Source organism: Dendrobates tinctorius, unplaced genomic scaffold (assembly GCF_039654945.1).
Source record: "Dendrobates tinctorius isolate UK_male_01 unplaced genomic scaffold, ASM3965494v1 ptg000164l, whole genome shotgun sequence".
NCBI lineage: Eukaryota > Metazoa > Chordata > Amphibia > Anura > Dendrobatidae > Dendrobates > Dendrobates tinctorius.
The window spans coordinates 7060974-7205152 of NW_027361831.1; the positions used below are offsets into that span (position 1 = coordinate 7060974).

At 45.4% G+C, this 144179-nt stretch overlaps 1 protein-coding gene across 1 annotated transcript; it reads right to left on the minus strand.

The window, feature by feature from the left end:
• Nucleotides 1-28246: 28246 nt before the first annotated feature.
• On the minus strand, nt 28247-99042 carry LOC141052927 (uncharacterized). Its single transcript, XM_073550248.1, has 11 exons — nt 98961-99042; nt 66319-66469; nt 66010-66189; nt 65804-65927; nt 65622-65719; nt 41949-42098; nt 41640-41819; nt 39837-39960; nt 39654-39751; nt 39379-39469; nt 28247-31110 (listed from the first exon to the last, which is right to left on the minus strand). Exons 2-11 carry the CDS (start codon nt 66394-66396, stop codon nt 29078-29080), a joined length of 3156 nt encoding a protein of 1051 aa, XP_073406349.1. The 5' UTR covers nt 66397-66469; nt 98961-99042; the 3' UTR covers nt 28247-29077.
• Nucleotides 99043-144179: the final 45137 nt, after the last annotated feature.

The following is a 144179-nucleotide window of genomic DNA, read 5'->3' on the forward strand; positions in this document are numbered from 1 at the left end:
TCTCAGGTCATCAGCAGAACGGAGGGCGCGGGTAGGGTGGTATACTGAAACAAGGGAGGAGATGTAGGGTGGTGCTGAGCCATGGAGGGCTTTGTGAGTGAGGGTAATAAGTTTATACTGAATTCTGGAATGGATGGGTAGCCAGTGTAATGACTGGCACAAGGTAGAGGCATCGGTGTAACGATTGGTGAGGAATATGATCCTGGCTGCAGCATTCAAGACAGATTGGAGGGGGGAGAGTTTGGTAAGAGGGAGACCGATTAGAAGAGAGTTACAATAGTCGAGACGAGAATGAATAAGAGAAGCAGTAAGAGTTTTTGCAAAGTCAAAGGTAAGAAAAGGTCGAATTCTAGAAATGTTTTTGAGGTGCAGATGACAAGAGCGAGCCAGTGATCGAATGTGGGGGGCAAAGGAAAGCTCGGAATCAAGTATGACCCCAAGACAGCGGGCCTGTTGCTGGGGAGTAATAGTGGAACCACACACAGAAATGGCAATGTCGGGTATAGGTACATTAGTAGAGGGAGGAAACACCAGGAGTTCAGTCTTTGACAGGTTCAGTTTCAGATATAGTGAGGACATGATATTAGACACAGCGTTTAGACAATCGCCGGTGTTTTCTAGAAAGGCTGGCGTGATGTCAGGAGAAGAAGCGTATAATTGGGTGTCATCAGCATAGAGATGGTACTGGAAATCAAATCTACTGATTGTTTGACCAATAGGGGCAGTGTACAAGGAGAAGAGGAGGGGACCTAGAACCGATCCTTGGGGGACCCCAACAGTAAGGGAAAGATGAGAGGAGGAGGAACTGGCAAAAGATACAGTAAAGGAGCGGTCGGAGAGATAGGAGGAGAACCAGGAGAGAACGGTATCCTTGAGGCCAATGGAACGGAGCATAGTGAGGAGGAGCTGATGATCCACAGTGTCGAATGCTGCAGAGAGATCCAAGAGAATTAGCATGGAGTAGTGACCATTTGATTTAGTTATTTGTTATTGGGGTATCCTGGCAGTGACGGGTCGGAGGTTTATATATATATTCCTGGCCTGGGGATGGTGATCTACATTACCGTTCAAAAGTTTAGGGTCACTTAGAAATTTCCTTATTTTTGAAAGAAAAGCACAGTTTTTTTCCAATGAAGCTAACATTAAATGATTCAGAAATACACTCTATACATTGTTAATGTGGTCAATGTGCTGTTCCATGCATGTTTCTAGTTAAAGAAATGTATTTATGTTTTTCCGCTTGTCTCTGCTGCCATCTACTGGCCAGACCATTTAGTTCCTCAGTCTTTCCTTGTTCAGCCTATGGGGAGGGGCTTCTCTTCAGCCTCTTCTCTTCCTGTTTGCTCAGTCATCGGCAGACATCTTACCTGAGAGAACTGTTCTCCCTCATGAGCTGAGGAAGCAAAGTCTTTTGACCCGCAAGTAGCGACTCCAGAGACAAGCTCCATGCAAGAGATTCAATGTAATGTTTGGATCGTTATCTACGGAATAAACCAACATTGTTCTTCATCACAACGCGTGTATGCTTATCTGAGAAGCTGCTAAGGGTCATGTCTGCCTCGCTTATTGGATACACAAAGGTAGGAACTTCTCTCACTTACATGTCTGCATACCTTTAATCGCCATTAAGTGGGGACAGAACAGTCAAAAGACTAGCTTGCCGGCCCATACAAGTCAGAAGACTACTTTTAAAGCTCATAAGCAGCTAGAAAACCTCCTTATAGCCCAGCACCCCAGCTACAGATCTCCATCTGCCCCGTCTCCCTATGTGTAATCTGCCCAGCAACAAGCCTCGCACACCAGTCTGCCTCCAGCAGTGCACGTCTGGACAAGCCTAGAAGTAGCTCTACCACCTGCCACATCTTGCAATAACTCTGCTCGTACTGTTAATGAGGACTGTCTATGCACCTGCTGTTTCCTTCTGGCCACATCACTCCTAAAGGCCTGCAGTACTCCATACCTCATTACCGCGCATCAGCGATCCGTGAACCCCCAAGTTTCGCCAAAGCCACTCTGGGAATCTCATCCGGGACCTCCCACAGAGCCGCACAGCGATTTTCGGACCCCGATTCAAAAGTTGAATTTTTTAAAGAGACAGTACACCTTTATTCAAAATGGCCGAAAAAGACCTCGGACAGGTCCCTACTGCTGAAACAGTGCAAATACAACCTGATACCGTCCACGATGAAGCCCAGGAGGCAGACCCCACATCTCAAGCAGACCAAGTCACTCGACCAAAACGTTCTGCCAAACCAACTATAAAGGTGCTTGAAAACTATCACAATATGAAAGATGAGCTATGTGATCACCTGGAAGAACAGTGGGAATGCGTCACCTCCTATATGTCAAGACTCGAATCCTCATCAGGCAACGCCGCAAGCTTGCAATCCGTCATGGAGCGGCTGAACACCGCCCGTGAAAGGTACAAGAGACTATCAGCAAAGTACATCGCTCTTCTAAAAGATTTTAATTCTGATGAAGCTCTTCCAGACCTCAGTGAGGCGCTAGAGACGGACAAGGAGAGAGACGCCAAGGTCCAACATGCCATAAACAAGGCTGAACACCGTATCTCTCACCTGCAAGAAACCAGGTCACACCGAACGACCTCATCTAAACGTTCCTCTCGGTCATCCAGGGCATCGTCCTCAAGAAGTTCAACCACGAGCGACAGGATACTAGAGGCCCGCATAAAGGCAGAGGAATCCAGAGTGAGACGTTCTTTCACTGAGAGAGAAGCTAAGGCAGAGGCAAAAAGGGCAGAAGCAGACATGGAAGCAAAAAGGGCAGAAGTGGAAGCAAAAAGGGCAGAAGTGGAAGCCAAGAGAGCAGAAGCAGAAGCGGAGGCTCAGCTGAAGATTCTTCGGTCACAGATGGAAGAGGAGGTCGCATTAGCTAAAGTGAGACTACTTGAGCAGGCGTTGATCCAAGGTCCTGATGCAGCTAACTCGCCACCACTGGAATCAGACGATCCAGTCAATCGCACGAAAGACTATGTACTAAACCAGCTACCTGTAGCAACCCCGGTCTACAGTACCGTCCAAGTCGACGACACCAAAACCTCCAACGTACTTCCAGAGGCGCCAGTACCCTCGAAGGCACCCGAGCTAATTAATGACAGTCACCCAGAGATACCTTCTCAAACACAGTCACCACCACAAGATGGCAACCAAGTGTTTCCTGACCCACCTTCACAGCTCAAGCGGTATTCGTCAGATTCTTCAAGGGCTAAACCACAGCTCAACCCTGCAGCAACATCATTCTATCCGGGAACAGCTCATCCATTCACACCAGGCGGCCCATACGCCCCAGGGGCATCACGAGTCGTCGTGGCAACGAGTGGTGAGAAGTTGGATATGTCCGAGTTCGCCAGGTTCATGGTGAGCAGAGAGCTAATCAACACCAGTCTTACGAAGTTTGATGATCGTGCAGAGAGCTACAGGGCCTGAAAAGCAACCTTTAAGGCAGCCATCGCCAATCTCAACCTAACTGAAGAACAGGAACTTGACCTCCTGATAAAGTGGTTAGGTCCAAGCTCTTCAACCCGCGTCAGGAGCCTCAGAGCGGTCCACGTGGGACAAGCAGAAGCAGGTCTCGCTGCCGCATGGCAAAGGCTGGAACGCACCTTTGGCAGCGCAGAGGCAATAGAGAAAGCCTTATTCAAGAGACTGCAGGATTTCCAAAAGATCAACCTTAAAGACGTCCACAAGCTGCAAGACCTAAGTGACCTGCTAATGGAGCTGGAGCTCGCCAAAAGAGACCCTCGTCTGTCTGGGCTGTGCTATCTGGATTCAGCCCATGGAGTAAACCCGATCGTGGTGAAGCTGCCATACAGCCTGCAGGAAAAGTGGGCAATGTCAGTATCAAGATACAAAAGAGTGAATGACGTTACCTTCCCTCCATTCATCCACTTCTGCAGGTTCATCGATGAACAGGCCCAGATGAGGAATGACCCCAGCCTCGACTTCCTAGAGTCCAACGCTTCGACAGCCGCACCAACTCCTGCGCCAAGGTATGAAAACACCACAAACAAACGCAGAGACACTAAGAGAGCTGTGAGCGTTAGGAAGACCGAGCTACCGTCACCTGCAACGCCCACAGACGAACAGAACATCGTCTCATCACGAGATAAATCCTTTAATCGTGAATGTCCCATCCACAAGAAGCCACACTCGTTGACCAAGTGCAAAGGGTTTAGATCCAAAACCCTACAGGAGCGCAAGAAGATCCTCACAGAGCTCGGGGTTTGCTTCAAATGCTGCGCATCACTTGAGCACATGGCCAAGGACTGCAAATCCACAGTCAAGTGTGGGGAGTGCCACAGCGAAAAGCATGTTTCAGCCATGCACTCAACCCGAATAGCTAGAGACACACCGACTGCAGTCACCACCGCTCCCGCTCCAAGTCATGGCGGGGAGCCACAGAATCAGACCGACACCGCCACAACTGTCTCCTGCTCATGCTCAGAAGTATGTGGAGAGGGCCGCATGGAGAAATGTTGCGCCCGAATATGCCTCATCAAGGTTTACCCCGAAGGACATCCAGAAAAGGCAATGAAGGTGTATGCCATCATAGACGACCAAAGCTACCGGTCCCTGGCAGGAGCCAAATTCTTTGAAGCCTTCGGAATTAGTGGACCATCAGAGCCCTACACCTTGAACACCTGCTCAGGCCGCATAGAGACTAGCGGCAGAAGAGTCCAGGGATTCATCGCTTCTCCTATCAACGGGAAGACTGAAATACCTCTGCCAACGCTAGTTGAATGTGACCAAATACCCAGCCATAGGAGTGAAATTCCTACCCCAGAAGCTGTACTTCATCAGCCGCACCTGAAGCACCTCGCAAGCGTCATCCCACCTATGGACAACAACGCGGAGATTCTACTCCTGCTCGGCAGAGACAACCTGAGGGTACACAAGGTGCGACAACAGTGCAACGGACCTGACTACGCACCATACGCCCAGAGACTGGACCTCGGATGGGTAGTCATAGGAAACGTGTGCGTTGATCGATTAGAAATCGACTCCTTCAGGACCTACGTCCATGGAGACGGACGCACAACCTGCCTAAGGCCATGTCCTCATCACTATGAAGTGAAAGAGAAGCCCCCAGACTCAATACAGCTGCCTGACATCGCTTCTTCTCTGCGTACCGACAACTTGGGAAGATCAGTCTTTCACATCACCAAGGACGACGATAAAGTAGCCTTGTCAGTGGAGGACAGAGAATTCATCGACATAATGGACCGTGAGTTCTCTAAGGATAAAAAACCGACCACTGGGTCTCTCCATTACCCTTCCGATCCACCAGGGTAAGACTGCCAAACAACCGAGACCAAGCTCAGAACAGATTCAACTCTCTTCAACGTTCAACGAACCACAAACCTGAAATGAGGGAGCATATTGTCGCCTTTATGGACAGAATATTTCGCAACAACCACGCGGAACCCGCTCCTCCCGTGAAGAAGAAGGAAGAGTGCTGGTATCTGCCTTCATTTGGTGTCTACCACCCACGGAAACCGAACCAAATCAGGGTTGTCTTTGACTCCAGCGCCAAACATGGAGGCGTATCACTCAACGATGTCCTCCTCACAGGTCCCAACCTGACGAACAACTTAGTAGGAGTGTTGCTGAGGTTCAGGAAAGAACTCGTCGCCATCACTGCCGATATCGAACAGATGTTCCACTGTTTCCTAGTCAGGGAGGACCACCGGAACTTCCTCAGATTCCTGTGGTTCAAGGACAACGACACCAACAAAGAGATGGTGGAATACCGAATGAGAGTCCATGTCTTCGGGAACAGCCCTTCACCCGCAGTAGCAACCTACGGTCTCCGAAGGACCGCATCAGAGGGAGAGTCTGAGTATGGCACAGACGCAAGAGACTTCGTTGAAAGAGACTTCTATGTAGATGACGGGCTCAAATCACTGCCCACTGAAGAAGCAGCCATTGATTTGCTCAAGAGGACCCAAGGTATGCTGGCCCAGGCAAGGCTCAGGCTTCATAAAATCGCTTCAAACAGCCCGACCGTAATGAGAGCCTTTGATTCGGGTGATCACGCCCCTGGATTCAAGGACATTGACTTGGGGCTAGACAGCCCACCCGTGCAGAGGAGCCTAGGCATCAGATGGGATCTCGCAGCCGACTCCTTCGGGTTTCAAGTGAATTGCTCGGACAAACCGTTCACAAAACGTGGTGTCCTCTCCATAGTGAACAGCTTATTTGACCCGCTGGGGTTCGTGGCGCCCATCACCATACAAGGCAAATCCTTGTTGAGACAACTATCTGAAACTGTCAAGGATTGGGATACCCCGCTCCCCTCCGACAAAGAGAAAAAATGGGAAACTTGGAAACAGTCGTTGTGCGGATTGAACAATATTCACATCCCGAGATGCTACACCAAAATCTCCCTTGCCTCTAGCGGAAGGAAAGAACTCCACGTCTTTTCAGACGCCTCCACAGAAGCCATAGCGGCGGTTGCATACCTGAAGGTGATGGACGCCAGCGGGCAAAGCTACGTCGGATTGGTGTTCGGCAAGGCGAAGCTAGCCCCGAAGCCCGACCACACCATCCCCAGACTCGAACTCTGTGGAGCCGTCTTGGCAGTGGAAATTGCTGACTTCATACTACAAGAACTGTGTATCGAAATAGATGAGGTCCAATTCTACACCGACAGCAAGGTCGTTTTGGGTTACATCTACAATACATCGAGACGATTCTATGTGTATGTCAGTAACCGCATCGAAAGGATCAGGAGATCCTCCAAACCGGAACAATGGCGTTACGTACCATCGGAGCTGAATCCAGCAGATCTTGCAACCAGACCCATGTCTATATCTTCTTTCGTTAACTCTTCTTGGCTTACAGGTCCAGAGTTCCTGCTGAGACAGTCAGAAGAAGGTGTCCAGGAAGACTTCAGCATCCTAGATCCAGACAACGATCCAGATGTCCGAACTGAGGTCCATACCCTGACCACCAGTGCTGAGAAAACATCCAACCTCGGCTGCCAACGTTTTGAACGTTTCTCCAGCTGGTTAAGACTCGTCAGGACTGTTGCCAGGTTAGTGCACATCGCCAGATGTTATCGTGCAGACTTTAAAGACAAGGACTGTCATCGCTGGCATGTATGCCACAGACCTCTTTCTGCTGAGGACATCTCCCGTAGTGAGTCCCTCATTATACGCCACCTCCAACAGAGCGAATTCGCCACCGAATGGAAGTGCTTAAACAACAAACAGCAGATTCCATTAAGAAGCCCCCTCGCCAATTTAAACCCAGTAATGGACAGCTTCGGCTTACTGAGGGTTGGCGGTCGTTTAAGCCAGGCTCGTTTCGGTGTCGCAGAGCAAAATCCTCTCATCATTCCCAACAAACACCACGTTACAGTCTTACTGATCCGTCATCATCATGAAAGGGCTGAACACCAAGGCAGGCAAATTACAGAGGGCACTCTACGGTCTGCAGGCCTCTGGATTGTCGGGATGAAGAGACGTGTAGCACAAATACTTCACGATTGTGTGCACTGTCGCAAAGTGAGAGGAAAGCAACTGTGCCAACAAATGGCCGACCTACCTACAGATAGACTTTCCATGGAACCACCTTTCACCTATGTGGGCCTAGACGTTTTCGGACCATGGATGGTATCCACACGCAGAACTCGTAGCAGCCGTGCGGACAGTAAGCGGTGGGCTGTGCTATTCACCTGCTTGAGCATCCGAGCCGTTCACATCGAGGTGTTAGAGTCCATGGATACCTTCTGCCTGATTAACGCCTTGAGAAGATTCCTCGCCATCAGAGGACCAGTAAAGCAGCTGAGGTCCGACCGCGGCAGCAACTTCGTCGGTGCATGTAGAGAGCTGAACATCGACACCAAGCCAATCCAAGACCAGCTGGCAGACAAGGGTTGCACCTGGATCTTCAATTCTCCTCACAGTTCTCACATGGGAGGCTCCTGGGAGAGGATGATCGGAATCTCACGCAACATCCTGAACTCCATGCTAAAGGACGTCAACTCCTCGAGACTCACGCACGAGACTCTAGTGACTCTTTTAGCCGAAGTCTCAGCCATCATCAACTCGAGACCCCTTGTGCCGGTGTCAATGGATCCAGAGGTACCAACCATGTTGACTCCCAACATCCTTCTTACCCAGAAGATCGACAACGCGGTAATTCCCAGCGGAGACTTCACTCATGCCAACACCTACCAAAGACACTGGAAACGAGTCCAATATTTGGCCGACTACTTCTGGAACCGATGGAGGAAGGAATACCTTACCATTCTTCAAGGGAGAAGGAAGTGGCGACATCCCAAGCCGAATATCAAGGAAGGAGATCTGGTCCTCATGAAAGACCAGACCACTGAAAGGACTGACTGGCCTCTGGGACTTGTTACCAGGACACTGCCTAGCCAGGACGGCAACGTGCGGAAGGTCGAGCTGAGGGTCTTTAGGAAGGGTGAGACGAAGATCTTTGCGAGGCCAATCCATGAACTCGTCCTCTTACTGCCTATCGAGAGCGCCACTACGGGATGAGCGTTCTGCACCCGAAGTTTGGCCGTTTTTCTGATTTTTTGAACTTTAATTGTTGCATTTAACATGCCCTCTCTTTTAGGTTTATTATTATTATGGACAATAGTGGAATCCCCATAGTGAATTCCAGACGGGGAGTGTGCTGTTCCATGCATGTTTCTAGTTAAAGAAATGTATTTATGTTTTTTCGCTTGTCTCTGCTGCCATCTACTGGCCAGACCATTTAGTTCCTCAGTCTTTCCTTGTTCAGCCTATGGGGAGGGGCTTCTCTTCAGCCTCTTCTCTTCCTGTTTGCTCAGTCATCGGCAGACATCTTACCTGAGAGAACTGTTCTCCCTCATGAGCTGAGGAAGCAAAGTCTTTTGACCCGCAAGTAGCGACTCCAGAGACAAGCTCCATGCAAGAGATTCAATGTAATGTTTGGATCGTTATCTACGGAATAAACCAACATTGTTCTTCATCACAACGCGTGTATGCTTATCTGAGAAGCTGCTAAGGGTCATGTCTGCCTCGCTTATTGGATACACAAAGGTAGGAACTTCTCTCACTTACATGTCTGCATACCTTTAATCGCCATTAAGTGGGGACAGAACAGTCAATGACTATTCTAGCTGCAAACGTCTGGTTTGTAATGCAATATCTTCAACCATCACGCCAGTGTTAATATGGTACTTTGTGTTTGCTAACTGTGTGGTTAGAATACCCTTGAAAACCCTTGTACAAGAATGTTAGCACAGCTGAAAACATTTTGGCTGATTAGAGAAGCTACAAACCTGACCTTTCTTTGAGCTAGTTGAGAATCTGGAGCATTACATTTGTTTGTTCCATTAAACTCTCAAAATGGCCAGAAAAAACGAACTTTCATGTGAAACTCGACAGTGTATTCTTGTTCTTAGAAATTAAGGCTATTCCATGCGAGAAATTGCCAAGAAACTGAAGATTTCCTACAACGGTGTGTACTATTCCCTTCAGAGGAGAGCACAAACAGGCTCTAACCAGAGTAGAAAAAAAAGTGGGAGGCCCTGCTGCACAACTGAGCAACAAGACAAGTACATTAGAGTCTTCAGTTTGAGAAATCAACGCCTCACAGGTCCTCAACTGGCAGCTTCATTAAATAGTACACGCAAAACGCCAGTGTCAACGTCTACAGTGAAGAGTCGACTCAGGGATGCTGGCCTTCAGGGCAGAGTGGAAAAGAAAAAGCCATATCTGAGACTGGCTAATAAAAGGTAAAGATTAATATGGGCAAAAGAACACAGACATTGGACAGAGGAAGATTGGAAAAAATGTTATGGACAGACGAATCCACGTTTGAGGTGTTTGGATCACACAGAACATTTGTGAGACGCAGAACAACTAAAAAGATGCTGGAAGAGTGCCTGATGCCATCTGTCAAGCATGGTGGAGGTAATGTGATGGTCTGGAGTTGCTTTGGTGCTGGTAAAGTGGGAGATTTGCACAAGGTAAAAGGGATTTTGCATAACGAAGGCTATCACTCCATTTTGCAATGCTATGCCATACCCTGTGGACAGCCAATTTCATCCTACAACAGGACAATGACCAAACCACACCTCCAAATTATGCAAGAACTATTTAGGGAAGAAGCAGGCAGCTGGTATTCTATCTGTAAAGGAGTGGTCAGCGCAGTCACCAGATCTCAACCCCATTGAGCTGTTGTGGGAGCAGCTTGACCGTATGGTACGCAAAAAGTGCCCATCAAGCCGAACCAATTTGTGGGAGGGTCTTCTGGAAGCATAGGGTGAAATTTCTCCAGATTACCTCAGCAAATTAACTGCTAGATTGCCAAAGGTCTGCAATGCTGTAATTGCTGCAAAGGGAGCATTCTTTGACGAAAGCAAAGTTTGAAGGAGAAAATTATTATTTCAAATAAAAATCTTTTTTTCAAACCTTGTCAATGTCTGGACTAGATTTTAAATTCATTTGGCAACTCATTTGATTAATAAAAAGTATGAGTTTTCATGGAAAACACAAAATTGTCTGGGTGACCCCAAACTTTTGAACGGTAGTGTATATACCGCCCTGCAGAGTGCCCCCATAACCAGTATGTGACAGGGCAGCTCTCCGGCGACTACTTATCCTAGGTGCAGTTCCCTGACTGACCTGAGGGTAAGGGGGGCACCAGAGAGCTGTGACTGTGTAAGCTCCATCACAGATTGGTCCCCCCCCGGTCCTCTCGTGGGGTTGTGTTTTCCTTTCAAGTGGTGGCACAGCGGTGGGATCGAGATAATAGTGTGTGAGGGACCCCTACTCCCAGACACTAAAGACTACCAGCGGTAGCTTTTGCTGCTGTGGTCTTAAGATCAGCTCAGCACTAGACTGTCAGAGTGCAAATAATATAAGGTGTGTGGATACATGGGTCGCAGCTCTGTGTCAGTAACCAAAGAGTGCAAGGATGGCCAGTGGCACCAGGTCCCAAACCCAGGCAATGGCCAATGCTATGATTGATGGAGAGGAGGTGGACGATTGTGCTGTTCAAGGTGAGGGGGGAGTCCAGCCAAAGCACCTCAAGAAGCCTGCCACCCATGTTCAGTCCTGCCATGGGCTGCCCCTCATCTGCCCACCCCAGCCGAGCAGGATAATATGTTAGAGTCCCCGTACCTGCATATCTTGCGGCTGTTCGACAGCCCCAAGACATGCATGGATTTCCCGTTTGTTAGTCGCTCATCACTATTAATGATCACTCCCTAGCCCTTCCTTTTCCTTCTTGCTTTTAAACTGAACGAGTGCACACTTTATTAAATATATTAAAAAAGTTTTTTTTACATTTCAAAAAGACAAACACATAGCAAGACAGAATGTTCCTCACAGTGGTACCAGTTACATGTACAAAATAAGAAGTATAAAAGTACAAGGTCAAATACCAGATAGGACAAATAACCCCACTAGATTAATATTATGCCCCGGTATTGATTTTTGTTAAAACAGTCTCCACTGAATTAGAAACTCTTGACAAATCCAAAATGGGGTTCACACATCATAATATTTCCATAAGTGAGAGGAAAGCAATTTTGGAACTTCAATCATGGAAGGATGTAGTCTACTCATAGGCATACAAGGGGGGTAAGTTGGTGGTTTGGCCTAAAAACATGTATGAGGAAAAGGCTTATAAACTTCTCAATTACAAAAAGTGTTACAAGAAACTGTCTTTTAATCTCTTGTCATCTTTCTAACAGGATCTATTGAAAATTCTTGAGAAATCAAGCTTAGAGGGTATCTGTCATGATCCAGGATGGGGTTTGTCTTTGGCCCGTCCTGGTCAGACAGGAGTTAATTCTTTCTACCTCTCTCTGGCAGAGGGCGGCTATTTAATGCTCACTCGACCTAGGTCCGGTGTCAGTTATACTCCTGCCCTCGGCTGAGTTAGTTGACCTTGTGCGTAAGTGTGCCTTGTGACTGTGATACTTTATGCTTGTTTGGTTTTGACCCGGTTCTGTCCCTGTTAAGAGTTCTGCCTGTTCTTTTGGTACTGCTCTGCTATTCCCATGTATGACTCTTTTGCCTTGGACCTGACTACTCTCTGACTGCCCCCCTTGTACCGCGTTGCTATCTCTGTGTATGACTCATTGCTTATGTTCTGACTATTCTCTGCTTGCTCCTCTGGTATCACTCTGCCCTCTCTGTGCATGACCCCCCCGCTTATCTGACCTGAGTTCCCCTAATCTTCACTCCAGGATTCCTGTAATAGAATCCTACAGTCATCTACTGCAGCAGGACACTAAGCCACACCCCCTGTGGTCACATGATCGTAGGTCCTGGTACTCTATACTACCTTTAGTGTCGCAGGTCCCGTGCTCAGAACCTTCACTACAGTATTGGACCCCGCGCTCTCCCATAGTGTGGGTAAGTCACCCTGCTCTGCGTGGCAGTTTGCCATCGCTGACAGGGTCCTGACATTAGAGTCCTGACATTATAACTGACTGTTACCATTTTTTTTTCTCCGCTCCCCTTCTCCTGTGTGTGTGATGGATCCTATGCACGCTCTTTCTGAGCAGGTAAAGCACCTGACTCAGATGTCTCAAACTCCTTGGGGAACGAGTTCGGGCTCAGTTTCAGCAGCTGATCGCTGACACTGTGCAGGGGGTTTATCATCGGGGGCTCGGGATGTTACATTAGTTTCCCCTGAGTCTCCGGTTAAGTTACCGGATACCTTTTCTGGAGATAAAAAGGAATTCAGAGTTTTCAAGGAGGGCTGTAAGCTTTTTTTTCATTGAGACCACACTCTTCTGGGGATGAAAGTCAGAGAGTGGGGGTCATTATGACGTTAAGGGGAGCCCCCCAGGCTTGGGCTTTCTCCCTTCCGACCACGGCCCCTGAGCGTATGACTGTGGATGCATTTTTTGAGGCCCTGGGGCATATTTATGATGAGCCTGATCGGATGCGTATGGCTGAGGACATGGTGATGAGTGTGTGCCAGGGGAAGCACTCAGCCGAGTCGTTTTGCTCAGAGTTCAGACCCTGGGCTGCTGAAATGATGCCGCCCTCCGGGGTTTCTTCCGTAGAGTCCTGTCTGAACATCTGAAAGATGCCTTGGCTCTCCACCCTCCGCCTGATTCCCTGGAGGAGGCTATGACACAGGCCGTCCGAATGGATCGCAGGCTACGGGCGAGGGGAGTGATGCAGATTGAGACACCGTTATTCTCCCAAGGAAGGGGAACCAGTCCTACATTGGAAACCATGGAGATGGGAACCATCGACCTCAAGGAGAAAGAAAGGAGACAACGGCGCGTGGGAAAATGCTGTTTTCACTGTGGCGATTCTGGACATTGGAAAAAGGATTGCCCCTCCTGTCCACTGACCAACAAGCGACTGAGCCTGGGTGATTGTCGTGGAGGTTACCCAGGCTCTCAGGTACCTTTTTCTGCATTTTCAAAAATGTTGTTGCAAGTGTAACTTTGTTGTGGGAGTGTCTCCACATCCACTTCTGCCTTCGTGGATTGCGGATCGTCGTTGAACTTTATTGACTCTGACTTGGTGTCCAGGTGTAAGTTAGGGACAGTTAGGCTGGAGACTCCTATCCATGTTGTTGCCATTGACAAAACACCACTGGCTAAGAATGACGTCATATTTCTTATAGAGGAGTTTCTCCTTAAAGTGAGTTCCTTGCACCAGGAACGTATTTCATGTTTTGTTATGGACAACCTGCCTGCGGGACTGGTGTTGGGGTTCCCCTGGTTACAATTACATAATCCTGTGATTAATTGGGAATCTCGGGACATTGTTAAATGGGGTCCCTATTGTTCTGAAAAATGTCTTGCTACTGTGTCTGTGTCGTCCGTTGGTCTGGAAGGTATTTCGGAGTACCTAAAAGACTATACAGACGTTTTTGCCAAAAAAGAGGCTGAACTTTTACCACCACACCGTCCATTTGATTGTGCCATTGACCTAGTTCCAGGTGCTAAATTGCCCAAGGCCCGCTTGTATAAACCTTTCAGGTCCCGAGCAGGCTGCTATGAAGGAATACATTTCTGAGAGTCTGCGTAAGGGACACATCCGTCCTTCTGTCTCTCCCGTGGCGGCGGGGTTCTTTTTCGCAAAGAAAAAAGACGGTGGTTTGCGCCCATGCCTCGATTTTAGAGAGTTAAATAAGATAACTGAGAAATACGTATCCCCTCCCACTTATTCCTGATTTGTACAACCAGTTGTCCGGAGCCAAGTGGTTTTCGAGATTAGATTTACGGGGAACGTATAACCTTATCCGAGTCCGGGAAGGAGATGAGTGGAAAACTGCTTTTCTCACTACTGAAGGGTTGTTTGAAAATTTGGTCATGCTTTTCGGTCTGACCAATGCTCCAGCGGTCTTCCAAAATTTCATCAATCACTTGTTCTCTGATTTTATTGGACGTTTTATGGTTGTGTACTTGGATGACATACTGATCTACTCACCTAATAAACAGGCTCACATTGGTCTTATTCGAGCAGTTCTCCAAAGGCTTCGGGAGAACTGTCTCTTTGCTAAACTAGAGAAATGTTTATTTTTTGTTCAGGAACTGTCTTTTCTGGGATTCATTGTGTCTGCTGAGGGGTATCGCATGGATCCTAATAAGGTGCAGGCCATTGTCAATTGGGTTCAACCTTGTGATTTGAAGGCTCTGCAGCGTTTCCTAGGATTCGCCAATTATTATCGCAAATTTATAAAGGGGTTCTCACAGGTGGTTAAACCCCTCACAGACATGACTCAAAAGGGAGCCGATATCAAGAATTGGTCAACCGCAGCGATAGCGGCATTTCAGTGTTTAAAAAAATGTTTCATGTCTGCTCCAGTTCTTATTCAACCGGACCCATCTGAACCATTTATTGTTGAGGTGGACGCCTCAGAGGTGGGGGTGGGGGCGGTATTGTCCCAGGGACCCGCCACTTTGACTAATTTGAGACCCTGCGCCTTTTTCTCGAAGAAATTCTCCCCTGCGGAGAGAAACTATGATGTTGGGAATCGAGAACTTCTGGCCGTGAAGTTGGCCTTTGAAAAATGGAGGCATTTTTTGGAGGGGGCTGTCCATCCTATAACCGTAATTACGGACCACAAGAACCTAGCTTACATTGAGTCAGCTAAAAGGTTGACTCCTAGACAGGCTAGATGGTCACTTTTTGTTTCCCGATTCCACTTCTCTATCACTTTTTGGCCAGGATCCAAAAATGTCAGAGCTGATGCCTTGTCACGCAGTCTAGATCCGGTGTCTCCCTCCGAACCTTCATCCTCCATTCTTCAGCCCGGGGTGGTGGTGGCAGGTATTTCTAATATGTTGGAACAGGAGATTCGAGAAGCCCAGTCTCTTGCACCTCCGGCTAAGCCAGTGGATAAACTGTTCGTACCAGCTCAATTTCGTCTCAAGGTCCTCCGGGAGTTCCATGACTCATTTCTGGGTGGACATCCAGGGATCTTGGCTACCCGGAAGGCCATCGCCAGAAAATTCTGGTGGTCTTCTTTAGCCTCTCATGTTGGGGAATATGTGTCTGCTTGTGATGTTTGTGCCTGTGCGAAAACCCCCCATAACCGGCCGGCCGGGGAATTGGTACCACTACCAATTCCTGAGAGACCATGGACTCATTTGTCCATGGATTTCATCATCAACCTTCCCCCTCCAAGGGTAATACCGTCGTTTGGGTTGTGGTGGACAGGTTTAGTAAGCAGGCACATTTTGTACCCTTAGCGGCTCTACCTAATGCAGAAACGTTGTCCAGATTGTTTGTTGAGCATGTGGTGTGGTTGCATGGGGTACCCTTGAATGTGGTGTCTGATAGGGGAGTACAATTTGTTTCCAGATTTTGGAGGGCAATTTGTAAAAGGTTGGGTATTGGTCTGTCCTTTTCATCCGCTTACCATCCAGAGACTAATGGGCAGACTGAGCGGACCAACCAGTCTCTTGGGCAAATTCTGCGTTGCTTGACCTCAGCCCGACAGGATGATTGGTGTACTGCGTTACCTTTGGCTGAGTTTGCATTTAACAACCACATTAACCAGTCTATGGGTACATCTCCCTTTTTCTGCAACTATGGGTTTCATTCACATTTTGGAGTTTTCCCATTTCGACTCTGGGTGTCCTGGGGCGGATGAGACTGTCCAGCGTTTGGGGGGAGGTATGGCGTGAGGTCCAGAGTAACATTACGAAGGCCCAGGATAAATATAAGTTTTTTGCAGACAAAAACGGTCCGTGGGACCGGTGTTCCAGGTTAGGGATAAAGTATGGTTATCTACCAAGAATATAAGGCTCAAGGTCCCCTCTGCGAAGCTTGGACCTAAATTTATTGGTCCCTATGAAATTACCGAAGTGGTTAACCCGGTGGCTTTTCGGTTGCGTCTCCCGCCATCTCTACGGATTCCCAATGTTTTCCATAGGGCCCTTTTGAAACCTGTGGGGTCCTGTGGGGATCATTGTCTTCCCCGCCACCGGTTTTGGTAGACGGGCAGTCTGAGTACGAGGTGGAACGAATTGTTAACTCTAGGTTGGTCCGTCGTGCCCTTCAATATCTTGTACATTAGAAAGGCTACGGTCCTGAAGACCAGTCGTGGGTTCCTGCTCGATCGGTTGGTCCGGGCCTTTCATGCCAAGTATCCTGAGAGACCTGGAGGTCCAGTGGCCCCCTGTTGAGAGGGGGGTACTGTCATGATCCAGGATGGGGTTTGTCTTTGGCCCGTCCTGGTCAGACAGGGGTTAATTCTTTCTGCCTCTCTCTGGCAGAGGGCGGCTATTTAATGCTCACTCGACCTAGGTCCGGTGTCAGTTATACTCCTGCCCTCGGCTGAGTTAGTTGACCTTGTGCGCACGTGTGCCTTGTGACTGTGATACATTATGCTTGTTTGGTTTTGACCCTGTTCTGTCCCTGTTACGAGTTCTGCCTGTTCCTTTGGTACTGCTCTGCTATTCCCATGCCATGTATGACTCTTTTGCCTTGGACCTGACTACTCTTTGACTGCCCCCTTGTTCTGCGTTGCTATCTCTGTGTATGACTCATTGCTTACGTTCTGACTATTCTCTGCTTGCTCCTCTGGTATCACTCTGCCCTCTCTGTGTATGACCCCCCCGCTTATCTGACCTGAGTTCCCCTAATCTTCACTCCAGGATTCCTGTAATAGAATCCTACAGTCATCTACTACAGCAGGACGCTAAGCCACACCCCATGTGGTCACATGATCATAGGTCCTGGTACTCTATACTGCCTTTAGTGTCGCAGGTCCCGTGCTCAGAACTTTCACTACAGTATTGGACCCCGCGCTCTCCCATAGTGTGGGTAAGTCATCCTGCTCTGCGTGGCAGTTTGCCGACGCTGACAGGGCCTGACATTAGAGTCCTGACAGTATCATTTCAAAAAATTTTTTTGAGGCACTGTACAATAAAACTCCAACCATGGCTACTTTCTACCCAATTCCAAAATTGCATTAGAACATAGTGGACTCTCCATAATCACGGGCACAGGCCACCCCCATGGCAGTGCCCTGGATCTGTAAGTATGTTCTATCCTTAAAGAAAACCACATTGTGTGTATTCCGTTGATCAATGATTGATCCAGATCACTTGATCTCAAAATCCAGACCATGGCATGAATACCATCTTCATGTTTAATAGAAGTATACAGAGCCTCGAGGTCTGCGGTCGCCATATACATGTTTTCACTAAGATATACTGTGGCATGGCTAAGGGCTGTATAGTTGATGGGAGGTATGTCTCAGAGATGGTTTTTCTCTATAATGTAAGCTCAGAGTGTTTCTGTAGCACACATAAGCCCCATACTAATATTACTATATTTCTTATGTATTGCAAGGACCTGTGGTGAGGTCACAATGACTAGTCAGCTGCTGGGTTCGTGGGTGTTGTTAAAACTTTATAAGGTAGACTACTCCTGAAACACAGGGCTGTATGTGGGGAGGGGAAGCCTCCCGTGTGTGCTCTGACTCCAGGACTGAGCATAAAGGACTGGACATTTGTTCTGTTTTGCCTGAGCTAAAGGCTATTTCTTTTGTTCTCTTTTGTTTTGTGGGTTTGTGATGCACATCTTTTTGTGCTGAAAACGCCCCCTCGGCTTATACACGAGTCATTGTCCCAGAACGCCGACGGGGGAAAGGGAGCAGTGGGTCATAGAGGCAGGAGCCGGGGGCATTTGGCTAAAGCCTATGCTGCTGCTGTAATAGCGCACAGTGCCAGCCGCAGCCTTCAAGCACACATCATACTCGCCTACCTGCAAGCCCTGAGTGCTGACACTACATCTCGTTCCGGCCGTCGGTGCCTGCAGCTCTTCCTGCTGAGCGATCACATGGCCCCGCTTATTAAGGTAATGACTATGCACTGCTCTCCAGTCCCATAGGCGTGAAGCGCATATTTATTATTTTAATGAGTGGGGCCACGCAATTGCTTGGCAGGAAGAGATGCAGGTGCCGGCGGCAGGAACGAGATGCAGTGCCGGCACCCAGGGCGCGCAGGTGGGTGAGTAGGATGTTTGTTTGATTGTTTTTTTTCAATAGGAAACATGCAAACAGGGATAGGGGGATAAGGAGCCATGCATATAGGGACGGGGGAGCTATGCATACAATGACAGGGACGGGAGCCATGCATACAATGACAGGGAGGCATACAGTGACAGGGACGGGGAGCCATGCATACAGTGACAGGGACGGGGAGGCATACATACAATGACAGGGACGGGGAGGCATACATACAATGACAGGGACGGGGAGCCATGCATACAATGACAGGGACGGGAAGGCATACATACAATGACAGGGAGCCATGCATACGACAGGGACGGGGAGCCATACAATGACGGGGAGCCATGCATACAGTGACAGGGACGGGGAGGCATACATACAATGACAGGGAGCCATACATACAATGACAGGGACAGGGAGGCATACATACAATGACAGGGACGGTGAGGCATACATACAATGACAGGGACGGGGAGCCATGCATACAGTGACGGGGAGGCATACATACAATGACAGGGAGCCATGCATACAATGACAGGGACGGGGGAGGCATGTGTACCAGGATAGGGATGAGGGGACAATTCATACCCTGCTTATACTCGAGTCAATAAGCTTACCCAGTTTTCCATGGCAAAAGTAGGTGCCTCGGCTTTTACTCGGGTCAGCTTATACTCGAGTATACACGGTATGTAAATAACAAGATAAAATAATTATTTTAAAGGACTTAAAAATCTCCCACCTTTTTCCTTTTCTTTCTTTATACTATTTCCCCAACACTCTCACTAACATGAGTAAGGAGCATATACCGTAACACCACTGACCTCTATATAGAAACCAAATATCGAATCCAAGTTAATCCTTGATTTTTAAGCAAATAAATGGAAAACAAAACTTTTTTTTTATTTTAACATATAAACTATTTAATATACAATTTTATATATTTTTCTAATATACATTTTTAATATAGCTTTACATGATATACATACTTTGAACAAGGAATTTTAGATGAATACATTTCATATATGATTGTCCAGTGTTAATTACATTAATCAGGTGTCGACCCAGTGAACTTTGACACAGTATATACTGTCATGTGTTGGTTTGGCGCCTTTATTTGAAACTCAATCTTTTAAAAACCGCTCTGTATGTCTAGTGTTCACATGTAGTAGTTTCCTGAGGAAGAAGTGTGTCACTTCGAAACGCGTCAAATAAAACCGTATGTTTAATAATTCTTGGTAACTTACGTCTTCAATACTCGACAGCGCTGAGGGAATCCACAAATTCTCCATATCCTCATTTCATTGGTTTGACAGCCCGTAGATCCGAAGCAGCTGAACAACGTTTCAGAACACATAAATCTATGGATCACGTTAGCATAATCTGATAATTATTCCTATTGTTTGTCAGATAATACCCTATTTGTGCTACTTTCTCATTATTATTTTTACTTAATCAGGTACGACAACTTTACTGCACAAAATAGGATGAAAAAACTTGTACTGCAGTCAAACCTGACGCTAAGTGCAATATCCCTAGTGTAATATGTAGACGGTTATACCTATAAATCATCCATAGAGGATATATGACCCCTCCGTTTCTCCACATGGTCGGCATACATACAGGGGCCAAAGGTCTGAAGTGCTTAGCGGAAGCTGCTGATCTTATACACAGGCTGCGGGGTCATAGATACTATTTTGGAGTAAAGTTATTTCAGTTGTATAATCATAATCAGCAGGTAGAATAACTGACACTGGACACGCACGGTAAAACTGTGGTAGGACATTTATTGTTTTTTGCAAATAATTTGATAACATTTAGATGGATTCAGACGAACCTTCCTACAAAACGTGATAACAAAGTCATTACTACAGGACTGTATGAGAAAGGGATTTATTCTACAAGAAATGCTAGAGCCAAAAATTAAAGGATCTGGGCCCCGTGGCTGGATACTCCGGGCCCCCAGCGTGTTAGTACATGATGGGGTATTTGTCCCTGGAGCTTCTCTACTCGGTATAATGAGACTCACCGATCTTCACATAAAGAGCATGTGGGAATATTAGAAACTGCCTGAATATGAGGACCTTGTCTGATCTATATCTCATTGTATAAAGAACTATGGAGCAAGCGCTATTCTTCTGTATAAAATATGTAATGTTGCTGTAGCCCTAATATTTCTGAACAGGATGGATTTGTGTATACTTGTTTAAATGTGTTTGTGGGGTTTTTGTTCCTATAATTTGCTGTCTGGTTCTGCAAATACTAGCGGTCAAGCCGACTAAGTGGAAATACTGTAAAAAGGGTTATAAAAGGGAAGAGAAAGGTGGGATACCGTACAAGTCACCTGTATTTTTCAATCCCTATACAATTAGATATAATGGCTGATAAAGTAAAATTCCTTTCATGGAGTGTTAGAGGTCTGGGGGGACTCCTAAAAGAGAGCGGCAGTCATGGAATATATCTGGGATCACCTCGTGCAGTGGTGCATCTGCAGGAAATGCACTTTGGGAAAAACAGTGTTGTGGGCTTGAAATATTCATGGATAGGCCACAGCTTCCCCTCTACCTTCTCCACATATTCTAGGGGGGTTAGCATCCTAGTACGCAGGACTATCCCTTTTGAGTTAATTGATTCTAGGATAGATGGAGAGGGCAGATTTGTGGGCATCCACTGTAAAATATTCTCAAAAGAAATTCTACTTGTGGCAGTCTATGTGCCTCCTCCATATAAGAACATTACTTTGAAAATTATTGCTTCACTAACGAGTAAGATACCGGGAATTCCAGTCCTTTCTATGGGAGATTTCAATAATGTTGTTAATCCATATTAGGATCGATATAAATCGGACACTGCTACTAAAACTGCCCCATAACTAAGTTTGGAGAAATACTATCAGAACTATCACTAGCGGACATATGGCGTCACAAATATCCTAACACTGCACAATATTCTTCCTATTCTAAGACACATAAAACATTATCCCGTATTGATATGGTATTGGGCACAGAACCTATTCCCCCCTGGGTAAGAACAGTGGAATATATACCCAGAGCACTATCAGATCATTCACCCTTGCTGACTACTCTTTGTTTTTCACCCAGGCCGCTGGATTCTCTGACTGTGTGGGCCATGAATCCCTTCTGGCCTCAAATTATAGATATCCCGCTGATCACATTTACCTTAAAATATTATTTTAAGGAAAACGACAAACGAGTGTTGCAAAACACATTATGGGATGCCATGAAAGCGTGCTTACGAGGAGTCTTAATACAGGCCATCAACAGATCTAAAACTAAGACAATACAGTTTGGGGAGTTTTTACGGGATAGAGTTAGATCTACAGAAGAGAAATTTGTACTAACCGATATAAAAGAGGACCTGATGAAGTGGGGAGTGGCCCAAGAAGGGTACACCACACATATCAAGGAAAAAGCTAAAAATAAAGGCATGCTTGCCCAGACACACTTCTTTGAGGAGGGGGAGAAGGCAGGATACTTACTAGCTGTGATAGCAAGAGCTCACAGAGGAGTTCCTTAATTGGTGCTTTGAAGGACAGGGAAGGAGTGGCAGTAAACCAGACTGACCAGATCTAAAACACTCTGCTAGAATTTTATAAAGATCTATATACATCCAAACTGCAATTTAGTAGAGAACAGATCTTACCCTACCTTAGGGAAATCAAACTACCGACATTCAGCTGTAAAGATCAAGAATTTTTAAATAGACTATTACAGCTGGAGGAGTTAGAAATGGCCGTAGCCTCTATGGCTAATAACAAATCTTCAGGACTAGACATGCTTCCCACGGAAATATATAAGAAATTTGGAAATATTCTACTTCCCCACTTGCTGGCTACCTTCGAGGAGGTGGTGAAGGGGGGAACCCTACTCCATTCAATGCAAAAGGCGGTCATAGTAGTCATACCTAAGCCAAATAAAGACCCTTTAAAGGGTCACCCCCCCCCGGTGAGTATAATCTAACGTGTTTTTCTTATCTTTCAAGTTACATTGGGGGCTTATCTACAGCATTGCAGAATGCTGTAGATAAGCCCCTGATGGCGGTGGCCGCAGCTGATAGGGCTAAAATGTGGTGACAGATTCTCTTTAATCCCTGACTCATACAGGCCCATATCTTTATTGCCAACTGATGTTAAAATTATTGCGAAGGTTCTGGCATCTAGATTGAATACAGTTATCCATACTGATCAGTCAGGCTTCATGCCTGCTAGATCCACAGCAGTTAATATCCGGAGATTGTTTCTTAATCTTCAATTGCCGGTGGATGGTGACGGGGGGATATAGCCGTATGTTCTTTGGACGCCGCTAAGGCATTTGGTTCTGTTGAGTGGGAATATTTATGGGCGGTATTGGAAAAGTTTGATATAGGACCTAGTTTAATTTCATGGGTTAAATTGCTGTATGGTAGGCCGATGGCTAGAATTCGGGTAAATGGACACCTCTCCCCGGCTTTTGGACTGAGTACAGGTACAAGGCAAGGGTGTCCAATGTCTCCCCTGCTCTTTGCACTGGCCATTGAACCCCTGGCATCGGTTATCAGGGAGCATCCAGGAATAGTTGGGTTTCGTAGAGGGAAGAGGGAATAGTAAATAGAAGGCCGCGTTATACGCTGATGTCAGTTTATTATTTCTGGCTAAAACTTCTGAGTCCCTTCCTATAGCAATGGAAACAATAGAAACATTTGGAAAATACTCTGGTCTGAAGATAAATTGGAGTAAATCAGTTATTCTTCCATTGGATAATACAGATGAGAATGCTTCCCACTACATTAACTTGGGTTTACAAGTGGTATCAGAGATTAAATATTTAGGCATCAATATATCAGCAAAAATAAATGACTATCAGAGGTTAAATCTTGATCCAGTCTTAATTAAATTTAGAGGTAAATTGGGCGCTTGGTCTAAGTTACCGTTGTCGGTTGTGGGCCGTGCTAACCTGGTCAAAATGATCTGGATGCCATAATTGCTGTATGTTCTGCGCAACTCCCCAGTATGGATAAATCAGAGGTTTTTCTTTAGAGTCAATCAGGAGTTTAAAAAATTATTATGGGGCAAACGGACTCCGAGAATTAAACTGGAATCATTGCAAAGAAATAAAGCAATGGGAGGGCTTGCGGTTCCTAACCCATTGGTATATTACGTGGCATCTCAGCTTCAACATATTCGGGGATGGGATGACCCTTGGGAAGGAGGAGCTCAACGTATGTTGCTACAGCACTATTTCCGATCAGATAAACTTTATGGGGTAGAATCATAGAATCGTAGAGTTGGAAGGGACCTCCTGGGCCATCTGGTCCAATCCCCTGCTCAAAGCAGGATTCGCTAAATCATCCCAGACAGATGTCTGTCCAGCCTCTGTTTGAAGACTTCCATTGAAGGAGAACTCACCACCTCTGGTGGCAGCCTGTTCCACTCATTGATCACTCTGTCAAAAAGTTTTTTCTAACATCTAATCTGTGTATCCTCCCATTCAGTTTCATTCCATTGCTTCTAGTCTTTCCTTGTGCAAATGAGAATAAAGATGATCCTTCTACAATGTAACAGCCCTTGAGATATTTGTAGACAGCTATTAAGTCTCCTCTCAGTCTTCTCTATTGCAAGCTAAACATTCCCAAATCCTGCAACCTTTCCTCATAAGACAGGGTTTGCAGACCGGTCACCATTCTGGTCGCCCTTTTCTGAACTTGCTCCAGTTTGTTGATGTTTTTTTAAAATGTGGAACCCAGAACTGGACACAGTATTCCAGATGAGGTCTGACCAAAGAGGAGTAGAGGGCAATAATGACTTCACGTGATCTACACTGTATGCTTCTGTTAATACATCCTAGAATTGCATTTGCCTTTTTTGCTGCTGCATCACACTGTTGACTCATATTCAGTCTGTGATCTATTAGTATACCCAAGTCTTTTTCACATGTGCTGTTGCTTAGCCCTATTTCTCCCATTCTGTATATACTTTTTTCATTTTTATTGCCCAGATGTAGTACTTTGCATTTTTCCCTGTTAAAAACCATTCTGTTAGTTGCTGCCCACTTTTTGAATCCTCTCTCTCTTCTCTAGTATTAGCTATCCCTCCTAGCTTTGTGTCATCAACAAATTTAATCAGTTTACCCTCAATTCCTTCATCTAAATCATTGTTAAAGATGTTGAACAATACAGGGCCCATGACAGAGCCCTGTGGTACCCCACTTGAGACATTCTTCCAACTGGATGTGCAGCCATTTACGACCACTCTCTGGGTCCTATCACTAAGTCAGTTTTGAATCCACCTAACAGTTGCCTTGTCCATTCCATACTTAGCCATTTTTTCAATAAGGATTGTGTGAGATACTTTGTCAAATGCTTTGCTGAAGTCAAGATATACAATATCTACAGCATTTCCCTGATCCACCCAGTCAGTGATTCTTGTCATAGAAGGAAATTAAGTTAGTCTGACATGACTTATTAGTTACAAACCCATGCTGACTCTGTTTAATCACTTTATTCCTATCCAGGTACTTACTTACATGTTGTTTAATAATTTGTTCAAAAATCTTTCCTGGTATAGAAGTCAGACTCATCAGCCTTTCCTGGTATAGAAGTCAGACTCACCAGCCTATAGTTGCCTGGGTCCACCTTCTTCCCCTTTTTGAAGATAGGAACAACATTTGCTCTTCTCCAGTCTTCTGGGACTTCTCCTGTTCTCCAAGAATTTTCAAAGATTATGGAGAGGGGTTCAAAAATTTCTTCTGCTATCTCCTTCAGTACTCTGGGGTGTAATTCATCTGGACCTGGAGACTTGAATTCATTTAGGTTAGCTAAGTGTTTCCTCACTAAATTTCTGTTTATAGATATCCTGGATTCTTCTATTCCCTTAATAGGACAGTGAAGAACAGTTGATGTTACATTTCCTTTCTGAGAGAAAACAGATGCAAAATAGGAATTTAAAAGTTCGGCCTTCTCAACATCCGGTCTTACCATTTCATCATTTTCATCCTATAAAAATCCTATAGCATCTTTGAATTTTCTTTTACTTTTGACATATTCCCAAAATCCTTTATCATTGCTTTTGACATCTCTTGCAAGCCTCAATTCATTGTCAGCTTCAGATAATCTGATGTGTCCGGCAGGTTCTGCAGACAGCATTATATTCTTCTTTAGATATACTTCTCTCTTTCCATTTTATAAACATTTCTTTCTTCCTTTTTAGCATGTGCTTAAGTTCTGTGTTCATCCATCCTGGTTTCCTTAAATGCTTCCTATTCTTCCCTCTTTTCGGAATTGTTAACAATTGTGCTTTGAGAATTTCATTTTTCAAGATTTCCCATCCTTCCTGGACATTTTTGTCCTTAAGGATATCCAGCCATTGGATCGCTCCAATTCTCTTTCTGAATCCCTTAAAATCTTCCTTTCTGAAATCTAACCTCGACGTCTGAGTCTTCACAGGTCTTTCTCCTCTAGTTATCCAAAATTCTAAAATAGCATGGTCGCTATCTCCTAGGGTCCCAGTCACTTTTACCTCCTCAACCATTTCCTCCCTGTTTATAAGGATTAGATCCAAGGTAGCAGTTCCCCTTGTTTTCTCCCCTACGTTTTGGAAGATAAAGTTGTCAGCAAGAGAGGATAAGAATTTTCTTGACCTGTTAGTTTTGCCTGAGAGATTCCCAACAAATGTCTGAATAGTTGAAATCTCCCATGACCACTATGCCATATTTTGGAGAACTTGGCCATTTTATGCATAAAGAGTTCATCCATATCTTCAACTTGCACAGGCAGTCTGTAGTAAATGCCTACAATGGTGTCCTTTCCATTGTTCTGTCCTTGTATTCTTACCCAAACAGTTTCCACAGAACTCCCAGTCTCTGAAGCTTCAATCTCTGTGCAGATATACGCGTTTCTAACATACAATGTGACACCTCCTCCTCGTTTATCAAGTCTGTTTCTTGTAAATAAGTTGTATCCTTCTAGTCTTGTATTCCAATCATGTGTATTGTCCCACCAAGTTTCAGGTATTGGAGGCGCATATGTTTGGGACACTTGGAGGCAAAATACCAACTATGCTGTTATGTCATAAACATTGGGGGGACAGTGAAAAAATTACAAAGAATAGAATGTGTTTCACAATTTGCTTCATTATGGAACGATCCATGGCATCCAAATCTATACCAACTGGTGGGATTTGGCTCCTGGAGCGCCAAGGGTTTAAACAGACTTAATCAAGTGCTGATAGGTGATGTGATTAAGGAATTCTCACAGCTGTAAAGCGGATATGGGCTACCTTCCTCTGAATTCTATAAATACTTACAATTTAGACATGTATATCGGGCGGACAGAATTGTGTTGGAAGGAGGGGTACCACAAAACTGAATAATACAGAGAATAGCTAAATCTACACAGTTCTTCTGGACTGATCTCATAGCTTTATAACATTCTCTTAGACAATATATTGACAAACCAGCTGATGCGATCAAAAGAGAAATGGGAGAGTGTAATGGGACCCATATAGGAAAATCACTGGTCAGATATACTGGAAAGAGTTTCGCAGCTGTCGTTAAGTAAATCCCATAGACTGTCCCATATATATGTGATACACCAGGTATACAGGACACCTCAATTCTTATTTGAGATAGGATTTCGCTCAAGTCCCCACTGTCCTAGATGCAAAACTAACATGGAAGATATGTTTCATATGATGTGGGACTGTCCTAATTTGGTCTCCTTTTGGAGGAGTGTTGTAGCAGCAACGATTAACAGGGTTTATACAGTTGACGTAGATCTTACACCATTGGTATGTATATTGGGATATGTTGAAGATCTGTCTATTGATGAGTATGGCAAAATAGCAGCGGCACGTATATATGGCAAGAAAATTGATAATCCAAAAATGGATAGCAGATCGGGAGCCTATGATATCAGAATTTATAGATAAAGATAACTGGTTAGTAAATTTGGAAAAAGACATATACCTAAAAAGAGATGCTAGCTCTAAATTTGACAAGAATATGGGGTCTATGGGTTGATGGCTCTGGTTTGACATTTAGGGAACAGAGGAGATTTCGCCTCGGCTTGCTTTGAGTTATGTTTATATGATGCCTCAAATTAAACTTCTTTGAAAATTAATTAAAATGTTATTAGTACTTCCACAAGTTATATGTGATTGGTTTGACTATTGTTACCATGTTCAAATATTTGTTCACCTAATTATGCTGGTTTTGCAGAGCCAAGATGTATAAATAACTCATGATTAATGCTTCTTAAGGTTGGGGGGTGGAGAGCTGTGTTTTTCCAGTGTTTGTTTGTTGTTGTTTTTCTCTTTGTGTTAAGCCCCCGTTACACACTGCGATATCGCTAGCAATATCGCTGCAAAGTCACCGATTTTGTGACGTAGCAGCGATATTGCTAGCGATATCGCTGCATGTGATACTTACCTCCGACCGGCTCCCCCGCTGATTATCGCTGATCGCGCGAGAAGCTGCTGGACCATTCCTCGTCGGTCACTTCCTGCGGCGCTTCCTGTGGCGCCGACGAGCGACGCGTGGAGCCGGGCGGGAGGACGCAGGATCGCCGCGTCTGACAGGTAAGTAGTGATCCCCGTCCCCAGCGATGTCGCTGGTGAGATCTGCCTGAGTGGCAGCTCATTAGCGACCACTTAGCGATGCACCAGCGATCCTGACCGCGTCATATCGCTGGTCGGGATCGCTGGTGAGTCGCTAGGTGTAACGGTACCCTTACTCTTTATAAAATTCAATAAAAAAAATTTGATTTAAAAAAAATATTTCTGAACAGTGGAGTGGGAGAAAGAAAAAGAGGATTGTAGACATTTTATTGTAATTTCCCCTATAAAATATATCACATCTCAAATATTACAATTTTAATACAAAAAAAGCATTTAAAATAATAAAACATGTTTTTAAAGACCTTGTGTGAAGGTAAAGAGTTGAAGCTGAAGAGGCTTCATCTCCAAAAGTCTAGAAAAGAGGGATGATTGGCAACTCCAAATTTCTTTGTCTATTTCATGGCTTTGGGAGCTTGGAAACCATATGAACCAGCAGGTTTGGATAAAATGGGCACCTTATCAGGTTCCATGCCTTGTTTTGAAGGGATTCAATTCCCATTGATGGTTAATAAACTACTACAAGTGCTTCTTTCAAAATTAGAATATCAAAAAGTTAATTTCAGTTCATCAATACAAAAAGTGAAACTCATATTATATAGAGTCGTTAAAAACAGAGGAATCTATTTCAAGTGTTTATTTCTGTTAATGTTGATGGTTATGGCTTACAGCCAATGAAAACCCAAAAGTCAATATGGAGGTGTGTAGATCTCGATTGCATGCCTTTGCAAAAGGACTAAGAAGCTGGACACTAAGGCAGGTGGGCTAACCAGCACTATTATATGGACTTGTTGCTGTATGTTTTATTTTATGCTGGACAAGGCCTGTATTTGAATTTCCTGTGATGTGGTTTACGAGGACTGAAATAAACCAGCAAGACTTTAAGTAGAAACTGTTCAGATCACTCCAAATTGAGTAGCATTGTTTCAATGGTTTTGTACAATTTGTCCATAACATGTGTGCATTATTTTTAATGGTTAACAAAATATAATTTCCAGTAATTCAGTTTTCACATTCCAGGTATCATAATGTATTCCCCTGTGTGGGATTTTAGATGTTCAAGAAGGTGCCTTTTTTGGGTAAAACATTTCCCACATTCTGAACAGGAAAATGGCTTCTCCCCAGTGTGAGTTCTCTGGTGTCTAACAAGATATAATTTAAGAACAAAGCATTTCCCACATACTGAACAGGAAAAAGGCTTCTCCCCTGTGTGAATTTTCTGATGTCTATCAAGATTTGATTTAAATGAAAAACATTTCCTACATTCTGAACATGAATATGGTTTCTCCCCTGTGTGAATTCTTTGATGTACAACAAGAAATGATTTACGAGCAAAACATTTTTCACATTCTGAACATGAAAAAAGCTTTTCCCCTTTGTGAGTTCTTTGGTGAATAACAAGGTATGCTTTATCTACAAAACATTTCCCACATTCTGAGCAAGAAAAAGGTTTCTCCCCTGTGTGATTTTTCTGATGTCTATGAAGATATGATTTAAATGAAAAACATTTCCCACATTCTAAACATGAAAAAGGCTTCTCCCCTGTGTGATTTTTCTGATGTCTAACAAGATGTAATTTAAGTACAAAACATTTCCCACATTCTGAACAGGAAAAAGGCTTCTCCTCTGTGTGAATTTTTTGATGTCTATCAAGATTTGATTTAAATGAAAAACATTTCCCACATTCTAAACATGAATATGGTTTCTCCCCTGTGTGAATTATTTGATGTTCAACAAGAAGTGATTTACGAGCAAAACATTTTCCACATTCTGAGCATGAAAAAAGCTTTTCCCCTTTGTGAGTTCTTTGGTGAATAACAAGGTATGCTTTATCTGCAAAACATTTCCCACATTCTAAACATGAAAAAGGCTTCTCCCCTGTGTGAGTTCTCTGGTGTCTATAAACATATGACTTAAATGAAAAACATTTCCCACATTCTGAACATGAAAATGGTTTCTCCCCGGTGTGAATTCTTTGATGTGCAACAAGAAATGATTTCTGAGTAAAACATTTCCCACATTCTGAACATGAATATGGTTTCTCCCCTGTGTGAATTCTTTGATGTGCAACAAGAAATGATTTCTGAGCAAAACATTTCCCACATTCTGAACATGAATATGGTTTCTCCCCTGTGTGAATTCTTTGATGTGTAACAAGAAATGATTTCTGAATAAAACATTTCCCACATTCTGAACATGAAAAAGGGTTTTCCCCAGTGTGAGTTCTCTGATGAATAACAAGACAAGATTTCTTTCTAAAACATTTCCCACATTCTAAACATGAAATAGACTTCTCCCTTGTGTGACTTCTCTGGTGTCTAACAAGGTGTGATCTCTGTCGATAACATTTTCCACATTCTGAACATGAAAAAGGCTTTTCCCCAGTGTGAGATCTCTGGTGTGCAACAAGATCTGATCTCTGTCCATAACATTTTCCACATTCTGAACACGAATGTGGCTTCTCCCCTGTATGAGTTCTCTGGTGAACAACAAGGTAAGATTTCCGGTTAAAACATTTTCCACATTCTGAACAAAGATATGGTTTCTCCCCTGTGTGAATTCTCTGATGTCTTATAAGTTTTGATTTAACTTTAAAACATTTATCACATTCTGAACATAAATATGGCTTCTCCTCAGCATGAATTCTCTTATGTATAACAAGATCTGATTCCTTGTTAAAATCCCTCCCACATTTGGAACATGAAAATCTCTTTTCCTCTGTGTGAACTTTTTGATGTATAAAAAAAGATGTTTTGAGGGGAAAACTATTTCCACATTCTGAACTTGAAATAGGCTTCTTTGCTTTAAGAGCATTTATTTTTTTCATGCGTCTTTTATGACTTTTATTTCTATTAGTAGTCTGTATTGAATCAGAAGAAAGGACCTTTTTCAAAGGATCAGATGATAGATCTTCGGTGTGAAGGGATGATGGTGTACCTGGAGTAATGGCATCCACTTCAATTGTATCATGTGTGATCTCAAGTTCATCTGATTTAAAAATTGAAGATGTCATTTGTCCCTCTGATCTTCTGGTACAGTCATCTGCCAAGAATAAAGCAAATTATTTTTGAATAAAATATCCTTGAAATTAATATTTTTTTGAACATTTTTTGTATCAGCCCTTGCAGCTATTTGTTCTGCTATACTTGAGGGACACAAGGTACTTCTACCTTACATTAATTACAATTCTCTGACTGTTACACTCATTCAGTTTTTATAACGTTGAGGGACAAAGGCGAAGGTTAATTGAACAATTGATGTTTGGTTTGATAATTTGATAAATAGTTAGTCATCAAGCATTCATCAGTCCCTGCAGCTTGTTCTTCAAGCATTGAAGGATGAAATATGCAGGTTAACTGAACACTCGAACAGTGAGATGATCTCCTCCGTCCTCTCCCAAAACTGTGGAAAATTCCCTAAAGTACAGCTGTGGGTATAAAAGGTACCACTATACAGTGAGACTCTAGAGAACAGCAGCTAGGGCACCATGGCTCAAACCATAGGAACACAGATTTGATTCACTGCCCGTCACTAAATGTATGAAGTCATTTGGAGAATCCAGGTTGAGATAATCAAGTCACTTGGCCACATACCTCAATGGACAGTCAGCTTTGTAAGCTTCCCGCTAACTCCTCTCTGTGGGTGTCTGCCAAAATCGGGGTGACACTGGTTGGGATAGTTGGCCCTGGAGGCCCTGAACTCACAGATGTTCAAATTCCTGGCAAGCCAACTGAACGGTGAAACTCTACCATTTGCACCATCTTATGTCCTTGCTGGGACTGTACTATATGTTATTCCCTGTTGGAGATCCAATAAAGTATCACCCCATTGTGTTACCCTTACCCTTTGTTGTCTGATTAGTATTCTGCTCACAGCGAAAGAGAACAGGCGTTCAGAGGGATGAGCTCTTGTTCATGCAGCCTTTCTAGAGACAGCAAGTCCAGTGGAAGAGAGCACCTACTGACCCTCATGTCTCCACAGGTGGATTAGGAAAAAGCTGGGGACAGGAACGTCTTTCTTTTTTCAGGAACAGCAACAACAGTTATGGAACAGGCAAAAACAGTCTGTAGTACCATAAGTTCCAGGAGATCCAGAAGTAGAACAGCACAGTAACCGACCTACAACGTCTCCAAGCTGAAATGAGAAAGTTCAGGGTGGTCACTGTGAAGTCACACCGTGACTCTGAACACTGATTAGCGCGAACGGCATCATCGTCCCATCGCATCAATCAGTGCTGGGGCTGGTGAAGCTACCGTTGATAAGCTCTAGCCTTTGATTGGTGCACCAATCATAGCTGCATAGCTGAAAGTCAGTGTTTCAGGCAATTTAATTGCCTAAAATGCTAAAATCGCAGTGATTGGCAGTTCAGAATTGAACAGCCAATCACCACGATCAAAGATGAAGGTGGGGCAGGGGGTGAAGCGGCACCACCCACCCCTTGCTGTCAGAAACATGTGATCACCGTGCATTTAGTCACGGTGGAAGCATGAATTACATGACATATACATATTGCATTGGTCGGGAAGTATATATAATTCTGTCTGAAGGAGATAACCTAAAATTACCAGAAAGATAAAGTATAATGTGTTCCAGAAAAAATAGTCAAGAATAATTGGAATCAGAAAAAGCATCCAAAATTATCACCATATAAAGTGACACATGCCTGATTTGAAAAATGGGGCTTGGTTAGGAGGAACACAATACTGGCTGCGGGAAGTGGATAAATCAGAGTATTTTTGGGCACTAACTACTATAGTCTCTTGGCTATCTAAACTATCTTAGAGACCAATATTTTTTGTTAGATGAGTTTTTGAAGAAATATTAGACATTAAGGAAAACTTTTTAAAATGGTACAGAACAGTGGTGTCTTAAATTTAGATCTCAGGCATTTGGCAGAGGCAATCATCACCATCCGCTTCCTCTTAGAGAACAATCTCGATATTTTTCGTCAAGTGATTTTCTAACTTGTCAGCACATTCTACAAATGCTGTCATTTAGCTTTGTAGTTTACAGGTCTGGGCAAGTAAGGGTCAACATTTTCTAATTCCAGGGGGTAAGTGGATACTCCAGGTTGTAAATTCTATAGAAGAAGGGCGTTCAATGCCCAAAATAATTTGAACAGTGTCAGGTGAAGAACTGGTATGTGGTGGTTTAGCGGTAAAATGGTGATCATAGAGTCATAGAATGTTAAGTTGGAAGGGACCTTAAGGGTCATCATTGTCCAACCCCCTACTCAAGAATTCACTAAACCATCTCAGAGAGATGTCTGTCCAGCCTCTGTTTGAAGACTTCCATTGAAGAACTTACCACCTCTCGTGGCAGTCTGTTCCACTTATTGATCAACCTCACTGCAAAAAAACTGTTCTAATATCTATTCTGTATCGTCCCCTTTCAGTTTCATTCCATTGCTTCTTATGTTTCCATGTGCAAATTACACTGCCATCCCTTCAGATATTTGTAGACAGCTAGTCAGTCTCATATTAGCTCTCTTTTTTGTAGGCTAAACATTCCCAGATCTTTTAACTGTTCCTCCTAGGATGTAGTTTGCATTCAGCTCACCATCTTGGTAGCTCGTCTCTGAACTTGTTCCAGTTTTTCAATGCCTTTTTTAAAATGTGGTGCCCAGAACTAGACACAGTATTCCAGATGAGGCCTGACCAAGGAGGCTTAGAGGGGGATAAATACTTAATGTGATCTAGACTCTATGCTTCTATTAATACATCCTAGAACTGTGTATGCCGTTTTTGCTGTTGACTCATGTGCAGTCTGTGATCTATTAGCATAACCAAGTCTTTATCATACGTGCAGTTGCTTAGTTCTTTCCACCCTTTCTGTAGATGAAATTTTCGTTTTTCCTGCCAGATGTAGACTCTTGCATTTTTCCCTGTTATATACCATTCTATTAGTTGCTGCCCATTGTTCAAGCTTATCTAGATCATTCTGAATCCTTTCTCTGTTTTAGAATCATAAAATCATAGAATCGTAGAGTTGGAAGGGACCTCCTGGGCCATCTGGTCCAACCCCCTGCTCAAAGCAGGATTCGCTAAATCATCCCAGTCAGATGTCTGTCCAGCCTCTGTTTGAAGACTTCCATTGAAGGAGAACTCACCACTTCTCGTGGCAGCCTGTTCCACTCATTGATCACTCTAACTGTCAAAAAGTTTTTTCTAATATCTAATCTGTGTCTCCTCCCATTCAGTTTCATCCCATTGCTTCTAGTCTTTCCTTGTGCAAATGAGAATAAAGTTGAGCCTTCTACAATGTGACAGCCCTTTAGATATTTGTAGACAGCAATTAAGTCTCCTCTCAGTCTTCTCTTTTGCAAACTAAACATTCCCAAATCCTGCAACCTTTCCTCATAAGACAGGGTTTGCAGACCGGTCACCATTCTGGTCGCTCTTTTCTGAACTTGCTCCAGTTTGTTGATGTCTTTTTTAAAATGTGGTGCCCAAAACTGGACACAATATTCCAGATGAGGTCTGACCAAAGAGGAGTAGAGGGAAATAATGACTTCACGTGATCTAGACTGTATGCTTCTGTTAATACATCCTAGAACTGCATTTGCCTTTTTTGCTGCTGCATCACACTGTTGACTCATATTCAGTCTGTGATCTATTAGTATACCCAAGTCTTTTTCACATGTGCTGTCACTTAGCCCTATTCCTCCCATTCTATATATGCTTTTTTCATTTTTATTGCCCAGATGTAGTACTTTGCATTTCTCCCTGTTAAAAACCATTCTGTTAGTTACTGCCCACTTCTCCAGTTTATTTAAATCTTTTTGAATCCTCTCTCTCTCTTCTCTAGTATTAGCTATCCCTCCTAGCTTTGTGTCATCAGCAAATTTAATCAGTTTACCCTCAATTCCTTCATCTAAATCGTTGATAAAGATGTTGAACAATACAGGGCCCAGGACAGAGCCCTGTGGTACCCCACTTGAGACATTCTTCCAACTGGATGTGCAGCCATTTACGACCACTCTTTGGGTCCGATCACTAAGCCAGCTATGAATCCACCTAACAGTTGCCTTGTCCATTCCATACTTAGTCATTTTTTCAATAAGGATTGTATGAGAGACTTTGTCAAATGCTTTGCTGAAGTCAAGATATACTATATCTACAGCATTTCCTTGATCCACCCAATCAGTGATACCGTCATAGAAGGAAATTAAGTTAGTCTGACATGACTTATTAGTTACAAACCCATGCTGACTCTGTTTGATCACTTCATTCTTATCCAGGTATTGACTTACATGTTGTTTAATAATTTGTTCAAAGATCTTTCCTGGTATAGAAGTCAGACTCACCGGCCTATAGTTGCCTGGGTCCACCTTCTTCCCCTTTTTGAAGATAGGAACAACATTTGCTCTTCTCCAGTCTTCTGGCACTTCTCCTGTTCTCCAAGAATTTTCAAAGATTATGGAGAGTGGTTCAGAAATTTCTTCTGCTATCTCCTTCAGTACTCTGGGGTGTAATTCATCTGGACCTGGAGACTTGAATTCATTTAGGTTAGCTAAGTGTTTCCTCACTATCTTTCTGTTTATAGATATCCTGGATTCTTCTATTCCCTTAATAGGACAGTGAATAACAGTTGGTGTTACATTTCCTTTCTGAGAGAAAACAGATGCAAAATAGGAATTTAAAAGTTCAGCCTTCTCAACATCCTGTCTTACCATTTCATCATTTTCATCCTGTAAAAATCCTATAGCATCTTTGACTTTTCTTTTACTTTTGACATATCCCCAAAATCCTTTATTATTGCTTTTGACATCTCTTGCAAGCCTCAATTCATTTTCAGCTTTAGCTAATCTGATTTGTGCCCTGCAGATTCTGCAGACAGCATTATATTCTTCTTTAGATATGCCTCCCTCTTTCCATTTTATAAACATTTTTTTCTTCCTTTTTAGCATGTGCTTAAGTTCTGTGTTCACCCATCCTGGTTTCCTTAAATGCTTCCTATTCTTCCCTCTTTTCGGAATTGTTAACAGCTGTGCTTTGAGAATTTCATTTTTCAAGATTTCCCATCCTTCCTGGACATTTTTGTCTTTAAGGATATCCAGCCATTGGATTCCAATTATCTTTCTGAATCCCTTAAAATCTGCCTTTCTGAAATCTAACCTTGACGTCTGAGTCTTCACAGGTCTTCCGCCTCTAGTTATCCAAAATTCTAAAATAGCATGGTCGCTACCTCCTAGGGTCCCAGCCACTTTTACCTCCTCAACCATTTCCTCCCTGTTTATAAGGATTAGATCCAAGGTAGCAGTTCCCCTTGTTTTCTCCCCTACCTTTTGGAAGATAAAGTTGTCAGCAAGAGAGGATAAGAATTTCCTTGACCTGTTAGTTTTGCCTGAGAGAGATTCCCAACAAATGTCTGGATAGTTGAAATCTCCCATGACAACTATGTCATATTTTTTGGAGAACTTGGCCATTTGATGCATAAAGAGTTCATCCATATCTTCAGCTTGCACAGGCGGCCTGTAGTAAATGCCTACAATGGTGTCCTTTCCATTGTTCTGTCCTTGTATTCTTACCCAAACAGTTTCCACAGAACTCCCAGTCTCTGAAGCTTCAATCTCTGTGCAGATATATGCGTTTCTAACATACAATGCAACACCCCCTCCTCGTTTATCAAGTCTGTTTCTTGCAAATAAGTTGTATCCTTCTAGTCTTGTATTCCAATCATGTGTATCGTCCCACCAAGTTTCAGTGATTCCAATGACATCATATTTCTTTTCCTGTGTTAGTAGTTCCAATTCTCCTTGTTTGTTGCCCATGCTTTGTGCATTAGTATAGAAACATTTTAGTTTGTGATTGGTTTCTCTTTCTCCAATATTTTTATTAATTAGATTCTTTCGTCTTTGTTCTTCCTTTCCACTTCTATTAGCAGAGTTCTCAATAGCATTTGTCAGGTGTATGGCTTTTTCTGGTCTTTTGCTTCCCTTCCCATGTTGTTCTAGTTTAAAGCTCTCCTTACAAGTGTAGCAAGGCGACTTCCAAATACCTGCTTTCCAGTTTTCGTAAGGTGCACCCCATCTCTAGCAAGTAGTCCATCGTATAAGTAGTTCACTCCGTGATCCAGAAATCCAAATCGTTGCTGACGGCACCATCGACGTAGCCAGTTGTTCACCTGCAGAATCTTATTCCACCTCCTTGTTCCATGGCCATCCACTGGGAGGATGGAAGAGAAGACCACCTGCGCTCCCAGTTCTTTCACTTTCTTGCCTAAGTCTTCAAAGTCTCTGCAGATGGTTTCCAGGTCGTTTCTTGCGGTGTCATTTGTCCCCACATGTAGTAGCAGGAATGGGTAGTCATCTGTAGGTCTGAAGAGTCCTGATATCCTGTCAGACACATCTTTAATTTTTGCACCTGGAAGACAGCACATTTCTCTTGAAGTTATATCCGGTCTGCAGATAGCGGCCTCTGTTCCTCTCAACAGGGAATCCCCCATGACCACCACTCTCCGTTTCTTCTTCACAACATTTTTCTTTCTCCATCCAGGAGGACTCTGAAGGCGTACAAGGTTGCTGTTTGTTGGCAAAGTCTTATCCTGATGTATTTCTTCATCATTTTCCTGCGTGAGAGCCTGGTACTGGTTTCTGAGCAGTATGGGTGCTGACTGCCTCCTGATCCTCCTGCTTCTCTGGGTCACATGTCTCCATTCCTCTGTTTCTTCAGGTGCACTTCGAATTTCTTCTCTTTCTGTAACATGAAGAGATAATTCTGCTCTGTCCAAGAACTCTTCACCTTCCTTAATGATCTTCAACGTAGCCAACCTCTCTTCGAGATTTTGCAACTTTTCCTCCAACAGGGACACAAGCTTGCATTTGTGGCATGTGAAGTTTGGCTTTTCCACTGGTAAGTCTGTGAACATGTAGCAAGAAATGCAGCTCACCAAATGGCTCCTGGCCTCTTCCATCTTGAGATTTCTTAAAAACGATGAAAGATGAGCCAAAATTCGGCGCGCGGTTTTTCCGATTTCCTCTTTTCAGCTGCAACGGCCAAAACCCAGTGATCGTTGAGCTCGCGGAGACTCTTCACTTATCCCAGAAGGCACTGGGAATATGCAAATGATCTCAAGACTCTTCCCCTGGTTTTCCGATTTCCTCTTTTCAGCTGCAACGGCCAAAACCCAGTGATCGTTGAGCTCGCGGAGACTCTTCACTTATCCCAGAAGGCACTGGGAATATGCAAATGATCTCAAGACTCTTCCCCTGGTTTTCCGATTTCCTCTTTTCAGCTGCAACGGCCAAAACCCAGTGATCGTTGAGCTCGCGGAGACTCTTCACTTATCCCAGAAGGCACTGGGAATATGCAAATGATCTCAAGACTCTTCCCCTGGTTTTTTCACAAGCGTAAACTATCCCACCTAGCTTTGCAACGTCTGCAAATATGAATAGTTTACATATCTAGATCATTTATAAAAATGTTAAACAACACTGGGGTCATCACTTGAGACTTGTGGTACCCCACTTCAAACACTCTTCCAAAATTGGATGTGTAACCATTTATTAATACTCTTTGAGTACGATCACTGAGCCAGTTATGAATCCACCTAACCCACAGCTTTGTCAATCCCAAACTTGGTCATTTTTTCAATAAGGATAGTATGAGATAATTTATCAAATACTTTCCTGAAGTTGAGATATACTACAGTATATCTACCGCATTTCCCTGATCCACCCAGTCAGTGATTCCATCATAGAAGGAAATTAGATTAATCTGGCATGACTTGTTTGCTACAAACCCATTCTGGCTCTGGTAATTTACTGATAACATGATTGCAATATGGCCAGACTACACTGCTGATAAAGGAGAAAGGCTGGTGTCAAAATTCTGTAGTCTTTCTGTGGATTGACCACTATTGGCTGCTATTATTCATTCATTTCTTGATTATTGTGTCTGGCCTTTAGTCTAGATCCAGTCTCCAGCTCCTGAGAACTATCTTAGCCCATGTTCACATGTGCAGTATTTTACATAAGTATTTGTAAGCCCAAACCAGAACTGGAAGAATAAGAGGAAAAAGTATAATACAATCACATGCACCACTTTAGCAATTTTCACCCACTACTGGTTTTGGCTTACAAATACTGATGTAAAACACTGAACATGTGAACATGGCCTTACTCAGACTGTTCCCATTCCTTTCTTCTCCCTAGGATTCCTAGCGCTAATTTCAACAACTAGAACTACCGCTCGTTGTTCCCCGTTCGTGCTCCTCTGGCCACTGGATTGCAGCCATACTCAAACATTATCACGACAGCCAGTGACTGAGAAGAATCTGACTTCTCTGCAATTAGTGAATACTACTCACCTGGGTAGTCGTATGTAGGAATCTCCTCTGTACACTGCTCATCACCCCTCACATATGTCTCTGTAGTATTAATATGGATCAGGTATTCATCCTGAAACAAATATTGTAAAAGTCACAAACAGATGGAGACGTCACATCTATGATCAGCTCTAATCCTTCCACCTCCAACATTCTCATTACACAAGTATAAAGCATAATACTGGTGAGTAAAACGAGACCGTCATAGCTGTCAACACATAATAGGGGACATCTCATGACAACTTATCTCTATCTACCTGATGATTCTGAGGGACATTGGAATTTTCTTGTTTACAGTCCTGTAGAAGAAGAGGACGGGGACATCTCTCTGGTGTTGTCCTCTTACTGGATAGAACTGGAGGAAACACATACAAGGATTTAATGCATTTTCTACATACAGATAATTAAAAGCCGCATGTGTATTTAGTCCTGTCCATTACCTAGTGATGTGAGGGTCTGGGGAACCTCCATCATGACGTTCCTGTACAGATCTTTGTGTCGTTCTAAATACTCCCACTCCTCCATGGAGAAATAGACGGTGACATCCTGACACCTTATAGGAACCTGACACATACAATGATGCCGTTATGTAAGAAATTTCCTGAGATAAATAAAAAAAGTAGCATGTCCAAACTCAAAACGCAGTATAAACACAAATGACCTCAATGGGCGTAATTAAAGCAACTGGGGATCAAAGAGTATATTCAACCACAGAAAGAATTTTATTAGCATAAATTAACACAGAAATTAAGTCTGAGCAGAGGATCACTACCAAAGTAGGAAAATAGGAGCTCAATAATAAAAAGTATAGCGAAAAGTACAAATGTATAATGTAAGTACATTGTGCAAAGCCTGAGGCCCTGCACAAATAGAAATAATTTTGACTGAAATAAGTGGTCAGCAAACAGTTAATCAATGTGCAAAGGCAGAGCTGCAATAAAGGGTTAATGTAAACACCGAGGTCCTTACGAAATCTGGCAACCACTCATAGAACCCAAGCATAGGGTATTGTCCTCATGTTAGGTGGATGGTGTTAAGGCCCCATCTCACATAACGAGATTGTTAGTGAGATCGCTGAAACGTCACAGGTTGTGTGACGCAACAGTGACCTCGCTACATGTGACGCATAGCGGCGACCGGCCCCCCGTTGGATATCGCTGATCGTGCTCGAATGTCCTAGGACATTTTTTGGTCGTTGGCGACGCAGAACTCAGGGACGCAGGCGTGAGTCGTCAGAATAGCTGCTGTGTGACAAGGTCCCAAAGACCGCCGAGGTCGTTATACGGATCGCTGTATCGTTGCTGCGTCGTTGAATAGATCTGCCTGTTTGACAGCTTACTAGTGACCATGTAGCGACGTACCAGCGATCCTTACCAGATCGTACCCTTGTCGGGATCGCTGGAGCGTCGCTATGTGTAACAGGACCCTTCGAGAACGATTGGATACATTGTGTCATAATAAGAAAAAAGTGCATGCTGTGTAAAACAATGGAGCTGTAAGGTGCATATTGTTAGGCTGATACTTACAAAGATATAGAGTAAAAGGATCCCAGCCTGCAGCCCCTACGCGCGTTTCGCTGTGTTTTCGTTAGGAGCACTGCCTGATGAAGACACGCCAAAACATGCTTAGGGGAGGCAGGCTGGGATCCTTTTACTCTATATCTTTGTAAGTATCAGCCTAACAATATGCACCTTACAGCTCCATTGTTTTGCACAGCAAGCACTTTATTCTTATTATGACACAGTGTATCCAATCGTTCTCTAACACCCTCCCTCTCACATGAGGACAATACCCTATGCTTGGGTTCTATGAGTGAGTGCCAGATTTCATTAGGACCTCGGTGTATACATTAACCCTTTATTGCAGCTCTGCCTTTGCACATTGATTAACTGTTGCTGACCACTTATTTCAGTCAAAATTATTTCTATTTGTGCACATTGTGCAGGGCCTCAGGTTTTGCATAAACTTACTCACATTATACATTTGTACTTTTGGCTCTACTTTTTATATTGATCCCCTATTTTCCTGCTTTAGTAGCGATACTCTGCTCATACTTACCGTATGTTATGTGTTAATTTATGCTAATAAAATTCTTTTTGTGGTTGAATATACTCTTTGATCCCCTGTTGCTTTCATTATGCCCATCGGGGTCCTTTTTGTTTATAACATGCAATGACACCGTCATTCCCTAAATCACTTCATAGCGTTACTGTATAATATCCCAGCATTCCCAGCAGTGTCACCTCTCCAGTCAGCAGCGCAATCATTTTGTAGGAGAGTTCAAGGATCTTCTGGTCATTGATGGCCTCATGTATCAGGGGGTGAAGTGAAGGTGTTATGATTGGGCTCAGGGTTCTTATCCATCCCACAGACACAGGAACCTGACAGCGCTCACTAGAGGTCTTCTTCACTACTGTGTAATCCTGGTTATGGAGAGACACATTAATAAATCTCACTACAGACATTTCCAGAGTCCTCACCTCTCCAGTTCTGTCCATCTGTTATTCCCATAGATAAGAATGATGTAATGTGACGTTATCAGAATCTCTCACCTCTCCAGTAAGCCGGAAGAGGATCTCTAGGGTGAGGTGTAATATCTTCTCCACCATCTTGTCACTGTCCATGTTCATCCCTGATGGGTAAATCTGAAAAATCCACTTATACAGAAGATCTACACTGAGAGGATCCGATATTGTAGGAATCTGAATGGGAGAAGATGACGATGTAACATCATAAAGAATCCCGAGTAACAATACAATTACTGGAGATAATAAGGGAAATATATGAGGTTTATTATTTTACAGCATTTAGTTTCCTATATATTTTACACCACACACAACAAGCAGTTTCTTCCTCGGAGTCGGCAGCTGAATACGTTCCTCATAGACTCATCTTCCATAACGCTAATTCTCGTGTCATTTTCCGACACTGGAATCGGCATTAGCAATACTGCAGGAGATATTCATTACACGGGACAGGAGGAATAACTACTTCATGATGATGAGGACATCTTCATCTTCTACTACGGCTCCAGAAACATATCTGGCCAGAGTCCATCACTGACTCCATCACCACCGGCCGTCTATATGAATGGTCTCCGTCTTCCCCACACTGTTATCTTTTATCCTGTTAGATCTTATATCTAATACACACAGAATAGTTTGAGGCATTTATAAAAGCTGTTTGTGTTTTATGTTTTTTTTTTCCCTGGGATTTTCAGCTTAGATTTCCCTAGGCGCCATTCCATAGTTACAGGTGTTCCATTCACAGAGCTTAAAATATATAAATAAATTATAAGGAAATATATCACATTTGTTTTATGGTAGAAACAGATATGTCTGAGTATGTATTTTCAAATTATGTGGTGAAATTACAGTTTCTACCAGTGACAAAATGTTAAACTATGTTACCAAAAATCGACCTATTGTTCAGTACAGAGTAAGGAAAGCGCCAAACTCTGAACTGGACAATAATTATGTTTAGGTTTTTTTTTACTGGTTGTAGTTAAGACCCCATGTTATAATATTAGATATTTATTATTATTTCATAATTATTTTTTACAAGTTTTTTACAGGTGATACAGGAATGTTCAGTTTGGATGGAATGGCCCCTAAATTACATGAAAAACACCAGAAATAAACAGGTGCTAATAAGTTACAAAATACAATTGGCTCCAACAACGCTTGTAAAACACCATACAAGAAGCGTGAGACACATGGTGCACCTTATATGCCAAATGGTAGACATTTTATAGAGATCACAGGAAAGCCCGGCCGAGTAGGACAGTTGTGTGGGGAGTCGGGAGAAATAGAAATCAGCCGAATGATTGTCCGGCCAACAGTTATCTCATGTGTATGGGGCCATTAGTATCACACTGACAGGCAGGGATAATACCCCGCACTACAGTAGTACAGGGCATCACCGGAGCAATCAGAGGCTTGTATATCGTATGATCTCACTAACGAGGGTTGAGGAGAAAAGCTGAAAAACGTCCTTAAGAAAAAAACAAATATCACAGTTTTAGCCAGAGAGCAATAGAACTTTCTCCATTCTTGATGAGGACAGAGAGAAGACATCTTCTATATATCTGAGGCAACTGAGAGACAACATCCATTATTGTATCTGAGACAGAGAGCCTCCTCCATTATATCTCGGGCACAGAGGGGGAGCCTTGTGTTCCCCATAGACACCTCCCAATATATCGCCATGACAGTCGGGGAGTAACAATGGGGTCCGAGAACGAGGTCATTAAATTATAAAGAGAAAACAACAAGGTAAAATCCAGCTCCATTCACTAAAGATAAGTTCTACTTCTGGGATAATTTGTCCCCAGAATGTCTCCATTACATGTACAGCTCATACAGCAGAAAACAGCCCCTCATACATCTATAGCACCGGCCCGGGGCCACATCTCCAGACCTGGGAACCTGACCCAGGAGGTCGGTGCTGTGTCCCGAAGTCATCTGTAGCTGCATCAGGAGTGGGGGAAGGGAGGATTTATTTATTAGTAGGTGGAGGGGATGGATACATTTGAGGTAGTCAAGATCCACCGGTCACCTGAGCTTCATGGATATGTTTGGGAAAGCCAGGAATGGTCATCTGGCTCCATGGAGATGTTCAGAGAAGCCAGGTAGTGAACCTCCAGTCACCTGATCTTGTACCTCAATGGACTGTCAGCTTCCCCAGCTTGTTGTTACCTCCTCTCTGTGAGTGCTACAGGTTGGGTAGTCGGCCCTAGAAGCTCTGAAGTTTCAGCTGCTTTTATCCTGCAGAGTCGGCAGAAGGGTCAGACTCTGTAATTTTGCACCATCTTGAATATTGTGCTGGGACTGTTCAACGTGTTATTTGCCTGTTTTATGGTTCAATAAAGTATTTTCACCCTGTGTTGTCCGAGTAGTAGTATGCCCACGGGGAAAGGAAAGTAGGCGTTCGGTGGGATGATCCCTGGTCCATGTGGTTTCTGTTAGCGGACCAGGGCTCCTTTGACCCCCGTGTCTCCACAGCATCAAATAAGGGGGAACGCGCAGAAAAGAAACGCAGCAAACACAATAATCAGAAAAGATTGTTATTGTTCCGTGTGCTGCAGACACCTGCAAAAAATTTGCAGAATAAAACGCAGTGGAAAAAAAGTAGCATGTACAGTATGTGTGAAGACTGCTTTAGTGTTACATTTTTATTAATTTTTTTATGGTTTAATAGAAAAAGAATATCAATCACACTATTTACTGATCCCAGTAAATAATCTGATGACTGTTTTGTGCGGGTCGTTATGATTACAGGGATGTCAAATGTTATTTGTGGATTTGTGATATTTATTATTTAATAAAGCACATTCACCACCTGAGCCTGTCCCTGAACTCACCTAACACCCTATGCGGGTCCTTCCCCACCGCCGTCAGGATACCTCATCCCTATTTGTCACCTAACTCTGCCCTGGCTAGTGTATTGGCCGGCAAGGAGCACTAGCCTCACCTCTGCAGATAATAAACACAGGGGGAAGTGACAGACTCCAAAGGGACAAGGTAACAAAAACTCCAGACTTAGCTTATGCTAAGCTCCACACCACAGATAATAACAGCAACTGGACTCCAAACGCCAGACGTGGCTGACACCAGAGAACTCCTGCTTGGCTGGTCTCCAGAAAGGAATTTTATCACCAACAGTCAGCTGATACATCAAGTGACCTTTTAAAGGATGGTGGGAGTGGTCACCACCCACATCAGCTGACCCAGCAGCACTGCAGTAACACCAGATTGCCAGCGGGTAAAAACTGACATTAACCCCCGATGGCCTGAAAGGAAAAAAGTTTTAACCGAGAGGAAACAGAGCTGCCACAAATCCAAAAATGAATTGTTACCGTATCTCTATTAGAGATGAGCTGACCTGTGGATGGTCGGGTTGGACGAAATGTAGTTCAAAATTTGGTTCAGGCATCAGAACTTGACCAGAACATAACCCTGAATCCAATAGAAGTCAATGACGACCCAAACTTTGGTGCTATAAAATGGTCATAGAACAGGCTAGGGGACTGCAAAATGGGGGAAAGAGAAGGGCAATTGCTCTGCAAACAAATGTGGAAAGGGAAATTACTTAAAAAAACGTAGAATAAAAAAAAATAATTTGAACCAGAAGCTGAGGTCCAGGTGAGGTGGACCTGGCTGGAGTGGAGTAGACCTCTAAAAAACAGGAAAGATCTGAGCCTCCTCCTTGCTCCCTCTTCTGCTGCAGTCTTGGCCTCTTCCTCCCACTCACAAGTGATTTATAAAGGGGTAACAATACGTTGGGCTCACAAGAACCAATGTACGTGGTTCCTAGCAGCCACTATTTGTCCAGGCAAGCCAACCCTGCCCTGCACAAACATGTTGCGTAGAAAATTAGCTGAGCGCAGCACAACGTCATCAGTGTCAAGATCCACATAACCACTGATACGTGGACTAATATGCACGGGTAGGGACATTTTTTCTCCCTAATTGCCAACTGGGTAAATGTAATGGAGCTGGGCATGAGGCAGAAACCACTCTGGCGCATGTCCTACCATCACCGAGGATTTTTGGATGTTTCTCCGTACATGCTTTCTCCACCACCTCTTCATCCAGTCAGCATAACACTTGCACCACCAACTTCAGTACAGCAAGGGGAAATGACAGCAGGCTGTTATGAAACTCATGTTTGGGGGAAAAAAATCCCACACCGTGCAGAAGCTGTGGACAGTAGTCAAACAACAATCCGATGAGTGGTTGCTGCAGTTGAACCTCAAGCCCGACCTGGTGGTGTGTGACAATGGAAGAAATAAGAAATCTCATAGCAGCACTGGTCCTAGCCAGTTTGATGCACATCACTTACCTGGTGCTTGTCCTGAATTTGGTGGTGCGGAGCTTCCTGAAAAATTACCCCGAGATGCAGTGCCGGACAGGGACAAAAAAGCAGCCCTGCCACACAAACCCCACTAGCCCACATACTACAACTCTCCCCCCACACCTGATCAATGGATTTTCCTATAATTTGTCGTGTCCCTCAACACTCCTCTTAACCCCTTCATGACCCAGCCTATTTTGACCTTAATGACCCGGCCATTTTTTGCAATTCTGACCAGTGTCCCTTTATGAGGGAATAACTCAGGAACGCTTCAACGCATCCTAGCGATTCTGACAATGTTTTTTCATGACATATTGTGCTTCATGTTAGTGGTAAATTTAGGTTGATAATTTTTGCGTTTATTTGTGAAAAAATGGAAATTTGGCGAAAATGTTGAAAATTTCACAATTTTCAAATTTTGAATTTTTATTCTGTTAAACAAGAGAATTATGTGACACAAAATAGTTAATAAGTAACATTTCCCACATGTCTACTTTACATCAGCATAATTTTGGAAACAAAATTTTTTTTCGTTAGGAAGTTATAAGGGTTAAAAGTTGACCAGCGATTTCTCATTTTTACAAAACCATTTTTTTTAGGGACCACCTCACATTTGAAGTCACTTTGAGGGGTCTATATGGCATGGATATTCTGACATTGTTTTCTCGTGACATATTGTACTTCATGATAGTGGTAAAATTTCTTTGATACGACTTGCGTTTATATGTGAAAAAAAACGGAATTTTGGCAAAAATTTTGAAAATTTCCAACTTTGAATTTTCATGCCCTTAAATCCCAGAGATATGGCACACAAAATACTTAATAAGAAACATTTCACATATGTTTACTTTACACCAGCACAATTCAGGAACCACATTTTTTTTTTTTAGTTAGGAAGTTATAAGGGTTCAAAGTTGACCATCGATTTCTCATTTTTACAACAAAATTTACAAAACCATTTCTTTTAGGGACCATCTCACATTTGAAGTCACTTTGAGGGGTCTATATGGCAGAAAATACACAAAAGTGACACAATTCTAAAAATTGCACCCATCAAGCTACTCAAAACTACATTCAAGAAGATTATTAACCCTTCGGGTGCTTCACAGGGACTAAAGCAACATGGAAGGAAAAAATTGACATTTTAATTTTTCCAACAAAAATTTTCTTTTAGCATCATTTTTTTCATTTTCACATGGGTAACAGGATAAAAATGGATCCTAAAATTTGTTGGGCAATTTCTTCTGAGTACACTGATATCTCGCATATGGTCATAAACCACTGTTTGGGCACACGGCAGGGCTCAGAAGGGAAGGAGCGCCATTTGACTTTTAGAATGGAAAATATGCTGGAATATTTATCGGTTGCCATGTCGCGTTTGGAAAGTCCCTGTGTGCCTAAACACTGTAGCTCCCCCACAAGTGACCCCATTTTGGAAACTAGACCCTCCAAGGAACTTATCTAGATGCATAATGAGCACTTTGAACCCCCAGGTGCTTCACAAATTGATCTGTAGAAAAAAAAAGTACTTTTTTTTTTCACAAAAATTTTCTTTTAGCCTCAGGTTTTCATTTTCACATAGGCAACAGGGTAAAATGGATCCTAAAATTTGTTGGACAATTTCTCCTGAGTACACCGATACCTCATATGTGGTCATAAACCACTGTTTGGGAGCACGGCAGGGCTCAGATGGGAAGGAGCGCCATTTGACTTTTTGAATGGAAAATTAGCTCCAATCGTTAGCGGACACCATGTCGCGTTTGGAGAGCCCCTGTGTGCCTAAACATTGGAGCTACCCAACAAGTGACCCCATTTTGGAAACTAGACCCCCGAAGGAACTTATCTAGATGTGTGGTGAGCACTTTGAACCCCCAAGTGCTTCACAGAAGATTATAACGCAGAGCAGAGAAAATAAAAAAATATTTTTTTTCCTCAAAAATGATTTTTTAGCCCGCTATTTTTTATTTTCACAAGGCTAACAGGAGAAATTGGACCACAAAAGTTGTTGTCCAGTTTGTCCTGAGTATGCTGGTACCCCATATGTGAGGGTAAACCACTGTTTGGGTGCACAGCAGGGCTCAGAAGGGAAGGAGTGCCATTTGACCTTTTGAATGAAAAATTAGCTCCAATCGTTAGCGGACACCATGTCGTGTTTGGAGAGCCCGTGTGTGCCTAAACTTTGGAGCTCCCCCACAAATGCCCCCATTTTGGAAAATAGACCCCCCCAAGGAACTTATCTAGATGCATATTGAGCACTTTGAACCCTCAGGTGCTTCACAGAAGTTTATAACGCAGAGCCGTGAAAATAAAAATATTTTTTTTCCCTCAAAAAATGATTTTTTAGCCTGCTAATTTTTTATTTTCACAATGGTAACAGGAGAAATTGGACCCCTAAAGTTGTTGTCCAGTTTCTCCTGAGTACGCTGGTACCCCATATTTGGGGGGGAACCACTGTTTGGGCACACGTCGGGGCTCGGAAGGGAAGTAGTGACGTTTTAAAATGCCGACTTCATGGAATGGTCTGCAGGCGTCATGTTACGTTTGCAGAGCCCCTGATGTGCCTAAACAGTGGAAACCCCCCACAAGTGAACCCATTTTGGAAACTAGACCCCCCCCAAGGAACTTATCTAGATGTGTGGTGAGCACTTCGAACCCCCAAGTGCTTCACAGAAGTTTATAACGCAGAGCCATGAAAATAAAAAATCATTTTTTTTCCACAAAAATATTTATTTTAGCCCCCAATTTTTTATTTTCCCAAGGGTAACAGGAGAAATTAGACCCCAAAAGTTGTTGTGCAATTTTTCCTGAGTACGCTGATACCCCATATGTGGGGGTAAACCACTGTTTGGGCACACGCTGGGGCTCAGAATCAAGGGATCACCGTTTAACTTTTTGAAGCAAAATTGGCTGGAATAAATGGTGGCGCCATGTCGCGTTTGGAGATCCCCTGATGTGCCTAAACAGTGGAAACCCCTCAATTCTAACTCCAACCCTAAACCCCAACACACCCCTAACCCTAATCCCAACCCTAAACACACCCCTAACCCTAATCCCAACCCTAATAACCCTAACCACAAGCCTAACCCTGACCCCAACCCCAACCCACCCCTAACCCTAATCTTAACCCTAATTCCAACCCTAATCACAACCCTAACCCTAATCCCAACCCTAACCCTAATTGCAACCCTAACCCTAATTCCAACCCTAACCCTAATTCCAACCCTAACCCCAATTTCAATCCTAATCCTAATTCCAACCCTAACCCCAATTCCAGCCCTAAGCCTAATTCCAGCCCTAACTCTAATTCTAACCCTAATGGAAAAATAAAAATATTTTCTTTGTTTTATTATATGACCCTACCTATGGGGGTGATAAAGGGGGGTTTATTTACTTTTTTTTATTTTGATCACTGTGAGAGTTTCTCACAGTGATCAAAATAAATGAATGAATCTGCAGCCGGCGCACTGCGCATGCGCCCGCTATTTTCCAAGATGGCGGCGCCCATGACGCAGGACACCGGGACGGCCAGAGGGACAGGAGGTACGGGGACGGTGGGGGAGATCGGAAGGCTGGGGGGAGCGGAGGGAGGGGACCTGATGATGATAGCGGCGTCCGATCGCTGCCATCAGTCGGTGGCGGTAGCCGATCGGCGCCATCAATCGGTGGGTGGGGGGGTCTGATTGGTGTCTCCAGCCATGGCCGATGCTATTGCAGCATCGTCCATGGCTGGATTGTAATATTTCACCAAATTTAATTGGTGAAATATTACAATCGTACTACGCATGCGCCCGCCATTTTCAAAGATGGCGGCGCCCATGCAGGAGGGACAGCGGGACACTGGGAGCCGGAGCGGGACATGACAGGTACCGGGGAGGGTGAGAGGGGGGGAAATCGGACGGCGGGGGGAGCGGAGGGAAGGGGAGGGGGGCAGATCGTGACAGCAGCGGCCCATCGCTGCTGTCGGTCGTGGCGGGGGCCGATCGCCCCCGCCAGCTGGTGTGTGGGGGGGTTAAATTAGTGTCTCCAGCTCTGGCTGATGCTACTGCCGCATCGGCCATGGCTGGATTGTAATATTTCATCAAATTTCATTGATGAAATATTACTATCGCTCTGATTGGCTGTTGAAAGTGAAACAGCCAATCAGAGCGATCGTAGCCACGTGGGGGCTAAGCCACCCCTCCCCCCCAGTGGTGAAGTATAACTCTTCCTGTCACGGCGGGTCGGGTGACCTTTCATTGACCCCGCAGGAGGCTGATTTATACCATGACGCCTACAGGGGCGTCATGGGTCGTTTGGGCACGATTTTTCATGACGCCTACGTAGGTGTCATGGGTCGTGAAGGGGCGTTATTGAAAAGCCATGTGTGAATGGCACGGCAGTGCGCATGATCGACCACTGGTCCATTTACATGGTGCTCTTTAGAGCGCTGGTTCTAGGGATCATGGGGGTCCCAGCGGTGGGACCCCCAGCGACTGCAAAGTTCTTGGGATAGGGGATTACTTGGCATAATCCATTTATATGGGTTTTCCCATTTTTTTTATTTTCCCATAGGAATACTGAAAATAATAAACCAATATTAATCCACCCAAAAACCAATATCGCCTCTCCTACAACAGGACAGGAGTGGTACTGTGCAGTGTATATGTACACAGGACAGGAGGAGTGGTACTGTGTAGTGTATATATACACAGGACAGGAGTAGTGGGTACTGTGCAGTGTACATATACAGGACAGGAGGAATGGTACTGTGCAGTGTATATATACAAGACAGGAGAACTGGTACTGTGCAGTGTATATATACAAGATAAGAGAAGTGGTACTGTGCAGTGTATATATACAGGGCAGGAGGAGTGGTACTGTGCAGTGCATATATACAAGACAGGAGAAGTGGTACTGTGCAGTGTATATATACAAGATAAGAGAAGTGGTACTGTGCAGTGTATATATACAGGACAGGAGGAGTGGTACTGTGCAGTGTATATATACAGGACAGGAGAAGTGGTACTGTGCAGTGTATATATACAGGACAGGAGGAGTGGGTACTGTGCAGTGTACATATACAGGACAGGAGGAATGGTACTGTGCAGTGTATATATACAAGACAGGAGAACTGGTACTGTGCAGTGTATATATACAAGATAAGAGAAGTGGTACTGTGCAGTGTATATATACAGGGCAGGAGGAGTGGTACTGTGCAGTGCATATATACAAGACAGGAGAAGTGGTACTGTGCAGTGTATATATACAAGATAAGAGAAGTGGTACTGTGCAGTGTATATATACAGGACAGGAGGAGTGGTACTGTGCAGTGTATATATACAGGACAGGAGAAGTGGTACTGTGCAGTGTATATATACAGGACAGGAGGAGTGGTACTGTGCAGTGTATATTTACAGGACAGGAGAAGTGGTACTGTGCAGTGTATATATACAGGACAGGAGGAGTGGTACTGTGCAGTGTATATATACAGGACAGGAGGAGTGGTACTGTGCAGTGTATATATACAGGACAGGAGGAGTGGTGATGTGCAGTGTATATATACAGGACAGGAGGAATGGTACTGTGCAGTGTATATATACAAGACAGGAGAACTGGTACTGTGCAGTGTATATATACAAGATAAGAGAAGTGGTACTGTGCAGTGTATATATACAGGGCAGGAGGAGTGGTACTGTGCAGTGCATATATACAAGACAGGAGAAGTGGTACTGTGCAGTGTATATATACAAGATAAGAGAAGTGGTACTGTGCAGTGTATATATACAGGACAGGAGGAGTGGTACTGTACAGTGTATATATACAGGACAGGAGGAGTGGTACTGTGCAGTGTATATATACAGAACAGGAGGAGTGGTACTGTGCAGTGTATATATACAGGACAGGAGGAGTGGTACTGTGCAGTGTATATATACAGGACAGGAGAAGTGGTACTGTGCAGTGTATATATACAGGACAGGAGGAGTGGTACTGTGCAGTGTATATATACAGGACAGGAGAAGTGGTACTGTGCAGTGTATATATACAGGACAGGAGGAGTGGTACTGTGCAGTGTATATTTACAGGACAGGAGAAGTGGTACTGTGCAGTGTATATATACAGGACAGGAGGAATGGTACTGTGCAGTGTATATATACAGGACAGGAGGAGTGGTGCTGTGCAGTGTATATATACAGGACAGGAGGAGTGGTACTGTTCATTGTATATATACAGGACAGGAGAAGTGGTACTGTGCAGTGTATATTTACAGGACAGTAGAAGTGGTAATGTGCAGTGTATATATACAGGACAGGACGAGTGGTACTGTGCAGTGTATATATACAGGACAGGAGGAGTGGTACTGTGCAGTGTATATATACAGGACAGGAGGAGTGGTACTGTGCAGTGTATATATATACAGGACAGGAGGAGTGGTACTGTGCAGTGTATATACAGGACAGGAGGAGTGGTACTGTGCAGTGTATATATACAGATACTTAGATTTACACCCCACAGGCAATATATATATCATAACTGAGCAGCACCAAATCTTTAAGGGGTTGTCCACTACTAGGACAACCCCTTAAAATGTTTGATAAAATGATAAAGCCTATACTCACCTCCCGTGCCTGTTCCGTTCCCACAATGGCTGTGATGACCCCCCAGGTCTGTGATGTGGTGCTGCGACACGTAATGTCCGGCGCCAATCAGCGCTGGTGTCACTGTCTCCGCCTTTGGACAGACTGAACATGAAGAGAAAGTCTGGGATGAGCAGCTTGATCCTCCCAGTCTGTCCAAAGATGGAGACAGTGACCCCAACGATGATTGGCGCTGGGCATCTCGTGTCACAACACCACAACACAGCCAAGGGGAGTCATCACAGCCACTGTGGGAACGGTGGCGGCACAGGAGGTGAGTATAGGCTTTATTATTTTATTGGGGCCGAACATTTAGTTTATGACGATGTTGTCCTAGTGGGAGACAATCCCTTTAAGCAGTGGACTCTTCATTAGCCCATGTGGCAACATTTCAGTTCCATATCGGAGAAATGATTTGTTATTGATCCGAAACGTATTCACTTGGGTTAATAAAGAGTCCTCCACTTTTTTCACAATAAATCAGAGTGGGGTGTGTGTGTATAGACACACACACACACACACACGAAGAGTAGATGCTGAGAATTACACTTTGTATACAGGGCAGAAGAAGTATACACAGCTCCACAATATTTGCTAGAATCAATTATATACATACATACAAATCCACACAATATACTGTGCAAAAGTGTGTATATATATTACACACAGCAGTATAACCTATATTACATACATACCACAGTCAAAGCATCACCTAAATAATGTATATAGACTGCTGTACAAACATTATATAGGTGCTACTGTAGTTATATACAGAAGTTGCAGCGAGTATCACATATGTTATACATACAGCAGTCTATATACCTTATACAGTTGATACTGCAACTGCTTTGTATAGATGCAGTGTGTGTATTGTAGGGGTTTTACTCATTTGGTTGCGACAGGAGGAAAACAGGAGACTCGTTCATTTAAAAGTTCATGGGGGTTTATTGCTTCTTTAACCCCAGAAGCCAAACAGAAAATAAACAGCCTTCAGATCAGGCAAACAAAACTCAAAATGTATGTAGCAGGGCTATGCTCCGTCAGGTCTGTGGGCAAACAGGCTGGATTAGCGTCCAGTACTCAGGCTCGGTCTGGAGCCAAACACACATGAGGCCTCCTTCCCAACACACACACCATGCGCCAAACAATAGCCTCCATTATATAGGCTGTAACCACACCCAGATGTGAGGTATGTGGGTAGCCAGACCCGCCCATCTCTCATAGCTACCCACAACCCGGTCCCAGGTGCACCAAACGAACCTCTTAGTGCTTATGTGCACTAAAGAAAATACTCCAGGTTACATCACAGAGACAAGCGATCTCTGTGACACATATCTCTCATTGACTATGCAACCATTAGCCACACTACAGTATATAAACATACACACACAGCGGTATAACCTGTATAATGTACATACCCCAGTTGCAGTTTCACCGATATAAGGTATATAGACTGCTGTACATACTTTATATAGGTGATACTGCTACTGCTGTATATAATCGCAGCATCACTTACATATTGTATATACAGCAGTCAATATACATTAGACCGGTCAAACTCCAAATGCTGTATATACCATATATAGGTGATACTGTGATTGCAGTGCTTAGTCACAGTATATATATATATATATATATATATATATATATATATATACACACACACACACACACACACACACACACACACACAGCGGTATCACCTATACACGGTAGTAGCAGTATCACCTATCTAATGTATACAGACTGCTGTACATACATTATATAGGTGAGAGGCAGGGAGAAAGCAATGTGTATAAAGGTCAGGATCACCCTAAAATAATGACTAGAAAAATACTCCAAAAAAATAATTTTATTTATACAAAAAGACACAAGCAAGACAAAATAAGCTAAAAACAATTAAAAAGGCCAGACATTGGCCATATGAAAAACCACTCGAGGTCCGTGTAGGGACCAAAAACTAACCTCCTCCACTGTGCTAGCTGTAGGTACAGAAATGTTGGTCAATATTAACAAAAACAAGCACCCGATGTTGTTACAAAGTAGCAAATTTCAAACTAAGTAGGGTAAATACCAACTGGTAAACGTGGTCCATCAGAGTCAAAATAATATGTCCACACAGACAATTACAGTAGTAAATAGGATAATCAAACAGGTAAGGAATGATAAATGAGCACCTGATCTCCTATTACCCATATATAATAATACGGGCAAGAAGTAAAAAAAAAAAGGTACAGTAAATACAAACTCAGATCTCCAAAGCAAGTTGTGGTCCAATATATTCAAAAATGACACAAAAAGCAGAGATCTATGAGTAAAAAAATATTGTCCTTTGATAAACAAAGATACAACAAATGGAAACATGAATCTGTGGATAAGATGATTGTTCTGTGCTTATAGATGAAAACACAATAGATAAGAACACAGATCTGTGGAGGAGTTTGATATTCCATACACAATAATAAATATATACCACAAGGACAAAAAAAATCATCAGTAGAAAACATACAATCAATATCACATACAAAGCAGTGAGTGTATACTATAAAGGCAAAAACTGATCAATAAGAGACATCTAGAAATAAATGACCCAATGATCCAAAATGAAAGACACAAATCAACATTCAGACTAGAGTCAGAGAGATAGAGTACGAGTTGGAAATCAAGGACCTCAAAGAGAAATCAAGGCAAAAATGAGATCTATTGCCAGCATGATGGTAAGGGGGAGGAGGGGACCACGCGTATCTCCACCTGAAAGCGTGGCTTCCTCAGGGGAAAGTGGTCAATTGTCCAAGTTTGCGTCCTTTATATGTCCATTGAATAAACATAAATGACTTACACATGTGCTAGGTTGTCCGTGGAGATGGCGTCCGGAAGTGGCAGCCGCGTTTGTGCGGCTGTCAGGAAATCAGGGCACTCCAACCATCGGTACTGTAATGAAGGCAGCAAAGTGTGCACGGTACAAATACAGTGCTTTCATGGACAGAGAGGAATGCGCAGGCGCAATGGCATAAAAAAGGGAACACACGCGCGTGCGCAGTGCAAAAACAATGCTTCAATGAACGAAATAAGGCACGCCTGCAAAATAACTTAAAGAAAAAAACGTGCGCGCGTGCATAGTAAGTACACACACTTGAATGAATGAGGTGGACTTATGCATGCGCAAAGCAAGCTACTATTGTCACATATGGTAGAAAAGGAATAATACGCGCATGCATGATCAACAACATCATTTGGAATTTTTTTAAATGGCCAGCAGTCCATTCTGTAGCTCAGAGCTGCCGGCCCAGTGGGCATCTGCCCACGTTGGCAGACTGACAATCCGGCCTTGCAGAGAGGAAGTGCAGGCCGTCTGTATGATCATTCAGAATTTTCATCCTGCTGCTTGCCTGTCTGCGCTGCAGCACCATTACTGCACATCTGTTCTCCGCCTCATATGCAACGTATCAAGGTGGAACTCTACCATGCAAAAGCTAGAGAGACTGTCCCACTTCTATGCCTCCTTGAAAAACCGCTCCAGGCGATTATGGACAAGGTGGTGGTACAGAAGGAAGTAGAGGAGGAACAGGGTCCATTCTCACCATTATCAGGCCAGTCTTCACACTTGGCTTGGAGAGTGGGTTCCTGTACCAACAGCGACCAGGTTTACAACTGTCTAGCCAGGGGAAAGTTTTGGAGGAGGTGGAACCGTGTTCACAGCAGGGTGGCACTCAAAGCAGCTCACAGGCATCATAGGCTCTCACCGAGGACAGCTTGCTTTTGCCTTTGGGCAGCCTGCACACATGAGCCAACCCATGCTACTGTGCCTGCACAACGACAACAGACTTGCCCAAAATTTTATTTGTGCTAATTACTAGGTGGCTACCCTGCTGGATCCCCACTACAAGGACAACGTACCATCCTTACTTGCGTAACTGAAGTGGGATCGGAAAACATGGGAATACAAGTGCACGTTGGCAGTTCTTTGGAAGAACAAGACAAAGGAGGAAGTTGCAAACACAACTGTGGCACTGGCACCACCTCAGAAGGAGGGTTACCCTGTGCAAAACATGGAAAACCTTCCTCAGTATGCTACAACATCCAGTATCATCATCTGATACGTTCCATATTGGTAGGATGCAGCATTTCATCAACATGGTGGAAGAGTATGTGTCCACGTACTGAGTGATGGGTCCGCCCCATTTAACTTCTGCGTCTCCACATTGGACACATGGCCTGAGCTTGCCCTTCATGCCCTGGAGGTGCTGGCCTGCCTTGTGGAAAGTGCATGGTCAGAATGTGTGTTTAGCACACTAGTAGGTGTGATCACAGATAGGCACATCCGCCTGTACACAGCCAACATGGGCAAGTTCATGTTTAGTAAAATGAACCATGAGTGGGTCCCACAAGAATACTTGGTACCTTTCACTGAATAGAGAAGTATACCAGATGCACCCACCCATTGCTATACTCGACCGCAGTTTGTTCATTTCATTTGCCATTCCCAATGTTTTGGGGCCTCACCAAATTGAAATAAATAATAAAAAAAAGCACAAGAGGCTGTTTCGCAGAGTACCCCCCCAGAGGCTGTTTTGATGAGGACACCGACACAGGCTTTTTGACAGGTGTAAGGTAGCGCTCACTGAGTGCATTGGGGAACGCCCGCTTGGCAGCGCTATAACATACAGGAAGACTCAATTTCCTTAAAAGTTTTACTGGGTTTATTGCTCCATATCCCCAGCAACACAAACACAGAGTATTACGGTACAAAGATCATGTCACTACTCGGTGGCACATAGATCAAGAGTGAAACAATTTTGAATAAAAACTCAATTTTTATTAAAGAATAAACAAACATATGTACCCGTTGCCTCAAACCAAAAAATACAAAATACATGAGCAGGGAGAACAGCAATAACAGAGGGATACGTAATTTACACTATCCCTATATGCCATATTTTGTTCATAAAATATTTTTATAGAGACCAATTGCACAGACCGATGGTAGGATAACTTATTTCAAAAAAGAGCTACAGATATCCTCCACAGTACAAAAAGCAAAAATTGCTGGGTAAAATGCTCAATACAAAACAATAGGTCTTCATATATTCAAGAAAACCTGTGTAATTGTATTTATTTAATGAATTTTTTGGCAGGAGAAATATCTGTTATATAGGTATTTTCTATTTAAATTAATTGGGTATAAAAACTTATCCTCCCCATGTGGCATTAGTGCTATATGGTACTGTTATATAGGAATATATATATTTTTGCACAAGGATATTTTGTTCACCTATTTATGGTTGCTATAATATTTTCTTGAATATATGAAGACCTATTGTTTTGTATTGAGCATTTTACCCAGCAATTTTTGCTTTTTGTACTATGGAGGATATCTGTAGCTCTTTTTTGAAATAAGTTATCCTACCATCGGTCTGTGCAATTGGTCTCTATAAAAATATTTTATGAACAAAATATGGTATATAGGGATAGTGTAAATTATGTATCCCTCTGTCATTGCTGTTCTCCCTGCTCATGTATTTTGTGGTTTAAGGCAACGGGTATATATGTTTGTTTATTCTTTAATAAAAATTGAGTTTTTAATCAATATTCTTTCACTCTTGATCTATGTGCCACTGAGTAGTGACATGATCTTTGTACCGTAATAGTTTGTTGGAGTGGAGCCTGTCCCTTGGAACAATGGGCTTGGGTATTGTACTTATGTAGGGAAGGTGACCTGACGGACGGACAGACGTGTCAGTATAGAGAAAGATAGGTTTGCACAGTTTAGAAAGTGTCAGTTACTACAATGGGGAAACAGCTAGGAAAGTGTAGTGGACGTGCAGTACCTTGGGTTGACCATTAGATGGCAGGGAGGAGTGTGAGCAAAGGACTTGACATCAGCTTAGGGCTTTAGAAACCGTTGGTCATGGGGGGCGGAGTTACAGTGACAGGGGACCGGGAGTGCTATAAATACTGAGGGAGGGTTCCAGAAGGTTCCAGTCCCCAGGGGGAGCTCCAGTGACAGGAGGACAACGACAGTTCGTGCGCTGTGAGGAAAACCGTACCAGGGGGACTGAGGAAAGAGAACGTCAGGGGGGTGGTGCTGACAGGAATACCGCAAAATAGACGAGGCACAGAGGTTAAATCGACAAGGCACAGAGGTTACGGATACCGTGTTAAGAAAGACGTTGTGACCAGTGAAATTACTGTTGGTTTACGGGCCTAAGGCGGCCACAGTGACGGACCTGTCAAAGCGTCAAGAGTAAAGGGACGGTACGTATACATACGTCCCTGGCGAAAGTGCGGTGTTCTGTGGTGTATTGTAACCGGAGAGCCTTGAGGAAAATTGCAGAGTGCTGTGAGGCTGTCAGGCGGACAGCGAGTGAATAAAGCTTGGACCTGTTGCACCCAGAATCTGTCTCCATCTTGTCTGTTTCGTCTCTGCGCAGTAAGAAGAGGGACCACCCCCCAGCTCGGCCTGCGACCCTACATTTGGCGTAGTCGGCAGGATCGCCGCCGCTAATACCCCATCTTCTGCGGCAGGCCTGCCTCAAGTAATGGAAAGAGATTTGGACTATGCTGCGTGGAGTGGAAACACCTGTGGATTACAACTGGCTTACCTGTGGATTACAAATTGGGAGCGCTGTGGTGACTCAGTGGTGCTGACAGAAGATCTGGGGCGGTACCAGGTGCTGCGCAAGATGGCGGCATTGTTACAGCGCAGGGGAGAGGTCCGGGTGTTTGCAGTCGTGTTGACTGGACTGGGGCCCCCTCCAACGTACCCCCGAGGACAGCAGTATGTGCCCGGAGGCCGACGCTCCCATGTACTGGACCCTGGCAGATGGGTGGAAAGGCCTGTCAACGCCCCACCCAGCAGGAGGAGTGGCACAGAAGAAAAGCTTGGCTGCAGCTGTCTGGCGCCATTTGATTGCTGCCCAACAGACGGTATGAGACGCTGCGGGTGTCGGGGCATCAGCCGCCTAGAGTGGCAATGGCGGCGGGAGATGGAGCTGTGCCAGAAGTCGCCCTCAGAGCCACGGGTAAGCAGCGGGATACTGAGCTGGTGAGCGGAGCCTGAGCGGAGTCATCGAGAGCGGCCGCCACCAATACCGGCAGAGGACTTCTCAGCGGAGCCCCCGAGTCCGGAGGGAAGGCCCGCAGGACAGTGGAGCGAGGAACGGAGGCTGCGGGGGAAACCGCGTGATGATGGGACGGAGGCCGCAGCGCCGGGGAAGGTGAGAGTACCCCCGGCCCTACCAGTACCTCCGCAAGCGGCTCCCACCATTCTGCCGCAGCACGCGGCCCCCTGCGTACCGGAAGGCCTAGTTCCCACGGGCCCCGTGGTGTACGCGGAGCTGAGCGAGGCCCCCGCTCAAGTCCTTGAGCTACCCCGCCCGCAGCCACCAGTGCGGCGCTCATTCAAAGAAGACGCTGCTGCGCTCCCCTTGCCAAGAGAAGCTGCCTTGTTGGAACCGGCCGTTACTCCGGCTCCGTTGGAAGTAGTGGATGCGGCCTGTCCTGAGGCCGCGGTAATGCCGGTGCTGGAGTCGGTTGCGGCCGGCTTAGCGGATCCTGTGATTCCAATCCCCGAGGACCCGGTTGTCCCCGTTTGCCATTTGACCCCAGTGGCTGCTGGGCCGCAGAGATCATCAGCAGCTTCTGTCTCACGGTCTTTCTCAGCGGAGTCCCGCCCACCGGACTCCAGGGCCCGTGCTGTACCCTCTGTGTGGGTAGCAGAGGTGATCAAGAAGAAGAAGGCCCGGGAGCAGGAAGTGTGGAACCTGCTCCACACTCAAGGAGAGGCCGGCATGGAAAAGAAGAGATCTAGGGGACAGCTGGTCTATACCAATCTGGACCGGGGATACGGGTTTATCCGTGAAGAAACAGGCCAGAAGGTCTACAGTAATGTGGCCTCAATTCGCCATGGTCGGGCTCTACATGAAGGGGACTTAGTGTCCTACTATAAGGAGTACTGCCTCCGCGGGTATTATGCGGTGGCAGTACTGGCGGAGCCCGAAGGCAGCGAACCCCCGTAAAGAGGACTGTTGTAGACACTCCCTGCATCCCAGGAGCTCCATGGCGGTGGGGTCCCTTGCTACCGGCCATCAGGAGATGGTCTGGCCTGTCAGAATTTCGTTGCACCGTTGTGCAGACCACGAGGACAGTTTTCCATCCAGGTTACAGAAAATGTTTTTTTTTTTAAGTTGCAGTTACTTTGCCTGACATGGCAGGGATGCGGAAAAGAGGGGAAGTGTCAATGACAAAGGAAGGGGGGAAGGAGAACATGAAAATGAAAAAAAAAAAAAAAATGGGGTACTTGTGATATTGTAAAGTTATTTTGTTGTATAAGATGCACAAGTAAATGCAACAGGTCTGGGCAAGAGAAGGTCTGAGGGACCAATGGGAAGTGTGAGATCCGAAGAGGCATCTATGTGTGAAGAGGGTCTGGGAGAACGAGACGCCGACCATGACATGTAACTGAAAGATGGGTAAAAGAGTTGGAAGACGTGAGAGAGACAGCCGTCCTAGGTCAGGTCCCCAACACCACGGACACCCCTGAGGGAGGAAGGCGGGCGCTGGTAATGATCTGGTATGTGTGATACCTCGATCATGGCGTACCGAATAGTGGAAGGTGACAGTAGGGGAGAGTAGGGGAAGGTACACGCCATAGAGAGAATATGGGTGTACCTAGCCCAATTTGAAAGACGTTGTCATGTGGCGTGCGCGCTGGTGAGTAGCAGTAGGCTGCTCAGAGCATAGTGCTCCCAGTATGGTTCGGCCCCCCGCAGGTAGTGGGTTTGGCCCAACAGCTGGTCCGACAACAGAGTGTAGGTGAAGCTTCAGAACGACGAAGGCAGGGATGACGATTGTCGAGGACAATGGACAAAGGAAGGGGGAGTGTAGGGAAGGTGACCTGACGGACGGACGGACATGTCAGTATAGAGAAAGATAGGTTTGCACAGTTTAGAAAGTGTCAGTTACTACAGTGGGGAAAGTGTAATGGATGTGCAGTACCTTGGGTTGACCATTAGATGGCAGGGAGGAGTGTGAGCAAAGGACTTGACATCAGCTTAGGGCTTTAGAAACCGTTGATCATGGGGGGCGGAGTTGCAGTGACAGGGGACCGGGAGTGCTATAAATACTGAGGGAGGGTTCCAGAAGGTTCCAGTCCCCAGGGGGAGCTCTAGTGACAGGAGGACTACGACAGTTCGTGCGCTGTGAGGAAAATCGTACCAGGGGGACTGAGGAAAGAGAACGTCAGGGGGGTGGTCCTGACAGGAATACCGCAAAGTAGACGAGGCACAGAGGTTAAATCGACAAGGCACAGAGGTTACGGATACCGTGTTAAGAAAGACGTTGTGACCAGTGAAATTACTGTTGGTTTACGGGCCTAAGGCGGCCACAGTGACGGACCTGTCAAAGCATCAACAAGAGTAAAGGGACGGTACGTATATATACGTCCCTGGCGAAAGTGCGGTGTTCTGTGGTGTATTGTAACCGGAGAGCCTTGAGGAAAATTGCGGAGTGCTGTGAGGCTGTCAGGCGGACAGCGAGTGAATAAAGCTTGGGCCTGTTGCACCCAGAATCTGTCTCCATCTTGTCTCTGTTTCGTCTCTGCGCGGTAAGAAGAGGGACCACCCCCCAGCTCGGCCTGCGACCCTACACTTACAAACACAGAGTAGTCAGCCTTTAGGTCCGACAACATAAAATAATTATGTCCATAAACAGAGCTTTGCTCCCTCAGACCCTGTTCACACACAGGGCCAGGGCAATGTCCGTTAAACATTCAGTTCCATAGAACAGTACAGTCTCTTACTGACCGGGGTGCCACCTCACGGTTGTCCGGCCGTCCACTCTGCTGGTATCTCACAGACCTCGTTCCTCTATTTCAGGATAGCCAGCACTGCTTCCCCTGGCTGTGCGATATCCAGCAAGCAGGGTTGGCCTGGAGCCACACACAGGAGGCCTTCTACCTCCCAGGTCACAGACAACTCTGTAGTGTCCCACCTGGACACATGGAAGTCTGTGCACAATCCAGACTCCCAACACTCTCTCATGTGCTAAACACACCTTCATTATCTAGCTGTAACCCCACCCCCAGGTGAGGTATGGATCATATGGCTGGTCACCTGGTCATGACCTCACGGCAGGTCCCGAATATACCTGCAGCTTCTGAAGGAAAACAGAGGTACAGCCAGCACCCTCACCCAAAGGTGAGGTCATATGGGTAGCCTGACCCTCCCATTTCTCATAGCTACTCGCAACCCGGACCCAGGTGCACTAACCGTTATCTTAGCGCTCACGTGCACTAATAATAAAACACTCTGGGTTGCATCTCAGGGAGCATCCATCCCTGTGACATATATCGGCCATTCACAATCCTGCCAGTCACTGTTTCTGCATCACCACAGAGGGAACGCCTGTATGCATGACCTGGGGAGCCCATACAGCGCCCCTATGCTGTCACAGGGGTCACTGCATCACATAGGGTACACACACAGAACCTAATACTGTTCCTCACTCGAGTTGCGTCCTGTCTCTACGCTAATTAGAGCAGAAAGGCAGCGCCACAGGCCGGGTCACGTAATGTGTCGGCCAATTACAACCCTAACTTTACCATTTGGAGTCGCTCATCTCTATTCATTTCCTTCAGATGATGCTGACATTTGACTAGAAATACAACAAGATGGGACAAAGCAAGAACTTGATTGTGATTTAGATTGGAGAAAGATTGGAACATGAGGCTGTCACGGGGTCCTTCTCCGGTATCACACAATCAACAGAGCGAGGGAAGTGTGAACAATCCCAAGACCTTTATTTTAGGCAAAATTAGAAGGTCCATAAACAATCCACCACACTGAGGATACAATAGTCCAGAACACGAATGAAGTTCAGTAACAGGATAAAATGTCCAGGGAGATGAGAGTCCAATAACCAGCAGCCAGAGGATAAAAAGTCCATACGCTTCCCTTTCTCTCTGACGTGCTGTGTGATGAGATGAGATGTGGTCTCTCTATCTCAGGGTCTTTTATACCCCAGAAAGGTAAGCTATTTTTAGAATTACCCAGTGTCCTTCAGTACACCCTCACATTCTGTTCCCTCTTTAGAAGTCAACAAACTAGTTTCAGAATATAATGCACAATTAACATATCAGTACACATCAATAGATAAAGATACACACTATGTACAGTCAGGCTGAAGACAGTAAAGGCCCCGTCACACACAGCGATATCGCCAGCGACATCGCTGTGTGTGACATGTATCAGCAACCGGCCCCCCTGCCGGGTATCGCTGATTGCGCTCGAACGTCCTGGGCCGTTTTTTGATCGTTGGTCTCCCGCTGGTCGGCGCGCATCGTTGCGTGTGGCAGCGAGAGACCAGCGCTCAGCGACGCTGGACGCTCGTTTCCAAGGTAAACAGCGGGTAACTAAGAGCAGCACAGCTCTTAGATACCCGCTGTTTACATTGGAAACCAGCTTGCTTGCTGGTCCTGATCGCTGGTGGGTCTGTCTATGTGACAGCTCACCAGCGATCAGCTACTATGTCCCAGCGATCCCATCCAAGTCGGATCGTTGGTGGGATCGCTGGGACATTGATACTTGTAACGGGGCCCTTAGTGAGATAATTCAATTATCAGCCTTTTGGAAGGTAATTGAGACTCCAGACAATATGGGGAATACACAAAATGATACAGGGCAACAAGAAAACATTATGAAAATCAGTGAAATATAAATATACACAAAATGATATCCACATAGTCTATCACACCATCACAGAGGCCTTCTCATACGACTTCAGCATACACACGGATCTATAGTGAAACTGCGAATAGCCATTAAATCAGCTAATTTTGCCTTCCTTTGGGAATTTCTGTACTCTAACAGAGACTGGTGCATAGTACTCCCACAGAGATGCAGAGAAGGGTACAGAGTGGGGGGGGGGGGGGGGGGGGGAGTGTTTTTAGGTACAAAACTACCACAGACATGGGTGCTGAGTAGAAATAAAAAAAAAGTATTTTTTAGGCTTAGTATTCCCACAGACAAAGGTGCAGAGTACACACACTGAGGCTTTTTTTTGACACAATAGAAGGAAAAAAAAAAAAAAGGAGAGTGGCATTTAATAAGTAAATGATTGTATTTAGCTAGCCATAAAAAAGACAAACAGGGTTAAAGAAACTGATAGGTTCCTGGTGTCCAGGTCGCCCTTAATCATAGTACTACTACTAATCATAGTAGTAAATACTATGACTAAGGGAGTCCTGAATGCCAGAAACGCGTCAGTTTTTTAACCGTTTGTTTTTTTTATGGCTAGCTAAATAAAATCCTTGTTTTACTGAGCCGCTGGAAGTGCCGCTCATCCTCTTTTTTCCTTCTGTTATTGCTGTGCTGCACCCACAGGAGACATGGCACCCATCGGTTTTGTCTCCTATGGACGCTAATCTTACAAGCATGGTAAACTCCAACCACCCGCTGTTTCTCACAGTACTCCCCCAGACATGGCTGCAGAGTACACAGAAGATCTTTTGCAAAGTACTCCCTCAGACACAGGTGCAGAGTAAAAAGAGCTTTTTAGGCACAGAGCTCCCACAAACAGGTGTTGTAATCTACGATCTATGTCATGACGTCATGTAGTCTATGTCATGATCTATGATCAGCTCTAATCTTGTTATCTTCACAAGTATAAAACATTTAATACTAGTGGATAAAAGAAGACTGAACACAAGATCTTTTAAACATCATAGTGGACATTTCATGCCACCTTCTCTCCACCTACCTGATGATCCTGAGGAACATCGGGATTTTCTTGTTTACAGTCCTGTGGAAGAAGAGGAAGGGGACATCTCTCCGGTGTTGTCCTCTTACTGGAGAGAACTGGAAGAGACACATACTGGGACTGAATTCATTTTTTACATACAGATAATTTATAGGCCGTGTGTATTTAGTCCTGTCTATTACCTGGTGATGTGAGGGGCTGGGGAACCTCCATCATAACCTCCTGGTACAGATCTTTGTGTCCTTCTAAATACTCCCACTCCTCCATGGAGAAATAGACGGCGACATCCTGGCACCGTATAGGAACCTGACACATACAAAGATACCGTCATCCCCCGATCCCATCATAGCATTAATGTATAATGTCCCAGCATTCCCAGCAGTGTCACCTCTCCAGTCAGCAGCTCAATCATTTTGTAGGCGAGTTGTAGGATCTTCTGGTCATTGATGTCCTCATGTATCAGGGGGTGAGGTGAAGGCCCTGTGATTGGACTCGGGGGTCTTTCCCATCCCACAGACACAGGAACCTGACAGCGCTCACTAGAGGTCTTCTTCACTACAGTGTAATCCTGGTTATGGAGAGACACATTAATAAATCTCACTACAGACATTTCCAGAGTCCTCACCTCTCCAGTTCTGTCCATCTGTTATACCCATATATAAGAATGATGTAATGTGACTTCATCAGAATCTCTCACCTCTCCAGTAAGCCGGAAGAGGATCTCTAGGGTGAGGTGTAATATCTTCTCAGCCATCTTGTCCCTGTCCCTATCCATTCTGAAAGGGCAAATCAGAAAAAATTCTCTAATATAGAAAATCTCCACTGAGAGGATCCGATATTGTGGGAATCTGAATGGGAAGAAAATGAGCCGATGTAACATCATAAAGAATCCTGTGTAATAATACAATTACTGTAGATAATAAGAATCATATGAGATTTATTTTTATACAGTATTCATTTTTCTTTACATCTACTAATAAACCCCATATATATTAGGCCACAGATGAATACATTTCTCAAACCTCATCTTCCATAGCACTAATTAACGTCTCACTTAGGCCTCTTTGTCACGTCCGTGTCAAGAGAATGTGTCTGGGCACAAGTCAGTTTGTTTCCATGGACCGTGGGTCCGTGGGCAAAATAAGCTGACGTGTCCATTTTTTAACACCAGCATGGGCTGCAAAACTACCTGCACATGGATGACACACAGGGATGTCATCCATGTGACATGTACTGGCACCTGAAAAGCAGCGGTGCAGTTAGCGATCAGCGTGAGCAGGAGAGAATGACGAGATTTATATTCAGCTGATAACAGCAACAGCAGGGGACGGCTACAGGGCAAGTGGCAAGAGCCGGGCAAAGTGCCAGAAATGGTGCATTTAATAAATGTGCCTTTTTTGGCTGCTATTTTTAGACTGGGGGGCTATATCAATAACCCCTTACCAGCCTGAGAATACCAGCCCCCAGCTGTTTGCTTTATCAATGCTGGTTGTCAAAAATGGGGAGACCCCTTGCCGTTTTTTTAATTACTTATATAAATAATTTAAAAAAAAATGTGTGGGGACCCCTCTATTCTTGATAACCAGCCTTGCTGAAGCTAACAGCTGAGGGTTGCAGCTGAGAGTTGGCATGGCTGGTTATATAAAATACAGGAAAACCCACAGTGTTTTTTTTATTTATTTATAGCACATCCGGCGCATGATCTCACTGTTATTAGCGGCAGCAGGTGTAGGCTGATGGGAGTAATATACCGGTTTTTTTATCGGATTCAATATGTGCTGCTGGAGAATAATAGCGTATTAGGGTCTTATGCAGGGTAAAATGATTACTATGATCAAATTGTACTCACCAATTTGAGCCAAAAGACAAGCTTATAGAGATATCCGCTGCTGCAGATTCACCAGTCCACTCGTGACCAACCAGAGATAAAAAAAAAGGGTAAGGCTGGTTTCACATTAGCGTTTTATCGCGCAGCACATCGTGCGCTATCGGTCGCATGTGCAATGCTCCCCTATCTTTAACATGGAGGGCGCAGGGACTAGCGCTTGCACACGTTCATCAGCGTTTTTGTGCGCTGTTTTTTTTTCCAGGTGTGCGCCCAGACACGCTAGACGCTACATATTGCATTTTTTGTTCCACCCAATCTCGTAAAAAAAAAAAACGCATGTGCAAAAAAATAACATTACAGTCTATGGGGTCGCATGCTTGCGCATGGACGTGCGCATCTGCGCTTGTCAGCGCATGCGATTTTTGAGTAAACAATGTCTAGACACTTGTTTAAACCACCCCCTACACAAACAACATTGTTTGAGAGGAGTCTAGATAAAAGAAGGTGTCTGCACTGTCAGACCACTACTCTACAGACAGCCTTGAAGAGACAAGACAGCCGTCCAACTTTGGATCCAAGCTGCAGCAGCCAAAATGTGAGTATTGTTAAATCTATATGTCTGCCTGTCCTTTCAAATGTATTATGTATTAATGGTTTTTTTTTTTGTTTTTTTTTACTTGCAGCATGTCTTCTGAGGATGAATACAACCGGTCCCAGCAAGAACTGGATCAAGCAGAGTGTGATGTGAGTATCTTCCTGCCTTTGGGTAAGTATAGCTGCCGCGTCTAAAAATGTGTAATAATTTTTGTTCTTTTTCAGACATCATCGGACACGGCAAGAGAGACCAAACAGCGGGAGCAGCCAAGAGACGTCCCGATGGTGAGACGAAATGTAAGTATATAATGACTTTGTCCCTTTTTTTTTTCTTTAAATTTATTTTTTCTCTTCCTTTTTTTCTGTCCTGTTTTTCATTTTCTACCTTTCTTCTTTTCTTTATCATTCTCAAAAATTTCCAAGATTATAATGTTTTTTCTTCTAGGTTCCACAACGGGATGCAGATGTTTACGTGGACAATGAGCACCTGATCTGCCTGGTCCAGGAGCATGTCCCGTTGTGGGACAGCCTTGACCAGCAGTACATGGACACTGTGGTGATTCTGAGGCTCTGGAATGAGGTGGCCGCAGCGTTGATGGATGGCTGGGACAACGCCTCTCCAAGTGCCAAAAAGGCGTTTAGTAAGTATTTCCCTGCTCTGTGATGCTGCAGTGACTGTTTTTCCTGATGGCGCGGTTGTGTTTCCTGCTAGATATATTTTAGCAAGAAACACAACAGTGTCATCAGGATCAACAGTGACTGCATTGTGTATTGTATTGCTGTATTGTGCCGCATTGACTGTTTTTCCTGATGGCACTGTTGTGTTTCCTGCTAGATATATTCTAGCAGGAAACATAACAGTGTTATCAGGATCAACCGTGACTGCATTGTGTATTGTATTGCTGTATTGTTCCTGCTTTGACTCTTGTTCCTGATGGCACTGTTGTGTTTCCTGCTAGATATATTCTACCAGGAAACACATTGTCATCAGGATCAACCGTGACTGCATTGTGTATTGTATTGCTGTATTGCGCCGCATTGACTTTTTCCTGATGGCACTGTTGTGTTTCTTGCTAGATATATTTCTAGCATGAAACACAATTGTATTATCATGGCGATCAATCAGTGCATTGTCTATTGAATTGTTTTGTCATGACGCATTGAATGTTTGCCATGTTCACTCAGGTGTGTGTGATGATACAGATTTTGCCATCAGTGCATTGTATAATGTTTTTTTCTTTCTTTTTCCAACAGTGAACAAAGTCCGCACACGTTGGCGCTCGATGAAGGACCGCTTCAACACTGATGTTCGTGCTGAAGGACAGGTTTGCAGTGGTTCAGCGGCAAGGACCAGAACCAAATACTGTTACCATCGCGAGTTGGCTTTCCCAAGACCGGTCCTTGCCACCAGAGCACAAGTATTTAATTTTTTTTTTTTAATCTGTGCTTTTCTATTCCACAGCTGATGCTTCTTGTAAATGCATGATACTAATGTTTTTTTTTCTTTCCACAGCACCTGGAGCAGCGCCTGCAACCTGTCCCTAGAGTGGTCCTTCATCGGACGACCTCGGAGCCGTCCCAGCCATCCGACAGCCAGGAAGCATCTTGCAGGTCAGCAACATGGACAACTGGTGACCAGGAAGCTGGTCAATCAGGTGTTCCCCTGTCCCAGGTCTCTGCCAATGGTTATGCGGGCACTTCCCGCCAGCGGCAGAGGGCCTTGGACAGGCCTGTCTTGCCCGAGTTCATGCATTTGAGCAAGGCCTTTCATGCCAGCCTCAAGGCGCTGTCAGAGTGAAAGCGGTTTTTCACTCATGGAACGCGGTTTTACCCAAATGAAACACTGCTTCCACTCTGTCGACAGTCGCCTTGATATCTGGAGGCCGACCGCAACAGACCAGCGCACCATTTTTTCAATAAAATTGAATGGGGCATGGCGGAACACCTTAGTCCTGAGCAACAGCTGAGTGTGTTGCAGGCCTGCAACACTGCTTACTTGCAGGCTATGCAGCAAAATCGGTACGTGCAGCAGTCAGTGGTGGCATTTCCAACTGTGCCACCACTGACTCGCTACACCTCAATACCGACTTCTGCTGCATACCACTGCACGGCCACCTGTAGTCCAAGCCAAGCCAGACACCACTACACTGCCCTGAGTGCTGCTGGACACTCCACCGCCACCACCATGGTAAGTGCTGCTCCTGTCTGGAGCACCACCACCGCTCCACCTGCTCCAGCATCTTGGAGAACCGCCACCGCAACACCTGCTTGGAGCACCGACACGGCACCACCTTCTTTGAGCATTGCCGCCTATTCTCCTCCTAGGAGCACCGCCACAACTCCTCCTAGGAGCACCACCACCACCGCTCAACCTGCTTTGAGCACTGCCACAGCACCACCTTCTTTGAGCACTGCCGCATACTCTCCGTCTAGGAGCACCGCCACCACTCCTCATCCTGATTGGAGCACCGCTACCACTTCTCCGTCTAGGAGCACCGCCACCACTCCTCATCCAGATCAGAGCACCGCTACCACTTCTCCAACTCGGATCACCGCTACCACTCCTCATACTGCTCGGAGGATCGGTAGCGCTCCTCCTCCTAGAACTGCCACCACTCCGCATCCTGCTCGGAGCACCACCAGCGCTCCTCCTCATAGGAGCACCGCCACTGCCACCACCGAGCATCATCATCAGAGGGATGACCCTCATTCCCTCTTTTTTTGATTCAAGGCAAAGGTACAGCAGCTCCAGGCGGTCAAGCACTTTAAGTCATTCCAGCCAGGAGACTCCAGTGACAAAAAAAATTAAAATAAAAAAAAAAGACTTTGTATGTGGCTCCCCCTCTCCTGCTAATGTGTCTCACCCTGCCTCGTTCCATCCCTGAGCTCCCTTCCCCCACTAGATTCATCGCCCCTTCCCCTAGAACCCCTTCCTCGCCTTCCAGCTGTTCCTCGTCTCTCCACACCCCCAGCCGTCATTCACAATAACCCTTTTTTTTTTATTTTTTCAAATAAAAGTCAAATTATGGTTTACCAAAATACTGTTTGGTTACTGAGTCTTTCGCCACCTACACACACTGCGCCATACACTTTGCGTTTTTTGACACAACATAACTCCAGGAATGACACATGTTTCTTGTGTCATTCCTGGAGATATGAGCAGTCAAAAACACAAATATATGACTTGTATTTTCACCACCATTACTGTCTTCAGTCTGCTAATATTGCACAGATTGAATAGAGGGTGGTGTTGATTGCAAGGCATATCTATTGTTACCTTGCCAGTTATAATAAAAAGTTAATTGAGGATGGTGTGTTTTTACCATCATCAATTGACTTTTTGTGACACAAGGCCAGGGGATTCTAGATATACCTTGTAATTAACCACATCCTCTATTCAGTGTGTGGTGAATGAACTGAGGAGATGATGGGGAAAATACACGTCATATCTACAATACCGTGGCCTGGTATCATAACTATTTATCACACCTGGGAAGGTGAATACACATGAGTTTTAACCTGCAGCGTCGCTTCAGTCTGCATATATTTCACGCAGAATGTAGCGATGCTGCAGTTTACCTCATATGTGTATTCACCTGTCCATGTGTGATAACATTCTTAAGTCAGGATGCGTTATTTTGGGCATCCTCACTTCAGCATGACACCAGGCCTGGGTATTGTTGAAGCTGTATAACCTTTAAAATCTCTCCAGTCTGCGTTCTAAGTCAAGCCACAGTAGTGATCCTACAAATAATATTTATAGTCACATGGTCAGGTGTCATAAAGAGTGAAGGATGCTAGTGCATCCCCACATCACTATTTGTAACATCAGGCCAGGTGACAAATATTAGTTGTATCAGCTCCACCGTCGCTGTAAATTGAACACAAACTGTAGAGATGATAAAGCTCATACAACTTGTCTGTATGTATAGTCACCTGGTCAAGAGTACTAGTAAATTCATGATGCAAAAAACACAGCAACATGAATTCACTGGTACACCTGGGCAGTTGATTATTGTATTGGAGTGTATACAAAAAAAGTGCACTCGGTACAGGTATCAAAACAGGATTTTTATTAACAAACACACAAGAAAAAAATCTTTACAACATTTGATTTTGCCATTCCACCCGTCCTACGCCTGAGATAAAGTAGGCCGCAAATTGGTCCCTCATTTGGCCAACTTCAACGGATGACCTGAGAGGGTGCTGATTGAATTCAGGCAGTGGGTTTGCAGCAGTTTCAGCTAGTTCAAAGTTAGGGTGCTCTTTAGCCATCACAAAATTATGAAGAATCACACACGCCTTCACCACCTCATCCACTGTTCCCAGTTTCAGATTAATGGCTGTGGCGAGAATTCGCCATCTGGAGAGAAGAATACCAAAGGCACACTCAACAGTTCTTCTTGCCCTGGTCAGTCTGTAATTAAAGATTTTTTTTGGTGTGGTCCAAGTCCTGGCTGGAGTAGGGTTTAAGAAGGTTTTGGCACATTTGAAAGGCCTCATCCCCAACTATTAGAAATGGCTGTGGCGGACCTTCAGTGTTGGGAAGAGGCCGTGGCATGGAGAAATTGAAATGATTGCCTTACAACCTCCGGCCCATGTCCGAGTTCTTAAAAGCCTGAGAGTCATTCCCACGGCCAAATGCCCCAATGTCCACTGCAACAAACACACAGTCTGCATCCGCAATGGCCATGAGTACTGTAGAAAAGTACTTTTTGCAGTTGTAGTACTCTGAGCCTGTTCTTTTGGGTTTGATTGTCCGGATGTGTTTCCCATCAACTGCTCCCAAACAGTTGGGGAAATTGCAGACTGTCCAGAATTTTTCTGCTATTTCCATCCACTTTTCGGCGGTGGGCAGGCGAATAAATTCTGGACAGAGAACGTTCCACAAAGCCCGGCAGGTGTCCGCAACAATTCCCGACAAGGTGGAGATTCCAATCCGGTACTGGAAGTGGAGTGAAGATAAGATCTCTCCAGTAGACAGGAATCTGTGAAATAGAGAAAGAACAAAAATTAATATTTATGTATATGGTTTTATTAAATACAAAACTAGTACATGGCATAAAAATAATTCTGCAGGCTTTTGTTTAATACATGGCAGAACAATAATTCTGCCAGCTTTGGAATAGTACATGTCAAAACAAAGAAAATTATGCAGGCATTGGTTTTGCAATACGTACCGTAATGTGACCAGGAGCCGTTCCTCCGGAGGAATCGCACGACGGAGCTGTGTGTCCTGTCTCTGGATGGATTGTTGAACACGAGCAAGCAAATCCCTGAAGCTTTGTTGGGACATCCGGGTATAGTCTGTAAATTTCTCCGGGTTTGCCCGGAGCTCGCTGTAGAGGGTGTGGTACGCTCCACGGCTCTCCCGGAGTTCAATAATCGGATGTATCCACAAACGCCGCCGCTGCTGTCTTCAATGTCTCTCTCTCCATTTGTTGATGGCAAACCACTGCATAAGCCTGAGCCAGCGCGATGTCCAGATCCAAGTTGAAGTGAAAACTCTTCCAGCGCAGATCCATGTTGACAAAGGAAAAAGCAAGCAAATGTGAAGAATTCGGCTGTAAACAGGGTCTATATAAAGAATTCCCATGACACACGTCCACTGGTGTCCCATTAGTGGAGTCTGTTGCAAGAATTTTTCAAGGATTTTCCTCCTGTGAAATGTGACACCTAGACAACCCATAAAAAAACGAAAACGCTTGAAAACGCATACAAACGCTGCGTTTTTTTGTCGTAATGTGCACGCTGATGCGACAAAATATTGCAGTGTTTACAAGCGCTTGCAAGCGTTTTTTGCATGAGTTTGATGTGCGCTCGAAACGCTGCGCAAAACGGCGCAAGTGTGAAACTAGCCTAAATGCGGATTTAATCTGCACTACTGAATAATTCAGGATCCAGACCATGTAGCCATTAAATTGTGGATTTATTCTCAACGCGTTTCAGGAGCACCACAATATACATATACAGACGTTTCAGGACATTAAATAGATTTTAGATTTCTATTTAATGTCCTGAAACGTCTGTATATGCACATTGTGGTGCTCCTGATGAAGACGTCTTGTATTTTGAAACGCGTTGAGAATAAATCCACAATTTAATGGCTACATGGTCTGGATCCTGAATTATTCAGCAGCGCAGATTGAATCCACATTTACCCGTATTTTTCGGATTATAAGATGCACTTTTTCCCCCAAAATTTGGGGGAAAATGGGGGTGCGTCTTATAATGCATATATACCTTACTGGTACCGTTGCTGCGGCCACAGGCTGGGATAAAGGGGTGTCCGACGGTGCTACGAGGGTGTCTGGTGCTGCTGCAGGTGTCTCCGGTGCTGCAGGGGGCTCTACCGACATTTTGTAAAAGGCCAGAGCTACCCCGCAGTTCCATGGTTTTCTCCGGTACGGTAGACTAAGGGAAAATGGCCGCCGGGGGTGGAACATGCACAGACGGACATCTTGGCACCAAGATCTTGGGAGATGAGATCTCAGCGCTGAAATCTCATCTCCCAAGATCTCGCCCCCGGAAGAAGCTGACTGCGAAATGCGCATCGGGGTGAGGGATGCTGTGCTGGACACCGTGACCACCCAAACATCCATTTAAAATAATGCGACATTAGATAGAATCTTTGTCTGATTTTTGGAGTTGGGACCCTTTATCTTTAGAGATTACTTAGCACTAGAGCACTTTATTAACTTATAATTGTATCTTTCAACTTGCAGGGTTATCATGCATTTTTTTTCATTGTATTATATACCATATACTGCTTACCTTTGTAGCATTCTAATATACTGATGGAGAGGAATTATAATACTGGTGTTGAGAACAGGTATTATTGCCCTTTCTTTTTTGGGCAACTATATCATTCTAATAATTTACTGTGCACTTGAGCATCTTATTTATTTATAACTGTGTATCTGGTCCTCCTATTGACCGGGCTTTTGTGTGGGTTTTTACTGCATGATATGCCATATACCTGCTGTTTTCTGTAATACTGTAATATTTTGACAGGGAGGAATTTTATCACTGTTTTGAAGTTTACCTTTATATATGATTTGTTGTTCTTTCCTCTACCAGCCACTATACAAAGGATTTTGTAGTGTCCTCCTCTATCGGTGTCCCCTACATGACATTTTGTTGATATAATTGTTTTTAATTGTCTTAAACATCAATTTTATTATGGATCTCTCCCTGTGGGGGAATCTCCTTTATATGAAATATTCTCAAATGCTTCAATTCTTGATTGGGCATAGTGGTACAATGACCCAATGACGTGAGAGACCTTGTCTAAGGAAACACTTTTGAATGTTAGAACAATGTGAGTTCAAACGTTTGTTTTTTTTTTTTTCCAAAATCATATTTATTAAAATTTTACATAGTTATGCAGGTAAACACATCAATTCCGCAAACAGTGCAGAGTAGATTAATAATACATCAAGAAAACAGACATACAAACGTAGGAGGCAAGGAATAAAAAAGGGAGGGGGAAGAGGAAAGGGGAAGGGGCTACCATGCTCCTACATCAACAAGCGAGGTAGCTATCAATCGGAAAAACTAATGGGGGGGAGGGGATAGGTACACCTAGGTATACAACTGTAAATTACTTAGATCAAAGGCCTTAACAGAAACTGACCTGCTAAAGTGCAGGTTCCTGAATATCGAAGTGGCATATAAGCTGGACACATAGCGGGGTTCATCGCGGGCAGGGAATATCAGGCCCTGAATCGAAGTAGCACAAGCATCTTCACGGTGGATTGAAGGAGAGCCGGCTACAAAGCCACGGTTCCCAAATTTGGGACTTTTTCTTTTTAGATGACGCAGATAATACCAGAGCCCATTCGTATTGGCAATGAAGGATCATCCTGTCAATCACCAATCACAAGTTGTATGGTCGGTGCGCTGGCCACTCTCCATTTGGATGCCACTGCCAGTCTAGCGGCTATAAACAAATGTGAGAACACTCCTCTCAACACATGCGGGATCACATCTAAACCGATATGCAATAAAACCATACTGGGTTTTAGGGCCATCCGAATCCCAGTTACCTCAGCTATCACGTCCTCTAGGCTAGCCCAAAAATTTAGTAATTTCGGGCACGACCACCACATGTGGCTAAGTGTCCCCAACATACCGCAGCCTCTCCAGCATAATGGGGAGCACTGAGGGCCAAAGTGAGCAACTTTAACTGGGTAATAGTACCAGCGTAAGTGGACTTTTTTGAATTGTTCCAGATGATTTAAACATGAGGACACTCTCCGAACCTCTAACATCGCCTCCCGCCACCCATCAGGCGCTAGGGTGACCTGCAAGTCATCCTCCCATTGTCTCATGAATTGCAGCTTAACCTCTGGGTCAGGATCATTCAGGGCTCTATACAAAATAGATACATTGCGAGTACTAGGTCCGGGCACCAGGAAGAGGCCATTTACTGTACGGGCTAGGTAGGTATTAAAGAAGTACGACGGTTGTGTAGTATGTATAAGATGTCTTAGTTGTAAAAACTGATAAAATCTATGTCGAATATCTGGGTGTTTTGCAACTAGGCGGTCAAACAGCTTAATCGCTGTGCCTTCAAACAGCTGATGAAGTGATTTTACACCAGCCAGTACCCATGGCTGTAAATCTATATACGGGATATGTAATTCTAGTGCCTTCAGTGACACTTCAGTTAAAGGGATTTTAATAAGGGTCGGGACCGTCTGTCTCCAAAAATGCAGTGCAGTAGACATGGTTGGTAGAGGGAGATTACAAGGCCGCGGCCCAAAGGCTTCAACCTCTAGCATGAATCGGGTGGAGCCTCTAGTCGCATAAAAATTTTCGATTTGCAACCATCTATGATCCTTGTCTACCTGCCACCAATCCTGCAGCCCCCCTACCACTGAGGCCTTATAATACGCCATCAAATTTGGCAATCCCATTCCCCCCAGATCATAAGCGTAATACAAAAGGGACTTGGCCACTCAAGGAATTTTGAAGGCCCATATGTATTTGTTTGTTAAGCGCTGAAGGTTTGTTAAGATTTTGCTTGGGACCCTCAAAGGGAGACATCTGAAATAATATAATATCTTGGGGAGAATTTTCCTCTTGAAAATATTAATTCTAGCCACCCAGGAGGTCATAAACAGATGTAAGGTGTCCAGCTCAGTCTTTATCTGTCTGAATAGAGCAGTATAGTTTGCCTCCATAATATGTTTAGAGTGTGTAAGCTTTATACCAAGGTAAGGGATACCCTGATCAGTCCAACGAAAGGGAAACTTATTCTCCAATTCAGCTTTGGTGACCAAAGGTTCCGCGACAGGAAATACCAGTGATTTGGATGCATTCAGTTTGTAATAGCATACTGATGCAAACTCCTCTAGTTCAGCCATGACGGCTGAGAACGACCGCTCCAGGTCCACACAGGCTATAATAACGTCGTCCGCGTAAAGACCGATCTTGTGAGCAGCCAGGCCCACCATCACACCTGAGATATCAGAGTTAAGACGGATTTTCTCCACCAGTGGCTCCATGCATAATGCAAATATAATGGGGGATAGTGGGCATCCCTGCCGCGTCCCTTTGGCGATCAAAAAGGGGGTAGATACAAACCCAGAGGCTAGGACTCTGGCAGATGGGGTGGAATATATGGCTAAAATCGCCGAAAGGATGGGGCCCTCCAAACCAAACTTCCGAAGAACACTTCCCAAATATCCCTAGTGCACCCTGTCAAAGGCTTTCTCAGCGTCCAAGGACAGGAATGCTTGGGGAGGCCCGACAGCTCCGCCACCCTAATGAGATTCAACATTCGGCAGGTACCATCCTTGGTTTCCCGGCCGGCCACAAAACCGACCTCGTCAGGAGAGACAAGAGAGGGGATTATCAAATGAAGGCAGGAGGCTAGCAATTTGGTATATATCTTTAAATCACAATTCAATAAAGCAATGGGTCTAAAATTCCCAGGACTATCAGGGGTCTTACCTGGCTTAGGGAGAGTGGTAATAGTAGCTTCCAAATTAGGGGCAGCGACTTTGCCTGAATCCAACCAATTTGAAAACAACCTCAATAGATATGGGGCCAGAAGCTCCTGAATGGTGCGATAATATTCATTTGATAGTCCATCCGGACCAGGCGCGGTGTGTAGCTTACTGCTTTTAATGTTTTTTTGATCTCCTCCTCTGTAAATGGGGTGTTTAACAATAATAATTGTTCTAGGGATACACACGGTAAATTAACTAATTGCAGATAGGAATCGATTGCTACCTGAGTGGGTTGACGGGTCTGTGGGTCAGAATGTAAGTTATATAAATGGGAGTAGTACTTTGCAAATGTCTCCGCGATGTCAATCGGATTCCTAACCAGACACCCATTCTGATCTTGTAAACCATCTATTCTGGATTTAGCCTCTCGTTTACATACCCTACAGGCCAGTATTGCTCCATCTATCTCCAGTGGCGTAAAAGTGAGTTTTAAGCTTGCGTAAATTACGGGCATAGGCAGAAAGCAAAACCTCCCGCAACTGAAAAGGAACCCCGTATATCTCATCCGACACCGCCTGAGAGGGTGAGGTTTTATTCAATGATTCCAACTGGTCAAGTCTAGCTAAGAGGTCATCCCGTATCCCTCTATTGCGCTTCAGTATGGAGGCTTGTTGTATGAAATATCCCCGTATAACCACTTTATGCGCAGCCCATAGCGTTTCATCTGAAACTTCCCCATTATCGTTAACATGGAATTAGTGAGTCAACTCAGTAGAGATACCACACACAGGCCCAGATTGGCAATATAACCAACCGGGCATTTTCCCGCTGGGCCGCTGTCATGTGGGCCGCGGGTGGCAGCGCCCGATCATCTGGCCGCTTGCCAGCTGCTGCGGCCACTGTTGCTCCTGCCGCTGGCCCTCTGTGGGCACGGCGGTGATAGTTTCCAAGTTCCTCCCGCACTGCAGGGAGATAAGCTACCAAGCACCCCATCCTCGCCGTAGCATGAGACACCCCCCCCCGCAGCCACTCACAGTGTCGCTTGCCTTCTCTGTTCGCAGGACCTGTGATGAGGTCACAGGAGGGGAGGAGTCAGGGGTCACATGATCAGGAGGCTTTGTCCAGACCCCTGATCATGTGACCCCCTGACTCCGCCCCTCCTGTGACCTCATCACAGGTCCTGTGTGCTCAGCCTTGCCTCTTGGTGTCTGCGGTGCTGTTGGCTGTTGTCATGGTGCTGGATGAGATAAGTATGTGTGGGGTCAGGAAGGGTTTACAGGGTAGATGTAGCAGAGCTGTATGTGTATGGGGTGTACGGAGCGGAGCCGTGTGTGTATGAGGTGTACGGAGTGGAGCCGCGTGTGTACGAGGTGTACGGAGCGGAGCCGCGTGTACGAGGTGTACGTAGCAGAGCCGTGTGTACGAGGTGTACGGAGCAGAGCCGTGCGTGTACGAAGCAGAGCCGTGCGTGTACGATGTGTACGGAGCAGAGCCGTGCGTGTACGAGGTGTACGGAGCAGAGCCGTGCGTGTACGAGGTGTACGGAGCAGAGCCGTGCGTGTACGAGGTGTACGGAGCAGAGCCGTGCGTGTACGAGGTGTACGGAGCAGAGCCGTGCGTGTACGAGGTGTACAGAGCAGAGCCGCGTGTGTACGAGGTGTAAGGAGAGGAGCCGTGTGTGTATGAGGTGTACAGAGCGGAGCCGCGTGTGTACTTGGTGTACGGAGCGGAGCCGCGTGTGTACTTGGTGTACGGAGCGGAGCCGCGTGTGTACTTGGTGTACGGAGCGGAGCCGCGTGTGTACTTGGTGTACGGAGCGGAGCCGCGTGTGTACTTGGTGTACGGAGCGGAGCCGCGTGTGTACTTGGTGTACGGAGCGGAGCCGCGTGTGTACTTGGTGTACGGAGCGGAGCCGCGTGTGTACTTGGTGTACGGAGCGGAGCCGCGTGTGTACTTGGTGTACGGAGCGGAGCCGCGTGTGTACTTGGTGTACGGAGCGGAGCCGCGTGTGTACTTGGTGTACGGAGCGGAGCCGCGTGTGTACTTGGTGTACGGAGCGGAGCCGCGTGTGTACTTGGTGTACGGAGCGGAGTCGCGTGTGTACTTGGTGTACGGAGCGGAGCCGCGTGTGTACTTGGTGTACGGAGCGGAGCCGCGTGTGTACTTGGTGTACGGAGCGGAGCCGCGTGTATACTTGGTGTACGGAGCGGAGCCATGTGTGTGCGGTGTGGAGACATATGTGTACGGGATGTACGGAGCGGAGCCAAGTGTGTACGAAGCATACAAAGCGTGCTTTTCCCACAGACACAGGAGTACACGGCGGAGCCCCGAGGAGCATTTTAAAACACACACATGACGTTCCACCTGAAATGATGTGCTTGAAGCTGACCGGAAATTAGATAATTTCTTGAGGAGATTGTAACAGAACCAGGAATGCTTCAGATCCATCACCGTGTCCTCCGACAGCGCAGACAGCAGGATCGCCTTGGAATCTGGGATGCCGGCCATGTGAGCGGATCATGATATGTAATGCATCGGGAGGCTCAGGTGGGCACTACAATGGGAGCCAGGCTGCTATAGTATCTTTATAGAATCTTTCTTTATTTCTTTCTCTCTTTTTCTTTCTCTGTTCTTTCTTTCTCATTCTCTGTTCTATCTTTCCCTCATTTTCTTTCTCTCTCTGTTCTCTCTCTCTGTTCTTTCTTTCCCCTTTCTTTCCTCGCTTTCTTTCTCTCTGTTCTTTCTTTACTTCTTTCTCTCTATTCTTTCTTTCTCTGTTCTTTCTCTGTCTCTCTCTTTTCTCTTTCTTTCCCCTCTTTCTTTCTTTCTCTTTTTTCTCTCTCTCTGTTTTCTCTCTTCCTTATTGCCAGTCAGTGTGCCCATAATGCCAGCCACTGTGCCCTCAGTACAAGTCAGTGTGATCAGCAGTGCTAAATGGGTGCAATTAGGCGTGGACATGGGTGTGACTAGTTGCGGAATGGGTGTGGCCAGGCGTGGCCTAAAATTTGCACGCGCTGCAGTCTTTGTCCCTCTTTCCCTTCCTCAAAAGTTGGGAGGTATGATAGGGGCAGCTATGACCAGGGGGTCTGGTTGCCCAATGGATAGCAGTTCTGCCAGGAATTCTGTCACCATGCGTACAAAAGGGGACAGAGGTTTGGGAGGAGTACTGTACCTAAAAGCAATAAATAGGACTGAGCTGAAATACTGGGCGCAGCTCTGACTACATGTTATATAGTCGTGTTAATCTCCTCTCACTTCTTGTAACCTACAAGTGTACAAACATATTATATAGTCACCATGTGACTAGTGGGCCTGTGTAACTTCAAATGCCAGGGCTGAATTTTAGTCCCAGTCCGGCCCTGACCACACATCACCTTCTCATTTAGTAAAAGAGAAGGGTTCTGATGCCACCGAAAGGCAGGGTACGCATGATGTTTTAACGCTAACTGTAACACAATGGGAGCATGGTCAGACCAGGTAATTAGTCCTATGCTGGAGGAGACGCATCTAGGAAGAACCGTAGCATCCACCAGAATATGGTCCGAGTATATGTATGGTGTCGGAAGGAATAGAAGGTATAATCTTTTTCACTCGCGTGGGAGTACCTCCAGAAATCGTGCAGGTGATATTCTTTGGCTATGCCTTTCAACTCCCCCCAGGCCGAATGCCACCTCGTGAGCAGTCTAGATCCCTGTCCATGGGGAGATTAAAGTCTCCACAGTATATCTTTTCACCCTGCGCCAGACCATCCACTCTATGTAGTACTTTGCGGATAAATGTCTGTTGCGAATTATTTGGGGCGTAGAGGACTGTGATAGTGTGCAACTCGCCATTCAATGTGCATATGAGGATCAGAAATATGCCTGCAGGATCCGCTACCCTCCAAATACATTTGAAGGCTAATGTATTTTTAAAGATGATGCACACCCCAGCTTTTTTAGTGTTATTATTAGCTAAGTAAATATTAGAGAATTGTGGGTGACGCAGCCTAAAATTATCAGCTTCTATCAGATGTGTCTCCTGCAGGCAGATAATCTCCGCACCTGATTTTTTCACCTCCTTCCATAGGATGGACCTCTTACAGGGGGAGTTCAACCCCTTAACATTTAGAGACATAATGGTAACACTCATAATTATACATTATAAAACTTGCCATCACACATACATCTTCATGAACCCACATCATCCGCATCTGGGCTCGTGTGTTGGCAACATAGAGAACCACAGTAACCACATTAAAAAGACCCATCTCGGAGGTGTACCTAAAAAACAGGAGACAAGGGAAACAAAACACAGAGAAAACTAAAAAAAATTCTAAACACAAAGTCATGCAGCCACTAGGCCAAAGGCCAGGTTAGTCAAGCAGTGACATGACTGAGTGGTCAGTCTTAGACCGCAGGTAAATGCCAGCTCGGGGCAGCTCCAAGGTTCACTCCCAAAAAGATGGAAAATAACTGGGAGTTATCTTGGACGGGGTGCTGAAGCAAAAAGAAAAAAGGTGGAAAAAGGGAAATAGGTTACAAAATCCGTAGCACCCTCACAGCAGAGTCCTGCATCCGGACAGCATCTCATCCTCCTCTTCAAGTTTGAATCCAGTCCTGAACAATTTACTTTCCCATCAGGTTCTGGCGGGGAGCAAAGGAAATCTTCCAATCGGTTAGCATGTCCTCAGCCTGTTTGGGAGATTGGCAGACCACACCATGACCTTCATAAGATATTATCAGCCTGACAGGATTGAATCCCCATTTGTATCGGATATGAACATCACGTAGTGCTTTACAAACATGAGCGTATTCTCGCCTCCTTGCCAGCGTGGACGCTGATAAGTCTGGGAACACCTGTAAGCCTTGGTATTCAGCAGGGAGCTCAGGGGGATTCCTCATCCACTGCATGAAGGCGTCTTTGGTAGTATAGAAGTGGACGCGCGCCAAAGTGTCTCTGGGCAAGGCTGGGTCCACATGCCGGGGGTTTGGGGAGTGTATGTATCCTGTCAATCAGGAAATCCCTGGGGAGCAAGGTTGGGAGTACAGTTTGCATGAATTTAAGCAAAAAGTCAGCCAGATCCTTATCTGGAATGTCCTCCGGTATGTCCCTGACACGCACATTATTCCTCCGTGATCTATCTTCTAGATCATACATCTTATCCTGGACCACAGCCATATCCTCACTCAAAGCTTCGTTGTCATCCACTAGAGCATTTATAGTCTTGGCACATTCAGCTATCTTGCTCTCAACATGAGCAGTTCTCGCCCCCAGGGATGAGACTTAAGGGGGTTTTACACTAAGCGATATCGCTAGCAATATCGCTAAAACGTCACTGGTTTTGTGACGTTATAGCGATATTGCTAGTGATATCGCTATGTGTGATACTTACCAGCGACCGGCTCCCCCGCTGCTCATCGCTGATCGCGCGAGAATGTCCGGCTCCATTTCTCGTCATCTGCTTCCTGCTGGGCTTCCTGCTGTGACGTCCAGCGACGCGTGGAGGCGGGCGGGAGGACGCAGGATCGCTGTGTGTGAAAGGTGAGTATCGTGCGCTGCGTCGCTGCTGCATTGCTGTGAGATCTTTCTGTATGAAAGCTCACTAGCGATCATTTAGCGATGCACCAGCGATCCTGACCGGGTCGGATCGCTGGTTGGATCGCTGATGCATCGCTAAATGTAAAAGGGCCTTTAATCTCTAATCTCCTGCGACATGGACTGCATGTCTTCCTTTAGGGAAGCACAAATGGAGGCCAGAAAGTCCCTCATGTCTCCTTTAGTAATAGGAGACAGGTTGCTGTGAGTCTCAGATGCCCCCCCTCCCCCCAGAGCCACCCAACGAGCGGGAGGAAGCTGAGGGGAAGCCGCCGCCATTTTACCTACAGCATGTGCAGTCTGTCCTCGGGGGAAGAAGTCCGGGAGCTTCGGCGGGGAACTACGTTTCTGCGCTCTCCCTCGGGTCATCATGTGCCCAGGACCTTCCAGGAGCCGTTACTGTGCACAGGGAGGAGGAGAGGTAATATAGAACGCTGTTATTAGCTGGTTTAAGTCCGGAGAAGCAGGAGCCTGTGAGTTATGTGGCCTCTCTGGTCTGCATGCAGGTCACGCCCCCCAGTTCAAACGTTTGTGAAGGGGTTGGGTGGTCCTGCCAACATATAATTTCTGACATGTACAAATGATCACATATATCACAAAGCTACAACTACAAGACATGGGGCTTTTGATGGGGAAAATTTCACCAGTTGATTTAAGGGTGAATTCAGACAGACCATGGCAACTTGCATGACAACAGAGACAATTCCTAGAATAACATTTGCTGATTTTGTTGACATGACAGACCATTGTTATTAGACCTTCCTTTTTCTCTTTGATTTTACTTAGGGATAAAACAATTTTTAGTGTAGGGAATCCTCTAAAGGTTAAAAGGGGATTATTAGGTAATGTTTTCCCTAACACTGGGTCATTCAACAAGACATGCCAATGATCCTGGACAATTTTACATATATTTTATGCTGGCTTTTTAAGTAGTAACAAAACTGAAATCAAAGTTATTACTATTCTTTTATGCAACCCTTTTAGCAGTGTTTCTTGATCATTGTATTTTATATTATTGAAAGCACAAGCGATAAGATCTTTGGGGTATTTCTGTTCAATGAATCTTTGTTTAATGGATTTGGTGTTAACAACCCTGCCGGCATCACTGCATGGCCTCCCATCCCCCACACACCAACTTACTCACTGCTCCAGGCCCTACTGTGTGTTCTGTCTGCTGCCGGCTCCATGCTGTGCGCCTCTTGTTTCCTGCCTGCTCTCTGCATGCTTCCTGACTGTGTGTGCGGCGCCGGCAGTCTATGGTTCTTATGGAATCAGTGTGCACCTGCCTAATGTGCTCACGCCAATCACCAAGAAGCCTCTAGTATTTAGGGCAGCTCCACCAGGTGGAAGCTGCCTGAGCAATGCCTTTACTCAGTTAGCATCTTGCTGCTGAATCGCCAGGTTCCTGTCCTTTGTTTCGCCTTCTCTGGAGGCTTGATTCCTAGTCCTGTATCTGTGCCTGTCTGCTCTGCCCTCCAGGAGGCAGAATATCCTGGTCTTTGTGTTCTTGTTCCTAGCCTTGCCTTGTAGCTGTCCATCCGCCCTCCAGGAGGCAGAAAATCTTGGTCCCTGTGCTATTGTTCCTTGCTATGTCTCATACCTGTCCGTCCGCCTTCCAGGAGGCAGAATATCCTGGTCCTTGTGCTATTGTTACTTGCCTTGTCCCTGTCCATCCGCCATCCAGGAGGCAGAATATCCTGGTCTCTGTGCTATTGTTCCTTGCCTTGTCTCGCACCTGTCTGCTCTGCCCTCCAGGAGGCAGTATATACGGCTCTCTGTGTCTTTGTTCCACTACCTTGGCTTGCACCGTTACCTTGTCTGAACTCAGTCCTACCTCAGTCTCTCGGTCTCCTTGTCTGTGGCTCCTTTCCCTACAGTGTCTATCCTTGTGTCCACTCGAAGCTCTGCCTGTGCCTCGCACCCTTGCGGCTCTGCCTGTGCCCTGCACCCTTGCGGTACTGCTTCTGCTGCTGCAGAACCTCTTGCTAACTGCCGCTCCTCTCCCCAGCCTTGCGGTTCTCCTCTAGTGTGAACAGGTCCAAACCTGTTCCTTCATACTTCACTCCTTCCTGCCAGTACCCCTACCTGCACCTCCTGTGTGAACAGGCCTCTACCTATTCCATACACCACTCCTTCCTGTCCGTGTCCCTGTGTCTCAGCAGTTCCCGCCTGCCAGAGTACCAGCCGTGCCTGCCATGCTCACCTGCCTGTCTGTCAGTCACACTTGTCTTAGCATCCTGTTCCCCAGTGGCACCAGCAGCCACAGCCAGACACCACCCTGGAGTGGCACCTGGCAGCTGCCTGCCGCACAAGCCTGAACTCACCATCAGAGGCTCCAGCGAAGACCGAGGTAGCTGTTCTAGTCACGCCCTTTCCAGGGTAGTCTGGTTTGTGGCACAGTGGGGCCATAACCCCCTCGCTCGTGCCAACCTGCCAAGGCACCAGCGTGACAGATGGCTTGATCTAAACAAATCGAAGTTCAAAATACAATTTTTCCTTATCCATTTGAATTGGTCAAGAGGTGTGGGTCCAGACCACTTAACATCTCAATCACAGCCTGAGGTAAACATCTCATGATCCATTGATAGCATACAACTTTTATCCCGTGTGCTAGCTTAGTGTGACTACAAGGTCACTGTAGCTATACTTATTTCTGCACACATTGCTATCACTAATCTATATACAGCATTTTTATCAGTAATAATACAGTATTTTCACATATGCACTGGTTATCAGTAAGATTCATAGCATTTTCAGAGATTTATTATTACTTTATACTGAGGTTCATATTGCTATTTGAGCAATTATTTTTCTAGGTTGTAATGGTCTATTTACCGGCTATTTATTTCACTTTTCTTATGTTCGATGTATGACAGAGAGTACTACTCATGTCATTTTTCTATTGTATACTGTTCATTAACATATTGTTCATCAACAAGAATATTTAAAAATAAATTGTTATATGGTATTTTACTATATCTGACAATGCTGCTTCTTCTGTGTCGCTATAGGTATATGATATGTAGTTTTGAAAGGATCACATATTTTGCATGAGGAATATTATTGGCTTCATGATGGGAGCAATAGTCCCATCAGCTGCTGCCTGCTGACTCTGTTATCAGTTGAATAAAACTCATCATTCTCCCCTGCTCGCGCTGATCACTGGCAGAGCAGGGGAGAATGATGAGAGACATTTTCAGCACCCGGAACCGGAGAACAGCACTAACTGTACAGCTGATGCGTGTGGTGCTGATACAGCACACAGTTGCCACACGTGTGCCACAAGTATTACACAAATGGACACGGGCATCTCCGGTACCGGAAAAAAACAAGACGAATGAAACCGGCCTTCCTCACTCTGGAATCGGCATTAGCAATACTACAGAAGATATTCATTACACGTGACATGATAAATATCTACTTCATGATGAGGACAACAACTTCATCTTCTAGTACGGCTCTATAAATTTAGCATGCCAGAGTCCGTCACTGACTCCATCACCACCAACCGTCTGTATGAATGTTCCTGTGTGTGGTGGAGTCGGGAGAAATAGACATTAACAGAATGATTATTAGGCCAACAATTATCTCATGTGTATGGGGCAATTATCATCACACATTAGTATAGCACCGGCCCGGGGCCACATCTCCAGACCTGGGAATCTGATCCAGGAGGTCGGTGCTGTGTCCCGGGGTCATCTGTATCTGCACCAGGAGTGGGGGAAGGGAATATTTATTAGGAGGTGGGTGGACATACTAAGGGGGGCAACTTGTACTATCATAATGTGAGTGGGGGGATGGCGGTACTGGGGGCACATTATACTGTGTGTGGGGGATGGCGGTACTGTGGGAACATTATACTGTGTGTGGGGGATGGCGGTACTGGGGGAACATTATACTGTGTGTGGGGGGATGGCAGTACTGGGGGAACAATATACTGTGTGTGGGGGAACATTATACTGTGTGGGGGGGATGGTGGTACTGGGGGGACATTATACTGTGTGTGGGGGGATGGTGGTACTGGGGGAACATTAGACTGTGTGGGGGGATGGTGGTACTGGGGGAACATACTGTGTGGGGGCATGGCAGTACTGGGGGAACATTATACTGTGTGTGGGGGGATGGCGGTACTGGGGAACATTATACTGTGTGTGGGGGGATAGCGGTACTGAGGGAACATTATACTGTGTGTGGGGGATGGTGGTACTGGGGGGACATTATACTGTGTGTGGGGGGATGGCGGTACTGGGGAACATTATACTGTGTGTGGGGGATGGCGGTACTGGGGAACATTATACTGTGTGTGGGGGATGGCGGTACTGGGGGAACATTATACTGTGTGTGGGGGATGGCGGTACTGGGGGAACATTATACTGTGTGTGGGGGATGGCGGTACTGGGGAAACATTATACTGTGTGTGGGGGATGGCGGTACTGGGGGAACATTATACTGTGTGTGGGGGATGGCGGTACTGGGGGAACATTATACTGTGTGTGGGGGATGGCGGTACTGGGGGAACATTATACTGTGTGTGGGGGGATGGCGGTACTGGGGGAACATTATACTGTGTGTGGGGGATGGCGGTACTGGGGGAACATTATACTGTGTGTGGGGGATGGCGGTACTGGGGGAACATTATACTGTGTGTGGAGGGATGGCGGTACTGGGGGAACATTATACTGTGTGTGGGGGGATGGCGGTACTGGGGGAACATTATACTGTGTGTGGGGGATAGCGGTACTGGGGGAACATTATACTGTGTGTGGGGGATGGCGGTACTGGGGGAACATTATACTGTGTGTGGGGGGATGGCGGTACTGGGGGAACATTATACTGTGTGTGGGGGATGGCGGTACTGGGGGAACATTATACTGTGTGTGGGGGATGGCGGTACTGGAGGAACATTATACTGTGTGTGGGGGGATGGCGGTACTGGGGGAACATTATACTGTGTGTGGGGGATGGCGGTACTGGGGGAACATTATACTGTGTGGTGGGGATGGTGGTACTGGGGGAACATTATACTGTGTGTGGGGGGATGTCAGTACTGTGTGAACAATAGGTTTCCTTACTTCCTGTTTTCCATACTTGCAAGCAGTTAATCCTGAATGCTATCTCTATGTTTTCAACTATGCAAGCTTATATCTGGTAACCAGCTTTTCCAATCTCTGCTCTGAACCAACTCCTGTGTGTCTCCATTCAATGTCAGCAAGCAGTTAATCCTGAATGCTATCTATGTGTTTTCAACTATGCAAGCTTATATCTGGTAACCAGCTTTTCCAATCTCTGCTCTGAACCAACTCCTGTGTGTCTCCATTCAATGTCAGCAAGCAGTTAATCCTGAATGCTATCTATGTGTTTTCAACTATGCAAGCTTATATCTGGTATATAGTTTTTTCAACTTATTCTGCTTGTCCCCTTATGTTGTGAGGTCAAGAAACTTTTCAAAGTGCTTTATGATCCAAGTAGTGCTGGACATGTGTTTATTTGACCACAACATTTTATTGGGTCCTGCTGTCTCAATTTAGTGTGATTGATTAACCCCTTCACCCCCAAGGGTGGTTTGCACGTTCATGACCGGGCCAATTTTTACAATTCTGACCACTGTACCTTTATGAGGTCATAACTCTGGAACGCTTCCATGGATCCCGGTGATTCTGACATTGTTTTCTCGTGACATATTGTACTTCATGTTAGTGGTAAAATTTCATTCAAATAACTTGCGTTTATTTGTGAGAAAAACGGAAATTTGGCGAAAATTTAGAAAATTTCGCAATTTTCCAACTTTGAATTTTTATGCCCTTAAATCACAGAGATACGGCACACAAAAAACTTGATAACTAACATTTCCTACATGTTTACTTTACATCAGCACAATTTTGGAACCAAAATTTTTTTTGTTAGGAAGTTATAAGGGTTAAAAGTTGACCAGCGATTTCTCATTTTTACAACACCATTTTATTTTTAAGACGACATCACATTTTAAGCCACTTTGAGGGGTCTATATGATAGAAAATACCCAAAAGTGACACCATTCTAAAAACTGCACCCCTTAAGGTGCTCAAAACCACATTCAAGAAGTTTATTAACCCTTTAGATGCATCACAGGAATTTTTTTGAATATTTAAAAAAAAATGAACATCTAACTTTTTTTCACAAAAAAAATACTTCAGGTTCAATTTTTTTGTGCAATTTGTCCTGAGTACGCTGATACCTGATATGTGGAGGGGGGGGGAACGACTGTTTCGGCGCATGGCAGAGCTCAGAATGGAAGGAGCGCCGTTTGACTTTTTCAATGCAAAATTGGCTGGAATTCAGATCGGACGCCATGTCACGTTTGGAGAGTCCCTGATGTACCTAAACAGTGGAAACCCCCTACAAGTGACCCCATTTTGGAAACTAGACCCCCCAAGGAACTTATCTAGATATGTGGTGAGAACTTTGAACCCACAAGGGCTTTACAGAAGTTTATAACGTACAGCGGTACAATTAAAAAATCATATTTTTTCCACAAAAATGATCTTTTCACCCTCAATTCTTATTTTTCCAAGGGTAACAGGACCCTAAAAGTTATTGTGCAATTTGTCCTGAGTACGCTGATACCCCACATGTGGGGGTAAACCACTATTTGGGCGCATGGCAGAGCTCGGAAGGGAAGCAGCGCCATTTGACGTTTTTGGCTGGAATTGAGATCGGACACCATGTCGCGATTGGAAAACCCCTGATGTACCAAAACAGTGGAAACCCCCAACAAATGACACCATTTGGAAACTAGACCCCCTAAGGAACTTATCTAGATGTGTGGTGAGAACTTTGAACCCCCAAGGGCTTCACAGAAGTTTATAACATAAAGCCGTACAATTAAAAAATCATATTTTTTCCACAAAAATGATCTTTTCACCCTCAATTCTTATTTTTCCAAGGGTAACAGGACCCTAAAAGTTATTGTGCAATTTGTCATGAGTAAGCGGATACCCCACATGTGGGGGTAAACCACTATTTGGGCGCATGGCAGAGCTCGGAAAGGAAGCAGCGCCATTTGACGTTTTTGGCTGGAATTGAGATCGGACACCATGTCGCGATTGGAAAACCCCTGATGTACCTAAACAGTGGAAACCCCCCCACAAATGACACCATTTTGTAAACTAAACCCCCCAAGGAACTTATCTATATTCCACAAAAATGATATTTTTGCCCCCAATTTTTTATTTTCCTAAGGGTAACAGGAGAAATTGGACCCCAAAAATTGTTTTGCAATTTGACCTGAGTAGGCTGATACCCTACATGTGAGGGTAAAACACTGTTTGGGCGCATGGCAGAGCTTGGAAGGGAAGGAGCACCATTTGACTTTTTCAACTCAGAATTGGCTGGAATTGAGATCAGATGCCATGTAGCATTTGGAGAGCCCCTGATGTGCCCAAACAGTGGAAACCCCCAATTCTAACTCCAACCCGAACCCCAACACACCCCTAACCCTAATCTCAGCCCTATCCCTACCCTAACCCTAATGGAAAAATGGAAATAAATACATTTTTTTTATTTTATTATTTTTCCCTAAATATGGGGGTGATAACGGGGGGGTTTGATTTACTATTTATGGCGGCTTCTATATTTGGCAGCTGTCAGACGCTAAAAGACGCTTTTTATTGTAAAAATAGCTTTTGCATCACCACATATTGAGAGCTATAATTTTTCCGTATTTTGACCCACCGAGTCATGTGAGGTCTTATTTTTTGCGGGACGAGTTGACGTTTTTATTGGTACCATTTTCGGGCACGTGACATTTTTTGATCGCTTTTTATTCCGATTTTTGAGACGCAGAATGAACAAAAACCAGCGTTTCATGAATTTCTTTTGGGGGGGTGCGTTTACACCGTTCCGCGTGCGATAAAATTGATAAAGCGGTTTTATTCCTCGGGTCAGTACGGTTACAGTGATACCTCATTTAGGTCTTTTTTTATGTTTTGTCGGTTTTATGCAATGAAAACTATTTTATATAAAAAAATAATTATTTTTGCATCGCTTTATTCTGCGAGCTATAACTTTTTTATTTTTTGCGGATGATGCTGTGTGGCGGCTCGTTATTTGCGGGACAAGATGAAGTTTTCAGCGGTACCATGGATATTTATATGCGTCTTTTTGATCGCGCGTTATTACACTTTTTGTTTGGCGGTATGATAATAAATCATTATTTTTTGCTTCGTTTTTTATTTTTATTTTTTAAGGGGTTCGCTAAAGGGGTTAACTAATGGGACAGTTTTATAGGGCGGGTCGTTAGGGACGCGGCGATACGTAATATGTGTACTTTTATTGTTTTTTTTTTATTTCCAAAAAATGGATTTATTTGGGGGAATATTTTTTTTTTTCTAATTTATTTGGCGATTTTTTTAAATTTATTTTAACACTTTTTTTTATTTTTTTTTTTAACTTTATTAAATAGTCCCAGGTGGGACATCACTGTCCTGTGACAGATCGCTGATCTGTCACATCACAGATCACTGTGACAGATCAGCGATCTGTCACAGGCAGTGCAGAAGGCTTCCTCATGCCTGCGCTTTGCAGGCACTGAGGAAGCCAGCTTCCTGCAGGCCCCCGTCGCCATCTTGGATTCGGGGGCCTGCAGGAAAGGAGCCCCCCGCAGCAGCGCTGCACATTGCGCTGCCGTGGGGGGCTCAGGGAAGCACGGAGGGAGCCCCCTCCCAGCCGATGCTTCCCTTTAACCCCCAGTACACCGCGATCATGTTTGATCGCGGTGTGCAAGGAGTTAATGTGTCGGGGGCGGTCCGTGACCGCCCCTGACACATTGTGCCGGGTGTCAACTGTGATAATCAGCTGACACCCGGCCGCGATCAGCGGCGCTCACCACGTGGGCGCCGCTGATCGCGGTAGACGTACTATCCCGTCCATGGACATAGGGGCCCGGGTCCTATGGACGGGATAGTACGTCGGATGTCAGGAAGGGGTTAACGAGGAGAGAGCAAAAAAAATAAAAAAATCTTAGCCTTAACCTCCTATATATTCAGACATAGCTAGGGGGAGCATTTATGCAGTGGGCATTTATGCACATGTAATCGAAGTACATGTATCAAAGTACTACTGGCAGTTATAACATGGCAGTTGGGCAGGAGACAGGTAAGACATTTATATACATCTACTCCCTGTACATTTGGAGTACATCAAATATATACCATATGCATTTGTGTAATTTATATCCTGGCCGCTGCATTCACACACATCCATCGCCCTGGCATTAACTCTCTACACTCCATCCATATCGGCCCCTCGCTCCTTTCCTCTCCTATGTATAGCACTCACGCTCTTTTCACATTGTTAAATTGCACAGATCCTGTCAGTCCCACCATTCAACATAAGAGACGCTCTCACAAATTACTTAACCATCTGCTCACTCTTTCTATCCTCCTTCTCCTAGTCGCAGGAGACTTTGCTCCCAACCCTGGTCCCCCATGTTATAGAAAGTCAAACCCCCCGACTGCTACACTCAGAAACCCCTCTAATCTTATTAATATTCCCTGCATGTCATCTGTCTCTCTTAATTGTGCACTTTGTAATTCTCGCTCAGTGTGTAACAAACTCTCCTTCACTCATGACTTTTTCCTTTCTAATTCTCTTAACCTCCTGGCTCTTACTGAAACCTGGATCCAGGAGTCAGACACTACCGCTGCTGCTGCTCTTTCATACGGGGGTCTACACTTCTCTCATACCCCAAGATCAGACAAAAGAGCAGGTGGAGGCGTTGGTCTGCTCCTATCACCAAAATGTACCTTTCAGATTATCCCTCAACTACCCTCACTAGTCTTCCCTTATTTTGAGGTCCATGCCGTCAGACTCTACACCCCCTTCTCCATGCGAGTGGCGGTGGTGTATCGTCCTCCCGGCCCCTCCCATCAGTTCCTGGATCATTTTGCCACTTGGCTTCCACATTTTCTCTCCTGTGACATCCCTAACCTCATCATGGGAGATTTCAACATCCCCATTGCTCTTCCCCTCTCCCCATCTGCTACTCATCTTTTATCTCTAACCTCCTCGTTTGGCCTTTCGTAGCTTACTAATTCTCCAACACATGAAGACGGAAACTCCCTCGACTTGGTCTTCTCTCGGCTTTGTGCAGTGGATGATTTTGCAAACTCCCCTCTCCTGCTCTCTGACCACAACCTTCTTTCATTCTCTATCAAGAACTGCCAGGCTGCTCAGGTCACCCCCACTGTCCATATTTATAGAAACATACAGGCCATTAACACCCAGAAACTTATGAAGAACTTGCAGTCTTCATTGGCCCCTATCTCCTCCCTCTCATGTCCTGATTCTGCATTGAAGCATTATCTTCCAAAAGGTAAGGGAGAAAACAAGGGGAACTGCTACCTTGGATCTAATCCTTATAAACAGGGAGGAAATGGTTGAGGAGGTAAAAGTGGCTGGGACCCTAGGAGGTAGCGACCATGCTATTTTAGAATTTTGGATTACTAGAGGTGGAAGACCTGTGAAGACTCAGACGTCAAGGTTAGATTTCAGAAAGGCAGATTTTAAGGGATTCAGAAAGAGAATTGGAGGGATCCAATGGCTGGATATCCTTAAAGACAAAAATGTCCAGGAAGGATGGGAAATCTTGAAAAATGAAATTCTCAAAGCACAGTTGTTAACAATTCCGAAAAGAGGGAAGAATAGGAAGCATTTAAGGAAACCAGGATGGATGAACACAGAACTTAAGCACATGCTAAAAAGGAAGAAAAAAATGTTTATAAAATGGAAAGAGGGAGGCATATCTAAAGAAGAATATAATGCTGTCTGCAGAACCTGCAGGGCACAAATCAGATTAGCTAAAGCTGAAAATGAACTAAGGCTTGCAAGAGATGTCAAAAGCAATAATAAAGGATTTTGGGGATATGTCAAAAGTAAAAGAAAAGTCAAAGATGCTATAGGATTTTTACAGGATGAAAATGATGAAATGGTAAGACAGGATGTTGAGAAGGCTGAACTTTTAAATTCCTATTTTGCATCTGTTTTCTCTCAGAAAGGAAATGCAACATCAACTGTTATTCACTGTCCTATTAAGGGAATAGAAGAATCCAGTATATCTATAAACAGAAAGATAGTGAGGAAACACTTAGCTAACCTAAATGAATTCAAGTCTCCAGGTCCAGATGAATTACACCCCAGAGTACTGAAGGAGATAGCAGAAGAAATTTTTGAACCCCTCTCCATAATCTTTGAAAATTCTTGGAGAACAGGAGAAGTGCCAGAAGACTGGAGAAGAGCAAATGTTGTTCCTATCTTCAAAAAGGGGAAGAAGGTGGACCCAGGCAACTATAGGCCGGTGAGTCTGACTTCTATACCAGGAAAGATCTTTGAACAAATTATTAAACAACATGTATGTCAATACCTGGATAAGAATGAAGTGATTAAACAGAGTCAGCATGGGTTTCTAACTAATAAGTCATGTCAGACTAACTTAATTTCCTTCTATGACGGTATCACTGATTGGGTGGATCAAGGAAATGCTGTAGATATAGTATATCTTGACTTCAGCAAAGCATTTGACAAAGTCTCTCATACAATCCTTATTGAAAAAATGACTAAGTATGGAATGGACAAGGCAACTGTTAGGTGGATTCATAACTGGCTTAGTGATCGGACCCAAAGAGTGGTCGTAAATGGCTGTACATCCAGTTGGAAGAATGTCTCAAGTGGGGTACCACAGGGCTCTGTCCTGGGCCCTGTATTGTTCAACATCTTTATCAACGATTTAGATGAAGGAATTGAGGGTAAACTGATTAAATTTGCTGATGACACAAAGCTAGGAGGGATAGCTAATACTAGAGAAGAGAGAGAGAGGATTCAAAAAGATTTAAATAAACTGGAGAAGTGGGCAGCAACTAACAGAATGGTTTTTAACAGGGAGAAATGCAAAGTACTACATCTGGGCAATAAAAATGAAAAAAGCATATATAGAATGGGAGGAATAGGGCTAAGTGACAGCACATGTGAAAAAGACTTGGGTATACTAATAGATCACAGACTGAATATGAGTCAACAGTGTGATGCAGCAGCAAAAAAGGCAAATGCAATTCTAGGATGTATTAACAGAAGCATACAGTCTAGATCACGTGAAGTCATTATTTCCCTCTACTCCTCTTTGGTCAGACCTCATCTGGAATATTGTGTCCAGTTTTGGGCATCACATTTTAAAAAAGACATCAACAAACTGGAGCAAGTTCAGAAAAGAGCGACCAGAATGGTGACCGGTCTGCAAACCCTGTCTTATGAGGAAAGGTTGCAGGATTTGGGAATGTTTAGTTTGCAAAAGAGAAGACTGAGAGGAGACTTAATAGCTGTCTACAAATATCTAAAGGGCTGTCACATTGTAGAAGGATCAACTTTATTCTCATTTGCACAAGGAAAGACTAGAAGCAATGGGATGAAACTGAATGGGAAGAGACACAGATTAGATATTAGAAAAAACTTTTTGACAGTTAGAGTGATCAATGAGTGGAACAGGCTGCCACGAGAAGTGGTGAGTTCTCCTTCAATGGAAGTCTTCAAACAGAGGCTGGACAGACATCTGACTGGGATGATTTAGCGAATCCTGCTTTGAGCAGGGGGTTGGACCAGATGGCCCAGGAGGTCCCTTCCAACTCTACGATTCTATGATTCTATGATAATGAAACACTTCAAAGTGCCCTGGATGAATTTGCACCTCCTATAAATAGAACACCACAACGCAGACGGCTACAACCCTGGCACACGGTGCAAACACATTTCCTGCAGCGGTGCTCCAGGTGCGCTGAATGTCGTGGAGAAAATCCAATCTACACGAAGATTTCATCTATTTTAAGTTTATGCTTAGAACATACAACACTGCCCTTCACCTCTCAAAACAAACCTATTTCAACACCCTCATCACCTCACTGTCCAATAACCTGAAACGTCTCTTTGACATTTTTCATTCTCTACTCAACCCAAGAGTACAGGCCCCAACCACGGAGCTCCGAGCTGACGATCTGGCCAATTACTTCAAAGAAAAAATTGACCAGATTCGACAGGAAATTATCTCCGAATCACCTCATACGATGCACTGTCCTCCCTCCCCCACTGCATCTAGCTCACTCTCTGATTTTGAACCAGTCACAGAAGAAGTAGTAAGCAGGCTCCTTGCATCTTCTCGCCCAACCATTTGCACCAGTGACCCATTTCCGTCACATCTCCTCCAGTCCCTTCCCCTGCTGTCACCCCTCACCTAACTAAAATATTTAACCTTTCTCTCTCTTCTGGTATCTTTCCCTCCTCATTTAAGCATGCCATCATACATCCACTACTTAAAAAAACATCCCTCGACCAAAACTGTGCCGCTAACTATAGACCTGTTTCTAATCTTCCCTTCATCTCTAAACTCCTGGAACGCCTGGGTCCACTCCCGTCTTATCCGCTATCTCTCAGAAAACTCTGTTCTCGACCCTCCCATTCCGGTTTCCGCTCTTTACACTCCACTGAAACTGCCCTCACTAAAGTCTCTAATGATCTGCTAACAGCTAAATCAAATGGTCATTACTCCATGCTAATTCTCTTGGATCTCTCTGCAGCATTCGACACTGTGGATCATCAGCTCCTCCTCACTATGCTCCGTTCCATTGGTCTCAAGGACACCGTTCTCTCCTGGTTCTCCTCCTATCTCTCCGACAGCTGCTTTACTGTATCTTTTTCTGGCTCCTCCTCCTCTCAGCTTTCCCCTTACTGTTGGGGTTCCTCAAGGATCGGTTCTAGGCCCTCTCCTCTTCTCCTTGTACACTGCCCCTATTGGTCAAACAATCAGTAGATTTAGTTTCCAGTACCATCTCTATGCTGATGACACCCAATTATACGCTTCTTCTCCTGACATCACGCCTGCCTTTCTAGAAAACACTGGTGATTGTCTAAACGCTGTGTCTAATATCATGTCCTCACTATATCTGAAACTGAACCTGTCAAAGACTGAACTCCTTGTGTTTCCTCCCTCTACTAATGTACCTATACCCGACATTGCCATTTGTGTGTGTGGTTCCACTAATACTCCCCAGCAACAGGCCCGCTGTCTTGGGGTCATACTTGATTCCAAGCTATCCTTTGCCCCCCACATTCGATCACTGGCTCACTCTTGTCATCTGCACCTCAAAAACATTTCTAGAATTCGACCTTTTCTTACTTTTGACTCTGCAAAAACTCTTACTGTTTCTCTTATTCATTCTCGTCTCGACTATTGTAACTCCCTTCTAATCGGTCTCACTCTTACCAAACTCTCCCCCCTCCAATCTGTCTTGAATGCTGCAGCTAGGATCATATTCCTCACCAATCGTTACACCGATGCCTCTACCTTGTGCCAGTCATTACACTGGCTACCCATCCATTCCAGAATCCAGTACAAACTTATTACCCTCACTCACAAAGCCCTCCATGGCTCATCACCACCCTACATCTCCTCCCTTGTTTCAGTCTACCACCCTACCCGTGCCCTCCGTTCTGCTGATGACCTGAGGTTAGCATCCTCAATAATCAGAACTTCCCACTCCCGTCTCCAAGACTATTCATGTGCTGCGCCAATTCTTTGGAATGCACTTCCCAGGTCAATATGGTTAGTCTCCAATCCACACAATTTTAAGCGTGCCCTGAAAACGCATTTATTCAGACTGGCCTACCGCCTCAACACATTAACCTAATCTATCCCTGGGTGGCACAGCAAAAAGTTTTACCATAACCAGGTTCCCCGCATCATGTTCCCACATGCTTTATGCATCCATTAGCCCTCTGTGTCTGTACTGTTACACATTAACATTATGGCTGGTCCATACAATCAGGGCAACTGTTACCACCCACCTTTCGTGTCTACCTCTTTCCTCATAGACTGTAAGCTTGTGAGCAGGGCCCTCACTCCTCTTGGTATCTGTTATGATCTATGTGATTATTGTTATGCTGTAATGTCTATTGTCTGTACAAATCCCCTCTGAAATGTAAAGTGCTGCGGAATATGTCGGCGCTATAGAAATAAAATTTATTATTATTATACTTGGGTTGTATCTATCAGAGGAAAAGGAATAGAAACGTTATGATTCTTAAAAAGTACAACAGAAAGACACCAAAACAGTCTCAGCGCTGAAGGGGTTACTGCCCCCTGTGCCCAGTAATGGAGGGGTTACCGCCCCCTGTGCCCAGTAATGGAGGGGTTACCGCTCCCTGTGCCCAGTAATGGAGGGGTTACTGCCCCCTGAGCCCAGTAATGGAGGGGTTACCGCTCCCTGTGCCCAGTAATGAAGGGGTTACTGCCCCCCCCCTGTGCCCAGTAATGGAGGGGTTACTGCCCCCTGTGCCCAGTAATGGGGAATCTCCAGCACCTACCTCCACCTGCAGAGCCGCACTCCACATATATGGCTGCTCTGTGCGCACAGGACCTGGGATGAGGTCACAGGAGGGGAGGAGTCAGGGGTCACATGATCAGGGGCCTCAGTGTATGCAGGACTCTGCTGTGCTGGTTGTCATGGTGCTGGATGAGGGGAAGTTTCTGTGTGGGGTCAGGAGGGGTTTACAGGGTGGATGTAGCAGAGCCGTGTGTGTACGAGGTGTAAGGAGCGGAGCCGCGTGTGTACGAGGTGTACGGAGCGGAGCCGCGTGTGTACGAGGTGTACGGAGCGGAGCCGCGTGTGTACGAGGTGTACGGAGCGGAGCCGCGTGTGGACGAGGTGTACGGAGCAGAGCCGCGCGTGGACGAGGTGTACGGAGCAGAGCCGCGTGTGGACGAGGTGTACGGAGCAGAGCCGCGTGTGGACGAGGTGTACGGAGCAGAGCCACGTGTGGACGAGGTGTACGGAGCGGAGCCGTGTGTGTACGAGGTGTACGGAGCAGAGCCGTGTGTGTACGAGGTGTACGGAGCAGAGCCGCGTGTGTACGAGGTGTACGGAGCGGAGCCACGTGTGTATGGAGCGGTGCCGCATGTGTACGAGGTGTACGGAGCAGAGCCGCGTGTGTACGAGGTGTACGGAGCGGAGCCACGTGTGTATGGAGCGGTGCCGCATGTGTACGAGGTGTACGGAGCAGAGCCGTGTGTGTACGAGGTGTACGGAGCGGAGCCGTGTGTGTACGAGGTGTACGGAGCGGAGCCGTGTGTGTACGAGCTGTACGGAGCGGAGCCGCTTGTGTACGAGGTGTACGGAGCGGAGCCGTGTGTACGAGGTGTACGGAGCGGAGCCGCGTGTGTACGAGGTGTACGGAGCGGAGCCGCGTATGTACGAGGTGTACGGAGCGGAGCCGCGTGTGTACGAGGTGTACGGAGCGGAGCCGCGTATGTATGAGGTGTACGGAGCAGAGCCGCTTGTGTACGAGGTGTACGGAGCGGAGCCGTGTGTGTACGAGGTGTACGGAGCGGAGCCGTGTGTGCGAGGTGTACGGAGCAGAGCCGTTTGTGTACGAGGTGTACGGAGCAGAGCCGCTTGTGTACGAGGCGTACGGAGCGGAGTGTGTGCGAGGTGTACGGAGCGGAGCCGTGTATGTACGAGCTGTACGGAGCAGAGCCGTGTGTGTACGATGTGTACAGAGTGGAGCCGTGTGTGTACCAAGTGTACTGTGATGAACCGTGTGTGTACGGAGCGGAGCTGTGTGTGTACCAGGTGTACGGAGAGGAACCGTGTGTGCAAGGTGTATGGAGCGGAGCTCCAACATACATATCCATCATACTTATCCTCCATCCCATAGTCCCGTGCCCATATACCCATCATACATATCCTCCATCCCATAGTCCAGTGCCCATTTACTCATCACACATCCTCCATCCCATAGTCCCGTGCCCATATACCCATCATACATATCCTCCATCCCATAGTGCCATGCCCATATACCCAGGGTTGGACTGGTCCACCAGACAACCGGAGAATCCTCCAGTGGGCCCTATCCTCATCTTTAGGAGAGTTCATAGTGCAAACCTTGCAGCTGCCTTGGGACTCTTGAGTGGGGGAGAAAGGTGGGCCCCCTGAATCAATTCCTCTGGTGGGCCCAATGTTCTTCAGTCTGACACTGCATATACCCATCATACATCTTCTATCCCATAGTCTAGTGCCCATATACCCGTCACACAACGCTGTGAGTAAAATAAGTACATATCCTCCATCCCATAGTCCAGTGCCCAAAAAGACATCCTCTATCCCATAGTCCAGTGCCCATACTGTATACCCATCACACATCATAGTAACATAGTTAGCAAGGCCGAAAAAAGACATTCATCCATCCAGTTCAGCCTATATTACATCAGAATAAATCCCCAGATCTACGTCCTTCTAAAGAACCTAATAATTGTAAGATACAATATTGTTACGCTCCAGGAAGACATCCGGGCCTCTCTTGAACCCCTCGAATGAGTTCGCCATCAACACCTCCTCAGGCAAGGAATTCCAGATTCTCAATGCCCTAACAGTAAAGAATCCTTTTCTATGTTGGTGGAAAAACCTTCTCACCTCCAGACGCAGAGAATGCCCCCTTTTGACCGTCACCTTCCTTGGTATAAACAGATCCTCGGAGAGATATTTGTATTGTCCCCTTATATACTTATACATGGTTATTAGATTGCCCCTCAGTCATCTCTTTTCTAGACTAAATAATCCTAATTTTGCTTATCTCTCTGAGTATTGTAGTTCTCCCATCCCCTTTATTAATTTTGTTGCCCTCCTTTGTACTCGCCCTAGTTCCATTATATCCTTCCTGAGCACTGGTGCCCAAAACTGTACACAGTACTCCATGTGCGATCTAACCAGGAATTTGTACAGAGGCAGTATAATGCTCTCATCATGTGTATCCAGACCTCTTTTAATGCACCCCATGACTCTGTTTGCCTTGGCAGCCGCTGCCTGGCACTAGCTGCTCCAGGTAAGTTTATCATTAATTAGGATCCCCAAGTCCTTCTCCATGTCAGATTTACCCAGTGGTTTCACGTTCAGTGTGTTAATCGTCTCTTCTCCAAATCACACCTCACAACCTGTGCACTTGACCCCATCCCATCTCCTCCCCAACCTCACCACCACACTTATCCCATCCTTAACCCACCTCTTCAACCTATCACTAACGTCCGGTACCTTTCCTTCTGCTTTCAAACATGCCACAATCACGCCTATCCTTAAAAAGCCAACCCTCGACCCAACCACTATGCCCAGCTATCGCCCAATATCAGTGCTCCCATTCGCTTCCAAACTCCTGGAGCAGCACGTCCACGCTGAACCTTCCACCTCTCATCTAACTTGCTCTTTGACAATCTACAATCTGGTTTCCGCCCCCATCACTCCTCTGAGACAGACCTGACCAAAATTACCAACGACCTACTTACAGCCAAAGCAAACGGACAATACTCTATACTCCTGCTTCTAGACCTGTCCTCTGCATTCGACACAGGTGACCTCTTCCTCCTACTACAGATCCTCTCCTCCTTTGGCATCAAAGACACCCTATCCTGGATCTCCTCATACCTTTCCAACCGCACATTCAGCGTCTCCCACTCCCACACTACCTTCTCATCCCACCCTCTCTCTGTTGGAGTCCCCCAAGGCTCTGTTCTAGGACCCCTACTCTTCTCAATGTATACACTTGGCCTGGGTCAACCCATGGATTCCAGTACCACATTTATGCTGATGACAGTCAGATCTACCTCTCTGTCCCAGATGTCACCTCTCTGCTGTCCAGAATCCCGGAGTGTCTATCAGCCATAGCCTCCTTGTCTCGCTTCCTCAAGCTCAATGTGGACAAATCTGAACTCATCATCTTTCCTCCATCTCACAGATCTTCCTTACCTGACCTATCTATCACAATTAATGACACCACGCTTTCCCCAGTACCGGAAGTCTGCTGCCTCGGAGTAACCCTTGACTCTGCCCTGTCCTTCCAACCGCACATCCAAGCTCTTTCTACCTCCTGTCGCCTCCAGCTCAAAAATATTTCCAGAATCCATCCTTTCCTCAACCCTCAATATACCAAAATGCTTGTGCACGCCCTCATCATCTCCCGCCTCGACTATTGCAACATTCTTTTCTGTGGTCTACCTGCTAACACCCTCGCACCTCTCAAGTCCATCCTTAACTCTGCTGCCTGACTAATTCATCTTTCTCCGCGCTACTCCCCTCTGCAAATCTCTTCACTGGCTCCCATTCCCTCAGCGAATCCAGTTCAAATTACTAATACTGACCTACAAGGCCATCTATAAGCTGTCTCGCCCATATGTCTCTGAACTAATCTCCCGATACCTTCCCTCACGTAATCTCAAGTCATCCCGAGACATCCTTCTCTCCTTTACACTTATTCGCTCCTCACCCAAACGCCTCCAAGACTTCTCCAGAATAGCCCCCATCCTCTGGAATTCTTTGCCCCAACATGTCCGACTATCAACCACAATCGGATCCTTCAGACGGAACCTGAAAACCCACTTCTTCAAGAAAGCCTGCAATGACCCCGCTACCTCCTCACCACTACCGGAGATATCACCTCAACCAACACCGGAACTGCTGCAACCCAACAACCTACTGTCTCCTTCCCCACCATCCTGTAGCATGTAAGCCCGAAAGGGCAGGGTCCTCTCTCCCCTCTATATCAGTCTGTCATTGTTAGTTTGTTTACTGTAAGTGATATCTGTAATTTGTATGTAACCCCTTCTCATGTACAGCACCATTGAATCAATGGTGCTATATGAATAAATAATAATAATAAAAAGTAATAATAATAATGGTGATATTGATTCATTCTTCCCATGTGTATAATCTTAAATTTATCATTGTTAAACCGCTTCTGCCACCTTTCGGCCCAAGTTTCCAATTTATCTAGATCCATCTGTAGCAGATTATCTTCTCTTGCATTGACTGCATTACATAGTTTTGTATAATCTGCAAATATCGATATTTTACTGTGTAAAGCTACCAGATCATTAAAAAAATATGTTGAAGAGAATAGGTCCCAATACCAACCTCTTCGGTACCCCACTGGTACTCATCCTCATTCCATAGTCCAGTGCCCATTTACCCATCATACATATCCTCCATCTCATAGTCCAGAGCACATATACCCATCACACATCCTCTATCCCATAGTCCCATGCCCATATACCCATCACACATCATCTATCCCATAGTCCAGTGCCCATATACCCATCACACATCCTCTATCCCATAGTCCCATGCCCATATACCCATCACACATCTTCTATCCTATAGTCCAGTGCCCATATATCCATCACACATCCTCTATCCCATAGTCCCGTGCCCATATACCCATCATACATATCCCTCCATCCTAGTCCCATGCCCACGTACCCATCACGCATCCTCTATCCCATAGTCCAGTGCCCATATACCCATCATACATATTGTCCATACCTTAGTCCAGTGCCCATATACCCATCACACATCCTCTATCCCATAGTCCAGTGCCCATATACCCATCACACATCCTCTATCCCATAGTCCAGTGCCCATATACCCATCACACATCCTCTATCCCATAGTCCCGTGCCCATATACCCATCATACATATCCCTCCATCCTAGTCCAGTGCCCATATACCCATCATACACATCATCCATCCCATAGTCCCATGTCCATATACCCACCACACATCCTCTAGCCCATAGTCTAGTGCCCATATACCCATCACACATCCTCCATCCCATAGTCCAGTGCCCATATATCCATCACACATCCTCTATCCCATAGTACCGTGCCCATATACCCATCATACATATCTTCCATCCCATAGTCCCATGCCCATATACCCATCTATCCCAGGGGGCCCCAACATGTAGCCCATGGCTTGCTGCTGTCTGCCAGCTTGGTGCATTAGCTCCAGGTCTAGCAAACAGGTCGGAAGAGCACATCTCAAAATAGTGAATTTTGTGAGTGGCCCTGCACACTAGAGCAGACCTGGATGCTCATATACTGGTCTTGGGGGGATTAGAGAAAATGTAGGTATGGTAAGCTGTAGACAGGATGATACTACCGGTTAGAGGAGGTGCTTGAAGCTGGATGTGACATCGTTCTGGGAGTGCTTGATGGGAGGGTGCTGAATAGGGGTACTGTGGGAAACCCTGAATCTTTGTATACTGCCTCAGTATGATTTCTGTTGAAAAGCTTTCGTTATATTCATTATTCCTATGAGGGCATTGGTTGCATTACTGTGAAGAGGGCAGGAGCTAGATGTGGTTCACAACCCACTCTCGGAGCTGTATGTGGCTCGCGGCCTTCTCAGTGAACTGAATGTGGCTCTCAAGATCAGAAAGGTTGAGGACCACTGTTCTGTCCCATAGTCCAGTGCCCATATACCTATCACACATCCTCCATCCCATAGTCCAGTGCCCATATACCCATCACACATCCTCTATCCCATAGTCCAGTGCCCATATACCCATCACACATGCTTCATCCCATAGTCCAGTGCCCATATATGGATCACACATCCTCCATCCCATAGTCCAGTGCCCATATATGGATCACACATCCTCGATCCCATAGTCCAGTGCCCATATACCCATCACATATTCTCCATCCCATAGTCCAGTGCCCATATATGGATCACACATCCTCCATCCCATAGTCCAGTGCCCATATATGGATCACACATCCTAGATCCCATAGTCCAGTGCCCATATACCCATCACACATTCTCCATCCCATAGTCCAGTGCCCATATAGGGATCACACATCCTCCTTCCCATAGTTCAGTGCCAATATATGGATCACACATCCTCGATCCCATAGTCCAGTGCCCATATACCCACCACACATCCTCCATCCCATAGTCCAGTGCCCATATATGGATCACACATCCTCCATCCCATAGTTCAGTGCCCATATATGGATCACACATCCTCCATCCCATAGTCCAGTGCCCATATATGGATCACACATCCTCAATCCCATAGTCCAGTGCCCATATACCCATCACATATTCTCCATCCCATAGTCCAGTGCCCATATACCCATCACACATCCTCCATCCCATAGTCCAGTGCCCATATACCCATCACACATCCTAGATCCCATAGTCCAGTGCCCATATACCCATCACACATTCTCCATCCCATAGTCCAGTGCCCATATAGGGATCACACATCCTCCTTCCCATAGTCCAGTGCCCATATATGGATCACACATCCTCGATCCCATAGTCCAGTGCCCATATACCCATCACATATTCTCCATCCCATAGTCCAGTGCCCATATACCCATCACACATCCACCATCCCACAGTCCAGTGCCATATACCCATCACACATCCTCTATCCCATAGTCCAGTGCCCATATACTCATCACACATCCTCTATCCCATAGACCTGAGCCAGGTGGCGCTGAGCAGGGAGTTCCTGGAGATGTGCTGTTATGTAACCTGGCAGTGTGGCTTTGTGTGAGGCCATTGATGATGCGATTTTCTATGCCGATAACAATAGAGCCTGGCAGTAATAGAGGAGGGGGGTGATTCATTTTTGTCATGTGCTCTCTGCTCCTGTTTGGGGGGCAGACAATGGCTGGGAGCTTATGTTCCCAGGGAGGCTAGATTTCTCCCACCCGGTCAGTGTCTGCTGAGGTGTTGTGGAGTGGGAAAACTGTTGCTCATAGCAACCAATCACAGCTTAGCTTTCATCTTTTAAACAGCGCTGGCAAAATGAAAGATTCTTAGTGATTTGTTGCTATGGGCAACACAGGCAGTGTAACCTGGTCAAGAAGATGTGCCTATGAAATTTATATATTAGATATGATATATATATATATATATATATATATATATACACATACACACTAGCTGAAGAGCCCGGCGTTGCCTGGGCATAGTAACCAACTGTGGTTGGTTATAACAAATTATAATGATTATATTGCACATAAAAACATTTCACATCATATATTCAACACTACAGATTTGCAACACAAATTAACTAAACGATTACCCAAGTATTGATAGTATTTTATTTTCAACTCATTCAAGAGCCTTTTGCTAAACAACATTTTTGGTTTTTGCTTTCGGTGCAAAGATAAACAGATTTTTGGCAGTTCCAACTCTTGAACAGACCACATACAGCTGACCATGAGAAAAGCATGGAGATTGCAAATCAATCCCTACTACTTTCAAGGACTGTCCTTGAGCATTGCTAATGGACATTGCAAATAGCAGTTGAACTGGAAACTGGAGGCGTTTAAAATCAAAAAACAAATCAGATGGAATGAGTGGAATCCTTGGAATGAAAATGTCCTCTCCTTTGGAACATCGTGTTTCTGAGCTGTGTATCTAACCCTATCCTGTGTGATACTTTCTGCTGAGCTGTGTATCTAATCCTATAATGTGTTACTGACTGCTCAGCCGTGTATCTAATCCTATCCTGTGTGATACTGACTGCTGAGCAGTGTATCTAATCCTATCCTGTGTGATACTGTCTGCTGAGCCGTGTATCTAACCCTATCCTGTGTGATACTGACTGCTGAGCCGTGTACCTAATCCTATCATGTGTGTTACAGACTGCTCAGTCATTTATCTAATCCTATCCTGTGTGATACTGACTGCTGAGCAGTGTATCTAATCCTATCCTGTGTGATACTGTCTGCTAATCCGTGTATCTAATCTTATCCTGTGTGATACTGACTGCTGAGCCGTGTATCTAATGCTATCCTGTGTGATACTGACTGCTGAGCAGTGTATCTGATCTTATCCTGTGTGATACCGTCTGCTGAGTCGTGTATCTAATCCTATCCTGTGTGATACTGACTGCTGAGGTGTGTATCTAATCCTATCATGTGTGTTGCTGACTGCTCAGCCGTGTATCTAATCCTATCCTATGTGATACTGACTGCTGAGCAGTGTATCTAATCCTATCCTGTGTGATACTGTCTGCTAATCCGTGTATCTAATCCTATCCTGTGTGATACTGACTGCTGAGCCGTGTATCTAATGCTATCCTGTGTGATACTGACTGCTGAGCAGTGTATCTGATCTTATCCTGTGTGATACTGTCTGCTCAGCCGTGTATCTAATCCTATCCTATGTGATACTGACTGCTGAGCCGTGTATCTAATCCTATTTTGTGTGATACTGTCTGCTGAGCCATGTACCTAATCCTATCCTGTGTGATACTGACTGCTGAACCGTGTATCTAATCCTATTCTGTTTGAACTGGAAACTGGAGGCGTTTAAAATCAAAAAACAAATCAGATGGAATGAGTGGAATTCTTGGAATGAAAATGTCCTCTACTTTGGCACATCCTGTTTCTGAGATGTGTATCTAACCCTATCCTGTGTGATAATGTCTGCTGAGCTGTTTACCTCCTGTGTGATACTTTCTGCTCAGCCGTGTATCTAATCCTATCGTGTGTTACTGACAGCTCAGCCGTGTATCTAATCCTATATTGTGTGATACTAACTGCTGAGCAGTGTATCTAATCCTATCCTGTGTGATACTGTCTGCTGAGCCGTGTATCTAACCCTATCCTGTGTGATACTGACTGCTGAGCCGTGTACCTAATCCTATCATGTGTGTTACTGACTGCTCAGTCATGTATCTAATCCTATACTGTGTGATACTGACTGCTGAGCCGTGTATCTAATCCTATCCCGTGTGATACTGACTGGTGAGCCGTGTATCTAATCCTATTCTGTTTGAACTGGAAACTTGAGGCGTTTAAAATCAAAAAACAAATCAGATGGAATGAGTGGAATTCTTGGAATGAAAATGTCCTCTACTTTGGCACATCCTGTTTCTGAGATGTGTATCTAACCCTATCCTGTGTGATAATGTCTGCTGAGCTGTTTACCTAATACTCTCCTGTGTGATACTTTCTGCTGAGCTGTGTACCTTATCCTATCGTGTGTTACTGACAGCTCAGCCGTGTATCTAATCCTATCCTGTGTGATACTAACTGCTGAGCAGTGTATCTAATCCTATCCTGTGTGATACCGTCTGCTGAGCCGTGTATCTAACCCTATCTCGTGTGATACTGACTGCTGAGCCGTGTACGTACTCCTATCGTGTGTTACTGACTGCTCAGCCGTGTATCTAATCCTATCCTGTGTGATACTGACTGCTGAGCCGTGTATCTAATCCTATCCTGTGTGATACTGACTGCTGAGCCGCGTATCTAATCCTATTCTGTTTGAACTGGAAACTGGAGGCGAATTCTGTGTGATACTGTCTGCTGAGCAGTCTATCTAATACTATTCTGTGTGATACTGTGTGCTGAGCTGTGTATCTAATCCTATCCTGTGTGATACTGTCTGCAGAGCCATGTATTTATTCCTATCCTGTGTGTTACTGACTGCTGAGTTGTGTATCTAATCCTATCCTGTGTGATACTGACAGCTGAGCTGTGTATCTAATCCTATCCTGTGTGATACTGACTGCTGAGCTGTGTATCTAATCCTATCCTGTGGATACCGTCTGCACAGCCGTGTATCTAATCCTATCCTGTGTGATCCTGAGCTCCCCCTGCAGTCTGTGTCAGAGGGTGGTCTGTGTTGGCACGGTAATAAATTGTGTTATTTCCAGCTTTACAAAAGGACGATAACACCATAGAATTGATAAGAATAATAGGCAAAATTGTTTGGTGAATTGGAACGCGCAGGGGTAAAATTTCGCCTCACAACGTAGCCTATGACTCTCTCGGGGTCCAGACGTGTGACTGTGCAAAATTTTGTGGCTGTAGTTGCGACGGTGCACATGCCAATCCCGGACATACACACATACATACACTTTTTCCCCATTATGTAACTAGGGGCAAAATAGTTTGGTGAATTGGAACGCGCGGGGTTAAAATTTCGCTTCATAACATATCCTATGACGCTCTCGGGGTCCAGACGTGTGACTGTGCAAAATTTTGTGGCTGTAGCTGCAACGGTGCAGATGCCAATCCAGGACATGTATACATACAAAACAAACATACACACACATTGAGCATTATATATATATATATATATATATATATATATATATATCAAAAAAATAAAGGGAACACTTAAACATGTTTAAATATGTATGTTAAATATGTTTAAGTGTTCACTTTATTTTTCTGAGCAGTATATATTAGATACTTATTATACGGGCTTTGCGTGTGGAGCGAGTGTGGCTATGTTGAGTGGGCGGGGTTTGATACACACACACATATATATATATATATATATATATATATAAAGCTATCACTGCACTAACAACTTTTTTGCTATTCAGTATATAGTACATTTTATACATATTACAACACATATGGGATATATTCAGACTGCCCTTTTATTCATTCGTTTTGGATGTCCTATGTTTCATACAACTATGTGCGCATGCATAGTCTCCTCCGGCTCTGAGCTTTGGTTCTCCCAGGCGCCCAGCACAGACACGCTCCGAAGTTGCCAGGGAAATCGCTTCCCTGGTTGCGATGTGACGCGTCTGTCTCTTGTCCGGGAGAACGGAAGCTCCTTTCTGAGCAGCAATGCTGACGACGCATGCGCCGCCCACGTGGTTGCGGTGCTGACACAACCCCTATTTTTGGCTGATCTCGCAGGTGCTGCCATTCATCATTTTACCCAAAGGGTCCTTTACATTTTCTGTTATTTGCTTTTTGCTCTGATTGGTGGCATTAGCTGTCCATATCCAGGTTTCTGTGTCCCATTGGCACAGAACAAAGGATATATGTACATCAGTGTTCATCACGTCTCGGTAGCAGCTTTTCATTGGCCATTAGATTTATCAATCCTCCTATAAATACTCACATTTAGCTCAATGTTAAATATGGCCCCTGACGAAGCCTTTGGGTGAAACATGCGTTGGGGCTGGTGGATCAGGATACATGTACTTTACCCCCTTCTATTTACATACCATCTTGTCTGTAAGTATTGACTTTGTTGCATCTTTCTCACTAAACTATTTAGTACTAGTCATGGCACTTGCTCTTTGACTTCGATTATCAGGCTAGTGGGATTATTTGTTCTATCTGGTATTTGATCTTGTACTGTTATATTTCTTACTTTGTAAATGTAACTGATACCACTGTGAGGAACATTCTGTCTTGTTTTGTAACGTACTGCTGCAGTGCAGTACAGCGCAACCTCCACCAGGGGGTGCTGGTGAGGGAAGAGAGGTTGCACACACGCACGCACGCACGCACGCACACACACACACACATCAACAGCACAGGTGTCACAGGTAATGAAAGAGTGGTCAGACTAGCCAAAGTCAGCAACTGTCAGGAGCAGAAGTACCAAGGGAGACAGCAAGTGCGCAGTCAGAGACGAGCAAGAAGTCAGGACCTACAGGGAACGTGGTATCAGAAACGTAACACATAAGCCGTAGTCAGGGTACAAGCCAGAGAGTCAAAAGCCAGTCTGAAAGCGTGGTATCAGAAACGGAAAAAACAGAAGCGGAGTCCAGAGATCAAGCCGAGTCATACACAAGTCCAGGTAATCATTGACAGAAGGAACACTGTTGTGAGCTCATCTGTTCATTCATCTTTTGTGTCCAAGGATCTCCCTCTTCTGGTGAAGGAAGGTAGTGAGGCTGATTACCAAACACCTGATCAGGTGGATGGTGACTGGGTAACGGGAACTTCTGACTGGATATAAGGCAGCCGACGCCCTTCTGAGTCGCTGGTGATTTCTCTGCTGGATTCTTGGAGACCAGTCTGATTCCTGCTTCCCAAAGATAAGTTTTTTGCTCTGCTATTGAACTTATTAGTTTTAGTTTTGTTTACCTTGTTTTCTGGAGTTCAGCCATCCCCGGCCGGGGGTGTGCTGGATTCTTTTTCCTTGATCAGTGTTCTCTTTTGCTCTGCTTCCAGAATATTCTGAGTGCTGATATAGGGTTTGAAGTCTAGTGACTTCAGGGTCCTTTTTGCTTATCAGTTGTGTTGGTAACATTTTTAGCAGGGTTTTCTCGGATTGCAGACAGCAGCTTTTCTATCCTGTCCTTTTTAGTTAGCTTGGGCCCCATCGTTTGCTCAACCTATCTTTCAATCTGAGTTAGTGTTTTCATCTTGCTTCACCGTCATTATATGTTGGGGGCTGCCTATTGCTTTGGGGTCTGCTCTGGGGCAGTCAGTTTTTCCCTTTTCTCCCTTTAGGCTTATGTAGATCTCCGGCTGTGACAAGGTGTCTAGCATCACCGTAGGAACACTCCACGGCTACTGATAGTTGTGTGATAGGATTAGGGGTCTGCAATCCGCTAGTTTCCAACCTCTCTGTTTTTCTGGGCTGAGCTTGTGTTTTGTTTTTTCCTCCTTGGTGACTCAATCATAACAGAACACTAAAGGAATACAGGTCAGAGGCACTAGCTTGGAAGCTTGCAGTATAGCAAGCTGCAGAGAACTGAAATAGCCCAGCCAGTTCCAGAACGAGGCAGAGGGGATTAAACCCCACATGACCAGTCCACAGAGAAGAAAGCAGAAAACAAACTCTGGACTGAATCATGACAGTACCCCTCTCTCAACGGGGGGGGGCATAGAATCCCCAGGCTTCTCTGGACAATGAGTGTGAAAGGCCCTGACCAATGGATCCACATGGACAGAATGCTCCTGCACCCACAACCGGTCCTCTGGACTGTAACCTTTCCAGTGGACCAAGTACTGAAGTGAACGGCGGAGTATACGAGAATCCACCACCCGTTCCACCTCATACTCGGTCTGGCCATCTACCACACCAGCTGGGAGTGAGGGAGACTCACCAGAGGAAGGCAACGACGGCTTCAGAAGCACCTTATGGAATACACTGGGGATCCGCAACGATGGAGGCAAGCGCAGGTGAAAGGCCACATGATTAACCACCTCTAAAATTTCTTGAGGGCCAATAAATTTGGGACCCAACTTAGCAGAAGGAATCCTCAATCTAATATTCTTGGTGGATAACCATACCTTATCCCCCACCTGGTAAGCCGGCCCCACAGAACGTCGTTTATCCGCAAAAAATTTATAATTGCCCTTAGCATCTCCAATGTTTCTCTAAACCTCCCTCCAGATCTCCCCCAACCGCAGAAAGGCCGAATCAGCCTCTGGACACCCGGAAGCCAGCCGGGAAAACTCACCAAAGAGAGGGTAAAACCCATATTTGCAGAAGAACGGGTAAGTACCAGTGGACTGACTCACACGATTATTGAATGCAAACTCTGCCATGGGTACCGCAGAGCACCAATCATGTTGTCTGGAAGTAGCAAGACGCCGCAATATCTGCTCCAAAGACTGATTAGTTCTTTCACTCTGACCATTGGTCTCGGGATGGTAGGCCGATGAAAAGGTCAGACTGATACCCAGCCTTTTACAAAAAAGCCCTCCAGAATTTTGCCACAAATTACACCCCTCTATCAGACACCACGCAATCAGACCACATGCTCAATGAACAGTTTAGCTAGAATCTCAGCATTAGAGAGGCCTACCAAAGGTACAAAATGCGCCTGTTTGCTGAACCTATAGGTACGTGTGCCGACTGGGGGTGACCCTTTTCTTTGCCGCGAACAGACTGAGACAGAGACTGAAGGTCGTCCAACAGGTAATCTTTATTGGTTGTACTTTCAACAACCTGCAGCACCACACAGGAGCTGCACAACAAACTCCGCAGCACCACAAAGCAGCTGCTCGACTCCGCACACAGGCCCGGGTACCTTCAGTTCCTTCCTTTTGCTAATTGACATCCCTCACGGCTCTCACTTTGGCTGCCCTAGGCCTACCACCACAGTGCTTCACCAGTCCGAGTCCATCCGTTTGTGGTACCCCTGGCTGTCTCTGTCTGCGGCTCTCCTGTCAGGGCCACCCCCCTGACAGTCTCTCTCACCAGTCCTTCTCTGGAGCTTCTTCTTGTCTCGTCTTTCCTTCCAGTCTTCTTCACTCCTGAGTTCCTCTCCCTGGACTGACTCTTCTAGAACTCTCTGCCTTCCTTTTATCCCCTCTCTCACTGGGAATTCCCCCCTAGAGTTCCTGTAACCCCGCCCCCCATGACTGTGCGGTTTCGTAGCCCTAATCTCACTGCTCCCTGCTCCCATCTTGTGGCCAAACTGCAGTACTACACCTTCCTATACAGCAATCCATGTCCAGCATAATGTACATTAACCCTTCCTCTGCAGACAGGTCCGTATGTCAGTCCACTTCCCCTACACTATCAACAACTACCCAGATCACGGTTTTGCCATTAGAGGGAGGAAGATCGGTGATAAAATCCATAGACAGATGAGTCCATGGTCTATCTGGAATTGGCAGTGGCACCAATTCCCCGGCTGGCCGGTTACGAGAGGATTTAGCATGAGCACACGTTTCACAGGAAGACACAAACCCAGTGACGTCAGAAGCCAGCCAAGGCCACCAAAACAACCTAGTAATGGCTTTCCTTGTGGCCGAGATTCCAGGATGCCCACTTAGAGCTGAGTCATGGAACTCCCGAAGCACCCTTAACCGGTACTGAACAGGCACAAAGAGCTTATTATCAGGCATGGATGAAGGAGCAAGAGATTGGGCCTCACGAATCTCTCGTTCCAATGCCGAGGACACCACAGCCACCATCACTTTGCACTGAAGAATGGAGGAAGGAGGTTCAGGAGGTGAAACTGGATCCAGGCTATGAGATAAAGCATCAGCCTTCACATTCTTGGATCCTGATCTGAAAGTAATAGAAAACTGAAATCGGGAAAAAAAATTGACCACCTTGCCTGTATCGGAGTCAGACGTTTGGCGGACTCGATATACGACAGGTTTTTGTGATCCATAATGACTTGATGGACAACCCCCTCCAAAAAATGCCTCCATTCTTCAAACACCAATTTAATGGCCAATAGCTCCCGGTTACCCACATCATAATTCCTCTCAGCAGAGAAAAATTTTCTCGAAAATAAGGCACAGGGCCTTAAGTTAGTCAACGTTTTGGGCCCCTGGGACAACACAGCCCCCACTCCCACCTCCGAGGCGTCCACTTCTACGATAAATGGTTTAGACAAATCAGGTTGAACCAATACAGGGGCGGTCATGGAACAGTTTTTTAAAGAAGAAAACACCACCACAGCTGGAGCTGACCAGTTTTTAAGATCAGCCCCCTTACGAGTTAAATCCATGAGGGGTTTGACAATCTGGGAAACCCCTTAATGAATTTTCCATAATAATTGCGAAACTCAGAAAACACTGAAGACCATTGAGATCTCTGAGTTGCACCCAATCCACAATTGCCTGTACCTTCCTAGGGTCCAAAAGAAACCCCTCAGTAGACAAAATGACCCCTAGGAAGGGAAATTCCTGAGCAAAGAATGAACACTTCTCTGCTTTAGCAAATAGTGAGATCTCCCTAAGCCTCTGAAGAACCGCACGGAGGTGGCCCATGTGACTCTGCTTGTCAGAAGAACATATTAGAATGTCATCCAAATAAATTACCATGAAATGCCCAATAAAATCTGAGAAAACATGATTCATGAAATTTTGAAATACTGCTGGCACGTTAGTCAGGCCAAAGTTCATAACCAAATTCTCAAACAGACCCTTAGAGATGAGAAAGTCTTAGTTACTCACCGGTTAACGGTATTTTTCGGAGTCCATGACAGCACCACCTGAGAGAGGGGATCCGCCCCTCAGGAACAGGAAACCTACAGATACAAAAGGGCGGCACCTCTCCCACGCATCAGTTGGATTACAGAGCACAAGAGGACCACAATGGTTAATAGCAAAATTTATACACAGTGTTTTTTATACAACTATTCCTTACTAGTGTACATATAAGAGAAAGAAGTGCATATCCAAATTTAAACTAAAAAAGGGGGGGAATATACGGGTGCTGTCATGGACTCCGAAAAATACCATTAACCGGTGAGTAACTAAGACTTTATTCGGTCGTCCATGACAGCACCACCTGAGAGATTTACAGAGAGTAATAACTATTTAGGGAGGGACTACAGCCTGCAGTACCCTTATACCAAAAGAGAGGTCTGTGGAAGCACCCAAGTCTAGCCTATAATGACTATAAAAGGTGCTCGGAGAGGACCAAGTAGCCGCCTTACATATCTGGTCAATGGAGACTTCTGATCTCTCGGCCCACGAGGACGCCATGGCTCTGGTGGAATGCGCCCTCAGTTTTGCAGGTGCCGGTCTGCCCTTTGAGGTGTATGCAATTGAAATAGCCTCTCTAATCCACCTAGCTAGTGTATTTTTTGACACTCTACAGCCTTTCCTGGGACCTTGATGGGAGATAAATAGGGCATTCTCCTTCTTCCAGGGATCAGTAACCGCCAGATATTCTCTAAGGCATTCTCTAACATCTAAGGTGTGTAATTTCTCTTCCTTCTTATTAGCTGGATTAGGGAGGAAGGATGGAAGGACTATTTCCTGTGTTCTATGAAAGCTAGAAACTACCTTCGGTAAGTACGCCGGGTCAGGTCTGAGTATTACCCTATCGTCCTTAAACTGTTTATAAGGAGGACGCCTAGATAATGCCTGGATGTCGCTTACTCTACGAGCTGAGGTTAGAGCTACCAGGAAGGCTACCTTGAGGGACAGGTTTTTTATAGAGGCTGATGAGATGGGTTCGAATGGAGCTTCTGTCATAGCTGTGAGGACTAGGTTCAAGTCCCATGGCATGAATCTATCCTTCACTACTGGCCTGGATCTACCTGCTGCCTTGATGAATCTACTGACCCAGTAATTACCCGCGATGTTGCAGCTAAAGAGGGCCCCCAAGGCTGAAACTTGTACTTTGAGGGTACTAGTGGAGAGCCCCATTTCTAGACCTTTCTGAAGAAATTCTAGGATTTGATTTATAGGAGCCGAACCCCCAGCGACTATTCTTGAGTTCTGAAGGAATCTCTTCCAAATTCTGACATAGATCTTGGTAGTAGTGATCTTTCTACTTTTAAGTAGAGTGTCAATCAGGTCTGGGGAGAAGCCTTTATCTTTCAGCAGTGTCCGTTCAAACTCCACACCGTCAGATGTAGGCCAGCCACCTGAGGATGAAAGACTGGGCCCTGGGATAGGAGATCCGGGATCTCCGGCAGGACCCAAGGATCGGACACTGACATGGTCCTGAGGCACGAGAACCATGCCCTCCTGGGCCAAAACAGAGCGATCACTATAACTTTTGCTCTGTCTCTCCTGATTTTCCTCACCACCAGAGGTAATAGCGATAGGGGAGGGAAGGCGTAGGCTAGCCCGAAATCCCACTTTATCAGCAAGGAGTCTACCGCCAGGGGGTCTTCTCTGGGATTTAGTGAGCAAAATTGCCTTACTTTCCTGTTTTCTTTGGTGGCGAAGAGATCTATCTCTGGCTGTCCCCACTTTTGTACAATCAGGTCGAAGATAGAGTTTTTTAGGGACCATTCTCCTTGCCTTAAGAGATTGCGGCTCAGGAAATCTGCCGTGGTGTTTTCTTTCCCCTTTATATGTAGAGCTGTTAATGATAGAAAATGCTGCTCTGCTAGCTGGAACAGCCGTTCTGCTACATTCATCAGGGATTTGGAATGGGTCCCGCCTTGGTGGTTGATATACGCCACGGTGACCAGATTGTCGGAGAACACTCGCACATGATGGCCCTGTAGGTACACAAGCAGTTCCTTAGCTGCCAGCTCTACTGCTGTCAATTCTTTCAAGTTAGATGACATCTCTATCTGATGATGCTCCCATAGGCCCTGGACCAGAATCTCCCCCATATGAGCCCCCCAACCGGAAGGGCTAGCATCCGTGGTGATTATGCGGGATATGTCATATTCCCAGGGAACCCCTCTGGATAAATTATTCTCGTCTAGCCACCATTCTAGGGACTCCCTTGTGTTTCGGGACAAGGTTAGCTGGCCCTCTAAGTAACCCCCAAGCATTTTTTGATGCCTTAAGACCTCGCCCTGTAGAGTTCTTGAATGAAACTGGGCCCACTGGACCGCCGGGATACAGGAGGAAAGTGAACCTAGAAGGGACATGGCTTTCCTGAGGGACATGGTCGGGTTATTGGAAGCGTTCAGGACCTGATAGTGTAGGCGAACCAGCTTCTCCGGGGGCAGACGGCATTCCTGTTTCTCAGAATCCAGGATCAGGCCCAAGAATTGTTGGATTCTCATCGGCTGTAACCGAGATTTTTTTAATGTTAAGCAGCCATCCTAACCGTTCTAGGGCAGACATTGCCCTTTGTAGCTGTTCCAAACAATGCTTAGCCGTTTTCCCTACAATCAAGAAGTCATCTAAGTAGGGGACTACTAAAATGTCTGATTCACGTAGATGGGCCATAACTTCCGCTACTACTTTAGTAAACACACGGGGAGCGATTGCCACCCCAAACGGGAGGGCCGCATACTGGAAATGTTGAACTGACCCATCTAACTGAACCGCTACTCTGAGAAAACTCTGATGATCTGCATGAATGGGTATATGGTAGTAGGCATCTTTCAAATCTAACACCACCATAAAGCAGTTTTGAAACAGTAATTTTATTGTTGAATTAATTGTTTCCATCTTAAATGGGCGTATGACCAGGAATTCATTGAGGGATTTAAGATTTATTATGGTCCTAAAGGAGCTGTCTGGCTTGCGGACCAGGAACAAAGGGGAGTAGAAACCTTTCCCCCTTTCTCCCTCTGGAACTTTAGTTAGGACCTTCTTATGGCAAAGATCCCGAACTTCAGCTTCCAGGGCAGACTGTTCTGATGTGGATGACCTAAGAGGGGTGACCTTAAATCGATCTTGGGGAACCCGGGAGAATTCTAGTCGTAGACCGGCAGCTACCACCCCCAGTATCCAGTTGCTATTAGAGATTAATGCCCAGGCCGGGTAGAAGGCAGCTAGTCTCCCCCCTACCGGAGCAACTAGTCATTGGGGCGGCTTTTTGGTGTCCCGTGCTGGACCTTCCTGGCGCCCCCCTCCTCCGAACATGAATCCTGTACCTCTCCTTCTTTTGTCGTCCCATCAGCCCTGATCCCTGGACGGCCTCCTACGGAAATATCCTTTCCTGGTAAAGGGGCGTCTATAAGAGGGGTTCGGCAGACTGGGGAACTTCTTTTTATCGTCCCCGGCCTTCTCTAAAAGTTCATCCAGGACGGGGCCAAACAAGTATTCGCCCTCACAAGGAATGGAACAGAGTCGAGATCTGGCCTGGATGTCTCCTGGCCAGCATTTTAACCAGAGAGCCCTTCGAGCTGCGTTGGATAAACCTGCGGTCCTAGCCGCCATCCTCGCAGAGTCTGCTGATGCATCAGCCAGAAAAGCAGCAGCACTTTGGATAACTGGTAAAGTTCTTCGAATGGATGCTCTTGAGGTTCCATCCTTCAATTGGGAATCCAGCTGATCTAGCCAGACCATCATGGATCTAGCTGTACATGTGGCCGCTACCGCTGGTCTCAAGGCACCCGCTGACATCTCCCATGTTCCTTTCAGAAAAGAATCCGCTTTTTTATCCAGCGGGTCTTTTAAGGAGGCCATGTCATCGAAAGGTATGGAGGACTTTTTGGAGGCTTTGGCCACTGCCGCGCCCAGCTTAGGGGCCTTGTCCCATTTGTTTACCACTGGGTCATCAAACGGGTACCTTCGTTTGAAGGCAGGTGGCAAAGAACCTCTTTTTTCTGGCCTTTTCCATTCCATATCTATTAGGTTCTGGACTTTATCATTCAACGGGAAGGATCTGCGCTTTCTGGGATCTAGACCTCCGAACATCACGTCCTGTGCCGAAAGTTCCGGCTTTGTGTCTGCTACCCCCATGGTGGACCTTACTGCTTTAACTAACTTATCCATTTGGTCTAAGGGAAAGCAGAAACGGCTCGAGTCTTCCTCTGAAGAAGATGAAGTAGAGGCCGGGGAATCTGAGGAGTCATCGTTTCCAGGTGCGGCCGAGGACTCTGAACCAGAGAGACTAACTTCTCTTCCCCTAGAGGAGTCTTTTTTAGATAGGGCCTTCATTTCTGTCCTGATTATCTCCCTCAGGCTTGTGGTGAAGTCCGGTGTTTCTTCCGCTACCTGTATGGACGGGGGAGAGTGTAAGGGCCTGTCAATCTACCCCTAGGTCACCGTCCCCATCCAACCCCTACCATTTGTCGCACACATGGCTGACACAACTTTTTAGGGTGGCCGTCTGGCAAAGGGCAATTACAGAGGGCACATTCCCTGTGCTTCTGCTTCCCCGTAGCCTTCCTTCCCTGCGAAAGAACAAAATGAAACACTGCATCAGGGTACATTCACGGAGATCTCTTACCCATGCAGATGAGGCAGGTACCGGCTCACGGAGGGAGGCAGGAGGGTCTTTTATTCTGGAGGAACTCCTGTGGCTTTGTTCGCTCGTCCGTTTCGGTTTCTTCTGTTGGCCACTCACATGAGGTTTTATCGTGGCCTGTTTCTCTGGGCGCTCCTGCACCTCGTCCTGCTGCTCTGTGGGGGCTTCTGTCGTATCCATTGCTGGGCCTTCAGAAGCACCCCAGCAGCGCCACCTCCTGTGCTTTTAATGCCTCCCACAGCGTCCGGGTCAGCAGGGCTCTGGCGCGGCACCTCCCACCCGGGTCCCCCCCCCCCGTGACTCCCCCCCCACATGCTCCGTCCCCCTCCCCCCCCGGGTACCGCGCGCCGCCCCAGTGGTGTTTTGTCAATGGCAACAACATGGATAGGCGTCTCCAGCCTGACTGTCCCTACCTTACACATGGACACCAAATCAGAGTTAATAAAGTTCATGGATGACCTGCAATCCACAAAGGCAGAAGTGGACGTGGAGCCACTCCCACAACAAAGTTCAACTTGCAACAAAATTTTTGAAAATGGATAAAAAGGTACCTGAGAGTCCGGGTGACCTCCACGACAATCACCCAGACTCAGTCGCTTGTTGATCGGTGGACAGGAGGAGCAGTAATTTTTCCAATGTCCGGGATCGCCACAAAAAAAAATTTTCCTTCACGCCGCCATCTCCTTTCCTTCTCCTTGAGGTTGGTGACCCCCACCTCCATAGGTTTAGATAGCGGCAAAACAACTGGACCAGCAGAGAGCAATGTTTGTATTTTAACATTCATTCAGCGCTGGAGATCCTTCTTCTCATATTTTTGCTCTGACAACGCCGTGATACAGGCGACTCCGTGCGCTTTGGAAGGTATGGATACATACTGAAGACTGGGTGAGCTGACCTTTTCCGTTTTCCCTTTTTCCAGCAGAGAGCAATGGAACCTCTCGCTGTGCGATACCTCTCTCACGCAGCCTCCGATCCATGCAGATAGCCTGAGTCATAGCTTCCTCCAATGAGCTGGGAGGTGGATGGAGAGTCAGAGCGTCCTTCAGATTATCCGCCAGTCCACACCTGAACAGACCTCTCAGCGAGGAGTCACCCCCGGACACTTCAGTGGACTATCGACAGAACTCGGAGTTGTACCACTGAACTTTTCCTGAACCAGACTCATAATAGTGTCCTCTGTCACCCTGACAAGGTCCGTTTCGTCATCGATAAGTCCTAGGGCCTCAAAGAACCTATCTACCGACATCCGTTCAGGGGCATAAGGGGGCAGTGAGAAAGAGACCCTCCCTAAGAAAGGAGAAAATAATCCCTACCCGCTGAGTCTCATCCCCAGACAATCGAGGTCTCAAAGAAAAAAATAATTTACATCTCTCCCTGAACTTATGATATTTATCTCTTACATCAGAAAAGGTATCAGGAAGCTTAATCTGAGGTTCGGGAGAGTGCACAACAACATCAACTGAATCCCCAGGTTCACTAACAGCATGATGGATGGTTTCCTGCACAGTCTGAACAATCTCAGTCAGTTTTTCTGTAAGAGAGTATGAGTTGTGACAAGGCCTGATGTTCCATCGAAAAAAACAGAATCTCCTGTGTCAACCTGGAAACTTGATCCGCTAAGTTGCCAAGCAGATCCATGACCTGAGAAAAAAAAAAAGCAAAATTCCCTTTAAATGTGTAGGTCAGCTATAATGTTAGGTGCTGCTGCAGTGCAGTACAGCACAACCTCCACCAAGGGGGTGCTGGTGAGGGAAGAGAGGTTGCACACACACACAGCGTAGTAACACAGAGCAACAGCACAGGTGTCACAGGTAACGAAAGAGTGGTCAGACTAGCCAAAGTCAGCAACTGTCAGGAGCAGAAGTACCAAGGGAGACAGCAAGTGCGTAGTCAGGGACGAGCAAGAAGTCAGGACCTACAGGGAACGTGGTATCAGAAACGAAAGACGTAAGCCGTAGTCAGGGTACAAGCCAGAGGGTCAAAAGCCAGTCGGAAAGCGTGGTATCAGAAACGGATAAACCAGAAGCAGAGACCAGAGATCAAGCTGAGTCATACACAGGTCCACGTAATCAGGGGCAGAAGGAGCACTAAAGGAATACAGGTCAGAGGCACTAGCTTGGAAGCTTGCAGTATAGCGGACGCTGGCCAGCAGGCTGCAGAGGACTGAAATGGCCCAGCCAGCTCCAGAACGAGGCAGAGAGGATTAACCCCCGCATGACCAGTCCAAAGAGAAGACAGCAGAAACCAAACTCTGGACTGGATCATGGTAGTTGTGTGTTTGTCTTTTTGAAATAAAAAAAAAATGTTTTTAAATAGATTTAATAAATTGTCAGATTTTATGAGAACCCTGTGGGCACTCGTTTTCATATGCTGGTTTGTAGATTCGTTTTTGAGTGCATCTCTCATGTTTTTTCCTTTTTGCTCAGGTTTTTGTGGTGGTATTTATCACTTTTAAAGTGTTAAAACATTTTAGAAAAAATAAATCATAAAAACATAAAATTAATTTTCACAATAAGCAGCCTATATGTAGACACAGCTCATAATGTTTAATACACGTAAAATATTCCAAATCTTCACATATTAATTATTACAACAGGATCTGCTAATCACTGCGAATATAAGATACAGATTACAATGTCAGATTTGAACTATCACATATACAGTCGACCAATAACAATATATTGGTGAATTTGGCCATAGGTATAGCGTCTTATCTCATTACTAATTTGTCCTTTTTAAGGAAATAGAAAAACCATATGTGTAAATGGAATAACAAGATAAAATAATTATTTTAAAGGATTTCAACATCTCCCACCTTTTTCCTTTTCTTTTTTTCTATTATTTCCCCAACAGTCTCACTAACACCACTGACCTCTATATAGAAGCCAAATATCAAATCCAAGTTAATCCTTGATTTTTAAGCAAATAAAATGGAAAACAAAACTTTGTTCATTTAAAACTTATGAATTATTTAATATACAATTTTATATACTTTTCTAACATACATTTTTTATATATCTTTACATGATATACATACTTTGAACAAGGAGTTTTAGATTAATACATTTCATATATGTTTGTCCGGTGTTAATTACATTAATCATGTCCAAGTAGAAAGAAGAAAATTTGGCACCACTGCCGCCACCTTGATGTGCACTATAGTGCGGTACAAACACACACCTGGGCTGCACGTCAGCTCCCCACAGAACGGGAGCTCAATCCAAAGAAAAACATGCATAGCTACGTTGTATGGAGAAGAGCAAAAGGGATGGCACTCACCGTTCTGAAGAAGTGAATTTATTTTCAGATAAAAAGCATAGGCTCGGGAGAGATGTGTGAACTGTGGACAACGGCCGTTTCACGTCAACTGAGCATCAACGGGTCCTGGAGTCAGGTAACAGGAAGGTCGAACTAAATACACTCACAGGTGTGAACACACCTCCTAGTTACTGACACCTACTCCCACTTAATAGAGTGAACATACATATAATACAATTAAAACACAATAACTAAATACAGAAAGTATTAAGTTACGTACCGGTAACGGTATTTTTCGGAAGCCCATGACAGCACCACGAGAGAGGGGATCCGCCCTATAGGAACAGGAAACCTACAGATACAAAAAGGGCGGCACCTCCTCTCCCACGCATCAGTTGGATTACAGAGCTTGAGAGGCTACCATGGTTAGTACACAACATATAATATATACAACCTATCTACCCTATTTACCAGAATTATTTTATACCATCTCCCCCATAAGGTGATTTTATGAACAATCTTCTAAAGGAGTGCACCCCTATATGTGAACAAGGGAGGGAACTAAGGGTGCTGTCATGGGCTTCCGAAAAATACCGTTACCGGTACGTAACTTAATACTTTATTCGGACTCCCATGACAGCACCACGAGAGAATTACAGAGATGTAAACTAACTTAGGGAGGGACTACAGCCTGCAGCACCCTTAGCCCGAAGGTGAGGTCTGAGGAGGCACCCATGTCTAACCGATAGTGGTTAAAAAAGGTGGAAGGAGATGACCAGGTGGCCGCCTTACATATTTGATCAATTGATACTCCAGATCTTTCTGCCCAGGATGATGCCATGGCCCGAGTGGAATGCGCCCTCACATTCTGTGGAGCTGGGCCGCCACCTGCTCTGTAGGCAAGAGAGATAGCCTCCCTAATCCACCTTGCTAACGTGCGTTTTGATACTCTGTATCCTTTCCTGGGACCTTGGAAGGATAGGAATAATGCGTTTTCCTTCTTCCAAGGATCTGTGGCTGCTAAATATGTAAGTAAGCACCTCCTAATATCTAATGCCTGAAGTTTCTGCTCTTTAGGGTTGGTTGGATTAGGGAGGAAGGAAGGTAGAACTATCTCCTGTGTCCTGTGGAATTGTGTTGCTACCTTGGGAAGGTATGCTGGATCTGGCCTTAGGATTACTCTATCTTGTAAGAACTCTGTGTAAGGGGGCAATCTGGAAAGTGCCTGTATGTCGCTCACCCTACGTGCGGATGTTATCGCTACCAGAAATGCTGTCTTAAGAGATATAACCTTTAGTGAGGCAGAATCTAAAGGTTCAAACGGACTTTCCGTCATGGCTGTAAGGACTAAGTTTAAGTCCCACGGCACACATCTGTCTTTGTGTATAGGTCTCGATCTGGCCGCTGCTCTGATGAACCTTGCTACCCAATAATTTTTTGCAATATCACCTGCAAACAGGGCCCCTAAGGCTGAAACCTGCACTTTTAATGTACTTGTGGAGAGACCCAATTCGAAAACTTTCTGGAGAAATTCCAGAATATGTTTCGTGGGAATTCCGTCTCTGACGTCAAAGTGAAAGGTGGACAGGAAGCGTTTCCAGGTCCTAGCATAGATGTTAGTGGTAGTTAATTTTCTGCTCTTTAGGAGGGTGTCAATTAAGTTCTTGGAGAACCCTCTATCCTTTAATAGTGACCTTTCAAACACCACGCCGTCAAATGAAGTCCCGCTACTTGTGGGTGGCTGACTGGCCCCTGGTAGAGGAGATCCGGAAGGTTCGGCAGTACCCAGGGATCGCCTACCGACATGGTCCTCAACCATGCGAACCAGGTCCTCCTGGGCCAAAAGGGGGCAATTAGTATGACTTTTGCCCGATCCTCTCTGATCTTCCTGACTACCAGAGGAAGAAGATTCAATGGCGGGAAGGCGTATGCCAGAGAAAAGTCCCATCTTATCAGGAGGGCATCCACTGCCAGGGGATTTTCCCTGGGGTTCAGAGAGCAGAACGATCTTTCTTTTCTGTTTTCTCTGGTGGCAAAGAGGTCTACCTCTGGCTGACCCCATCTGCGGACAATCTGGTGGTAAATATCTTTGTTCAAAGACCATTCTCTTTGTCTTAGAGCCTTGCGGCTTAAAAAGTCTGCTCTTACGTTGTCCTTTCCGCTGATGTGGAGCGCGGTTAAAGACAGAAAATTTCTCTCTGCTATCTGGAGGAGCCGTTCTGTTATCTGCATTAGAGCGCTGGAGCGGGTTCCACCTTGGTGGTTGACATATGCTACCGCTACTTGGTTGTCCGAGTGTATCCTCACATGATGGCCCTGTAGATACATAATGAGTTTCTTGACTGCCCGTTCTATCGCCAATAGCTCTCTCTGGTTGGATGAGATTTCAGAATCAGAATCCCACTGTCCCTGTAACACTATGTCCCCCATATGGGCTCCCCAACCAAAGGAACTTGCGTCTGTGGTTATAATACGGGTTATCTGTGTTATCCAGGGCACCCCTGATGCTAGGTTCTCGCTATCGAGCCACCATCTCAGTGATGTAACAGCCGAGGGGCTTAGCAACATTCGACCTTGTAAGGAGCCTTCCAGGGCCCTGCTATTAACCAAGACATCGTTTTGAAGGGCTCTGGTATGGAATTGTGCCCACCTGACTGCTGGGATGCATGAAGTTAGAGAGCCTAACAGGGACATGGCCTGTCTGAGGGTCATAGATGGACTATCAATTGCCCGAAGAACCTGCTCCTGTATCTTTTGTAATTTATCTAGCGGCAGCAGGCACTGCTGAGTCTCTGAATTTAGTAATAAGCCTAGAAACTTCTGTATTCTTAAGGGCTGGAGTCGGGATTTCTCGTAGTTTAAAATCCATCTGAGGTTTTGTAACCTGGATCTAGCTTTTTCTATCTGGGATCTACAATGACCCACTGATTTTCCCACAATCAAGAAATCGTCTAAATATGGAATGATTAAGACGTCAACCTCCCGTAAATGAGCCATCACTTCGGCCACTATCTTTGTAAATACCCTGGGTGCTGCCGAGAGACCAAAGGGAAGGGCTCTATACTGAAAATGACGCACTGTGCCATCTACTGAAACTGCCACCCTCAGGAACTGCTGGAAGTCTGTATGGATAGGTACATGATAGTACGCATCTTTCAAATCTATGACTGCCATAAAACAACCTTTAAACAATTTTTTTATTGTTGTATTAATGGACTCCATTTTAAATGTACGATTAATCAAAAACTCGTTAAGGGAACGAAGGTTTATAATCGTTCTGAATGTCTTATCAGGTTTCTGGATTAGAAACAGGGGAGAGTAAAACCCTCTTCCTCTTTCAGCTTCTGGAACCTCTACCAGGACATTTTTTTGGCATAGGCTCAAGACTTCCGCTTCTAAAGCCGCTTGTTCGAGATGAGAAGATCTTAAGGGGGTTAGTTTAAAGGTATACCGCGGGATCTGGGTAAATTCCAATCTAAGCCCGGTGGATATTACCCTGCGCACCCAGTCACTATTTGTAATCTGTGACCATGCCTGGGAAGAAGGATGACAGTCTACCCCCCACGGGAATTGCTAGTCATTGATTTGGTCTCTTTTGATCTCTCGACGAGCGTGTGAACATATAGCCCGTACCTCTTCTCCTTCTGTCTTCCCATCTGGGGCGATCTCTAATAGGCGAAGAGTTGCGCCTTCTCCCCTGGCCGAATCTCCTTCTACCAAATGGACGACGGTAGGACGCAGACGAAAGGTTTGGGAATTTTTTCTTGTCGTCCCCCGCCTTCTCAAGCAGCTCGTCTAGGACAGCTCCGAACAAATATTCGCCCTCACATGGAATCGCACAGAGCTTTGCTCTGGACTGAATGTCTCCCTGCCAGCACTTTAGCCACAGGGCTCTGCGAGCTGCATTAGAGAGACCTGCTGCTCTGGCGGCCATTCTCACTGCATCCGCTGAGGCATCTGCTAGGAAGGCTGCTCCCTCTTGGATGGTCGGTAGGGCACCAAGAATTGTCTGTCTTGATGTACCCTGTTTTAGTTGTGACTCCAACTGGTCCAACCAGACCATCATGGACCTGGCCGTGCACGTTGAAGCCACTGCTGGTCTTAAGGACCCGGCCGCCATTTCCCAGGTGTTTTTAAGGAAAGTATCAGCCTTTCTGTCTAGGGGATCTTTAAGGGATCCCATGTCCTCAAAGGGCAGCGAGGATTTTTTCGATGCCTTTGCAATGGCTGCGTCTAATTTGGGGGCTCTGTCCCAAGTATTCACTGCCGGATCGTCGAAGGGGTATCTGCATTTGAGGGCTGGTGGTAGCGACCCTCTTTTATCCGGTTATTTCCACTCTCTGTGGATCAGATCCTGGATCTTTTGATTTAACGGGAAGACTCTCCGCTTCCTCTGTTCCAGCCCACAGAACATGACATCCTGCATGGACAATTGGGGCTTAGGCTCCTCTACCTCCATTGTCCCTCTGACTGCTTTGACCAGCTTGTCTACCCGGTCAAGAGGCAGACAAAATCGCCCCGAGTCCTCTTCTCCTGAGGAGGACGAGGGAGATGAAGCCTGGGAGTCTCTGCTTTTTCTCCACTCTACCGAGGAATCGGACTCCGCCGGGACCTCGCCCCTTAGACCTTCCGGCTGGGATAAGGACTTTAGGGTTTCCCTCATTTCTGCCCTGACAATGTCCCTTAAACTCGCCGCTACCACGGGCGACTCTTCTGCCACTGTCTGCTGAATACAGGGGGGGGCACAATTTTTTGAGGCACGCGTCCGGTAATGGGCATGCACAGAGTGCGCATTCCCTATGTTTAGTCTTACTTGTAGCTTTTTTCCCCTAGAAAAAAACACAGAAGGGGGTCCCGTCACTGAGTGAACTTTCACGAAGATCACTTACCAGTGCCACAATCAAGAACCGGAGAATGAGGGGGATTTCTTTCAGCCGATGCTCCTGTCTGCCTGGAGGAGCTCTTACGAGTGGACTGGTCACTTTGTCCCGGCCGCTCATTACTGTCACGGGACACTTTCTTTTTCTGTCTGACCTGCCGAAGGTCATCCAGGGGCGGCAGTGATGTTTGCCGCTGCTGTCGCCCTTGCTTCTGCCGCTGCTGCTGCTGTTGCTCTCGATCACTCTCCATTACCACTGCTGCTGCTGTACGCTGCTGCTTGTAATAATGTGGCCAAGGCAAGGTACCCTGCCGGGGTCCTGCCTAAATACCCCTCCTCCGGTCAGCAGTATCCATGCCGCGCCCCTCCCCCCCTTAACAGGGCTCCCTACCCCAGCTGGCGCCGGACCCGGTCCGAAAGCCGACGCTATCGGTGTTTCCGATGGGCGCCGCCATCTTGGATCCTTCGCGCATGCGCAGTGGCGCGCTGACCCGGAAGCGCATCCTCCGCCCACCCCCTGACGTCACCGCTACCCCGGGAAAGACCGGAAGTTGCCCGGGAGCCCCGCCACCCGGTCACAGCCCCCTGCAGCCGCGCTGCCGTCGTACCTGCGCCGCCGGAGCCGGGAACCCCCGGGGGGAATATACTCACCGGCGGCGGCCTAATCCCGGAGACGGACATCCTCCGGACGCCGCTCCCTGCTGCACATGCCACCGCTGTGACACCCATCCTGGGCCACCGTGGCGTCCTCCAGGAGATCCGCACCAGGCCGAGGTAGGAGACCCCCTCGCTACCGGTATCGGCTGGCCGGCCTGGGATCCGGCTCTTCTGTAGGATCCCGTCCCCTCAGGAACAGGAAACCAACTGATGCGTGGGAGAGGTGCCGCCCTTTTTGTATCTGTAGGTTTCCTGTTCCTATAGGGCGGATCCCCTCTCTCGTGGTGCTGTCATGGGAGTCCGAATAAAAACACCTAAATACTGTTGATATCATTATAATTTTTACAAGAAAACAGACATATCAATTTTTTCATTTCATAGAATCATAGAATCATAGAATCGTAGAGTTGGAAGGGGCCTCCTGGGCCATCTGGTCCAACCCCCTGCTCAAAGGAGGATTCGCTAAATCATCCCAGTCAGATGTCTGTCCAGCCTCTGTTTGAAGACTTCCATTGAAGGAGAACTCACCACTTCTCGTGGCAGCCTGTTCCACTCATTGATCACTCTAACTGTCAAAAAGTTTTTTCTAATATCTAATCTGTGTCTCCTCCCCTTCAGTTTCATCCCATTGCTTCTAGTCTTTCCTTGTGCAAATGAGAATAAAGTTGATCCTTCTACAATGTGACAGCCCTTTAGATATTTGTAGACAGCTATTAAGTCTCCTCTCAGTCTTCTCTTTTGCAAACTAAACATTCCCAAATCCTGCAACCTTTCCTCATAAGACAGGGTTTGCAGACCGGTCACCATTCTGGTCGCTCTTTTCTGAACTTGCTCCAGTTTGTTGATGTCTTTTTTAAAATGTGGTGCCCAAAACTGGACACAATATTCCAGATGAGGTCTGACCAAAGAGGAGTAGAGGGAAATAATGACTTCACGTGATCTAGACTGTATGCTTCTGTTAATACATCCTAGAATTGCATTTGCCTTTTTTGCTGCTGCATCACACTGTTGACTCATATTCAGTCTGTGATCTATTAGTATACCCAAGTCTTTTTCACATGTGCTGTCACTTAGCCCTATTCCTCCCATTCTGTATATGCTTTTTTCATTTTTATTGCCCAGATGTAGTACTTTGCATTTCTCCCTGTTAAAAATCATTCTGTTAGTTGCTGCCCACTTCTCCAGTTTATTTAAATCTTTTTGAATCCTCTCTCTCTCTTCTCTAGTATTAGCTATCCCTCCTAGCTTTGTGTCATCAGCAAATTTAATCAGATTACCCTCAATTCCTTCATCTAAATCATTGATAAAGATGTTGAACAATACAGGGCCCAGGACAGAGCCCTGTGGTACCCCACTTGAGACATTCTTCCAACTGGATGTACAGCCATTTACGACCACTCTTTGGGTCTGATCACTAAGCCAGTTATGAATCCACCTAACAGTTGCCTTGTCCATTCCATACTTAGTCATTTTTTCAATAAGGATTGTATGAGAGACTTTGTCAAATGCTTTGCTGAAGTCAAGATATACTATATCTACAGCATTTCCTTGATCCACCCAATCAGTGATACCGTCATAGAAGGAAATTAAGTTAGTCTGACATGACTTATTAGTTACAAACCCATGCTGACTCTGTTTAATCACTTCATTCTTATCCAGGTATTGACATACATGTTGTTTAATAATTTGTTCAAAGATCTTTCCTGGTATAGAAGTCAGACTCACCGGCCTATAGTTGCCTGGGTCCACCTTCTTCCCCTTTTTGAAGATAGGAACAACATTTGCTCTTCTCCAGTCTTCTGGCACTTCTCCTGTTCTCCAAGAATTTTCAAAGATTATGGAGAGGGGTTCAAAAATTTCTTCTGCTATCTCCTTCAGTACTCTGGGGTGTAATTCATCTGGTCCTGGAGACTTGAATTCATTTAGGTTAGCCAAGTGTTTCCTTACTATCTTTCTGTTTATAGATATCCTGGATTCTTCTATTCCCTTAATAGGACAGTGAATAACAGTTGATGTTACATTTCCTTTCTCAGAGAAAACAGATGCAAAATAGGAATTTAAAAGTTCAGCCTTCTCAACATCCTGTCTTACCATTTCATCATTTTCATCCTGTAAAAATCCTATAGCATCTTTGACTTTTCTTTTACTTTTGACATATCCCCAAAATCCTTTATTATTGCTTTTGACATCTCTTGCAAGCCTCAATTCATTTTCAGCTTTAGCTAATCTGATTTGTGCCCTGCAAGTTCTGCAAACAGCATTATATTCTTCTTGAGATATGCCTCCCTCTTTCCATTTTATAAACATTTTTTTCTTCCTTTTTAGCATGTGCTTAAGTTCTGTGTTCATCCATCCTGGTTTCCTTAAATGCTTCCTATTCTTCCCTCTTTTTGGAATTGTTAACAACTGTGCTTTGAGAATTTCATTTTTCAAGATTTCCCATCCTTCCTGGACATTTTTGTCTTTAAGGATATCCAGCCATTGGATCCCTCCAATTCTCTTTCTGAAACCCTTAAAATCTGCCTTTCTGAAATCTAACCTTGACATCTGAGTCTTCACAGGTCTTCCGCCTCTAGTTATCCAAAATTCTAAAATAGCATGGTCGCTACCTCCTAGGGTCTCAGCCACTTTTACCTCCTCAACCATTTCCTCCCTGTTTATAAGGATTAGATCCAAGGTAGCAGTTCCCCTTGTTTTCTCCCCTACCTTTTGGAAGATAAAGTTGTCAGCAAGAGAGGATAAGAATTTCCTTGACCTGTTAGTTTTGCCTGAGAGAGATTTCCAACAAATGTCTGGATAGTTGAAATCTCCCATGACAACTATGTCATATTTTTTGGAGAACTTGGCCATTTGATGCATAAAGAGTTCATCCATATCTTCAGCTTGCACAGGCGGCCTGTAGTAAATGCCTACAATGGTGTCCTTTCCATTGTTCTGTCCTTGTATTCTTACCCAAACAGTTTCCACAGAACTTCCAGTCTCTGAAGCTTCAATCTCTGTGCAGATATACGCGTTTCTAACATACAATGCGACACCTCCTCCTCGTTTATCAAGTCTGTTTTTTGCAAATAAGTTGTATCCTTCTAGTCTTGTATTCCAATCATGTGTATTGTCCCACCAAGTTTCAGTGATTCCAATGACATCATATTTCTTTTCCTGTGTTAGTAGTTCCAATTCTCCTTGTTTGTTGCCCATGCTTTGTGCATTAGTATAGAAACATTTTAGATTGTGATTGGTTTCTCCTTCTCCAATATTTTTATTAATTAGATTCTTTTGTCTTTGTTCTTGCCTTCCACTTCTAATAGCAGAGTTCTCAATAGCATTTGTCAGGTGTATGGCTTTTTCTGGTCTTTTGCTTCCCTTCCCATGTTGTTCTAGTTTAAAGCTCTCCTTACAAGTGTAGCAAGGCGACTTCCAAATACATGCTTTCCAGTCTTCGTAAGGTGCACCCCATCTCTAGCAAGTAGTCCATCGTATAAGTAATTCACTCCGTGATCCAGAAATCCAAATCGTTGCTGACAGCTCCATCGACGTAGCCAGTTGTTCACCTGCAGAATCTTATTCCACCTCCTTGTTCCATGGCCATCCACTGGGAGGATGGAAGAGAAGACCACCTGCGCTCCCAGTTCTTTCACTTTCTTGCCTAAGTCTTCAAAGTCTCTGCAGATGGTTTCCAGGTCATTTCTTGCGGTGTCATTTGTCCCCACATGTAGTAGCAGGAATGGGTAGTCATCTGTAGGTCTGAAGAGTCCTGATATCCTGTCAGACACATCTTTAATTTTTGCACCTGGAAGACAGCACATTTCTCTTGAAGTTATATCCGGTCTGCAGATAGCGGCCTCTGTTCCTCTCAACAGGGAATCCCCCATGACCACCACTCTCCGTTTCTTCTTCACAACATTTTTCTTTCTCCATCCAGGAGGACTCTGAGGGCGTACAAGGTTGCTGTTTGTTGGCAAAGTCTTATCCTGATGTATTTCTTCGTTTTCCTGCGTGAGAGCCTGGTACTGGTTTCTGAGCAGTATGGGTGCTGACTGCCTCCTGATCCTCCTGCTTCTCTGGGTCACATGTCTCCATTCCTCTGTTTCTTCAGGTGCACTTCGAATTTCTTCTCTTTCTGTAACATGAAGAGATAATTCTGCTCTGTCCAAGAACTCTTCACCTTCCTTAATGATCTTTAACGTAGCTAACCTCTCTTCGAGATTTTGCAACTTTTCCTCCAACAGGGACACAAGCTTGCATTTGTGGCATGTGAAGTTTGGCTTTTCCACTGGTAAGTCTGTGAACATGTAGCAAGAAATGCAGCTCACCAAATGGCTCCTGGCCTCTTCCATCTTGAGATTTCTTAAAAACGATGAAAAATGAGGTTTTCCGATTTACTCTTTTCAGCTGCAACGGCCAAAACCCAGTGATCGTTGAGCTCGCGGAGACTCTTCACCTATCCCAGAAGGCACTGGGAATATGCAAATGATCTCCTCAAGACTCTTCCCCTGGTTTTCCGACTTCCTCTTTTCACCTGCAATGGCCAAAACCCAGTGATCGTTGAGCTCGCGGAGACTCTTCACCTATCCCAGAAGGCACTGGGAATATGCAAATGATCTCCTCAAGACTCTTCCCCTGGTTATTGGTCCTGTGGCATTAGACCGCAGAATCCATCTGGCTTCTCTCTGTAAAGAGAAGTCTGAGATGATTCCCTCCTTGCTGCGGTTAAAAAACTCTCTCTATTCCTGCAAACCGCATAGATTCTGGGTTGCCCCCATGCACTACTTTTATGTGATCAATCAAGCGAGGAACCCCTTTTCCAGAGGATATGGAGTAAAAATGCTCCCTAAATCGAACATATAATGGGCGAATAGTTTTTCCTATATAAAAAAAGCCACATGGGCAAAAACTGACATATACAACAAATGATGTTTTACATAAAACGAAATTCCGAATCTTATGGTTCTGATTTTAAGGGATTTGCCTGTTAATTCAAAAGGACAAAAAGGGCAATTCTTGCATTTATAGTTACCTACAGGGCTATTTGAGCGTAAGAAAGAAAAGAAAGGTCCAGCTCCAAGAGATAAAATCCAAAGTTTTTATTGAATCACATTTAAAAATAAATCCATGGCTGCTTGTGATCAATCAGCAAACAAATAAAGTTACCGCATGGGGATATTCCCATATTCTTTTCTTTCTTGGATTCCAATATACGTCTTGGCAGAGACGTGTCCTTGCTCGGAGTTTTTCAACCAGTTCTCATGAACTTACAAAAGGTGAGCTGAAATGTATCTGTCTCAGCACCTATTTGAGCGTTGCCAATTCTCACTGCCACTAATAAACCGATTATGGACCAATAGGTCCTTGAGATTAGTAATGCGGCGACTAGCAAATAAAGGTCCTCTCTTGACAATTTCCGTTAAGTCTTTATCTTTCTCAAGTAAATGCCAATTTTTCCTGATCACAGTTCTGATATGGGACTGAATGTGAAAGCAAAATGTGAACCTTTTTTCCCTGGTTTTTTTTTTTTAGTAGAATTAACCTGGGTGGAACGCTGCTTTTCAACATGTGCCATTGCGATATCAGGTACTGGACCAGGATAGCCTCTTTCAATAAACTGTTTACGCAAATCATGTGCTTGCCGGTAAAAGCCCTCTTTTGTGCTGTTGAACCTGTTTATTCTAAGGAACTGCCCATAAGCTAAGGAATTTTTTACATAATAGGGATGTGCACTCTCAAAATGCAATAAACTGTTTGGAGATGAAGGTTTACGGTAAATTTCAGAATGAATCGAATCTTCTTCTATCCATAAATTAAAATCCAAAAATTCTAACTGTAAACCTCCAAATTTTGATGTAAATTTCATATTCATGAGATTTTCTCTATTTAAGAAATCAACAAATGATTGAAAAAAAATTTCTGTCCCATCCCAGACTATGAAAATATCATCCACATAACGAATTAACAATTTTATGTGTTTCACGAAAGGATTTTGGGTGGAATATACGTACTTCTCTTCAAAGACTGCAAGGAACAGATTTGCAAATGTACATGCGACTGGTGTCCCCATTGCTGTGCCCTCTATTTGTTTAAACCAAGAATCACCAAATTTAAACGCATTATGGGTTCGAATAAACATTAATCCTTTACAAATAAAGTTCACAGTGCTTGCATCCTTACCCGTGCTGCTGACAATCTTCCTGACCGATTCATCCCCCATCCCATGTGGAATCCTAGTATACAGACTCTCAACGTCAACTGAGGCCAAATAGAAATTTTCTTGCCAATCAAAATCCTTTATAATTTTTGTAAAATCTTTCGAATCTTTAACATATGAAGGAATTTCTCTAAGTAGGGGACGTAATAGCCTATCGATATACTGAGACAAGGGCTCTGTGAGCGACCCTATCCCAGAAACGATGGGGCGACCAGGAGGGCAAGCTAAACATTTATGTACCTTCAGAATATGGTACCAGTGGGGCTTCCTTGGAAAGTCAGGTAACAATTTCTCCGCTTTTTGTTTAGACAAGATATTATTCTCAACATATTTACGTAAAAGGGACCGTAAGTTTTCCTTGAACCTATTGGTGGGGTCAAATTTCATTGCAGTGTAGGTTTGAGTGTCCGATAACTGTCTTTTTGCCTCAGTTAAATAAAATTCTCTTGTGAAGAGGACCACGTTGCCTCCTTTATCCACTGGACGGACAATGACGTCTGACCAGCTCTGTATTTCTTTTATTGCATTTTTTCTTTTAAAGACAAATTAGGGGGAGACTGTTGACAAACTAATGCTTCCATGTCCTTAATGACCTGTGTCTCGAAGACGTCTACAATATTGCCAGGGGAGGTAGGTGGCATGAAAGTTGATTTACAACCTCCCATAAAAGGCTGAACTAAAATATCCTCATCTTTATTAAAGTCCTCCTGTTGTGCATTAAGTTCTAATAATTGTAGAGCGTCCTCTCTGACATCAGCTAGAGCTCCCATACCGCCATGAAACCTAGAGGACCAATCATACAGGGAATTTCACCTGGAAAGGAAAGGGTATTAGTGGAATTCGCCGACATATAGGTTTTGTGCAAATGTATCTTTCTCAAAGCTTTGAACAAATCAATTTTAAAATCAACCATGTTGAAATCTGTGGGTACACAAAAATTTAGACCTTTTTTCAAAATAGAGAAATGTGATTCATTCAATACATGGCTGGTTAAATTAATGACTGAATTTTCTGGCAACTGTGAAGGCGCTCTGGTCTCCAAGAGACCTGTTTCCTCTTCTTTTGATTGCCGCTGCTGGACCCTTCTCCTCCCCCCTCTACACACCCTGCGCCTACAATGTACCATTTCCTCCATTCGATGTGTTTGTAGATTTTGTCTCAGAACAAGCAAAAATTAGAAATGATCCTAGCTTTGATATCATGCTGTCATGTGCCAATAACTCTGTTAGTAAACCTCGTCGAACAACTGTAGAGGTCCATAAAACTAACAGTTCTTCCACAGGTTCAGTTTGCAAAGAGTTCAGCTCCGGTCAAGGAGAAGACAAATCCAAGGACCCAAGCAGGCAGTGTCCCTTACACAAGAAGCCACATTCCTTACTTAAGTGTAGAGCTTTCAGAGAAAAGTCATTGGAAGAAAGGAAGGCCTTCCTTAAGGAGAACCACATCTGCTACAAATGCTGCTCTTCAACATCCCACTTCGCCAGGGACTTTGAGGTTAGTGCAAGGTGTACCGAATGTGACAGCCCCGAACATAACTCAGTTCTACACCCTGGACCACCATCGGATGCTTTGCCCCAAGAGCATAGCGGGGAGCTGAATGTCTCAAATGCTGACACTCCAGCCATTACTTCTAAGTGTACAGAAGTTTGTGGAAACCTCATAGGAGGCAAGTCCTGCTCTAAAATTTCCCTAGTGAGAGTCTACCCGGCAGACGAAAAGGACAAAGCCATCAAAGTATACGCGATTTTAGATGATCAGAGTAACAGGTCGTTAGCCAAGTCTGCCTTCTTTGATAGCTTTAACGTCAGAGGACCCAGTGCCCCCTACTCTTTGAAAACTTGTGCCGGTATAGTAGAGACAGCTGGTAGGAGAGCAACAGGCTACGTAGTCAAGTCTATAGATGGCCAAATGCGTCTGCCCTTACCAACCATATTGGAATGTAACCAGATTCCTGACAACAGGTCAGAGATACCTACGCCTGAAGTGGCATTGTATCATCCTCATCTGAAGCGTATAGAACGCCTGATTCCTAACCTTGACCCAGAGGCTCAAATAGTCTTGCTCCTTGGGAGAGATATTTTACGAGTCTACAAGGTTAGGCAGCATATCAATGGCTCACACAATGCTCCATATGCTCAGAGACTAGACCTTGGGTGGGTCATTGAAGGAGATGACTGTTTAGGAGAAGCACACAAACCGACAGTGGTTAACAACATGCTTACCAGTACGCTTGATCTCTCTCTCCTTCAACCATGTCAAAATCACTACTTCATAAAGGAGTTGCTACACAGCACTTCAGCACCAAGTATCTTAGCGAGTCGTGCCAATGATGTTTGCATTCAGAATTGCGACCAAGATCACCTTGGGTGTTCGGTCTTCCGCAAGACCAAAGAAGATAATAGTACAGCAATGTCATTTGAAGATAGACTGTTCCTAGAGATGATGGAGCAAGGAATGGTGCAGGACAAAACGACGAGCTGGATTGCATCTCTACCCTTCAAGCCTCAAAGACAACGCTTGCCTAACAACAGAGAACAAGTTTACAAACACTTTGTCTCCCTCATGCACAGCTTCTGTAGTAGACCAAAGATGAAAGACCATTTCTTAACCTTCATGGAGAAGATATGTGAGAACGGTCATGCAGAGTTAGCACCTACACTTCAAGACTTTGAGGACCACTGGCACCATGGTAAACACGTCCACACAGCTCTACAGCTAGAGCAGTCGAAGAATATAACTATCCGAGCTGTACAACGAGAAAACTATGCCAAAGAAATTGACTGTTTAACCAATCAACGACCATACCAAAAGATTGTGTTCTGAGGAAACTCAGTGCAGCAAGAGAATTGCAACTCTCTTCCAACTTGGATATGAATGATGTAGAAAAATACCTAAGTGTACAAGGGTGTACTTGGACATTCAACCCACCACATTCTTCACATATGGGAGGTGTATGGGAGAGAATGATAGGTGTCGCAAGGAGAATCCTCTATTTAATCTTCTTACAGGAAGGATCTGCAAGACTGACACACGAAAGCTTGACAACATTCATGGCCGAAGTGTCAGCCATCATAAAAGCCAGACCGTCAGTGATCCTGATGACCCAACTGTTCTCACCCCAGCCCTGCTGCTTACACAGAAGACTGACCCTAATTGCTCTCCACCTGGAGAATTTAATGTTAAAGACCGTTACAGGAGTCGATGAAGACAAGTACAGAGTCTCTCCAATGCCTTTTGGGACAAGTGGAAAAAACAGTACCTGCCTACTCTGCAACAGAGGAGAAAGTGGCAAACTAGCAAGCCTAACCTCCAGCCTGGCGATATAGTACTAATGAAAGACTGTCAGTCTCGGAGAAATGAATGGCCATTAGGTCTCATTACCCAAACATTCCCAAGTAAGGATGGAAACGTACATAAGGTGGAAGTAAAAATAGGAAAACAAGGCGAGACCAAATTGTTCCTCAGGCCAGTAGGGGAACTCGTTCTTCTGTTCTCGTCCAATAAACACAATAGTGACGTCGGCTGACGTCAAGCGGGAAGTGTTATGTCCAGCCATATAATTGCTGTCTAGAAGGTCTAGTCATTTTTTATGTCTTCGATTATTACAGACACTGTATTTTTGTGTGTATTAATCCTTCATATATTTCATACTGTAAGGTAACAGCACCACCTGCTGGCCGTTTATTACATAGATTCTAGTTTGCAATGTATTGTGGGATTGCTCCTGTTACATCATAGTCTTGTTTATGACACTGTGAGGGGAACAGCAGCCTTTATTCCTCCACGTGTCTTAGGAGAAACTACACCATTCGTGTTCTTCATGCTTCTTAAACAGCCTGCTCTAAGTATAGTTGGTAAGCACTATCTAGGTGTTATAATCCTGTGTTTATAACGTTTGTTGTATTAAATAGGTAACCATCAGCTATGTATTACCTCATGGTACCCATGTAGTACCTCATGTTACCTATGTATTACCTCATGGTACCTATGTATTACCTCATGTTACCTATGCATTACCTCATGGTACCTATGTATTACCTATGTAATGGCACAGCTCAGGCTGATACCGTATCTACAAGAGAAGACACTCTCAACAAAAGCGGAAACAAATGACACTCAAAAACACTCACGAGCAACAAGCAGTGCGTCCGGAAAGAAAAGAAGAGTGGTAGTTATGGGCGACTCACTACTAAGAGGCACGGAGGCAACTATCTGCAGGCCGGACATAACCGCACGAGAAGTATGCTGCCTCCCAGGAGCAAAAATCAAGGATGTGGCCAATAGGATACCAACTATCCTCAAAAGCAAGGACGACTACCCTTTCCTACTGATACATGTAGGCACAAACGACACGGCAAGAAATGACCTACCAACTATCTGCGAAGACTTTGAAATTCTGGGGAAGAAAATAAAGGAACGGAACGTACAGGTTGTTTTCTCATCAATCTTCCCAGTCGATGGTGGTCATGGCATCAAAAGATGGAATAGGATACTAGAGGTGAACAACTGGCTACGACGGTGGTGCAGGCAGCAAGGATTTGGATTCTTGGACCATGGCGTGAATTACCTCTACGATGGACTTCTCGCAAGAGATGGGATACACCTCACAAAACCTGGGAAACACACATTCGCCAGAAGACTTGCCACATTCATCAGGAGGGCTTTAAACTAGAAGAAGAGGGGATGGGAGGAAAAACAGCAGACAAGAACATGCAGCAGAAGGACAAACTAATCAAGGATACTAGATGTGGTAAAGAGGTACCAAGACAGGGTACTCAGAAGGAAGGTAAGAAAAATGAAGCAAAACTTCTTTCCTGCATGCTGACCAACGCAAGAAGCCTGACCAATAAGATTGAAGATCTGGAGTTGGTAATGTATGAGGAAAAATACGACATAGTAGGAATAACTGAGACATGGTTAGACGACAGCTATGACTGGGCGGCTAACTTGCAAGGATATGATTTCTTTAGGAGGGATCGTAAAAAAAAGGAAAGAGGGTGGAGTCTGTCTATATATAAAGTCCACTTTAAAGCCCACACTAAGAGAATATATACAAGAGGGAAATGAAGAGGTGGAGTCTCTATGGGTGGAGATACAAGGAGGGAAAAGTAATGAAATCCTCATAGGGGTTTGTTATAAGCCACCAAATATACAGTGGGGAAAAAAGTATTTAGTCAGTCAGCAATAGTGCAAGTTCCACCACTTAAAAAGATGAGAGGCGTCTGTAATTTACATCATAGGTAGACCTCAACTATGGGAGACAAACTGAGAAAAAAAAAATCCAGAAAATCACATTGTCTGTTTTTTTTTCATTTTATTTGCATATTATGGTGGAAAATAAGTATTTGGTCAGAAACAAGCAATCAAGATTTCTGGCTCTCACAGACCTGTAACTTCTTCTTTAAGAGTCTCCTCTTTCCTCCACTCATTACCTGTAGTAATGGCACCTGTTTAAACTTGTTATCAGTATAAAAAGACACCTGTGCACACCCTCAAACAGTCTGACTCCAAACTCCACTATGGTGAAGACCAAAGAGCTGTCAAAGGACACCAGAAACAAAATTGTAGCCCTGCACCAGGCTGGGAAGACTGAATCTGCAATAGCCAACCAGCTTGGAGTGAAGAAATCAACTGTGGGAGCAATAATTAGAAAATGGAAGACATACAAGACCACTGATAATCTCCCTCGATCTGGTGCTCCACGCAAAATCCCACCCCGTGGGGTCAGAATGATCACAAGAACGGTGAGCAAAAATCCCAGAACCACGCGGGGGGACCTAGTGAATGAACTGCAGAGAGCTGGGACCAATGTAACAAGGCCTACCATAAGTAACACACTACGCCACCATGGACTCAGATCCTGCAGTGCCAGACGTGTCCCACTGCTTAAGCCTGTACATGTCCGGGCCCGTCTGAAGTTTGCAAGAGAGAGCATTTGGATGATCCAGAGGAGTTTTGGGAGAATGTCCTATGGTCTGATGAAACCAAACTGGAACTGTTTGGTAGAAACACAACTTGTCGTGTTTGGAGGAAAAAGAATACTGAGTTGCATCCATCAAACACCATACCTACTGTAAAGCATGGTGGTGGAAACATCATGCTTTGGGGCTGTTTCTCTGCAAAGGGGCCAGGACGACTGATCCGGGTACATGAAAGAATGAATGGGGCCATGTATCGTGAGATTTTGAGTGCAAACCTCCTTCCATCAGCAAGGGCATTGAAGATGAAACGTGGCTGGGTCTTTCAACATGACAATGATCCAAAGCACACCGCCAGGGCAACGAAGGAGTGGCTTCGTAAGAAGCATTTCAAGGTCCTGGAGTGGCCTAGCCAGTCTCCAGATCTCAACCCTATAGAAAACCTTTGGAGGGAGTTGAAAGTCCGTGTTGCCAAGCGAAAAGCCAAAAACATCACTGCTCTAGAGGAGATCTGCATGGAGGAATGGGCCAACATACCAACAACAGTGTGTGGCAACCTTGTGAAGACTTACAGAAAACGTTTGACCTCTGTCATTGCCAACAAAGGATATATCACAAAGTATTGAGATGAAATTTTGTTTCTGACCAAATACTTATTTTCCACCATAATATGCAAATAAAATGAAAAAAAAAAACAGACAATGTGATTTTCTGGATTTTTTTTTCTCAGTTTGTCTCCAATAGTTGAGGTCTACCTATGATGTAAATTACAGACGCCTCTCATCTTTTTAAGTGGTGGAACTTGCACTATTGCTGACTGACTAAATACTTTTTTTCCCCACTGTAACAGAAACCACTGAAAATGAATTATTGAAACAAATAGACAAAGCAGCAAATCACAATGAGGTGATTATTATGGGGACTTCAACTAACCCGACATAGACTGGGAAACTGAAACCTGCGTATCTCAGAAAGGAAACCAATTTCTGTCAGTAACCAAGAATAATTACCGTATTTTTCCGACCATAAGACGCACTTTTTTCCCCCAAAATTTTTGGGGAAATTGGGGGGTGCGTCTTATGGTCGCAATAAACTAACCTCCAATCATGGCTGGAGGCTGGTGCGGGTGCCGCGGGGCTCTGCGGTGCGGTGGTGGCAGCAGGCAGGGCTCTGCGGTGCGGTGGTGGCAGCGGGCTGTGCTCCAGTGCAGGGGCGGCGGCTCCGCCGGCATTTCCTCGCATCGCGGAGGCCCCCGCACATCCGTTGCTGGCTGCCGCCATGTTGCGGTGGCCTCCGGAAACATGGACGCCGGGAAGATGGCCGCCGGTCCGGGGACGGCGCATGCGCGGGTTCAGATCTCGTTGCCGTGATTTGAATCTCATCTCCTGAGATCTCGGGACGAGATCTGAACCCGCACATGCGCCGTCCCCGGACCGGCGGCCATCTTCCCGGCGTCCATGTACCCGGAGGCCACCGCAACATGGCGGCAGCCAGCAACTAATGTGCGGGGGCCTCCGGGCTGCGAGGAAATGCCGGCGGAGCCGCCGCCCCTGCACCGGAGCACAGCCCGTTGCCACCCTCACCCCGCAGAGCCCAGCTGCCCCAGCCCAGCACAGCCCACTTGCCCCAACTGCCCCAGCCCAGCACAGCCCACCTGCCCCAGCCCACTTGCCCCAGCACAGCCCACCTGCCCCAGCCCAGCTGCCCCAGCACAGCCCACTTGCCCCAGCACAGCCCACCTGCCCCAGCCCAGCACAGCCCACCTACCCCAGCACAGCCCAGCTGCCCCAGCCCAGCTGCCCCAGCCCAGCACAGCTGGCCCAGCACAGCCCACCTGCCCCAGCACAGAGCCACCACCACCGCACTAGCCTGGAGCACTGAATGACCTCTGTGACCACTCCTCCACCTGTGCCGGATCCCTTCCCAGGTAAGCTGAATTCGGACTGTAAGACGGATCCCCATTTGACAGATTATTTTTTTCCCTATTTTCCTTCTTAAAATTGGGGTGCGTCTTATGGTCCGGTGCGTCTTATAGTCCGAAAAATACAGTATCTGTCACAACTTGTGCAGGGCCCAACTAGAGGGACAGCTCTTCTGGACTTAATTTTAAGCAACAGGTCAGATAGAATAACAGAAGTACGAGTCGATGGACACCTAGGGAACAGTGACCACAATATACCGTATTTTCCGCTTTGTAAGACGCACTTTTTTTCCCCAAAATTTGGGGGGAAAACAGGGGTGCGTCTTACAAAGCGGACATGCCTTACCTAGGCTGTGATCGGGGGCGTCCGGCGGTTGCTGGCCGCTGCTGCGGGTGTGTCCGGTGCCGCGTTGTGTGCCCGTCGATGCCCGGGGCTCTGCCAACATTGTGCGACAGGCCAGAGCCCCGGCATTTCCTCAGTTCCCTGTGTGCCGGTAAAAAGATGGCCGCCGGCGCGTGCGCAGATGGGATCTCGGGACCCAGTTCTCGAGAGATGAGATTTGAAATCTCATCTCTCGAGAGGTGGGTCCCGAGATCCCATCTGCGCACGCGCCGGCGGCCATTTTCCCTGGGTTCCCTGTGTGCGCGCGGTGGTGCCTGCAAAAAAATGGCCGCCGCGCGTGCGCAGATGGGATCTCGGGACCCAGCTCTCGAGAGATGAGATTTCAGATCTCATCTCTCGAGAACTGGTCCCGAGATCCCATCTGCGCACGCGCCGGCGGCCATTTTTTTTTTACCGGCACTTCAGCGCACATATACAGGGAACCAAGGAAATGCTGGGGCTCTGGTCTGTCAAACAATGTCGGCAGAGCCCCGGGCATCGATGGACACACAACGCCGCACCGGAGCACCTGCAGCACCGGCCTCCAACCGCCGGACAAGTGGAGAAACCTGACACCAGCACAAGACTCTGCAGCAGCAACAGCACACATCGGAGCCCCCCCTCATCCCTGAATGCGGCCTGCAGCATCACTCCACGCCTGCCTCCTCCAGCAGCGAGCCTGGGACCCCTCTACACCGCAGCCACCAACCCCGGTAAGCAATAAGATGCAAGGATTATAAGAGGCACCACCATTTTATTAAAAAATATTTTTTTCTTATTTTCTCCTCAAAAATTGTGGTGCGTCTTATAATCCGGAGCGTCTTATAAAGCGAAAAATACGGTAATACAATTCCACTTGTCCTTCAGTAAGGTGCCCTGGAAGGGGGTTACAAAAACGCTGAATTTCAGGAAAGCAAAGTTTGATCAACTTTGAGAGGACCTTCGCCGAATTGATTGGGACAATGTCCTCAAAAATAGGAGCACAGAAAATAAATGGGAAATATTTAAATCAGTTTTACACACCCACTGCGAGCTAGCCATACCGTACAGAAATAAAAGGGCTAGGAACAGGAGAACACCAATGTGGCTAAATAAGGATGTAAAAAGAGCAATAAATAACAAGAACAAGGCATTTAAGAAGCTAAAACAAGAGGGCAATGAAGAAGCATTAAAAAGTTATTGAGAAAAAAATAAAATGTGTAAAAAACAAATACGTTTAGC

Excerpts from the sequence above, each read along its gene's own strand:
- LOC141052927 (XM_073550248.1), bottom strand. The coding sequence starts at position 66,396 with ATGGATAGGGACAGGGACAAGATGGCTGAGAAGATATTACACCTCACC. Across the intron at positions 65,928-66,009 it reads TTGAGCTGCTGACTGGAGAG|GTTCCTATACGGTGCCAGGA; the intron begins GTGACACTGCTG and ends TGTATGTGTCAG. Across the intron at positions 65,720-65,803 it reads CCAGCCCCTCACATCACCAG|TTCTCTCCAGTAAGAGGACA; the intron begins GTAATAGACAGG and ends TGTCTCTTCCAG.